Genomic DNA, 144179 nt, shown 5'->3' with positions numbered 1-144179 from the left:
GCCTGATTCATGCAGTCTCCTCTGAACAGTTGATGTTGAGATGTGTCTGTTACTTGAACTCTGTGAAGCATTTATTTGGGCTGCAATCTGAGGTGCAGTTAACTCTAATGAACTTAGCAGCAGAGGTAACTCTGGGTCTTCCTTTCCTGTGGTGGTCCTCATGAGAGCCAGTTTCATTTTTTTTGCGACTGCACTTGAAGAAACTTTAAATGTTCTTGACATTTTCTGTATTGTCTGACCTTCATCTCTTAATGTAATGATGGACTGTCGTTTCTCTTTGCTTATGTGAACTGTTCTTGCCATAGTATGGACTTGGTCTTTTACCAAATAGGGCTATCTTCTGTGTACCACCCTACCTTGTCACAACATAACTGATTGGCTCAAACACATTAAGAAGGAAAGAAATTCCACAAATTAACTTTTAACAAGGCACACCTGTTAATTGAAATGCATTCCAGGTGACTACCTCATGAAGCTGGTTGAGAGAATGCCAAGAATGTACAAAGCTGTCATCAAGGCAAAGTGTGGCTACTTTGAAGAATATCAAATATTAAATATATTTTGGTTCTAAACAAATGTTGGTTACTACATGATTCCATATTTGTTATTTCATAGTTTTGATGTCTTCACTATTATTCTACAATGTAGAAAATAGTAAAAAATAAAGAAAAACCCTGAAATGAGTAGGTGTGTCTAAACTTTTGACTGGTACATATGTAATTTGTTGCTGTCAAAAATCAGTTTCCAAACAATGTATAAAATACCAACATGGTCTCTTTTTTGCTTTCTTGAGTAAGGCAGCCCAAAATGCAGGTGTTCCAGCCTAGCTTAGTGCTTTCTGTGGTGGTGGGGCAGCCAGCGAAAAATACGGAGAGTATGGGTTGGTAATATTCTTTAGTTGGGCAGTGTTTGGCTCAGTGTTCTGTCATTGATTGGGACATTACAGTACCACAAAATCTACGGGGAGAGCTCGGAAATTCAAGCCCCTTGGGTGCTGCCATAGTTATATTAGAAGTCCCCATCCAAGAAGGCTCAAGTTCATTGGCCATAGATAGAATTACGTAAAATCATGTTATATCTACATTAGCTTTGATTGGACTGACTTTCAAAATCTTAGCTAGCAAGCTTGTAATCATCATCATGAATCAAGTCAGCAATCTACTGACAAATCATTTTCAATCTTTGTCATATGAAGAAAATTACGAAGAGAAATTATAGATAAAACGTATCGATGCTCATTGGCCATTGGACATAAACATTACACAAGTTGGAAATGGCAAATTCCACAATGAGTGGTTTGGAAGGAATCAGTGGGTATCTGCAAGCATTGCAAAGCAATCACTAGCCTGCTATTCAGTGGAGTGGGTGTGTGGTCCAAGTTTGGGTTTAAGGGTCTCTTTACCAAGCTTAAAATAATAAACATTCAACATTGGCCATGCTGTCAATCCAGCATGATTTATATTGTGTTCAAAACAACTGGAAACTGTGAACTCTCAGACTTCAGTAAGTTTAAGACAACTAGGGACTCTGAAAAAAATGAGCTCTGACTGGGAAAATACGTTTTGAACGGTAATCCAACTTGGAATTCCAAGTCGGGAACTCGGGCCTCTTTTTAGAGCTCCGACCTGAAGATCACTGACCTCATAATTCGTCTTTTTTTTCAGAGTTTCCAGTTGTCTTGAACTCACTGAAGTCTGAGATTTCCCAGTTCTGAGTTTCCAATTGTCTTAAACTCACTGAAGTCTGAGATTTCCCGGTTCCGGGTTTCCAGTTGTTTTGATCGTGATAGAAGTCATGTTGGATTGACAGCATGGCCAATGTTGAATGTTTATCCTTTTAAACTATAAATCCAGAGAATGCCAGACTTTGATGACGAAATTTGCCCTGTTCAAGTGAGCACAGCACAACAAGGTGAGTCCAAAAATGTCTTGTATACTGCTGCATAAATTATGTAACATGCCAGGTAGATATGTATACTGTAGCTAAGAAAGTAATACTAAGTGTATGTTGTGTAGTAAGCTGTTAGCAACCCATGTGCCTCACCATAATAATTTGGTCCCTTTTTCCCTCATAACTTAGCCTACTGTTCTGACTAAGGTGGTGCACATGTAGCCTATAGCCTGTTTTAGAGAAATGTCATCGCTGAATATTGTAAGAGCTTTCATTGCCTGCTTATATGCCCTGTTTATTTATGCTACGGTTCGGACTTGGTGTACAGGGAGAATACTTTAAGAACTGCACATGTTCTGAATTCTGTTGCTGTACATTTCAAAAGTGCTGAAAAAACAGATATATTGACTACGTCTGTCCTAGCTCACTCATTAATGTCTTAATCAAAATTACTGATTGCCTCTTATCTGCTTGTCGTCCCCTTGTGCCATAGTTTGTACATCTCAATTGACAGTAGAAACCATATTTGTTTAAACAAGTCAGCTATATCAGCTATGTTTTTTTAAAGGCAGTAAATGAGGCTGAATGAACTGTTTCGCTGCCAGACAAAGCTCCGCTGATAGCCACGAGTATCAGTGGTAAGGTGTTGGGACTGCTGGTGGGACTCTGTTGTTGGGACAGCTTTATGTAGGCCCTAACATTTTGTGGTCACCGGTGCCCACAAAATTAATATATTGTTTAGTGTTTTGTTTTGTTGGCATGTATTTAACAAAAAAAAAGTGTTTTCCCCACCAATATTTACATGCTAAAATCGCTACTGGGTGGGTCAAATTGAGATTTACTATATAATTTAAATCTAGACTCGATGATGTTGCCATGAGCAGCACCACATACAGTGCATTTGGAAAGTACTTTTCCACATTTTGTTACGTTAGAGCCTTATTCTAAAATGGACTATTAGTTTTTTCTCAATCAATCTACACACAATACCCCATAATAACAAAGTGAAAACAGGTGTAGACATTTTTGCAAATGTATCGAAAATAAACAACATAAATAACTTATTTACGTAAGTATTCGGACCCTTTGATATGAGACTCGAAATTGAGGTGCATCCTGTTTCCATTGATCATCCTTGAGATCTTGATTGGAGTCCACCTGTTGTAAATTAAATTGATTGGACATGATTTGGAATAGGAAAAAAAACAAAAAATCACAGTGCCTCTTTGCTTGACTACATGGGAAAATCAAAAGAAATCAGCCAAGACCTCAGAAAAAAATTACAGACCTCCACAAGTCTGGTTCATCCTTGGGAGCAATTTCCAAACACCTGAAGGGACCACGTTCATCTGTACAAACAATAGTACGCAAGTATAAACACCATTGGACCACGCAGCCGTCATACCGCTCAGGAAGGAGACACGTTCAGTCTCCAAGAGATGAACGTACTTTGTTGTGAAAAGTGCAAATCAATCCCAGAACAACAGCAAAGGACCTTGTGAAGATGCTGGAAGAAACAGGTACAAAAGTATCTATATCCACAGTAAAACGAGTCCTACATCAACATAACCTGAAAGGCCGTTCAGCAAGGAAGACGCCAGTGCTCCAAAACCGCCATAAAAAAGCCAGACTACGGTTTGCAACTGCACATGGGGACAAAGATCTTACTTTTTGGAGAAATGTCCTCTGGTCTGATGAAACAAAAATAGAACTGTTTGGCCATAATGACCATCGTTATGTTTGGAGGAAAAAGGGGGAGGCTTGCAAGCCGAGGAACACCGTCCCAACCGTGAAGCATGAGGGTGGCAGCATCATGCTGTGGGGGTGCTTTGCTGCAGGAGGGACTGGTGCACTTCACAAAATAGATGGCATCATGAGGGAGGAAAATGATGTGGATATATTGAAGCAACATCTCAAGACATCAGTCAGGAAGTTAAAGTTTGGTCGCAAATGGGTCTTCCAAATGAACAATGACCCTAAGCATACTTCCAAAGCTGTGCCAAAATGGCTTAAGGACAACAAAGTCAAGGTATTGGAGTGGCCATCACAAAGTCCTGACCTCAATCCTATAGAACATTTGTGGGCAGAACTGAAAAGCGTGTGCGAGCAAGGAAGCCTACAAACCTGACTCAGTTACACCAGCTCTGTCAGGAGGAATGGTCCAAAATTCACCCAACTTATTGTGGGAAGCTTGTGGAAGGCTACCCGAAACGTTTGACCTAAGTTAAACAATTTAAAGTCAATGCTACCGAATACTAATTGAGTGTATGTAAACTTCTGACCCACTGGGAATGTGATGAAAGAAATTAAAGCTGAAATAAATCATCCTCTCTACTATTATTCTGACATTTCACATTCTTAAAATAAAGCGGTGATCCTAACTGACCTAAAACAGGGAATTTGTACTAGGATTAAATTGTGAAATTGTGAAAAACTGAGTTTAAATGTATTTGGCTAAGGCTTATGTAAACTTCCGACTTCAACTGTATATATATATATACTGTGTACACTACTGGTCAAAAGTTTTAGAACACCTTTATTTTTACTATTTTCAACATTGTAGAATGATAGTGAAGACATCAAAACTATGAAATAACACATGGAATCACGTAGAAACCAAAAAAAGTGTTAAACAAATCAAAATATGAACGAGTAGGTGTTCTAAAACTTTTGACCGGTTGTGTGTGTGTGTGTGTGTGTGTGTGTGTGTGTGTGTGTGTGTGTGTGTGTGTGTGTGTGGTGTATGTATATATATATATATATATATATATATATATATATATAGTGAACAACAACCAACAATAACGCGTAAAAATAACATGGCTACATACAGTGAGTTGATGTGCAGGGGCACGAGGCAATTGAGCTAGCTATATACATATAGGATGTACAACAGGATAGATAATAGACTGAGCTGTAGCAGCAGCGTATGTGAAGCAGTAGCAGCAGCTTGTGTGTGTGTGTGTGTGTGTGTGTGTGTGTGTGTGTGTGTGTGTGTGTGTGTGTGTGTGTGATGTCAGTGTATGTAAGTACTGTGTGTGTAGAGTCCAGTGGGTGTGCATAGAGTCAGTGCAAGGGAGTTTGTTCACAAAAGGGGTTTGTCCAATGCAGGTAGTCCGGGTAGCTTGTTTAGCAGTCGTATGGCTTGAGGGTAGAGGCTTTTCAGGGTTGGTTCCAAACTTAGTGCACTGGTACAGCTTGCTGTGTGATAGCAGAGAGAACAGTCTATGGCTTGGGTGGCTGGAGTCTTTGAAAACGTTTTTTGGCCTTCCACTGACACCGCCTGGTATAGAGGTCCTGGGTGGCAGGGGGCTTGGCCCCAGTGATGTACTAGGCCATACTCACCACCCTCTGTAGTGCCTTGAAGTTGCCGTTCCAAGTAGTGATGCATCCAGTCAAGATGCTCTCAATGGTGCAGCTGTAGAACTTTTTGAGGATCTGAGGGCCCATGCGAAATCTTTTCAGCCTCCTGAGGGGGAAGAGGTGCTGTTGTGCCCTCTTCACAACTGTTTGGGCATGTGTGGACCATGTTAATTTCTTGGTGATGTGGACAGAGAAGAACTTGAAGCTTTCAACCCGCTCCACTACAGCTCCATCGATGTTTCCTGTAGCCACGATCAGCTCCTTTGTCTTGCTGACGTTGGGCGAGAGGTTGATGTCCTGGCACCACACTGCCAGATTTCTGACCTGTAGTCAACGAACAGCATTCTTACATAGGCATTCCTTTTGTCCAGCTGGGTCAATGGGAAAGGGGATATCTACTCAGAGACAACTGAATGCATTCAATCGAAATGTGTCTTCCGCATTTAACCTAACCCCTCTGAATCAGAGAGGTGCGGGAAGCTGCCTTAATTGACATCCACATCATTGGTGCCTAGGGAACAGTTGTTGTTGGGGGTTAAACTACCTTGCTCAAGTGCAGAACAGCTGATTTTCCCACCTTGCCGGCTCTGGGATTCAAACCAGGGTGTCTTCACAGGCCCAACTTTCTTAACCGCTAGCCTACGTGCCACCCCGCTATGGGAGGGCAGTGTGGAGTGCAATAGAGATTGTGTCATCTGTGGATCTGTTGGGGCGGTATGCGAATTGGAGTGGATCCAAGGTGTCTGGGATGATGGCGTTGATGTGAGCCATGACCAACCTTTCAAAGCATTTCATGGCTATAGATGTGAGTGCTATGGGGTGATAGTCATTTAGGTAGGTTACCTTAGTGTTCTTGGGCACAGGGACTATGGTGGTCTGCTTGAAATGTCAGTGAAGATACTTGCCAGCTGGTCAGCGCATGCTCTGTGTATGTGTCCTGGTATTCCGTCTGGCCCCGTGGCCTTGCAAATGTTAACCTGTTTAAAGGTCTTGCTTACAACGGCTACGGAGAGCGCAATCACAGAAGTCGTCTGGAACAGCTCATGCTCTCATGCATGGTTCAGTGTTGCTTGCCTCGAAGCGAGCATAGAAGGCATTTAGCTCATCTGGTAATCTCGCCTTGCTGGGCAGCTCGCAGCTGGGTTTCCCTTTGCAATCTGTGAAAGTTTGCAAGTCCTGCCACATCCGTTGAGTGTCAGAGCCGGCGTAGTAGGATTCGATCTTAGTCCTGTATTGAAACTTTGCCTGTTTGATGGCTCGCCGGCGCGATTTCCTACAAGCATCTCGATTAGTGATCCGCTCCTTGAAAGCGGCAGCTCTAACCTTTAGCTCAGTGCGGATGTTGCCTGTAATCCATGGCTTCTGGTTGGGGTATCTACGTACGGTCACTGTGCAGACAACATCGTTGATGCACTTATTAATGAAGCCGGTGACTGATGTGGTAAACTCCTCAACGTTATTGGACGAATCCCGGAACATATTCCAATCTGTGCTAGTGAAACAGTCCTGTAGCTTAGCATCCACTTCAACGGACAACTTCCATATTGAGCGCATCACTGGTACTTCCTGTTTGAGTTTTTGCTTGTAAGCAGGAAGCAGGAGGATAGACGTATGGATAGACGTCTGATTTGCCAAAGGGAGGGCGAGGGAGGGCCTTGTATGCGTTTCTGTATGTGGAATAAAGATGATCTAGAGTTTTAGCACCTCTAGTTGCACAGTTGACATGCTGATAAAAATGTGGTTTAAAACCTCTTAAGGATCCGGACCCTTTTTTTATTTTTTTTGCCTAAAATGACATAACAATATCTAACTGCCTGTAGCTCAGGACTGAAGCAAGGACATGCATATTCTTGATACCATTTGAAAGGAAACACTTTGAAGTTTGTGAAAATTTGAAATGAATGTAGTAGAATATAACACATTAGATCTGGTAAAAGACAATACAAAGAAAAAAACATGCATTTTTTGTATTTATTTTTACCATCATCTTTGAAATGCAAGACAAAGGCCATAATGTATTATTCCAGCCCAAGCGCAATTTATATTTTGGCCACTAGATGGCAGCAGTGTATGTGCAACGTGTTAAACTGATCCAATGAACCATTGCGTTTCTGTTAAAAATGTTGTATCAAGACTGCCTAAATGTGCCCAATTGGTTTATTAATAACTTTTCAAGTTCATAACTGTGTACTCTCCTCAAACAATAGCATGGTATTATTTCACTGTAATAGCTACTGTAAATTCGACAGTGCAGTTAGATTAACAATAATTTAAGCTTTCTGCCAATATCAGATATTTCTGTGTGCTGAGAAATGTTCTTGTTACTTCAAATCAAATCAAATGTATTTATATACATCAGCTGAAATCTCAAAGTGCTGTACAGAAACCCAGTCTAAAACCCCAAACAGCAAGCAATACATGTGAAAGAAGCACGGTGGCTAGGAAAAACTCCCTAGGAAAAACTCCCTAGAAAGGCCAAAAACCTAGGAAGAAACCTAGAGAGGAACCAGGCTATGAGGGGTGGCCAGTCCTCTTCTGGCTGTGCCGGGTGGATATTATAACAGAACATGGTCAAGATGTTAAAATGTTCATAAATGACCAGCATGGTCAAATAATAATAATCATAGTAGTTGTCGAGGGTGCAACAAGCACGTCCGGTGAACAGGTCAGGGTTCCATAGCCGCAGCCAGAAAAGTTGAAACTGGAGCAGCAGCATGGCCAGGTGGACTGGGGACAGCAAGGAGTCATCATGCCAGGTAGTCCTGAGGCATGGTCCTAGGGCTCAGGTCCTCCGAGAGAAAGAAAGAAAGAGAGAAAGAGAGAATTAGAGAGAGCATATTTAAATTCACACAGGACACCGGATAAGACAAGAGAAATACTCCAGATGGAACAGACTTACAACCTCATGGTAATCGCATTAGCCTACGTTAGCTCAACCATCCCACGTGGGACCCACCAATCCTGTAGAGGATAACGGATTTCAGTTTCCTTGCATTAAAATCACCAGCCACGACAAACGCTGCCTCTGAATGTGCCAGGGGCCAACTTTGGAGGGGACAATTACATGAAATTTTCTCAAGAGCAATTCCTGAGGGGGACACCAAAAGCTGTGCTGTAACACATAGCCTACATTGTAATATGGTAAATGTATATTGAGGAACCAAAGAAATAAGGTGTTTGCCGTACTCCTAACTACCGGTACCCAAAACTACACAACTAATCACAACAGCAATAACATTGCCTTTAACAAATCTTAGTTCAGTCACCAGTTTACGTTGAGAGTGGGGGTATCCATGGCATTTTCCAATTATGTTCCTATTTTACAAGTCCAAAAAATTGAGAACCTTTCATAATGTTGCCAAACAAAGACTCAACAAACTTACCTGAGACTCCCAGTCTCTGCCAGTCTGTCCCTGAATATCTGTCCCCAACTCTGCTGTCTGTGTGCCATCTGTTGCCTGCTCTGCCTAATGACATCATTGTGAAACATTTCCATTAGAATTTCATTTCTTTCTTATGAACATTTTATCAACTAGTCTTTGAGATATTAGGCTACTAGGGTTCTTACTTTGCGTTTTGGTGTACTGAAAAATACTCTGATGTCCGTCTTTTTTATTTTTTCTGCCATTTTTCTACCTGGCTGGCTACACACACACACACAGTGTGTAGGTTATTTACAGTAGGAGATGGGCTTCTATCATCTTATCTTCTATCATTCTATTTGGGCTTCAATCTAAAAGGTAGCTAGCAAATGTGAAACGGATTGCAGTGACAAGAATTGACAGCTGTATGAGTTCACCATTAACACGACATATGCTGCAACCTTTTGTAATTTCAATAGTTTGTTTCATATTGGCTGGCTTCCAACAATAGCTGAATTTGCAAAGCTATCGAGCACCAATTCCGTTTCAGTGGTGTTTGCTATAATCTTTGCTACCCGGGTTAAATAAAGGTGAAATAAAATAAATAAATAAAAGTTCCCTTGTGACAATTTAGATTTTGCAACGAGACCATTAAATATGTTTAAGACAATGGTAGAAGAGAGTGTAGTTCTGTTCAGTTTGGACTTCAGTTTATTGCTAACCTTATCACAGAGACTTTGAAGCACTAACTTACATCATCTGCATGCTGATCTTGGAATAAATTGACGATAGCAAAGATTCCATCTTTGACGACGCCACATAAATGGAATAGGTACCAGCTAGCTTAATAGTTAATAGTTGCGCGCTAGCTCTGCAAATTCAGCTAGTGTGTGTGTGAACCCTGCCAACATTAAACAAAACATTGCTATGGCGCGATTGACTGGATTAACCTCACGTCAGTTAGGTGCATTGAGTGCCTTTCAGACAGTGGATACGAACCCTCTGTTACCTTGCCAACTAAGGAACTGGCAGTGGATCAAACCATTGTGAGGCAAAGGGTGGGGGGGTCGCAATCTTTTGAAACTAAAAAATGCGCTATTAAGTGTCTATAATCACCACAATTGCTTTCATTGTGTATTATTAATATTATTTAAATTACCTAGTTATGTTTACAGTGATATATTAGGGGGGACAAATCATATTTTTCCCAGGATGGGGGGGGTCGTGTGTCCCCCGTCCCCCCCAGGATTTCCGCCCCTGGAATGTGCATTTTCTTGTTTGACTCTTTTCAAAGTCCACAAAGCAGTTGGTTTGGCTGACCCATGCTGAGTTGCTCCATTCCACAGCTAAAATAATCACTCATTCAGTGAAGTGGCAGGTGCTCCGGGCCATTATGGCGATGTGATGTTAATATCCCGAGGACTTCTCAACAATACCTTCTTTCTATTCTGTAATCTCTTCAGGACAGTAATCCCTTCTCCCTTGCAGAGAGGGGGAGGCTGGTGGGGTGGTGTAGGCACAATACCTATGAGCCAAGTGTCAGTGAAGAGAGGTTTGTTCGTCCTGCAGTTTTTATCTCTGGTCAGGTTTCTCTCATAACTGCAGTCTTGTCTCAGCTCCCAACTCTCCCCACTCCATGCCCAATACACACACACGGTGAGCACAATTCCCCCTCCCTTTCTTTTGTGACCTGCAAGCTGTCACTTCTATTAGCAAGTTCCGGTCTGCGGACTGAAGAGATGTACCCTTACTCACTCTGCTGCAAACCACCTGCACACACACTTTCTCACTGCCATTCAGAGAAGCAGTGAACTCTTCACTGGCCCATGGCCAGCATTTAGATTGCATTCAGTGTTCACCTCAATTACTGCTATGGAATACAACTTGTGTGTGTGTGTGTGTGTGTGTGTGTGTGTGTGTGTGTGTGTGTGTGTGTAGGAATGTGATAATATGATCCAGAACATCAAGTCTTTCATATCTTGTAGGACTACTTTATTAACAATGCTGCAATGCTGGATACTGTTCCATTCCACTTCACATTCTATCCAGATCCAAATGACACTATATTTTAAATGGAGATACACTGAGTGATAAAATATTCTAACGATTGTGTCCACAGTCAGTTTAAAAAAAACATGTTTGCAGGTGGGGAAAACCCTCAAACCTATATCATGTTATCCAAGTACTGTAACATCAAACTGAGAGATACAGGGTCATCACTAAGCTGGGATAATGCTGCCATCTATTGGTCAGCAGTAAAAAACACAATTTTACCCCCCAAACAAATAAAAACATGGATGTTTCCCTCTGAAGAAATACTCTGGTTCACTTACTCCTTTTGTGACGACCCTCCCACTCTGTCTGCTGTATTTTCTCTTTGCTCTTGTTCCTTATTAGGATGCCAGTGGGCGGAGTTGGAAGGGTCGTCAGCTAGATGGGGAAACACCTGGGCTCGTGTGTGTCCCAGGATAAAGACAACTCTTCCACAGTCATTGGGGAGACTCTCTCCATGCAGACACCTTGTTTTTGGTTGTGATAGTGATGGTATCTAATAAATATATATTTTTGATACTCCTTGTCTCCACGTTGTCTCCCTTTTGTTGCGAACTCTGAGCCGGTTCGTAACAAGTGGGAGCTCGTCCAGGATCTTGAACTTGTGTTTGGGAGAAAACGTGGAGGTATGTTAAATTGAGGTGCTTTGTTTGTTAGTTTGAGTTTGGTGCTCAGTACTGGTTGCCTTTGTTTGTTTGGTTTGTGTGCTGGGTTGGAGAGAGTACATTGGTTAGTTTCCAGGTCCTGCCTAGCCTGGAAACGCTTGTTCTACTCGCTGTTGGAACATTGGTCTGAGGTGAGTACAATCAGCTGTGTACCTCGGTGGGAGATTTGGATAGGGTAGTGAAACTTACTACCTGGAGCTATAGCCTTTTTCCCCTGATAGGATTAGCGACGTGTTTCATTTTGGAATGTGTTGGGCATTGTTAATGTTTTATTTTTGTGTGGTGTCTGTGGACTGAGCAGTTGTCTCGGGAGCACATCCGTGGCTTGGTGGAATCTACCAGCGTGCTGGGGGGTTACTTCCTTGCCAGCGGGCTACAGTGCATAATTACCCGCCGCAAATCTGCATGAAGACTAGGGTTGAGTTATTGTAGGTTTTGGGGAAGCTCCATTTCTCATCTCTTTTCTGTGGTGCCCGGTGTGATTGTATTCTCTTGTTGTGGTCTGGTGTGCTCAACTGAATCATTGGAGTGACTATGAATCGTTGGAGTGACTATGAATCGTTGGAGTGACTATGAATCGTTGGAGTGACTATGAATCGTTGGAGTGACTATGAATTGTTGGGAAATGACTGAACCGTTGAGAAGTGACTATGAACCGTTGGGAGATGTTTGTAGCTGATACGGTCTCTTGTGTGCCCTGTTCCTGAGTGTTATGTGACTGACCATTGTTTCGTTTTGTCATGTTCTAACTTTCCTGTCTGTTCCCTCCTGGTCTTGTGTTCTCCTTTCCTCTTAAATGTTGCTTCCTGTGCGCAAAGGTTGCTGAGGTCTGGGGAGAAGGAGGTTGGCTGGGGCAAGTGGAAGGTGAACATGTAACCTCTCGTCAATTTGGGACGCAGAGGCCTGTGTCAATTTGGGACGCAGAGGCCTGTGTCAATTTGGGACGCAGAGGCCTGTGTCAATTTGGGACGCAGAGGCCTGTGTCAATTTGGGACGCAGAGACTGGTACGTTGTTCCGGGGCCCTTGTTGGTCCCCGGTTTTATGGGGGGGTGTGTGACGACCCTCCCACTCTGTCTGCTGTATTTTCTCTTTGCTCTTGTTCCTTATTAGGATGCCAGTGGGCGGAGTTGGAAGGGTCGTCAGCTAGATGGGGAAACACCTGGGCTCGGGTGTGTCCCAGGATAAAGACAACTCTTCCACAGTCATTGGGGAGACTCTCTCCATGCAGACACCTTGTTTTTGGTTGTGATAGTGATGGTATCTAATAAATATATATTTTTGATACGCCTTGTCTCCACGTTGTCTCCCTTTTGTTGCGAACTCTGAGCCGGTTCGTAACACTGACCCACTAAAAGGCTCATTGTTGTTTAAAGGGGAATGGAAACACTTTAGGAAGTAAAGCTAAGCAAAGATATGCATTCAATCCACCAATATTAAACATGAGCTATAGTCAATGAACAGCATTCTTACATAGGTATCCCTCTTGTCCAGATGGGATAGGGCAGTGTGCAGTGTGCATCTATGCAAATCTCTGACACCCAGCACATCCACAAGGGATACCAACCTTTGTCACAGCTGTTAATGAATCGATTGCAGCTGAGAAGAAGCGAAACAATAAATTGGTGAATTTAGTGGAAACATGCCCATTTGTAACAAGCATGGTAACAAGCATTCATTGTTACACATCTGTAATTACAGAGCACAATTACTACCAGGTACATGTTGTCATTACACTGTAACTACTTGTTACACAACGTCAATACTTGTTACAGAGTAACTACACTGTAACAAGGACAGCTTAATTAAAAGTTAGTGTTACCAAATGGATGGTTTTGACAACTTAACTTTTGGAAATGACGCTTCTCCTCCCGCCCGTGTCATTTTCTTACTAAAATGATTACTAACTTTATCCTCATTATTTAAACAATGAAATGATGATTGGGTAAACTATATCTACTTCAAAATGAAGTGGAATCCGCACCCTCCTAAAATGAATTTTTTGAAAGATATGACGATTATTGTTTTAGTTTATGGTTATTGTCCATAATTGTATGTTAAACGATTATATGATTATTGTGCCAGCCCTTGCACAAATTCACGCTCAATGTTCGAGTAAGGCTGTGCCTCCAAGAACACATTTGTGTAATGAAAAGACTTGACATCAATCTGCTCTTTTTCATCTTATGTGCCTTTGGAAAGATATGATGATCATCATGTGATTCTTCTCTATGACAAGCTGAGACCCACATGACCTTTACATCTAGAGTTTAGTGTGCTGCATCTGCTATTTCTTTGGCACTGTGATATGGTCTGAGCTGTTTAAATGTAGCCTATTTACATGATTACCACTGTATATGACACAGAATATTTAATTGTATTGTGACCTTAATTGTGACCTTGTTTGAGGTCACTAGGTCACATGACCAAGGAGGTATTGAAATTAGAAACATTGAAAACATTGAAAATTCCTGGAAAATTGCGTGAGATGAAAATGGACATAAGAAAGGGTGTGCAATGTGTAGGGCCACTGAGTGTATATTCTGAACCTTGTTTGAAGTCAGTAGGTCACATGACCAAGGAGCTGTTGAAATTCTAAAATGTAAATAAAGAATTTAAAATAGTGTGAGATGTAAATCAACAAATAAAAAAATGTGTGCAATGTGTGTCTAAGCCATCGGGTTAGCTAGAACGGTTGTTTTTTTATTTGTATTATCTTTTACCAGGGATATATTCTCCTACATTCCTTTCACTTTCCACAAACTTCTAAGTTTTTCCTTTCAAATGGTACCAAGAAAATGCATATCCTTGCTTCAGGGCCTGAGCTACAGGCAGTCCGATTTTGGTATGTCATTTTAGGCGAAAATTGAAAAAAAGGGTCCGATCCTTCAGAGGTTTTAAAGAGCTATTGAAATTTGACAAATTTGATTTGTCACTATGTTGACGGTCCCTAATTGCTGTTGGTGGACGTAAGGAAAACTACAGGCGAATATCCGTCGAATATCTAATCTGAATCTGTCTTTACCTCGTTGCCCAAAACCCTTTGGCTTTTGATGACAGCTCAGATCATTTTCCAGTTTAAACTTGATAGAGATTTGCCCCAATGAAATTCATGTATTATATTCTATGCACCTGGATCGGAAGTGAGTAAGAGACTACTGTTTAGTCTGCCGCTAGACCAGCCTTTCTTAAAGTATGGGTCGCGACGACCTGTTAATGGTGGGTCGCGACGTGTCAGTGTAAATGTATAATTATTTCATTAATTACTGGAATTAATTTGGTGCATCTGCGCTCTCTGTTCTGTGAGCTCTCTGCTTAGCAGCGGTCTGTAATAAATATATTCTTTATGTCTCTTGATACTAATGCGATATTGCCTAAACACTGCCAGTAACCTTACACAATCATTATACCAAGATAACATCTTGCAGAACAGTCAATCCTAACCACCCACACACACACACAATGCCTGGTTGTGGGGCCGCTCAAGGACAGGTGTACGGGAGGGGCTGGTAGCAGAAACTGTCTTAACTGTAGCATAAAAACAGGCACTGTCCTTGGGTGTCTGACTCTCGGGTACACACATGAAGATAAGCTAGAAGTAGTGTAGGCTGAGTAGACTCCTGACACACACACACACACATCCCTGAGGGCTGGGTTTCAAGAACAAAGAACACTGTCAAGAGCCAATGAGAAGTCGACATTAGTCGGGGACGGGACCGCCCTCAACACTCATCGACCAGTCAGGAGAGCGAATCTACCAGACTCAACCTACGTCATTTCATTATTGTTACACTGTATAAAATGTAAACACAACATGTTTTCGGGGCTCTCTTCTGCTGACTCCTTAAGAGGTGACAGAACGAGTCCGTGCACGCTACGCCAAATATCTTTGTATCTTAATAAAGCTGCCTTACGATAATTGAATCAACCCTGTCCGGCGTCTTGACTTGGTCTCCTTCTCAAGTAACTGATCATCAACAAAACTTGGTAGCAGAGGATGGTTTCATACTTCTGAATTCGGTCCATAGATGGTTGATGTGAGAGGGGACAAGTCCAGGACAATCTCGTGAGGACGGGTGACCTGTCCGCAGGAGCCATCGGCGATTCTGCTTGCCCCGGGAAACTGATCAACGAGCTCGACTAAAAAAGGTAAGCAGAGCCTGTTAAAACAAAATCTGCAGATTGTATTATAGTCTTATCCAAATTTTGATCAGTAGTACTGGGTGTGAGTATGAATTGTTAAATTTAATGTAAATTGTATTACTCTGTTAAGGCTGATTACAAAGATATTTGACGGGATAGAGTGATCCTGTGTGGATCTGTGAGCCTGTCTGGCATAATAGTGAAGATACCGTGAGCCTGTGATCATGGCAATACCGAGAGAATATTGAGATACCGTGAGCCTGTGATCATGGCAATACCGAGAGAATATTGAGATACCGTGAGCCTGTGATCATGGCAATACCGAGAGAATATTGAGAGCCTGTGTGGCAATCCTGTGTGGGTCAAGGAGTCTGTGATCATGACTTTTCCCGGATAACTGATAGCCTGTGAACATGGCACAACATTGATAGTGACGACTGCTAACTAGAGAAGGCCTCCTGAACTGGCTGACCAGGAGGGAACACTCAGCATAAGTGGGTCGGTTAAAGTAGATATAACTCAAACAATAATAATCCTGTTAAAATTATTTAGTTTCGTCCCGGAGATCTGGAATTTATTCTGGTTCCGGTTTAAGACTTCATTTAGGGAATGATTGGAGTAGCAAGTAGCTAGATAAGCCGATTTTGGTCGGAAGTCCCGAAATTGTATTGTGATAACGTGTTTAGTTTCGTCCCGGAGATCTAGAAATAGTTCCGGTTTAAGACTTTGTTTAGGGAGGGATTCGTGCGCCTCCAGGGCGCCTGGAATCTGTTTCCGGCCCTGTTTTGAGAGCGTTTTGTTTGTACGTACCCCGAAGGCGCGAAGCGATACCAATAGTTTGGGTTTCAGCCCGGGTGTGCGATCTGTCTGTCTATAGAACTGAGTAAGGGTTTGATGTGTAAGTACCGAGGAGGACCTAAATAACATTGAACACCAAATTGAGGTAATCACCGGGGAGTTGGTATTGACCGGGTTAATGTTTTAGCCTATTCAGAATATTAGTCCTAATATTTCAAAATAACTTTGTTTACGAGGGTGGGGCACCAGAGGTAAGACAAGACTGTGCCGGCACCGTGAATACATCGTTGGTCTTGACCAACGACGGGCTAAGTATACAAAGGATAGTGGGTAATTCATAAATAAATATGGCGTCTATTCCGCCGACCAAACTTAAATTCAGTGAATATTTGGAACAAAAAATACAGGATAGAGTGGGAGGAGAAGAACAGTATAAAGCAATTAGAAAAGTATGGGAGGAAGTGAAACTGACATGGACACAGGCGGGCTATTTTAGCGGGGGAGCCCCCGCTAAAAGCCAGCTGATAGTGATGGAAGAAGGGTTGAAGGAGGCAGTGCAGAAAGGAATAGCAGGGGAAGTGGAAGACAACAGGAGGCATATGTTTAAGAAACAAGGAACTAAAAACAGAGAAAAGGCTGAAGCAGAATTGAGAATCGGAGTTAGGGCTATAGAGGAGACTAGAAGGGCGCTTCCATATAAAAAAAAACAGATATGCTTACCCAGTACCCAATGCCTGTTTCCAAGACATTAGTATAGATTACACAGACATGGGAGCAGATAACGTGGTGGGAGGAAAAAGGTACCTGTTAGTAATGGTAGACAGGTTCTCTAGGTGGGTAGAGGCAATACCAACGGCACGGGAAGATGCCAAATCAGTTCAATAAACACCTGAGACAGGTGGAGGAAAGGTTTGGAATTGTACACAAATTCGGGTCAGTGTACAGGCCACAATCTCAGGGCCTAGCGGAACGTGCAAATCAAAATCTTAAGGCATGTGCAGGTTCGAAGCTAACCTGGGTGGAAGCCCTACCACTGGCACTGATGGCCATGAGGGCCTCGCCAGGGGCGGGGACCCATCTCTCTCCCCATGAGATAATGACGGGGAGAGTCGTGCCTGGCCCACCAAGGGAGGGAGGTCATATGCCCCCTCTTGATGTGCTGAGAATAGGAATGTCTGACTATGTGAGAACTGACGGAACTTTCTGTAGCTCTCTCTGCGCAGGTCCGGAAGGTCCAAGAGGGGGAGCTGTCGGGAGACTCGCCACCACTGAAGGTAAAAGTTGGGGACTGGGTGAGGGTCAAAGTCCACAAGAGAAAGTGGCTAGAACCCACGTGGACTGGACCGTACGAAGTGAAGGAAGTTACTTCACACTCTGTCCAGGTCAAAGGTAAATCAGGCGCGCCTTGGCACCACCTTACACACTGCACTCCGGCCCCAACCCCTTCCAGAACTTTGACTGAAACCAGGGCCGATTTGCGCGCCCTAAAATTCGATTCCAACCACTGAAACCTTAGTTGGGGAAAATGGGACCACAGCTCCCGTTTCCACGACCTAAGGCGCCACGCCCAGGGTCGGGTTATCTCCCTCCCTGGGAGAGGCTGGGGATATCAGCTCCCCTGTTTGTTATTTTCATAATCATTGCCGGAGTATCCTTAGGAACTCTCACTGGTGGGGATTTGAACATTGCATGGAAAAATATTAAGTTAGTAAAGTGAATTGCAGGTGGAGTTAATTTTATTTTTACAGGGACGGTGCACATTAAACACAGTTGTGTATAATGGCAGGGTATTCCTAGCAAACAAAATGGGCCGGTTTGCAGACAAACTGAAGGGGTTTAAGGTTTTAAGCAATCTTGGGTTAAATTAGTCAAGTAGTATGTTAAAGTAGGGGAGTTTAATAGGTTTGAAGTACAGTATTGTATCCAAGGGTAGCGCATGTTCAATTAAGTTTAAAACTAATGACCGGGGGGAGTATAATGGAATTATAAAGTATTTTTAGGTTTTGTTTGTAGTTAACGTTTGGGTTTTTGAATCGGTGTAGTATGAGGAAATGCTGACCAAGTGGTTATTTTATGGAAAATGGAGCGCTTAACTGTCTTTGGAAAAATCCTAGGGACAGGATATCTTTTAAAGGGGTATACACACATGGCATTTTGGAAGTTTTGTTTTCTGAGTTTTAATAAACACACGAAAATTTTTGATAAGGGATGTTCTGGGAACCTGGGATACAAATGTAGATAAAGTTCTTAGCTTTAATTTGTTTAATGTAGTAAGAAACACGGTTCTGAAAGGGTGGAATGACTTTTTAACCCCTCTGGTGACTTTTCCTGTGTGGTCTGATCAGCCACATTGAAAAAAAGCCATTTGGATGGTGAATTTAAGGGCATTGGTGATATTGATTTTAAGGGAATTTGTAGAACTGATAATTATGATGAGTTAAAGTTCTTAGACACAATTGACAATTTGAACCAATGAGAAGACTAAAAGGGCAAAGCCTTAGACTAAGAGTAGGCTTCTTTAATTCTATTTTCCTAGAACAATAAGGGAAAAATATTTTTTCTGGGTGGAGTAAATCAGATGAGTTATTTTGATCTGATTATGTGATTTGAAAATATTTTGACCAGTAGCAGGGGTATTTTTTTACATGATGTAGATACATTTATTTTCCCTTAGGAAGTCAGCTGTTGTTGAATTCAGTATAAGAGATTTAACACAACAAGGCTGTGGAATTGATATATTAGTATTACTATATTTTGTTGTGAATAAGTTTAATAATGGTAGACTTAAGTCAACAGGACAGGGATACATGACATCTGTAGGTGATCCAGGATTATTGAGGGTATCGAGATAAATTTTAGTAGATATGCAATATCTAGACAGGTTGATTTTTCTAAAGTTCAGGAGTGCAACCAAGGAGACATTTAGTCAATATTTGGAAACAACCCAGATTTGATACTTTCTGTTATGAGAAAAAGCTGGAGACAGATAGAAGGGCAGACAGAGAGATCCTCCCCTGCACTGCTGTAACCTTGAGGGTTGGGGGCCAGCAGGAGTAGATAGGAAGAGAATTTGGTTCACTTAGCTTTAGGATATTAATTCATGGAGAGACTATCGGCTCCATTGGCAGGCATTACATTTACATTACATTTACATCATTTAGCAGACGCTCTTATCCAGAGCGACTTACAGTAGTGAATGCATACATTTCATACAATTTCATACATTTTTTCATTTTTTTTTTTTTCTGTGCTGGCCCCCCGTGGGAATCGAACCCACAACCCTGGTGTTACAAACACCATGCTCTACCAACTGAGCTACAGGGAAGGCATGTATTTTAGGTTTGATTTTAAGTTTATGTTTGGTAAATTCGCTAGGAGGAGATATGATCATTTTGTTGAAAGTAATTGTTACCCTAACTAAAAGAGCAATGAAAGCTTAGTTGGTTTCAGGTGTTAGACACTGAACCATTGCCCAGACACTTTTCTGCACTGTAGGCCGAAATAGTAGCATTGACTAGAACTGGTGAGATAAGAAAGGAGAGAAAAGTTACTATTAATATAGACAAGCACATAGACATTTAAAACCATACAAAACAGCACAGATACATCTTAAAGAAGATAAAACACTTGACAGAGAATTGTTACAGAATAGCTGAGGATGAAGGCCCCAGGGAGAATTGGACATGTGGAAAATAAAAGGGGGCAATCCTACAAGAGAAGGGCTGACATAAGGATAATTTGTTTAGATATGCAGCAATATTGATACATGGCTTGAGCCATGTATAAATAGGGGGAGTATGGTAGAGCAGACGATAGAACAGGTAGGATAATTACTTAAACAAAAACATTTTTTGTAGAATACCCATTCCAACATTTGGAAATTGACTTATTGAACTATTCCAAATTGAGGGGAAGAAGGGGTGTTTAACAATAACAGATAAGTATAGCAAATGGGTAGAAGCGTTCCCAACTTACTTGGTGGACATGATTATGGTAGCTAGAATATTAGGTCAAGATATTATCCCTAGAGTTGGTTTACTGGGATCTATCTCTTTAAAGGAGGGATGACAGTTTAGCTAATCAGGTAGAGCCTATAGAATGCCAGAGTTAGAGATACCAGAACAGGTAGACATAGAAGTTGAAGAAATACTAGCAGAACACATGAGAAGGCTGTTTGTTAACCAAACCCGTATGTCCAAGATTTTGTGTCCAACAGGTTAATTACAGGAGAAGGTGATACACTCAATCCAACCAGGAGACTGGGTGTGGATCCAGTCCCTGAGGAGAAAAAAACTGGAAGCAGTCCCGTTGGGAAGGCCCATACCAGGTTCTGTTAAACCACTGCCTTTGCCATTAGAAAAGCTGAGAGAGTCACTTGGGTCCACGTTACCCACTGCAAGAAGGTATGTACACATATCCACTGCTGATCACACACAGAGTTAGGAGAAGAACCGATACCAATAGGGTCCGGGGGTTACCTCCTTAACGAAGATTTCCTATCCCGACCGTTCATCACTGTGTGTGCTCATAGAGGTGTGAGTATGGGGTGGTACCTAGCAGAGAGACTAAGGGCAGGAGAGGGTTGGCGGTTTTTGGGAAGAGTAGAGACTCTGAGCTGCATCATAGTCTAATCTGACTGATACATTCAGATCCACCACCTTCTGGTACTAATCATACGATACCGTTGTCATTGAGAAGAAGTAGAAGATAAACTATATAATACACTGATGAGTGACATACAGAATAAGGCATTAAAGAAAATCAAGATGTAGAATTTAAGGTAAACATTAAACAATTTCCTGGGGAAGCAGACAACTGTACAGGAATTGGGGTTGGCCAGATTGAAGTACTCAGCCAACCCACCTCGGTTCACCTAAATTCCGGATGAATACCAGTGTTATAGATACAAGAATGGCACCGAGGACTTAGATGATTATAATGGCTGAAAGTAATCGTGAATGTAACTGACTTAGGTTTGAAAGATGAATAGGAAATGTTTAACCTCACAGCACCTATAACTGATGAAGGGTGGGCTAGTACCAGCAAAGGCCGCATACGACGGAAATTACCACAAAGGGTGGTTAGGACCTTGCGCCCTGGGGTTATTGGTCCAACCAGTTCGAGTTAGTCATCAGAGGCCAGTTATAGGAGGCTAAAGTAGGGACAGGAGGAGTTTTGACCAGGATGGGAGTAGCTTTGTCTAGATGGATGCTATTGGCATCCTCAGGAAAGTTCCAGATGAATACAAAGCTATGAATCAAATATGTGAAGTTTTTAACCCTACATTATTTTGGTGGTTGACAACAAATAAAAATGTGGATGGGATTAATGACATATTTTATAATCAACAGAGATTCATGAATGAAAACGGGGATGCAGTAAAGAGGTTCTCTGACCAATTATCCGCCACCCCCCCTCATGACCTGGTAAAATAGACTGACTCTCGATATGTTATTGGCAAAGGAGGATGGTGTAGGTAGAATGATTAGGTTCATTGCTGTACGTACATTCCTGATAACACAGCCCATGTTTGGTAAATGGAAAAGTGTTGTAAGAACTGTATTATGGGCTGCTTTCACCGGTATGAGTGTTTGTGTTGTGTGGTTGTTGTTTGGTCCCGTGTGCGAGAGGTCTCATTTCCAGGATTCTGGAGAGATTGATAACGGAGCAGATGGGCAACCGGAATGATGCCTTTGATGGAAGTGACCCCAGAGGACACTGAATCCAGCTCTGGGCAATGATCATTGGTTTACTGTTGAGGAAGCAGAACCTACTTACATATTTCAAGACTAGATGTGTCACGTCTCTTGTGAGACGTGAAGAGGGGGACTCACAAAATTTGTCTTTGACAAATTTGTGTTTTACTCCAACCTTGTGTAATCAGTTCGTGTAATGTTATTCTTCCGGGTGTGAAGGTTTTAAGTTCCTGGGTGACTGGTACCCAGCACATGTTAGGTGTAGCCGGAAGTTGTCACGTCTTTTAGACGTGAAGAGGGGGACTAAAAATTTGCTTCTGCAAATTTACTTTTAAACTTGTTTGGTGGTCACGTCTCTTTGGAGACGTGAAGAGGGGGATTTGTAATAAATATATTCTTTATGTCTCTTGATACTAATGTGATATTGCCTAAACACTGCCAGTAACCTTACACAATCATTATACCAAGATAACATCTTGCAGAACAGTCAATCCTAACCACCCACACACACACACAATGCCTGGTTGTGGGGCCGCTCAAGGACAGGTGTACGGGAGGGGCTGGTAGCAGAAACTGTCTTAACTGTAGCATAAAAACAGGCACTGTCCTTGGGTGTCTGACTCTCGGGTACACACATGAAGATAAGCTAGAAGTAGTGTAGGCTGAGTAGACTCCTGACACACACACACACACACACACATCCCTGAGGGCTGGGTTTCAAGAACAAAGAACACTGTCAAGAGCCAATGAGAAGTCGACATTAGTCGGGGACGGGACCGCCCTCAACACTCATCGACCAGTCAGGAGAGCGAATCTACCAGACTCAACCTACGTCATTTCATTATTGTTACACTGTATAAAATGTAAACACAACATGTTTTTGGGGCTCTCTTCTGCTGACTCCTTAAGAGGTGACAGAACGAGTCCGTGCACGCTACGCCAAATATCTTTGTATCTTAATAAAGCTGCCTTACGATAATTTAATCCACCCTGTCCGGCGTCTTGACTTGGTCTCCTTCTCAAGTAACTGATCATCAACAGGTCTCTGCACAGTTTGGCAGCTGCTCGAGTGGGAGATTCCCGTGTGCTTCGCGGTTTAGCGGTTATTTTTTCTGCAGTTTTCTTGAAGATCACTCAGCGACACCTGCGATGCAGCGCTGTCGTTCAGCAGCAGATGATGCGCTATCTGCCACTGACTTGTCATTTCCACTCGCATTCACTCATCGCTGTAATCAAATGGACTCATGCTAGCCGCAAATTCTGACTGAGCTCAACTGTTATGAAGTTTCTCTCTCTTTCATACAGACTTATAACGAGGAGCGCCTACAATGTGTTTTGTGCTTAGTAATGAGTCTCTCATAACGAACAAATTAATAAAACGACACGCCCTGACCAAACATCCACAGCATGATGGTAAACGGGGCATAATGTTCAGGAACAGTGCAACGACAGTGGGGAAGTAAGTCCTGCTAGCAAGGCATTGTTGTCATATAATCGGTTTTTATAACAGGTCAATCAGAAAGCAGAAATAAGGGAGTACTAACTAACTCTCATAGTAGTAGATGTGAGTTCCTCTTTCAAACAATCCCCTGGCCTTGAACCCAGCCAATCGCTAACATTCTCCAAAACTAGCTAGATACTGACCCTAGTAACAGTACAGATGAAGATGAAAAATTATCAGGCCAACTGCACATTTTACTGTAGAAATGATTGTTGAAAACTAGTCTAGGTTGGAACTGTGGCTGTTAAAATACAATAATAATTGTTATTCTTAACTAGAATAAACTTGATTGAAGCAAGATGCTTTTTGAGGCAAACACACTCACACAGTTCTGGGTTGTTCATTTTATTCCTGTTCAGAATAAAAAATATGTATTGTATTTTACCAGCAACAGTTCCAACCTAGTCTTTCTTTTAACAATAATTTCTACAGTAAGATGTACAGTAGGCCTGATCATTTTTCATTATCAAAAAGCCTGTGTGTGTGTTCTGTTACTCATCTGTGTGATGTGATCAGTCTGTTTATTCCAATTCAGAATGAAAATGATTTATTGTATTTTAACAGCAACAGTTCCAACCTAGACAGATATGTAAGAGTGTTTTTAATGGGGGAAAATAAACATGAATAGATATTTAATTTCATTGTTATTTATTTTTGTCTACATTGCATTTGTTTAAAACATAAGGGCAATGAAATGTACTGATATGTATGTATAGCTGCATATATTCCTAAGCTTGGGTCCCAGGAAAACACAGAATTTCTCATTTGGGTCCCAAGCTGAAAAAGTTTAAGAACCCCTGGTCTAGACTAGTCTAGCCTTCTCTGAAAATAGGCTAATATGCGTAGTCTATCAAAAATATGACCGAGTGGAGTCTGTTTCACTACAGAACAATTCAGCTACTTTGAGGCTACTGTACTTGATTGAAAATTGAAGACAAGACTAGATGGAAGACCAGACTGTAGACCCCACCCCTGTGTAGTATGCTAAATCTACGTGCCTACCGTTTCAAGTAATTCATTGCCGAGAGCCTAGACTCTGAAAAGTATGTGTCCGTTCGCGCTCTTTGCCGTCTTTTTAGGACAATTCATTTTTTCGGTGAAAGCTTCGACCCTTACCCACAAACCGAGAGTGACATTGACAGACAAAGGTAAAGTAAGCTTTTTCTTTTAAATCAATAGTACAAGTATTGAATGACGACAGCAGGGGTTGAATGATTATGCCTATTAGGAGTCGATTTATATTCAATAGCTACTAAAAGTGTATTGAGTCCACAATAGCCAAAGGGGTCGATATATATTCAATACTAAACCATTTGGAGGAAAAGTGTATTGAGTCCACAATAGCCAAAAGGACTCGACTCTCTTTGAGTTCTCTTTCTCTCTCTTGATTTGGAACTGCGTATTCCTCTGATCTGGCGGACTCACTAAACATAAATAAAAATACATATAAAAATTGTGCCGTCTGGTTTGATTAATATAAGGAATTTTTTATTATTCAAACTTTTCCCTTTCCTTTTGATAGTTAAGTATATTTTAGCAACTACATTTACTTTTGATTCTTAAGTACAGTACCAGTTAAAAGTTTGGATACACCTACTCATTCCAGAGTTTTTCTTTATTTTTACTATTTTCTACATTATAGAATAATAGTGAAGACATCAAAACTATGAAATAACACATATGGAATCATGTAGTAACCAAAAAAGTGTTAAACAAATCAAAATATATTTTATATTTGAGATTCTTCCAAGTAGCCACCCTTTGCCTTGATGACAGCTTTGCACACTCTTGACATTCTCTCAACCAGCTTCATGAGGAATGCTTTTCCAATAGTCTTGAAGGAGTTCCCACATATGCTGAGCACTTGTTGGCTGCTTTTAAAGTGATCACAAACGGCCGTGTTTGGGAGTTCCATAGGGCGGCGCACAATTGGCCCAGTGTCGTCCGTAGGCATCTTTGTAAATAAGAATGTGTTCTTAACTGGCTTGCCTAGTTAAATAAAGGTTACATTTGAGAAAAAAATACAAAACTTAGTCCACTCTGTTCGTAACATATTGTAGTTTTGGGAACAGAAAATTGTATTGAGATCAAATGTTTCATCAATGAGAAAATTAACAGAATGTCGGCCAAAATCCATCTCGTTCCATCTTCTCACACTGCAGGCAATTGGGCTTCCTCTGACTACCAGTTGAAACGCCAAGCGGATGCTTCACATTTATACATCCAGTGAAATATCTGTCTCATTGTTCTATCTGTGATAGTACTGTCTGAAGATAGGCAGGAACTGCTTCTCCAATAGAAATCCCATATCAAACTTGTAGGCGATGTCATGGCGACGTTGGCTAACTAAGCTCATGCAGGGCATCAAATCAAAGGCACTCCTTCGATTATAAAGTTGTTTTTGACTGAAATTAAAATGTGTCATTTTGTCACTTTCACAAGGTTGAAATAATAACATATTCAAATACTTAAAGACATTTCACTTCTCTCATTGACTTCTCAAACACCAAACCCCGGCCTGGTCTGCTTGGTCTGTTTCGCAAACGTTCCCGGAAGTCTCGCAATGTTCGGTCTCTGGGTTTAGAAACTCTGTGGTGCTATGCCAGAATGTGAAAACATACCTCAATCCAGGGATGGAATATGTCGTTTTACTCATAATTATCCCGGCTAGCTAATGCAATAGCAGTCCATTGGATTCCATGAAAGTGCAACGCCTAGAGTTGGGGTGAGTAGCTACCGGAAGTGTTGTTGAATCCAATGGGTTGCTTTAGCATTAGCTTGCCTAGCATGCTGGCGAAAATGGCAGTTTAATAAAAAAATGAACAGTATTTCAGTCTTCTCCATTCACCTTTCATCATTTCGTGATAATTAGAAGTACAACGATATATTCCATCCCTGGATTGAGGTATACTGTGACGGGCTCTGGCTGTCCACAGGCTGTCCACATTCTGACTCAAGGGAGAGAAATGAAAGAGAGTAGGATCCTTTTTGCGCTTCTCCAAATGTACTAGAACATGAACCATATTTCATACCTTTGTCATTAGCCAACTCTGATAAGGAACACAAACTATTCATGCTCATACAAGCCTACATTAATACCGAGCTTGAACATATTTAATGAGGAATGTCCATGAGATATCATACAGCCCTTCACAGTGGTGAGATAAAAGGACAGTAGGCCTATCCTTAATATATTATGGAAATATGCTATGCTACTGTAAAGTTAGAAGGATAAACTCATCTGGAACAATGTGAATCATTAACCCTATTCAAATTAGGTCACTGGGTACCTTCTTTTATTTCACTCTGGCAATATCAGTATACACTGTGTGTACAAAACATTGGGAACGCCTGCTCTTTCCATGACGTAGCTTTCACCTGGTCAGTCAATGATCCCTTATTGATGGGATCAATCATGGTTTCCAAGAAGTTATCCTAGTTCCAGAGTGTAATCTCAATGAGCACAGTTTTTGCATAAACACATATCCAGTCCAGTCATATGTTTGCTTAATGATTTATATCTCTGTGTTCTCAGATGTGAGCTTCCGAAGAATCCACCTGTCTGGGAATAACAGCCATATAGAGCTCCTGCAGGGCCCTCAGGACAACATAGTATATGCTACAGGCCACATAAACCTGTTCCAGACAAACTTCCACAGTTCTAAGACCTCTAGAATGGTAGTATGACTGAGTTACATACCCTTACTGCAAACCTTACTTGTGTATTGTGTTGCTTTATATTGATTTAGCTCTATTCAAGTTGCTCTCTAAGTAGGATTGTCCAATACAGTTGCTGTAATGTAAATGATGGTAATAACAGAGGGAGCGTTATTGATATTTTTACATTAAATATTTAGCTAAACAGTTCTTCCCCTCTTACATGCTGTGGACTAGATTATGTTGAAATGGATGTATTGAACATTGTACTCTACATGTACAGATGTAGGATCTTACTTTGTGTTATGAGAATTTTGTTCCCAAGGTTCATAAACTGAACTTCAATTAAACTACTCAGTCTGCACCCCAGAGTTTGTAAGGTTCTGGTTAAATGACACAGACGGAGGCCCAGCCTACAATAGTCAACCAAGTTTATTCACGAGAGCTCTGAATATCATACAATGTACACAGCATTTTATACCTAACATTTGGTCATATCATCAAATCAAATTTATTTATATAGCCCTTCTTACATCAGCTGATATCTCAAAGTGCTGTACAGAAACCCAGCCTAAAACCCCAAACAGCAAGCAATGCAGGTGTAGAAGCATGGTGGCTAGGAAAAACTCCCTAGAAAGGCCAAAACCTAGGAAGAAACCTAGAGAGGAACCAGGCTATGAGGGGTGGCCAGTCCTCTTCTGGCTGTGCCGGGTGGAGATTATAACAGCACATGGCCTAGATGTTCAAATGTTCATAAATGACCAGCATTGTCAAATAATAATAATCATAGTAGTTGTCGAGGGTGCAACAAGTCAGTAACACAAGAGTAAGTGTCAGTTGGCTTTTTCATAGCCTATCTTTGAGAGTATCTCTACCGCTCCTACTGTCTCTAGAGAGTTGAAAACAGCAGGTCTGGGACAGGTAGCACATCCGGTGAATAGGTCAGGGTTCCAGCAGGTCTGGGACAACAGGTCTGGGACAGGTAGCATGTCCGGTGAACAGGTCAGGGTTCCATAGCTGCAGGCAGAACAGTTGGAACTGGAGCAGCAGCACGGCCAGGTGAACTGGGGACAGCAAGGAGTCATCAAGCCAGGTAGTCCTGAGGCATGGTCCTAGGGCTCAGGTCCTCCGAGAGAGAGAAAGAAAGAAAGAGAAAGAGAGAATTAGAGAGAGCATATTTAAATTCACACAGGACACCGGAAAAGACAAGAGAAATACTCCAGATGTGACAGACTGACCCTAGCCCCCCGACACATAAACTACTGCAGCATAAATACTGGAGGCTGAGACAGGAGGGGTCAGGAGACACTGTGGCCCCATCCGATGAAACCCCCGGACAGGGCCAAACAGGTAGGATATAACTCCACCCACTTTGCCAAAGCACGGCCTCCACACCACTGGAGGGATATCTCCAACCACCAACATACCATCCCGGGACAAGGCCGAGTATAGCCCACAAAGATCTCCGCCACGGCACAGCCCAAGGGGGGACGCCAACCCAGACAGGAAGACCACGTCAGTGACTCAACCCACTCAAGTGACGCACCCCTCCCAGGGACAGCATGGAAGAACACCAGTAAGCCAGTGAGCCCCCGTAATAAGGGTAGAGGCAGAGAATCCAAGTGGAAAGAGGGGAAACCGGCCAGGCAGAGACAGCAAGGGCGGTTCGTTGCTCCAGCCTTTCCGTTCACCTTCACACCCCTGGGCCAGACTACACTTAATCATAGGACCTACTGAAGAGATGTGTCTTCAGTAAAGACTTAAAGGTTGAGACTGAGTCTGCGTCTCTCACATGGGTAGGCAGACTATTCCATAAAAATGGAGCTCTATAGGAGAAAGCCCTGCCTCCAGCTGTTTGCTTAGAAATTCTAGGAACAATTAGGAGGCCCGCATCTTGTGACCGTAGCGTACGTGTAGGTATGTACGGCAGGACCAAATCGGAACGATAGGTAGGAGCAAGCCCATGTAATGCTTTGTAGGTTAGCAGTAAAACCTTGAAATCAGCCCTTGCCTTAACAGGAAGACAGTGTAGGGAGGCTAGCACTGGAGTAATATGATCACATTTTTTGGTTCTAGTCAGGATTCTAGCAGCCGTATTTAGCACTAACTGAAGTTTATTTAGTGCTTTATCCGGGTAGCCGGAAAGTAGAGCATTACAGTAGTCCAACCTAGAAGTAACAAAGGCATGGATTAATTTTTCTGCGTCATTTTTGGACAGAAAGTTTCTGATTTTTGCAATGTTACGTAGATGGAAAAAGCTGTCCTTGAAACAGTCTTGATATGTTCTTCAAAAGAGAGATCAGGGTCCAGAGTAACGCCGAGGTCCTTCACAGTTTTATTTGAGACGACTGTACAACCATCCAGATTAATTGTCAGATTCAACAGAAGATCTCTTTGTTTCTTGGGACCTAGAACAAGCATCTCTGTTTTGTCCGAGTTTAAGAGTAGAAAGTTTGCAGCCATCCACTTCCTTATGTCTGAGACACAGGCTTCTAGCGAGGGCAATTTTGGGGCTTCACCATGTTTCATTGAAATGTACAGCTGTGTGTCATCCGCATAGCAGGGAAATTTAACATTATGTTTTCGAATGACATCCCCAAGAGGTAAAATATATAGTGAAAACAATAGTGGTCCTAAAACAGAACCTTGAGGAACACCGAAATTTACAGTTGATTTGTCAGAGGACAAACCATTCACAGAGACGAACTGATATCTTTCCAATAGATAAGACCTAAACCAGTCCATGTAGACCAATTTGAGTTTCCAATCTCTCCAAAAGAATGTGGTGATCGATGGTATCAAAAGCAGCACTAAGATCTAGGAGCACGAGGACAGATGCAGAACCTCACTCTGACGTCATTAAAAGGTCATTTACCACCTTCACAAGTGCAGTCTCAGTGCTATGATGGGGTCTAAAACCAGACTGAAGCGTTTCGTGTACATTGTTTGTCTTCAGGAAGGCAGTGAGTTGCTGCGCAACAGCTTTTTCAAACATTTTTGAGAGGAATGGAAGATTCGATATAGGCCGATAGTTTTTTATAATTTCTGGATCAAGATTTGGCTTTTTCAAGAGAGGCTTTATTACTGCCACTTTTAGTGAGTTTGGTACACATTCGGTGGATAGAGAGCCGTTTATTATGTTCAACATAGGAGGGCCAAGCACAGAAAGCAGCTCTTTCAGTAGTTTAGTTGGAATAGGGTCCATTATGCAGCTTGAAGGTTTAGAGGCCATGATTATTTTCATCATTGTGTCAAGAGATATAGTACTAAAGCACTTTAGTGTCTCCCTTGATCCTAGGTCCTGGCAGGGTTGTGCAGACTCAGGACAACGGAGCTTTGGAGGAATACGCAGATTTAAAGAGGAGTCCGTAATTTGCTTTCTAATGATCATGATCTTTTCCTCAAAGAAGTTCATGAATTCATCACTGCTGAAGTGAGAGCCATCCTCTCTTGGGGAATGCTGCTTTTTAGTTAACTTTGCGACAGTATCAAAAAGGAATTTCGGATTGTTCTTATTTTCCTCAATTAAATTGGAAAAATAGGATGATCGAGCAGCAGTGAGGGCTCTTCGATACTGCACGGTACTGTCTTTCCAAGCTAGTCGGAAGACCTCCAGTTTGGTGTGGCGCCATTTCCGTTCCAATTTTCTGGAAGCTTGCTTCAGAGCTCGTGTATTTTCTGTATACCAGGGAGCTAGTTTCTTATGACAAATGTTTTTAGTTTTTAGGGGTGCAACTGCATCTAGGGTATTGCGCAAGATTAAATTGAGTTCCTCGGTTAGGTGGTTAACTGATTTTTGTCCTCTGACGTCCCTGGGTAGGCAGAGGGAGTCTGGAAGGGCATCAAGGAATCTTTGGGTTGTCTGAGAATTTATAGCATGACTTTTGATGCTCCTTGGTTGGGGTCTGAGCAGATTATTTGTTGCGATTGCAAACGTAATAAAATGGTGGTCCGATAGTCCAGGATTATGAGGAAAAACATTAAGATCCACAACATTTATTCCACGGGACAAAACTAGGTCCAGAGTATGACTGTGGCAGTGAGTAGGTCCAGAGACATGTTGGACAAAACCCACTGAGTCGATGATGGCTCCGAAAGCCTTTTGGAGTGGGTCTGTGTGACTTTTCCATGTGAATATTAAAGTCACCAAAAATTTCAATATTATCTGCGATGACTACAAGGTCCGATAGGAATTCAGGGAACTCAGTGAGGAACGCTGCATATGGCCCAGGAGGCCTGTAAACAGTAGCTATAAAAAGTGATTGAGTAGGCTGCATAGATTTCATGACTAGAAGCTCAAAAGACGAAAACGTCGTTGTTTTTTGGGGGGTAAATTTTAATTTGCTATCATAAATGTTAGCAACACCTCCGCCTTTGCGGGATGCGCGGGGGATATGGTCACTAGTGTAACCAGGGGGTGAGGCCTCATTTAACACAGTAAATTCATCAGGCTTAAGCCATGTTTCAGTCAGGCCAATCACATCAAGATTATGATCAGTGATTAGTTCATTGACTATAACTGCCTTTGAAGTGAGGGATCTAACATTAAGTAGTCCTATTTTGAGATGTGAGGTATCACAATCTCTTTCAATAATGGCAGGGATGGAGGAGGTCTTTATACTAGTGAGATTGCTAAAGCGAACACCGCCATCTTTAATTTTGCCCAACCTAGATCGAGGCACAGACACGGTCTCAGACACATATGTCATACCCCTTACAAATGCCCCCTCCTCTTCTTTAACACTGTCAATGCTTATTTCTAAGTCTTCTCCATCACATACATTGCTTATCATATCCTGCCCCATGTTACATAATCTACTGTAAGCCTAAAGGTTGACCTTCTTCCTGTTATCAGTTTTACAGTGGTCACAAGTTGTCTGCTGTCTGTTAACAGTTCCCCTTTTTCCTTGAATGTCTCGCTTACATTGCTAAATCCTTAAGTTTAAACTTTTCCTACACACACACACACACACACACACACACACACATTAGTACCTTCATTTTATAATCCCTCGGTTATACATTTTCAGGGTGAAATCATTTAGTTAAAGCTTTAATCATAACATTTTCATTACACTTTGATCACTATTTTGTTGCTGCACAGCAAGAAACGCAAACTTGTAGTATATTCAATGTTTAAAAAGGCTTTTAAAGTTTGTAATATCCACTTTAAAATGTCACTTGATTTACCCTAATGAAAAATGTATCAACGCCGACAAAAAATGTCCATTAATTATAATCCACATGTCCTGTTGTATTAAACTCGCTCAAATGAAGATCCTACATCTGTACCTGTACAATCTTTTTAATGATTGCCTTTGCAGAGTCCTGTGTTTGGAGAGAGATGTAGAAGTAATGATCCCACATCACCAGTGAGTATCTGAAGAGATGAGAGGATGTTGGTTTTATAGTACAGTTCATTACTAAAGCTGCGCATATTTTGCATACAACCATGTAACACAGTTCTGTTTTGTCCTTCAGGACTGTCACTATAACATCACTGTTTTACACAAGACTAAAGATCCAAACCAACTGTTCCTGTGTGGAACCAAGGGACAACACACATTGTGCTGTTACATGGTATGGGAAATACTTTTCATTATATAAGTATACATGACTTTTCATGGTACCATTTTGCCATTGGCGTGTTAACACAAAACGATTCCACTGTAGAACTCATCAGACGACCCGTTTAACTGCACTCCATCCAAGGCCATCCAAGACATTAAACAATACATAAATGAAAGAGACCCGTCGCTCCTCATTGGTGAGGAAAATGTCTAATTGGAAAACATTACTCTATAATATGACCTAAAGTTCATGAGTGGTTATTGAGCTAATGTGTTGTGTCTCCAGGTTCTTCTGAAGTAGAGGAGTTCTACACCACTCACTCAGGCACAGAGGGTTCCGTGGGGATCAACAGGTTTGGGAAGAACAGACTATGGACACGAAACAGTGGAACAGGTATTGAACAGGGCGAGAGAACAAGACATGGCCTGACATTGTTTTGCGTAGTACTGTGTATCTGATCAGACTGTCCATGGACTGTCATTATTTCTCCTGTTCTTTTCCTTAGAACAGAGATATGTGAGTTTGGTGGCTAGTGGGCAGAGAGAGGATCGTCTGCAGGACAGATTATATGCTTTCTACATAGAGAAGAACCGAGACCTGCATTTGGACTCTGATCTCTGGGTTCCCCGGGTTGCTCAAATCTGCATGGTAAGCACCACAGGAGGTTGGTGGCACCTTAATTGGGGAGGACAGGCTTGTGGTAATGACTGCAGCAGAATCAGTGGAATGGTATTAAATGCATCAAACACATGGTTTCCAGGTGTTTTAATGCCATTCCATTTGCTCCGTTCCGGCCGTTATTATGAGCCGTTCTCCCCAGCAGCCTCCACTGGTAAGCACTACATACTGTAGAACATGAATCATGTCTGCACTGTATGTAATCACCAGTGTTGCAGTTTAGTTCAGAACATTTTTATAGATCTTTCATATGCGGTACCACTCCATTTCTGCCCATTTAAGCCCTTAATTAAGACTAATTCCATTGGGGGCTCCTTGAGTGGTGTGTGCACTGCCCACTGTGATTATCTTAGCATGTCTGTGGTTGCATGTGTGTTCCAGGCCGATCATGGAGGACCTAAGAGCTATCTGCAGTTCAGGTGGACCTCCAAGCTGAGTGCCAGGCTCTTCTGTGGAGACTATGACAGCAGGCTGTACTTCACCCAGCTAGTGGATGTGAACACTGTTCTGGCAGAGAGGTGGCAGGATACCAGGGTCTATGCACTCTTCAGGAATGGCTGGTAGGACGACATACTGTAGATAGATCATAATGGACCTTAGTAACATACACAAATCATCAATAACAACACAACAGGCGCTGGTAGCAGGGACTCATAGTACAGTTTATGACATGAAGTTGCAGTGCCGTTAAGAAAATAAATCAAATTTGAAAGAGAAAAAACATAAAACTGAAAGTGACACAACGATAAAGAAATTAATTAAGAAACCAAAATGTCGTAGTCTTTGTTTTGGTCTTATCACCGTGGAAGTTTGGGTTGGGCTTCCCCTCTCCCCTTTTCTGATCTCGAGAGTCAGCTGTTCCTCTGACCACTGAAAGCAGATGTCGTAAAACATTGTGAAAGAGATCTTTAGTAAGGGGGTCGTTGAAACTTGCTGAGCTCTGTATTTACCCCTAGGGGTATGAGTGCTGTATGTGTCTACCCCTAGGGGTATGAGTGCTGTATGTGTCTACCCCTAGTGGTATGAGTGCTGTATGTGTCTACCCCTAGCGGTATGAGTGCTGTATGTGTCTACCCGTAGCGGTATGAGTGCTGTATGTGTCTACCCGTAGCGGTATGAGTGCTGTATGTGTCTACCCCTAGCGGTATGAGTGCTGTATGTGTCTACCCCTAGGGGTATGAGTGCTGTATGTGTCTACCCCTAGGGGTATGAGTGCTGTATGTGTCTACCCCTAGGGGTATGAGTGCTGTATGTGTCTACCCCTAGGGGTATGAGTGCTGTATGTGTCTACCCCTAGGGGTATGAGTGCTGTATGTGTCTACCCCTAGGGGTATGAGTGCTGTATGTGTCTACCCCTAGGGGTATGAGTGCTGTATGTGTCTACCCCTAGGGGTATGAGTGCTGTATGTGTCTACCCCTAGGGGTATGAGTGCTATATGTGTCTACCCCTAGAGGTATGAGTGGTATATGTGTCTACCCCTAGGGGTATGAGTGGTATATGTGTCTACCCCTAGGGGTATGAGTGGTATATGTGTCTACCCCTAGGGGTATGAGTGCTATATGTGTCTACCTCTAGGGGTATGAGTGCTATATGTGTCTATCCCTAGGGGTATGAGTGCTATATGTGTCTATCCCTAGGGGTATGAGTGCTATATGTGTCTATCCCTAGGGGTATGAGTGCTATATGTGTCTTTCTCTAGGGGTATGAGTGCTATATGTGTCTATCCCTAGGGGTATGAGTGCTATATGTGTCTATCCCTAGGGGTATGAGTGCTATATGTGTCTATCCCTAGGGGTATGAGTGCTGTATGTGTCTACACCATAGAAGATATTGACCACATCTTTAAAACCTCCAACTTCACGGGACACATGGAGTCTGTTCCAAGCCCACGACCTGGGGAGGTATGCTCAACAATATGACTTTCTAGTCAGCTCTACTCCTTTACTCTGTATGTCTCCTATATTGGACTGTATTCTGTGTATGTCTTCATATGTTGAAGTATACATAAAAGTGTCCATCCTCTTGTAGTGTGTTAAAGACAGTACTAAACTCCCCATGGAAGTCCTGAAGATGGTGGACAAGACTTCAGAGATGGAGGAGTGGGTCACCAGTAGGCCTCTCCTGGTCACTCATCGCTATTACCACCACATCCGCGTGGACAGAGTCCAAGGCAAAAGGAATGTGCTGTTTCTGTCTCTAGGTGAGAAGTTTTGATCTCTAGACGATGAATCAGAAATGATCAGTCTGAAAGGAATGACGGGAAACTTACGTTTGGAGACCTTTAACATAGACCTCGTATGACCCTGGAGCAAGTGATTATAGGGAGCCGTATTGTGTATACGTACAGTATATTTATAGGAATGTAGATGAGATGAGAACGTTTCCATCTTATACTCACACCAGTTTTAAGAGACAGAGGCTTTCAGAAGGTTGAAATACTATTGACTGTACATGGGTGTAAAGTGATACTTTTTTTCATGCTGACTCTCTGATCTAAGGTGTATAAAAGGCCTGTATGAACGGTTTATTTTGAAGTCTAAAAAGAGAACTAAGCGGAAGTATACTCTTATCACACTGTGCTGGGAAACCAGAGATACAGTTCATTTCCTGTCATTGGCACACATACTTATTCAAACAACCCTAACTTGAGATTCATGTTTGCACAACAGTTTGTAGGGTGTGCTTAGTGTCAGAGAAGTACAATCCAAACATGAGACTGATGAATGTAATTGAAGTACAGTATCAGAAGCATTACTGTAGCAATAGTCATAGATACTCATAGATATGTGTCCTTAGGGTGAGTCTATGCCCCACCATGCATCAGTACTGTGAGTGTTGTAATGACTGGAGAATGTCTCAACATTATGCTGAAACATGAACTATTGTGTGTGTGTTCTGCTTAAATTACTGTGTTGACATTTCTTACACATACCTTTTTTTTGTAATGTTTGACTCTCACTCATATCCTCAATGATCGATAACTGGTGTGTGTGTGTGTGTGTGTGTGTGTGTGTGTCTACACTAGGGAATGGAGGGATTCATAAGGTTCTGGAGAGGGATGGTCATGCCTTCATCATCGCTGAGTTACAACCTTTTAACTACAGAGCACACATCCTCAGTATGATGTTGCACTCCTCCACGGTAAGTCAAGGAACACAGCCCACACGGAAATCTCCCCACAGATCCAACAGTGGTATTAATGAAACATGGAGTGGAATAGACAATAGCCAAAGAGATCCCTTTCAAACCATGTTTTAACACGTTGATCAGTTATTTGATCATGGCTGAACGTTTGATGATTCAACCACAGATGTTCTTGTCCTTGAAAGGCATTCTATATGCATATCATTTGATGGCATTGTGGATTTAGTTGAATAATAAGTATTGGCCACAGGTTTGAAATCGCATGCCTTATTCAAATACACAGAATGTTGTAGGCTGTTGCTAACGTTATATCCATCTCCAATGCGCCCACATTGGAAGGTGGTTTACAAAATCCGACGACAATATGTCCCAGAGGTCTGAACGGGATGAGAGGGACAATAGACAGGAAGAAATTCAACCATAACAACTATATTTATATCTCTATAATAATATTGTAAAAGGAGTGGTGTTCTTATTGTAAATCAGTAACTTTCTTCTGCAGTCAACAGTCATTGTTTGAAGTATTTCCTACAATATTAGAAAAAAGGGTTCCAAAATGGTTATTTGGCTGTCCCCATAGGAGAACCCTTTTTGGTTCCATGTAGAACTCTTTTGGGTTCCATCTAGAACTCTCTGTGTAAAGGAACTCAAAAAGGTTCTACTTGGAACCGAAAGGGTTTGAGTTTGAGTTTATTTTATTTTTACAGGGACAGTGCACATTAATCAACGTTTCAGTAAAAGTGCCGGTTTTAGCCAGCCGGCTAATTTTCAACCGCAGTCCCTGGGCAGGTTATTAAAAACAATTACAATATAAACAATCATAGAACAGTGAGCACACGCAGAGTAACATAGGACAAGCAAGATGTAGCATACAGACAGAGCAACATAGGACAAGCAAGATGTAGCATACAGACAGAGCAACATAGAACAAAAAGCAACAAGACAAAATCCATAAAAACAAAGTGTTTCCACACCTCACAAGCTACAGACAACAGACAACATGGAAAGCGGCAATACACAGCTAGGGATTATGTTCACAAATCTGATTGACCTTTAGCCATGTCTTCATGCATTTTGTGAAAGTGTGATATGTGGTGCAGTTATGTGTGTCTGATGGCAGTGTATTCCAGACATGGGACGCTCTCACAGAGAAAGCGGATTTACTAAAGGTGCTTTTCCTTAAGGGAACTATACAGTCACCTCTCATGGCAGACCTTGTGGATCTGCTGCCATATGTTTGGATTTTCTGTTTAACAAAAGTACTGAGTGGAGGGGGAGCTAGGCCATTTAGGATCTTGAATACAAGACATGCGTCGGTGTATTGCACCAGATTTTCCCAACTCAGGAGCTCATGCTTTCTGAGGATGTAACAGTGATGGTGGCTATTGGGCTTCCTATCGAGCACTTTGAAAGCCTGTTTGTAGACAGACTGAATAGGTTTTAATGTTGTATAGCAAGCTTGGGTCCAACTAGTCAAGCAGTATGTTAAGTGGGGGAGTATCATCGATTTGAAGTACAGTCTTGCTACCTCTGTGGTCAAACAATTTCGTATAAATCGGAAATTAGCTAGGTTGAATTTGGTTATTTGAATTACCTTTTTCACATGCTTTTTAAAAGAGAGGTTGGAATCAAGTATGATTCCAAGGTACTTAAAATCAGATACCACCTGGAGCTTCTCCCCTGACACATAGACATCTGGCTCAGTAGCATCTGTTGCCCTCTTTGTGAAGAACATGCAAACAGTTTTTTTCACATTGAGATGCAAACACGAGTCACTGAGCCACTTTGTAACCTGGACCATTACAGTAGTGAGTTCTTGTGCAGCTTGTTGTTTGCTCTTTGCATGCACATATATCACTGTATCATCTGCATACATTTGAACTTCAGACCCAGTGCAGACGGAAGGCAGATCATTAATGTACAGGCTGAACAAGAGGGGCCCCAGTATTGACCCTTGGGGCACGCCCACATCATAGCTAAGAGTGTGCGACAGCTCATTGCTCACTCTGACGCACTGAGTTCTGCCTTCAAGGTATGATTTCATCCATCTCAAGGCATCGGGGGAAAAGTTGAACTTGGACAATTTTGTGATGAGAATCTCATGGTTAACAGTATCGAAAGCCTTCCTTAGGTCCAGAAACACAGCCCCAACAACGCCCCCTTTGTCCATCTTGGACTTCACATTTTCCAGAAGAAAGCAGTTGGCCGTTTCTGTGGAGTGTTTCGCTCTGAAGTACCTTGACAGAGGGTTCAGAGGGTTCTACCTGGAACCAAAAATAACCTTTTAGGTTCTAGATAGCACCTTTTTTTCAAAGAGTGAACTAATGTTCTTGTGGTGTTGTGTTCCAGGGGAAGCTGTATGTGAGCTCCAGCAGAGAGCTGGTTCAGATTGACCTGGGCAGCTGTGAGCAGTATGGAGCCCAGTGTGAAGACTGTGTCCTGGCCAGAGACCCTTACTGTGGCTGGGACGGCCATCACTGCACCACAGCTACAAAGTAAGACCAAACACAGTCTGCTTTCAGCTTATAGCATCCGCTGTATAGATATTTAATAGTAGTGATTCAAAAATAGATTTTTCATTGATGGTTTCCTCTCTGTGGTTTCCTGTCAGCCTTACAAGGAACCCAAACCGGCTGCGAGCGTGCGCCATCGTGCGCTATCGTGCATACATTTATTTTGTCCCCCCACACCAAATGTGATCACGACACGCAGGTTAAAATATCAAAACAAACTCTGAACCAATGACATTAATTTGGGGACAGGTCAAAAAGCATTAAACATGTATGGCAATTTAGCTAGTTAGTTCGCACTTGCTAGCTAATTTGTCCTATTTAGCTAGCTTGCTGTTGCTAGCTAATTTGTCCTGGGATATAAACATTGAGTTGTTATTTTACCTGAAATGCACAAGGTCCTCTACTCCGACAATTAATCCACACATAAAACGGTCAACCGAATCGTTTCTAGTCATCTCTCCTCCTTCCAGGCTTTATCATCTTTGAACGTATATGGTGATTGGCATCTACACGTTCATATTACCACCACAACCGGCAAAACAGTTTGTCTTTCAATCACCCACGTGGGTATAACCAATGAGGAGATGGCACGTGGGTACCTGCTCCTATAAACCAATGAGATGGGAGAGGCAGGACTTGCAGCGTGATCTGCGTCAGAAATAGAAAGGAGTTCTATTTTAGCCCTTGGCATCGCAGACGCTCGTTAACGCGTGTGAGCAGTGTGGGTGCAATAATTGAATAACATGGATTTCTACATTTATTTTGCAACACTTGCGCACACGACATTTCCAGTCTGGTCAGCATGTTATACAGTTAATTTGGAACACTTCATGGTGTTTGTCAAAAATGCTAATATAGAGTGGTGCATTCTTTTGGCCAGACCTTATTTTCCATCAGTACAGCTCAACATGGCCAGAGACAGTTTTTCCAGAATTATTTAAACACACATTGCCCTTGTTCAAACAAATGTGGTGTCAGATGAGACCATGGAATAAACAAAATATACTTAAAACAAATGTGGTGTCAGATAGAGGCCATAAAAGCAAACAAAATATACTTCATTTGATTAAACGTAACATACAAGTCTGTCTGCAGTGTGTGTCAGTGGAAAATGTTAGTTCTCACTTCCTCACTCTGATCCCTACCTGCTGCTAAAAGTATACTACACTTCCTCACTCTGATCCCTACCTGCTGTTAAAAGTATACTACACTTCCTCACTTGGATCCCTACCTGCTGTTAAAAGTATACTACACTTCCTTACTCTGATCCCTACCTGCTGTTAAAAGTATACTACACTTCCTCACTCTGATCCCTACCTGCTGTTAAAAGTATACTACACTTCCTCACTCTGATCCCTACCTGCTGTTAAAAGTATACTACACTTCCTCACTCTGATCCCTACCTGCTGTTAAAAGTATACTACACTTCCTCACTCTGATCCCTACCGGCTGTTAAAAGTATACTACACTTCCTCACTCTGATCCCTACCTGCTGTTAAAAGTATACTACACTTCCTCCTCTACACTCCCCCAGCACATGCACACATGCTACACACACACGGTGCTACACACTACCTGTTGTGTAGTCAAATGCTCTATGCTCTGTTGGTGTGATACCATGTGTTTTCAGTTCATCTTTGCAGTTTCAAATAACTATCACTGCCAACCACAAGGTAGACAACCTACTGTCCCATAGACAGGAATGAGCAACCTCTGAGAGAAAAGAGACATTCACTATTTGCTGGTTGAGTTGCTGGTTGAGACTCCTTAACTCATATGTGCTTGTCTTTATACAGTAATACAATTCAGGATGTGGAGAACGGGAACCATCAGGTATGCAGCAACATATCCAGAGGAGTTACTGCAAGTAAAGGTGTGTAGTGTTACAGCCATCCTTGTATAAATAAAAAAAAAATATATTATGACCATGTACTATAGTAAAGGATGGAAACCATCCACAATGGTTAGCTATGGAAGTCTAAAAAGCTATGTTTTGCTCTTAGTTTACTTTCTAAGGTCATCAGGTGGCGCTGCAGATGGAATCAGAGTTTCTCAATCTTCAAAATACTTCCTCAATTGCCCAACCTTGTCCAGCCATGCTGAGTACAGCTGGAGGCACCATGGCAACACCACAGCAATACCGTGCATCTCCACAGAGTCAGAGAACCAGTGTTTCCTGCTAATAGAGAGCATGGGCCCTGAGCAGCAGGGAACATACAGCTGTGTGTCTGAGGAGAGGGGCTACCACAGGACTCTGGTGCAGTACCAGTTACAGCTGGACAGTGGGGCCACAGGCCTGGCCTCTCACCGCCTGCCCTGTCCTGTTCTGGGTCTGGTACTAACACTGGTCCTGACTTTGCTCTGCTAGCATCAGCTCTATGGACTCTCACCCTAGCCCTACGACCAAGCTGACTTGACTTGGACATCCCTGCACTTGTACCTTGGTCTTCCTTACACCCACGGTACCTCAAGAATAGTTCATGACAGTCAAGTGACCGAGCCATTTCACTGAGCCGTTTCCTTTGTTACTTTCACAATCAATTGGTAAAAAACTGAACGCTGTAGAAGTTAAAGCTACTGCACTTGTGCTGAGTTAAGGATGTATTGGCCTTATGTGTTTTATAATCATGCTACGTTATCCAATATGGAACTTTTCAGGGGTTTAAAATATTTTATGTGAAAATCTGAATGTACAGTGTATATATAGCAAAAACAGACTAAGTTTGTTACATTTTAGAAATCTATTTTTCTTGCTAACTTTCTTGCTAACAGCATGATAGTTGTAAATATATACAGTACCAGTCAAAAGTTAGGACACACCTATTCATTCAAGGGTTTTTCTTTATTTTTACTATTTTCTACATTGTAGAATAATAGTGGAGACATCAAAACTATGAAATAACACATATGGAATCATGTAGTAACCAAAAAAGCGTTAAACAAATAAATTCAACAAAAAAAGAAACGTCCATTCACTGTCAACTGTATTTATTTTCAGCAAACTTAACATGTGTAAATATTTGTATGAACATAACAAGATTCAACAACGAAGACATAAACTGAACAAGTTCCACAGACATGTGACTAACAGAAATGTAATAATATGTCCCTGAACAAAGGGGGGGTTAGAATCAAAAGTAACAGTCAGTATCTGGTGTGGCCACCAGCTGCATTAAGTATTGCAGTGCATTTCCTCCTCATGGACTGCACCAGATTTGCCAGTTCTTGCTGTGAGATGTTACCCCACTCTTCCACCAAGGCACCTGCAAGTTCCCGGACATTTCTGGGGGGAATGGCCCTAGCCCTCACCCTCCGATCCAACAGGTCTCAGACGTGCTCAATGGGATTGAGATCTGGGCTCTTCGCTGGCCATGGCAGAACACTGACATTCCTGTCTTGCAGGAAATCACGCACAGAACGAGCAGTATGGCTGGTGGCATTGTCATGCTGGAGGGTCATGGTCAGGATGAGCCTGCAGGAAGGGTACCACATGAGGGAGGAGGATGTCTTCCCTGAAACGCACAGCGTTGAGATTGCTTGCAATGATAACAAGCTCAGTCCGATGGTGCTGTGACACACCGCCCCAGACCATGACGGACCCTCCACCTCCAAATCGATCCCGCTCCAGAGTACAGGCCTCGGTGTAACGCTCATTCCTTTTGCCTTGATGACAGCTTTGCAAACTCTTGGCATTCTCTCAACCAGCTTCATGAGGTAGTCACCTGGAATGCATTTCAATTAACAGGTGTGTCTTGTTAAAAGTTCATTTGTGGAATTTCTTTCCTTCATAATCAGTTGTGTTGTGACAAGGTATACAGAAGATAGTATGGACTTGGTCTTTTCCCAAATAGTGCTATGGCAAGAACAGCTCAAATAAGCAAAGAGAAATGACAGTCTATCATTACTTTAAGACATGAAGGTCAGTCAATCTGGAAAATTTCAATCTTGAAAGTTTCTTCAAGTGAAGTTGCAAAAACCATCAAGTGCTATGATGAAACTGGCTCTCATGAGGACCGCCACAGGAAAGGAAGACCCAGAATTACCTCTGCTGCAGAGGATACGTTCATTAGAGTTACCAGCCTCAGAAATTGCAGCCCAATTAAATGCTTCACAGAGTTCAAGTAACAGACACAACTCAACATAAACTGTTCAGAGGAGACTGCATGAATCAGGCCTTCATTGTCAAATTGCTGCAAAGAAACCACTACTAAAGGACACCAATAAGAAGAAGTGACTTGCTTGGGCCAACAAACACGAACAATGGACATTAGACCGGTGGAAATCTGTCCTTTGGTCTGATGAGTCCAAATTTGAGATTTTGGTTCGAACCTCTGTCTTTCTGAGACAGAGTAGGTGAACAGATGATCTCTGCATGTGTGGTTCCCACCGTGAAGCATGGAGGAGGAGGTGGGATGGTGTGGGGGTGCTTTGCTGGTGACACTGTCTGTGATTTATTTAGAATTCAAGGTGCACTTTACCAGCATGGCTATCACAGCATTCTGCAGCGATACTCCATCCCATCTGATTTGTGCTTACTGGGACTATCATTTTGTTTTTCAATAGGACAATTACCCAACATATCTCCAGGCTGTGTAAGGGCTATATGATCGAGAAGGAGAGTGATGGAGTGCTGCATCAGATGACCTGCTCTCCACAATCACCCGACCTCAACCCAATTGAGATGGTTTGGGACGAGTTGGACCGCAGAGTTAAGGAAAAGCAGCCAACAAGTGCTCAGCATATGTGGGAACTCCTTCAAGAATGTTGGAAAATCATTCCAGGAGAAGCTGGTTGAGAGAATGCCATGGGTGTGCAAAGCTGTCATCAAGGCTACTTTGAAGAATCTCAAATATAAAATATTTTGATTTTTTTAACACTTTTTTGGTTACTACATAATTCCATATGTGTTATTTCATAGTTTTGATGTCTTCACTATTATTCTACATTGTAGAACGTAGTACAAATAAAGAAAAACCCTTGAATGAGTAGGTGTGTCCAAACTTTTGACTGGTACTGTATATTTCTTTATCGATTACTTATTTATATGTACAGTATTATTAAACTCTTGCACTCCTTTCTTATGTCATGATAATTATACATTATTTTCCTTGACCTCAAGTAAGTCTTTATTTCAAATGTTTCAAGTTAAGCCATATTGAAAATGTAGCAAGTTCTAGGATAATTATGTGAAAGCGAAGGGACTTTGTGGAATGTTCTTACTGTTGAAACCCCAGGCTTGCATTACAGTAATGTCAGTGTTGAAAGAGAAAAGTCAAGCTGTAATGATAGTGTTTTAAAAAAAATGTGTGCTATCCCTGCTGCTGACTTAGGACCCGATTCTGACTTAGGAAATTGAGCTCCAGAGTGCTGCAGCGGTCTAAGGCACTGCATCTCAGTGTAAGAGGTGTCACTACAGTCCCTGGTTCGATTCCAGGCTGTATCACATCCGGCTGTGATTGGGAGTCCCATAAGGCGGCACACAATTGGCTCAGCATTGGTCGGGGTAGGCTGTCATTGTAAATAAGAATTTGTTCTTAACTTACTTTTTTCTTTTTATACATTTTTTTATTAGGGGTGGATCAGCTTTAATATTGCAGATAGATTTTTGCTTCCATCAATGTAATCGTCTGCATCATTTCCAACCTCCCATATATTTTTTAAATAAATAAATAAATATATATAATATATGTAATCGTCTGCATCATTTCCAACCTCCAATATATTTTTTAAATAAATAAATATATATATATATACACACACACACACACACACACACAGTTGTGGCCAAAAGTTTTGAGAATGACACAAATATTACTTTTCACAAAGTCTGCTGCCTCAGTTTGTATGATGGCAATTTGCATATACTCCAGAATGTTATGAAGAGTGATCAGATGAATTGCAATTAATTGCCATGCAAATGAACTGAATCCCCAAAAAACATTTCCACTGCATTTCAGCCCTGCCACAAAAGGACCAGCTGACATCATGTCAGTGATTCTCTCGTTAACACAGGTGTGAGTGTTGACGAGGACAAGGCTGGAGATCACTCTGTCATGCTGATTGAGTTTGAATAACAGACTGGAAGCTTCAAAAGGAGGGTGGTGCTTGGAATCATTGTTCTTCCTCTGTCAACCATGGTTACCTGGAAGGAAACACGTGCCGTCATCATTGCTTTACACAAAAAGGGCTTCACAGGCAAGGATATTGCTGCCAGTAAGATTGCACCTAAATCAACCATTTATCGGATCATCAAGAACTTCAAGGAGAGCGGTTCAATTGTTGTGAAGAAGGCTTCAGGGCGCCCAAGAAAGTCCATCAAGCGCCAGGACCGTCTTCTAAAGTTGATTCAGCTGTGGGATCGGGCCACCACCAGTACAGAGCTTGCTCAGGAATGGCAGCAGGCAGGTGTGAGTGCATCTGCACGCACAGTGAGGCGAAGACTTTTGGAGGATGGCCTGGTGTCAAGAAGGGCAGCAAAGAAGCCACTTCTCTCCAGGAAAAACATCAGGGACAGACTGATATTCTGCTAAAGGTACAATGATTGGACTGCTGAGGACTGGGGTAAAGTCATTTTCTCGGATGAATCTCCTTTCCTATTGTTTGGTGCATTCGGAAAAAAGCTTGTCCAGAGAAGACAAGGTGAGCGCTACCATCAGGCCTGTGTCATGCCAACAGTAAAGCATTCTGAGACCATTCATGTGTGGGGTTGCTTCTCAGCCAAGGGAGTGGGCTCACTCACAATTTTGCCTAAGAACACAGCAATGAATAAAGAATGGTACAAATACATCCTCCGAGAGCAACTTCTCCCAACCATCCAGGAACAGTTTGGTGACAAACAATGCCTTTTCCAGCATGATGACCTAGCCATGATGACCATGATGACCATGATGACCTTGCCATAAGGCAAAAGTGATAACTAAGTGGATCGGGGAACAAAACATCGATATTTTAGGTCCATGGCCAGGAAACTCCCCAGACCTTAATCTCATTGAGAACTTGTGGTAAATCCTCAAGAGGCGGGTGGACAAATAAAAACCCACAAATTCTGACAAACTCCAAGCATTGATTATGCAAGAATGGGCTGCCATCAGTCAGGATGTCGCCCAGAAGTTAATTGACAGCATGCCAGGGCGGATTGCAGAGGTCTTGAAAAAGAAGGGTCAACACTGCAAATATTGACACTTTGCATCAACTTCATGTAATTGTCAATAAAAGCCTTTGACACTTATGAAATGCTTGAATTATACTTCAGCATTCCATTGTAACATCTGACAAAAATATCTATTGACACTGAAGCAGCATACTTTGTGAAAATTAATATTTGTGTCATTCTCAAAACCTTTGGCCACGACTGTATATAAACATTCATACATATAAACATGAATTACTTGTTACTTGTATTTCTTATTCTTTTCTGTATTTAAAAAAAAATGCATTGTTGCTTAGGGGCTCGTAAGTAAGCATTTCACTGTAAGGTCTACAACTGTTGTATTCGGAGCATGTGACTAATACAATTTGATTTGATATACATACGTACATATACACATAGGCACTTTTTTTTAATATACCTTCCTCTATTATTCCAAGCAAACCCTACCACCCCTCCCCCAATTGGAGTAAACTAATAAACAATAACACTTAGGCTTCTACTTCCAGCTTATACATACGATACACATTTTACAGACACAATCTATTTTACAATAGTTATATTTTATTTGTTTTTAGTCCTGGCCTTCCTCTATTTCCGATGTCCATCCAGTTTGATTTCTATTTGCCATATATTTGTAACTGTGCTATTTCACAAAAGTTATGAACCTATATACATTTTATAGACCCTGTATGTTTTACATTTGTTATCTTGTTGTTATTAGTCCCACCCTTCGGCTCCATTCAACCCCTCCCATCTATCTCTTAACACCATCCATATTGGATTTCTATTTGCCATATATATTTCAACTGTGCTGTGATGCTTCACAAATGCACTGAACTTTTCTATTCTCATAGTTTCTACAGATTGTAAATTAAAGATGAACATTTTTGCAAAAATAATTATTATATTATTGATCAATTGACTATGACTTTTCAAATCACCCAGTATTGCTATCTGCAGCGTTAGTTCTAGGTAAACGTTGCAATTCTTCAGCCATTCCTGGACCTGTGACCAAAAACAAGCTACATATGGACAGTACCAAATAAATGATCTAATGACTCTGCCTCCTCGCAGCAAAATCTGCAGAGCTGGAAAGATTGTATCCCCCATATATATAACATTCTATTGGTTTAAATAATTTTGTATTATAATTTAAATAAAGAAATTCAAAGTTTTGAATCCAGCGTTGTTTTGTGTGTCAATTCATAAACCATATACCATGGAATCGGAACATTGAAAATCTCTTCCCAACTATTTTACAATTTATATGGCACAGCTGTCAATTTTTTGGTCCCAAATTAAACTGGGATATATTTTTATTTATCACTATTTTCTTTAACCAATTTTGATCTTTAATGCAGGGCTGACAGACAAGTTCCTTACTTTTTCCCCCTTCCACTTGCCTCTTCCATTTTTTGTGGTAATGCTGCAATTAGTTGATTGTAATTTTGGGTAGAACAAACATTTCCATATGTCTGTGTTAGCTGCATGTGTGACATAACTCCACCAGTCCTATTTATGATATAATTTACAAAGATTATACCTTTTTTTCTATCAAGGTTTTTTAATCAATTAGTATATTTGAGTTTAACCACAATATTTGTTCTGTCTTTTCAGGTGGATTAAACTGAAATTGCAACCAACTTTCTATGGCTTGTTAAAAGAATTATGATATTTTTCAAACAACCAAAGTGAGTGGTTGTAATCTGAATAAAGGGGTGAGACATTCTTACTAATTTGCTAGAGAACCATTTCAGATTTAAGTATAACTTTTGTATGACTGATGCCTTTAGTGAGAGGTCTAATGCTTTAATATTTAATCATTTCTGCCCTCTGAATTCATATTCATTATATAAATAGGCCCTTTTAATTTTGTCTGGCTTTCCATTCCAAATAAAATTGAATCTTTTTTGGTTATATAATTTAAAAAGCAGGTTGCTAGGTGTAGGCAAAATCATAAGCAAATAGGTAAACTGAGATATGACTAAAGAGTTCATCAGGGTGATTTTTTTCCACAAATAGACAGGTATTTTCATTTCCATGGTAGCAAGATCTTATCTATTTTTGCTAACTTTCCATTAAAATGTATTTCTTTCTTTTGCGATATGTATACCGAGTATGGCCACATCCCCGTCAGACCATTTTATTGGTAAACTACACGGTAATGTAAAAGTTGAATTTTTTTGTGATCCAATACGTAATATTGGATCACTTATCATAATTGGGTTTCCAGAGAGGTTATAAAAATTATCTAGATCCTCTATGAGGCTGTGGAGGGATTCTAATTGTGGATTTAAAAGAAAACATGACTCATCATCAGTGTACAATGACACCTTTGTTTTTAAGCCCTGGATTTCTAATCCATTAATATTATTGTTGGATCTAATTTTAACAACTAACATTTCGATGGTAATAATAAATAGATATGCTGATAGTGGACAACCTTGTTTTACTCCTCTTGACAGTTTAAAACTTTCTGAGATGTAGCCATTATTTACTATTTTACACCTAGGGTTACTATACATAACTTTAATCCATTTTATAAGAGATTCTCCAAAATGTAAATATTCCAGGCATTTATATATAAACTCCAGTCGTACTTTATCAAAAGTCTTTTCAAAATCAGCTATGAAAACCAGGCCTGGTTTCCCCGATATTTCATAGTCTTCTATTGTTTCCAGTACTTGTCTTATATTATCTCCAATGTATCATCCATGTAAAAAAAAACCTGTCTGATTAGGATGAGTAATATCTGACAAGACCTGACTGTCTAGTTAAATAAAGGTTAAATAAAAAAAATATATAAAATGTATATTCGTCTCCGTTTCAGCACCAATTGGTAGATTTAAACATACTCTGATCTTGTAGATTATTAAGGGTTAGGAAAGTATTATGGATAATAAAAAACTGGTTTGGAGAGCCTTTATGCATAAAATAAATAAAACAGTGATTTTATTCTTTCAGAAAATGGTCACATTCAGTCCTTTAACCCATGGTAATGTTGGAAGATTAGTGTACATAGAATTATAATAAGGAGAATAGTGTACATTAGTAGGCTATACCCTCCTCTATTGCCTGTAGTGCTGAGGATTAACCAAAAATGTTTAAACAACTAATTGACCAATGTCAGTTCAATTATTTTAATTCAATTTCGTAGTTTTTTTTCTGTGAGCTCGATGTGCAGTTTCTGTAAATCAGATCAAGCTTGAACTGTGCAATGTAGTAGGGAGTTGTGGTTTCCAACAGGCCAATTTTCTGCATAGTTTAGCGCAGAAAATATGATAATTAACTACAATGACCATAATCAATTGCGCCCGCCTGCCTACTTGTTGGATCTCTGTGCGGCCCAAGAAAAGACACACCTTCGTCCACTTATCCTCGCCTTACGCCCTTGAGGAAATCCCCGTGGCCATATTTGTCATCGGTCCAAATGATTAGCTAAACAAGGAAAGTTTGCAACATAAGCCCCTCAGCCCTCGTTTTTAATGGAGTTTGCGAGTGTACAATTATGTTCACTTCGGGGTCTGAAACGCCCCATGATTCAATTCGCGATGATTGTACATCCGCTAAGAAAAGTCTGCCAAAACGTAAAACCTCAATGTCAGTATGGAGTCAACATACAAGTGTAAGTAAAAACGAGTGTAAATAAGTTAGAAATTGTGCTACTAATGCACAAACACGACTCATAAAAGTCATTATGTTTTTGTTTGGTTAGCTTTTAGAAATTGTAGAAATGAAACATTTGCCTCTTCTGAAGTAGCTAGGCAGGCTAACTATCATACAGTATGCGGATATTAATAATTATATAGTTACTATAAGTAGACATGCAATCATAATTGACTGTAGCGCATATAAAGCACCCACAAGCTTCTGGTGGCTGAAAACACAATCATCGCGGGATGAACGAGTGACGAATTTCCGGACAAGGGCGGTCCATTTAAAAATCATTCCTTCCTCCCTTGCCCTGCAAGTGTATACCTGTCAGACGTCATGAAACGTCATCAGAAGTGTCTTTTAAGTTTTTGGAGTGCAGCCTTTGTTTGTTCTGACACCTATTTGCCCAGATCCGGTACCTCTCGCGGCATGATTTATTAATTATTTCACTGTTCGCACTGTAGACATTCTAATAAAAGCGCTCAGCATTAAATCAGGTTGCCCCCTCGTTATTTCTCCCACCCCCAGAAAGACCATCATGTAAAAGCGCCGCGATCCTTCTATGTAATCATCCTATCTTGCCACACTGATTCCAGACCTGCTCTCTTATTTGTACATAGAGATTATGGGGAGGACAATGCTTGGAGCAGGTGCAATTTGCAGTTCAAGAACAAGTAAACGTATAACCTCTGGCATTCCAAGCAGAATTCAAAGTTGGGCTGAACAACATGCAAAAAGGTAGGGAGCTTCGGTCTAGAAATGACTGGAGGGATTAAACTAGCAAAAGAGTGGGTGGAATGTACAGTACATGAACATCCTATGCATCAGATGTAAAAAAACAACAACAACAAAGAGCTCTCAGAAAAAAGGTTTGTGAACATGGGGTGGCAGATAGTCTAGTGGTTAGAGCGTTGGACTAGTTAACGGAAGGTTGCAAGATCGAATCCCTGAGCTGACAAGGTAAAAATCTGTTGTTCTGAACAAAGCAGTTCCTAGGCTGTCATTGAAAATAAGAATTTGTTCTTAACTGACTTGCCTAGTTAAAAAAAAAAAATGCCTGAACCAAGGTGCATTTGGTGGCAGCAAGACTTGTGGAGGACACCCAGGTTAACACTCAAAAATCTAATAAAAAATAGACACTACTGCAAGAGGAGGCTAAACATCACAGCCACATGCCTGCTCATGGGTTTGAGGAAGAAGTTAACTGAGTTAAATGGACTTGACGTGGGGAGCGTCATTGTGGGATGTTTTGAAAATAAAGGTAGGAAAAGAAATTCCCTTTACCTTCACAGAACAAGTTTGTAATCTGAATATGAGCTTCATATTATCACATATATATTCTGAAATGTGTGTTCTGCTGTTGCCTACATTTATTTAAAGTTATATTATGATATTTTGATATTTGTTTTACTTCTACAATGTCTTGAATTTTTTTTATGAAATTCGGGTCTTGAAAGGCCCACAGCTGAGTATGTGTGCATATGGCTGGTGTTCTACAGTGTCGTCTAAAAATGTTACTCTACATTGATTAGGCTATAAGAAATTCAGACTTGTGTAAGCCCCACATCTACACTTAAGTATGTGTGCATACTTCAGTGAATTCTAAAATGCTTTGAATTAATTTGCACCTTGGAGAGTGCTGTCCGTTTCACCTCCATAGATAGTAGGCTACTTGGCTGCTATGTTGTGTTTGACACTTTTTTCTCAATGTGTTCCAGTACCTCAGAGCCCCCCGTGATAATGTAGGCTATACCATAGAAATACTATTTTTTATTTAACAGGAAGCAGAGAAAGTCAAGGTTGCCTAGAATTAAGACATTCAAGAGCGCCCATCCCTGCAAGTTAAAAGACTACAATTTAAATTCTGCATAACGGCACAGCATTTCGTCAACTTCACTGTGGGAAACCTTATACTGTGTGGATCAGTTTGCTGCCATATGACTGGTTTCATTTTTGTCTCTAAGGTAAAATATATATTTTTAAATGTCATTTATATTTACAATTCCCTTATCCAAATGGATTTCTTATTTACCTATCTCTTATTAATAGCTCTTATCATGTTGTAAATTACAGTGCATGGTGAACGGTGTTAATTCTATCGGGGAAATAATGTAATGCTTTATACTCCTGGAACCGGTAGGTTCACTAGACTTTATTTATGGTTTCCTCACAAGTAAAGGTGGTAAAATGAGGAAATTAAGTTGAGATCACACCTTCATTTATTCGGTCTCCACTCCAAACAAATAGTGGATGAATAGCATGCTATTATCATGCTTAACAGAATACTCAGAGAAAAGTGTTTTAACTCGGGTCAGAATTGGGCCCTAATGCTTAGACCTGTAGTGTATCAGATGGAAAGGTTTGTGTGGAGTTTGAGTAAGTTTGAACATGAGTCAATGAGTGAAAAGTGAGTGGTCGGGAGGTGTGGGTAGCTAACAGGAAGCCCACACAATGGAATGTCAGCTCTTCTGGAGGTGGGCGGCTTTTGCATGCTGAATCATTTCCAAAACCTACATTGTGAAAAAATACCACACCTCTCATTGTGAGAGCCCCTTATTAGCATGCCTAATCCATGCTTGAGTAACAGGAGGCTTAGGCCACTGTAGCAAAATAGGCCTCAACTTCCCATAAAGACCGTGTGAAAGCTGTCATATGAAGAGGAAGCGGGGGAAGCGGTTTGTAATCATGAACTTTTTAAAAACTGTGACGAAATGTTATCAACTATTTTCATGCCTCATTCCTGCACCTGAGCCACGTTCCCACTCTAATCTCTATGGTGCAGCTGCTGAGACATGGCTCCAAGTCCTGTAATATTCATGTGCCAATGAAAATCGTGTTAAATGGCTTTCTCGGGAACAGGCCAAGATCCCCATGATTTGCGTGAAGAGGAGGCGGGGAAAAAGGGGCCTGAGGGCGGGCTGCCTTCTGAGAATTTGTAGGCGATCGAATAAACCCCCAAGTCCTTCCATTCTGCTAGCAAACTTGCAATCTTTGGAGAATAAAATAGATGACCTACACGGAAGATTAAACTACCAAAGGGACATTCAAAACTGTAATATCTTATGCTTCACGGAGTCGTGGCTGAACAACGACACTATCAACATAAGCCGGCTGGTTATACGCAGCACAGGCAGGATAGAACAGCAGCATCTGGTAAAACAAGGGGCGGCGGACTATGTATTTTTGTAAATAACAGCTGGTGCAAGATATCTAAGGAAGTCTCGAGCTATTGCTCGCCTAAGGTAGAGTATCTCATGATAAGCTGTAGACCACACTATCTATATAGAGAGTTATCTGGATTTTTCATAGCTGTTTACATACCACCACAGTCAGAGGCTGGCAATAAGACAGCATTGAATGAGCTGTATTCCATCATAAGCAAACAAGAAAACGCTCACCCAGTGGCGGCGCTCCTAGTAGCCGGGGACATTAATGTAGGGAAACTTAAATCTGTTCTACTAAATTTCTATCAGAATGTTAAATGTGCAACCAGAGGGAAAAAAAAGCTCTAAACCCCCTTTACTCCACACACAGACTCGCATACAAAGCTTTCCCTCGCCCTCCATTTGGCAAATCTGACAATAATTATATCCTCCTGAAAAATGTAAGCAGGAAGCACCAGTGACTAGATCAATAAAAAGGTAGTCAGATGAAGCAGATGCTAAGCTACAGGACTGTTTTGCTAGGACAGACTGGAATATGTTCCGGGATTCCTCCAATGTCATTGAGAAGTACACCACATCAGTCATTGGCTTCATCAATAAGTGCATCGATGATGTCGTCCACACAGTGACTGTACATTTAAAAAAAAAAATGTTAAACCTTTATTTATATTGGTTTTTCTCATTGAGATAATATCTATTTTCCAAGAGAGCCCTGGTCCAATAGCAGCAGGGGGAACAACGTTTCAGACAAAACAACTTACATACACTAACACAATATTAAACACAACCATAAACACACATACAGTACAACAAAAACATTTAACGTAAAAAATACGAAAGAATTTACTAAAAACAGCTGTCCTAAAGACAATTACACTCTTCTATGATATATACATCCATCAAGTGTTTAAACTCCACCAAAGAAACTAGATCATCAAATTTTTAAATGTTCAGGAGAGAATTCCAGGACCACGGTGCTAAGTAACTAAAACTATTTCTACCATGACCTGTTCTACTTTTTGGTACTGTTAGAGGCAAATGATAATAGGACCGTAATTTATATTTATTTACCAACCTGACTAAAAAATAACAGAGATAAAATGGCATTTTACGCAATATGGCCTTATAAATCAGTGTATACCAGTGTTTAAGCCCACGCAAGGTCAATGACGACCAGCCAACAGCGCTGTAGAGATCACAATGATGTGCTAGATGTTATTGATCTGTAATGAACCTGAGGGCTGCATGATACACTGAATCAAGTGCTCTCAGGGTAGTGGTTGAGGCCTGCATATATATACTGCTCAAAAAAATAAAGGGAACACTTAAACAACACATCCTAGATCTGAATGAAAGAAATAATCTTATTAAATACTTTTTTCTTTACATAGTTGAATGTGCTGACAACAAAATCACACAAAAATAATCAATGGAAATCCAATTTATCAACCCATGGAGGTCTGGATTTGGAGTCACACTCAAAATTAAAGTGGAAAACCACACTACAGGCTGATCCAACTTTGATGTAATGTCCTTAAAACAAGTCAAAATGAGGCTCAGTAGTGTGTGTGGCCTCCACGTGCCTGTATGACCTCCCTACAACGCCTGGGCATGCTCCTGATGAGGTGGCGGATGGTCTCCTGAGGGATCTCCTCCCAGACCTGGACTAAAGTATCCGCCAACTCCAGGACAGTCTGTGGTGCAACGTGGCGTTGGTGGATGGAGCGAGACAGGATGTCCCAGATGTGCTCAATTGGATTCAGGTCTGGGGAACGGGTGGGCCAGTCCATAGCATCAATGCCTTCCTCTTGCAGGAACTGCTGACACACTCCAGCCATATGAGGTCTAGCATTGTCTTGCATTAGGAGGAACCCAGGGCCAACCGCACCAGCATATGGTCTCACAAGGGGTCTGAGGATCTCATCTCGGTACCTAATGGCAGTCAGGCTACCTCTGGCGAGCACATGGAGGGCTGTGCGGCCCCCCAAAGAAATGCCACCCCACACCATGACTGACCCACCGCCAAACCGGTCATGCTGGAGGATGTTGCAGGCAGCAGAACGTTCTCCACGGCGTCTCCAGACTCTGTCACGTCTGTCACATGTGCTCAGTGTGAACCTGCTTTCATCTGTGAAGAGCACAGGGCGCCAGTGGCGAATTTGCCAATCTTGGTGTTCTCTGGCAAATGCCAAACGTCCTGCACGGTGTTGGGCTGTAAGCACAACCCCCACCTGTGGACGTCGGGCCCTCATACCACCCTCATGGAGTCTGTTTCTGACCATTTGAGCAGACACATGCACATTTGTGGCCTGCTGGAGGTCATTTTGCAGGGCTCTGGCAGTGCTTCTCCTGCTCCTCCTTGCACAAAGGCGGAGGTAGCGGTCCTGCTGCTGGGTTGTTGCCCTCCTACGGCCTCCTCCACGTCTCCTGATGTACTGGCCTGTCTCCTGGTAGCGCCTCCATGCTCTGGACACTACGCTGACAGACACAGCAAACCTTCTTGCCACAGCTCGCATTGATGTGCCATCCTGGATGAGCTGCAATACCTGAGCCACTTGTGTGGGTTGTAGACTCCGTCTCATGCTACCACTAGAGTGAAAGCACCGCCAGCATTCAAAAGGGACCAAAACATCAGCCAGGAAGCATAGGAACTGAGAAGTGGTCTGTGGTCCCCACCTGCAGAACCACTCCTTTATTGGGGGTGTCTTGCTAATTGCCTATAATTTCCACCTGTTGTCTATTCCATTTGCACAACAGCATGTGAAATTTGTTGTCAATCAGTGTTGCTTCCTAAGTGGACAGTTTGATTTCACAGAAGTGTGATTGACTTGGAGTTACATTGTGTTGTTTAATGTTCCCTTAATTTTTTTGAGCAGTGTATATAACATCACTAAAATCTAAAACCGTCAGTAATGTACATCGTACCAGCTCCTTCCTGGCCTCAAAAGAAGAACAAGCCTTATGCCGGTAATAAAAACCTATTCTCAACTTGAGCTTCCTTATCAAGTTCTCTACATGCATAGGGAAGCTCAGTATATCATCAAACCATACACCCAAATATTTGTACACTTTAACTTACTCTAGTATGTCCAGCCAATGTAGCAATGACATGATTAGTAACATGCCTGACATTTGAAAATACCATGCATTTTGTTTTACACTAATTTAGAACCAGCTTTAAATCATACAGATTATGTGGTATGATGTTAAATGCTCTTTGGGCATTTTCAAAAGCTAAAGATAAACATTTACATTTACATTTAAGTCATTTAGCAGACACTCTTACCACTTGAATAAAGAAGAGTATCATTTGCATAAAAATGAACATCTGCTGTTTCAATAAGATCCCCAATGTTGTTGATATACAAAATGAACAACAGTGGGCCCAAAATAGAACCTTGCGGAACACCTGAGCACACGTCTATGGACTCAGATTTACAACCATCCGCCATTACACATTGTGTATGATTTGATAGGTAATTTATAAACCAATCTAGAGCATGACCAGTAACTCCACAACATTTTAACCTTTGCACTAACACAGCATGATCCACGGTATCAAAAGCCTTCGACAAATCAATGAAGACAGACACACAATGTAACTTCTTATCAAGAGCACAGTGGATGTCATTTAAAACCTTCAATGTTGCTGAAACAGTGCTGTGTCCAGACCTAAAACCTGATTGCATTCCATTTAAGATGTTGTTTTCTTGGAAGTAGGCCTTTAGCTGCCTACTAACTAAGGACTCCAGTACCTTAGACAGTACAGACAATTTTGATATGAGTCGATAGTTGTCCAGTAGCGAAGGGTCTCCACCTTTCAGGAGGCAGTACAAAAGCACATTTCCATAACTTGGGGATTTCCTTAACATCAAGCGTGAGGTTAAAAATACATGTTAAGGGGGGAGCAATGATGTCTGCAGCTAGGTGCAGGAAGCGGGGGTCTAGTTCATCAGGGCCAAGGGATTTTTTTCCATCAATTTCTTTCAAGGCTGGTGAAGGAGTGCACAGGGGTGTCAGGTAAATTCATAGGGGGCTCAATTATACCTTTGACCTTTTCAAATAAACTGCCTGCATCTAAAAACTGCTGATTCAAGGCTTTCAGAATGGAGGTTCTCTCAGTTATAATCTGTGTGTCTACCAAGAATTGTTTGGAAAGCTGTGTATCTTTTTTGCACTCCAAACCTTTCACTACTTGCCAGAATTTGGATGGATTATTTAAATTATGTGAAGTAGATTTCAGGTAGTGGTCTGCTTTCAATTTACGGATCATAGCCACACCCATATTTCAAAGACGTTTAAAAGCCATCCAATCATCTGCCAAACCAGTCCCTCTTGCTTTAGCCCACATAGCATTTCATTCCCTTATGATTTTTGCAAATTCCTTAGTAAACCAAGGGTTCTCTCTGCCCTTAATCCTGAATTTTTTTAAAGGGGCATGCCTATTGCATACATCCTGGAATGCGTTGTGGAAGTAAGAAAAGGCTAGTTCAACATCAGGGATTAATTCCATTCAATGCTAGATACATCATGTAAAAAACCTTGAATATCAAACCGCTTCCAGTTTCTTTTCGTAATGACACGTGGAGATTTCTTAGGAATTTTACCATCTCTCACACAGCCAATAGCACAGTACATACATACCCCAACCAGAAGCCATGGATTACAGGCAACATCCGCATTGAGCTAAAGGCTAGAGCTGCCTCTTTCAAGGAGCGGGACTCTAACCCGGAAGCTTATAAGAAATCCCGCTATGCCCTCCGACGAACCATCAAACAGGCAAAGCGTCAATACAGGACTAAGATTGAATCTAAGACCTACTCTGACGCTCGTGGAATGTGGCAGGACTTAGAAACCATTACAACCTACAAAGGGAAGCACAGCCGAGAGCTGCTGAGTGACACGAGCCTACCAGACGAGCTAAACTACTTCTATGCTCGCTTCGAGGAAAATAACACAAACATGCATGAGTACCAGCTGTTCCAGAAGACTGTGTGATCACACTCTCCGCAGCCGATGTGAGTAAGGCCTTTAAACAGATCAACATTCACAAGGCCACAGGGCCAGACGGATTACCAGGACGTGTACTGCGAGCATGCGCTGACCAACTGGAAAGTGGAAGGAAATTCAAGCCACTCTTCACAAAAACCACACACAGATAAGATATAAAGTAAAACTTTATCATGACATACACGTTTAAAGCCCTGAGAACCATATCTTTATATTACTAATGTGAACAAAACTGAATGACAAAATGACTTTGGAAAAGTGCTCCTCTTTTAAATACAATCAGCACAAACCAGTTTTACAAGCATTTACGTTGTCCCAATTTTGTTTTAATCAAAAGAGAAAACTATAATATCATTATCATGTCCATAATAATAATAATAATAATAACAGTACAAAAATATGCACAAACCTCACAGATTTATATACGGAGCATTGTACAAGCCAAAAACAACAGAATTGATTAATGAGGTATTCAATAACCACTTGCATATGCACTTGTATTACACAGATCAGGTTAGATTTAAATAATTAAAAATCTAATAAAATCCAAACCATCCAGGGACAAGGTTCTGCAGACTTTCAACTTCACAGTTTCTTGAGTGATGTGACCTTGCCTGTAACTGATGACAAAAATCAAAAAGCGACAAAAACCGAACCAGTCTAAAATAACATTTAGCAAGTCAGTAGATAGCTTTTGGGTCATCCAAGATTTGCATTTGGATGTGTCCCTCAGTATACATGCCAATTGCATAACTTCAATATCAAATGCAACAATGACTGCAGCCCAATGCCCTGAGGTAAGAGGTAGGGGGTCTTCAAGAGCTCTCTCTCACACACACACACACACACACACACACACACACACACACACACACACACACACACACACACACACACACACACACACACACACACACACACACACACACACACACACACACACACACACACACACCAACAATTGTAACCCACATAAGCCTGAGCTGTAAACTGAATTCCCAGTAAATGTGGTTCTAACTTGTTGCCCACCCTTGTCATGGTGAGGTCTTAGAGGACAGCACCACCTGCAGTCTCCTACATGGCATTACATGGTTGTTACACACCCTCCTCTAGCATATTCTGAACATGCTCTCACACTCATACACACGCTCCCTCTCTCATGCAAAGGCTGTAAGGATACACTGGCAGACAGTCATTGACTAGACTGATTTGAAAAAACAGAAATGTCCGTTCCTAAAACAACGAGAGAAACGAAAAAGGGTTTTAGTGACACCACCTAAGTGATCCAGCTAACTCGGTCCATCAGAAGAAAATAAATCGACACAAATAAATAGCATACCTTGGTTTTGAAACCAATAACATGATTGATGAATACCTTAATGTCTGATTGAATTCATAAAGATAATGGAAATAGTTTACTCTTCAAAGGATTAAGCTTGAAGATAAAACAGTCATTCCTAGCAGAGAGCTCCTGAAAGGTTCACTGTTCTCTCACAGCTGATTTTAAGGCAGCAACTACATCTTTCACCTTTATTAAATGTGGACATAATATTTCATCACGAGGGATTGCAGGTGTCTCTTTAGTCATTGTATATATGTTGTGGTGGTCCTGTAATCCTGGCCTGTGGTCTGCACCGCAAAAAGTCCACAAAAGACAACAAATAACAGCTAAAACACAGCTTACTAAAAGCAACAAGGCTGCACACCTCAGAGATTACAGGAGATCAGGGGTGAAAGGTTTAGAAACAGTTAAATGCCTCACAGATAATGCTAGAAATTCATTTCATTCAAATCATGTTCTATTAAAAATGCAGAGTAATTACTTGAACAGTTTGAGAATGGAAATACTGTAACTGTGGATGTGTCGGAGAAATTTGGGAGGCCTGGACTTTGAATTTAGACAGAGAAACCAGCTGTCAAAACAGCTACCCTTTCTGTCTTATTCAATGTAGAGGTCATGCCAAAGGGCCTTGTGTGTCATGCACTGTTCACTGCAGCATAACTCACTGAGGTATATCCCTGGTATGTCAGGCGATGGGTGCCATGCCAGGCAGAACCATACCGGGCCCAAGACTCAATCACAGGTAGGCAAAGGTCTGATTAAGAAGCTAAGGAAAGCAACATGACCAGAGCTGACAACTTTAACAGCAGGGACTATAGAAGAGGGGCTAGCATGGAACCCATTCTTTACTCCACTGTATCCTACCTAGTGGTTCAGCTAGCCTATTCAGCTAGCCTATTCAGCTAACCCACAGCAGCTAGCCCATAACAGCCTGGGCAGGGGACAGGGCTAGTCTTTGGTATTCAGCTGTGCAACAGCCAGAGGCTAAAAACATAGCAGAGGATTGCGGTGTAAAATACTGGCCACCTGATTGTACACATGCAGAGCAATACTCTTAAATAGATTTCATCTCATAAAACGCAGTATGAAGTAAACCAAACAAATACAGAGAAAACCGGGGGAGAGCAAGCCCATCCCTGTTCAGCTTGGTATAATAATGTGTCCCCAAGAAAACCCAGTAGTCAAGTCTACGTATGTAGTCCAGCATTCCGGAGGGGTCCACTCCTGTGGACCGTTGCTCGTCGCAGGGACTCAAACCACAAGGTCAAGTCACGCTGGCTTTGCAGCAATGAGGTATGTAGTGTACGTCTCCTTCTAGAGAGTCTGAGGTATTCTTTGAAGACAGTCTGTTAGACTTGCGCATTCTTTCGGTGGAATCCTTTTTTAAATGACAAAGCGAGTCCATAATAAGAGACTTCACTATGCTTCCTGAGAAAGGGCCCTCTCCCACATGGAGAGGTGAATATGAGGTTTGAAGAGGTGTGTGGTTAAAACACTTCAGGTCTGGTCTGCCAGTGTTGGAGGAAAACCATTGATGGATGATTTGTCTCTCCTCTCTGTTGAATTGAACTAGGGACACACACTGATCCCAGAGCAGGGACTAGAACACCTTCACTACCTTTCTGATTATTAGATAGATGAGGGTGGTGAGCTTGGGGCTTGCTAGTCCTAAACAAATTGGAGGATCAGTCAGTTCTTACAACCTCATACCATGTGTGAAAAAAATATCTAAAGCTAATTCTGATCCTCAAAGCCCTTTAGACACATTGCCCATCAGTTTCTTGAGTTAGATTGAAGATTAAGTACATCATTCCAAATAGGCTGAATGAGTGGGCGACTCCCTGGTATTGATTGTGGGAGTGACTACTGTATATGAGGTATTACATGGCGATCTGTAGGAGCAATAAAGTAGTGCACTCAGAAGTAAAAAGGCTACGGCCCGTCGTCATGGCAACTCGAGCGTTGTGATAGGATTACTGTATGAATGCGTAGGAGGTGTGCTGAGGTGAGTGAGGTTCCGTTGTGAAATTCCCAGAAATTCCCCTGATTTCAACAAGATCAAAAAGGATACAAAAATAAAGTTAATTCAGGTGAAGTATACTACAGCTCCTGAGGTAAAGATACCACTGCAGGTTACTTGATTTGAGGTATGTAAAAAGATAACTAAAAAAATAGTATTAATAATAATAATAATAATATTAATTCGAAAAAACTAAAATCAAAAAAACAAAAAGCCAACAAACAAACAAAATAAAACTCTTCAAGTTCAGTTGTGAACACCTGTCAGTGGGTTTTGGCTGAGCTCTTTGATTGTGTTTAGCATGTGTTTGGGATAAGAGTGTCTGTGTGCTGGGTGTCTGAAATGCATGTGTGTATGTGTACATGTGTGTAAAATGCATAGGTATGTGTGTGTGTGTTCATGTTCTCTTGAGATGTAATTGGGTGTGTGAATTGTGTATTCATAAATGGGTAGCCAAGGTTGACAGGAGCGATGAGGTATTTGTTGTGCACCAGTTTCTTTTTTTCTTATCGATTTATCAATGTACTGTATTCATGCTAGGCCTCGGTGTTGAGGAAAAGCCTGGAGAGTGGGTGGTAGGGCGGCCTGAGCTAAGGAGAGCCACTGGTGGAGGGCTCGGCTGAGCAAGGCCCCTTGGAAGAAGAGGAGGAGCTGGGACTGTGGCTGTGGGCAGAGGTGGCGAACCCAAACCCAGCGCTGGTTCCAGCAGGGGGCACTGTTGCCGCAGTGGACACGCTAGTCCCTGGTGCGCCTGACTTCTGCGCAAACAGGGTTCCTACAGGACAGAAGGACAAACAGAATATTACTGCAAGATAAACAACACAACCAAATCAGTTTATTTCTTACACGCACGCGCACACACACCTGAATAGAGTGTGCCGTTGACCTCCACAGACACACTGATGCTAGCAGATCCATTGGTGGAGATGCTCAGAGCCATGTCCTGCTGCTTCTCATCTGGAAAGAAAGAGGAAGTGTAAACCACTGTGGGCAGAAAGCAGAATCCGGTACTGTACAATAGCATGCAGTGTGTGAGAATTGGGTGTCACGAACATTTCCTTGTGGGTGTCTTGCAGCATACATCTGCATAACCCACTGAGGAGAGAGAAACACAATCATGTCACAGTGACCCCAGGAAAACCCAGGAAAATATTCTGCACTTCGCCTCTCAAAGCTTTTCTTGTGTAGCAGTCATAATACGTTGATTGTTGTACTCTCACACACACATTCAACACCCATACAGGCTGAACCTCTACTGTGTGAGAGAGAGAGAGAGAGAGAGAGAGAGAGAGAGAGAGAGAGAGAGAGAGAGACATGGGGAATAACCAGCATGTGATAACATTAAGGCACCAAACAAAGCATGTGTTATGACGTATATACAAACAGCCAGAGGCTGAGCTGAAGAGACACAGGTCAGTGAGTCAGCTAGCAGAGTGGGCTGAAAGCCTTTATCTCTGTTGTGCAGTGACCGCTGCGTTGCCTTTAGAATGGCTTCTAAATGTCATCCTCCTCTATCTCACGGGAGAGCGGAGGGAATCTGGTGTAGGCTGTGCGTTGTTTCATGGTGCTCAGAGAGTCAGGCATCGAGGGAGCTTCAGTGTACATCACTAGTGAGCTTAAATGTATGCGTTTCATTGAGAAAATGATTACTAATGTACTGCATGTGTCGGATACAAACTGACTATAATATGTAACTGTATAGAGTGCCCAGGGGGAGTCAGCCTGGGCACGTACCTCTAGCGGTGGTGCTGTTGCCCAGGCGCAGGTTCATGGGGACCTGGGAGGCCATGGCAAGCAGGTTGTGTTGGAAGGCCTGCTGCATCAGACGCTGCTGCTGCTCCTCTGCCAGGCGTGCCATCTTCCTCTCAGGGCCCTCGCCAGTCTCCAGCTTCTCCCTCAGCTGCTCCAGAGTGGCAGCCCGTGCCAGCCCTGCCACCTGCTGCTGCCCCAGCGCCAGGGACATGGAGGAACCACGAGCCGCTGCCATCAAGGAGGGGGTGATCTCTTCTAAAGAGAGGCAGGGTAGGAGAGGTAGAATATGTCACTTTCATGGAAACAAAAATGAGATAAATTTCAGTATTGTAAAATATGAAGAAAAAATTTGATGAAATGACAATTTAACGTAGTAAAATGAGGCCAAAGAAAGGGAGGGAGATCTGTTGAAACAATAACTACCTCTTTTAGAGAAAGAAAAAAAACAGCAATTATGTGGGCCATTATACAGTATTTTCTGTAACTGAGTAGCATTCCAATAACATCAAAGGCAACATCAGATAAGAAAAACAGGTAATGGTAGTGATCAAGCCAGATCCTATTGATGAGGACAGACAGCTGTAATCCAGGCTGGCCGTAAAGTGTCCTGCTGTCTGTGGGAAACATGTTATTAATCAGTAGTAAATGGTTAAGAGACAGTGAACAGCCCAGGGTCAAACCCTCAGTCACACTCAGAAGCTTTGATCACAAAGGGAGTGCATAGCACATTGACCATCACACAATCTATAGTACAATACACACTGGAGAACAGTGGAGGCTGTTGAGGGGAGGACGGCTCATAATAATGGCTAGAATTAATGGAATGGCATCAAACACATGGAAACCACATGTTTTGTACTTCTAGCCCTTTTTCTCCCCAATATCGTTCTATCCAATTGTAGCTACAGTCTGGTCCCATCGCTGCAACTCCCGTACGGACTCGGGAGAGGCGAAGGTCGAGAGCCGTGCGTCCTCCGAAACACAACCCTGCCAAGCTGCACTGCTTCTTGACACCTTGCTCGCTTGACCTGGAAGCCAGGCGCACCAATATGTCGGAGGAAACACTGTACAACTGGCGACCGTAGTTAGTGTTCAAGCAACCGGCCCGCCACAAGGAGTCGCTAGAGCGCGATGGGACGAGGACATCCCGGCCGGCCAAACCCTCCCCTAACCCGGACGACTCGAGGCCAATAGCGTGCCGGCTCACGGGTCTCCCAGTCACTGCCGGCTGTAACACAGCCTGGGATCGAACCCAGGTCTGTAGTGACGCACTGCAATGCAGTGCCTTAGACCGCTGCGCCACTCGGGTGGTGGAAACCATGTGTTTGATGTATTTGATACCATTCCACTTATTGCGCTCCAGCCATTTCCACGAGCCCGTCCTCCCCAATTAAGGGGTCATCAACCTCCTGTGCTGCAGAGATTACATAACACAAGGCCTGCCAATGAATGTAAAGTACAAAATACTTCTGTAAAGGGCCATTAAGAAATCAGAGCATTTCTTCTTGTAATACTTGTACTGTACATAATGTCTGACTCTCTACAGTCTGTAGGCTGTGGTGTCTAATCCTATCCAGACAATTTAAGAAAATTCTCCTGTAGTTCCTAACCATTGCGACAGAGAGCGCTACGGCACTATGGATATTTGTTGAGGGTTGCGCTCCGATCAGTCCGATGCGCAAACCCGGAGCACAACTCTCACTTCTATCTTATTTGAACCCAATAGAGAGCATGGTCTTTTTTGTCCTTTTGCCTACTGTGTGTTTAGGCTATATCTTAATTCCAGTATTTATTTGAATTAATACATTTATAATGATTTATTTTCCGATCTTAATCTTTTATTTCCAGTTTTTTATTGAGAAGTTGATGATCCTTTAATACTCACCTTTTTTGAGAGAGTGGACGGGTGAGGCCAGCAGGCCGTTGAGGCTCCCAGCGGACCCGGCCCCCAGTGCAGACAGGTGCATCTTGGGAGGGGAGAGGATGTGAGGGGCTGTGCTTGGGGAGAAGCGGAAGAGGCTGCTGCTGTAGCTGGGGCGACGGCCCTCCCGGCGGTTACTGTCGATGGCCGCCTGAAGCTCGCCTGGCGAACTTAGACCTTTCCTCTCACACTCAAAGGGATACAGGTACTTCATGTACCTGAATGAGACAAACATTAAGATATAAGATAAGATATGCAATTTAGCAGACCAAAGCGACTTACAGTCATGCGTGCATCCATGGGTCTTCAGATCAGAGTACACACACACTTTATATATGCAAACGTATGTGGACACCCCTTCAAGTTAGTGGATTTGGCTATTTCAGCGACACCCGTTGCTGACAGGTCTATAAAATCTAGAACACAGCCATGCAATCTCCATAAACAAACATTGGCAGTAGAATGGCCTTACTGATGAGCTCAGTGACTTTCAACGTGGCACCGTCATAGGATGCCACCTTTCCAACAAGTCAGTTCGTCAAATTTTTGCCCTGCTAGAGCTTCCCCGGTCAACTGAAAGTGCTGTTATTGTGAAGTGGAAACGTGTAGGAGCAACAACGGCTCAGCCGCGAAGTGGTAGGCCGCACAAGCTCACGGAAAGAGTTCGCTGAGTGCTGAAGCGCGTAGTGGGGTTGCAACACTCACTGCCAAGTTCCAAAATGCCTTTGGAAGCAACTTCAGCACAAGAACGTTGGGAGCTTCATTAAACCGATTTCCATAGCCAAGTAGCCGCACACAAGCCTAAGATCACCATGAGCAAAGCAAAGCATCGGCTGGAGGGGTGTAAAGCTCGCCGCCAATGGACTCTTGAGCACTAGAAACGTGTTCTCTGAAGTGATGAATCACGCTTCACCATCTGGCAGTCTGAAATCTTAATGCTACAGCATACAATAACATTCTAGATGATTCTGTGCTTTCAACTTTGTGGCAACAGATGGGGAAGGCCCTTTCCTGTTCCAGCATGACAATGCCCCTGTGCACAAAACATAAATGGTTTGTCGAGATCAGTGTGGAAGATCTTGACTGGCCTGCACAGAGCCCTGACCTCAACTCCATCGAACACCTCTGGGATGAATTCGAACGCCGACTGCAAGCCAGGCCTAATCCGCCAACTTCAGTGCCCGAACTCACTAATGCTTGTGGCTGAATGGAAGCAAGTCCCCGCAGCAATGTTCCAACATCTACTGGAAAGCCTTCCCAGAAGAGTGGTGGGGGGGACCAACTCCATATTAATGCTCATGACTTTGGAATGAGATGTTCGACGAGCAAGTGTCCACATACTTTTGTTCATGTAGTGTAGAAGCAGTGGCAGAGAGGTCAAAGTGTTACCTAACAGAGACCATGGTATGTAACAGCCTATGAGCGTGCAATAGCATCAGCAGCGTTGGTATTTTTCCACCCCATAAAAATGTATAAAAGCGAAGTGCATAATAGAGAGGGAGAGAACAGTGAGGATCAATACGGAGTGAAGAGCACTATCCATTAGATAAGACCAGTGGACCGTTGCTGCTGGAGAGAACAGGCAGGCTGAGTAGGCTAGCATTAAAAATACATAAAAGGTTCATTAAGGCTCGCTGGTATACAGGCAGCAGTGTAGACAGCTAAAGCCCTACACAAGGGCTTACAGAACGCAGAGCGCTCGCCCCTCAGTGAAAGCCCACCTCAATTGTTGTGAACTCTGATCCAAATCACATCACAAAATCTACTGGATCAATGGGCTCCTCACACGTGATGTAATGGCTGGAGGATGAAATGTGGCAAGGGAGAAGGTGAGTAGTTAAAAGAGAGGGATGTACACACACACACACACACACACACACACACACACACACCTAGGGTCAGGATGAATGGACACATGCAGACAGAAACAGACGTCACAGAAAGAGACACACATCATAGGGACACACGATTAAGCAGAATGGGGTAGAGAGAGAGAGAGAGTGAGAGAGAGACTTACTGTGTGCGGAGGGTGAAGGCAGCAGAGGTGATGGAGGTGGGCAGGCTGAGGCCCTTGGTGATCTCTCTCCAGATCTTCTTGTTGATGACCTCCACCAGGCCACCCTTCTCTGTCACCAGCTTGTAAAGCATGTACAGGTCCAGAACCTGCTTGGCCATGATGGGGATGCGGTTCACTGGAGTCCCTGAAGGCAGAACCACACGCATCAATATGGACCCAAATATCCTGTTGAAGTTACATTGCTGAAGGAGCTGGAATGGTGTGAGTGAGGAGGCTTGTTGCACGTTTTAACAACCTAAAAAAACTTTTTTTTTTACTCAATATGTTCATAGCACTGGAACATGCTTTGAACAGTTAATGGTAACAGAAATGGTCTCTGATCTCTAGAGACAATGAACAGACTCCGAAACAAAAGGTACTTTTGCCAAAATAGCCACTTTCTCATCTACAGTACAGTAGTAGTAGTAGTAGTCGCCGTATTAGTAGTCATCGTCGTAGTAGTAATAATAAATAAAACAAATCTGAAAGGAGAAAGACATTTCACAAAACTAGGGTACAATATACACATAACATAAAATGAACTATCGATTGTACATGGCCACTATGACATAACATCAGTTTCCTGTAAGATTAAGGAAGTGCCAACAGCCCAGTAATGTGTCCGGAGTCCTGTCTCTCTGTGTGGTGGATGAGATGACATCAGTCAGGATGTTTGATTAGCACAGAGAGCATAGTGTCACTAACACCAGCCACCACACAGCCCAGCACAAAGAGAGAACAGAGAGAGAGAGAGACAGAGAGAGGGCGAGAGAGAGGCCGGGTAGAGGGGAGATAGATCAGGAGCCAGTAGCCCTGCGCTTCCAGAACATACAGCCTATCAAAAGCAGCAGGAATGTGGTGTAAAAAGGCCTGCCTGAGCCCTGGTCAGGCCACAGTTATTTAATGCAGCGCTGCAAGGACATCAATACTGCATCAAACAATTAGTACAACTGCAGGGGTCAAAGGTTGGCCAGGGGTTATTGATGTCTGAATTAAAGTGCAGGTCAGCAGGAAGCCGTTTTCATACACAGCCAGCCGTATGTCCCCCTGGACAATGAGGCCAGAACAGATAAGCACAATAGACCTGACCTGCACTGACAACCCAGCATTTAGGCTTTAATTCACACCAATGCCTCTATTCCATTCCAGGAGACTAATATCAATGTCAGGAATAGGACCATCAGGAAGCCATGTATAGAAGCGACTCAGTATTTTAAATTTAGACAATAGATTTTTACTCTGAAGTAGATATTCTGCCTGAGTAAACAAAATACAAACACTACAATAAACCTAACGCTACAGAATCAAATGAACACATTTCAACAGGAACTCCTGAAATGTGAGCAAACTGCAACAACCCATTTATGAAAATGATTAAATGACATAATTAACCAAAGCCCCTTTAGCTGGACTGGAGGAGATAGAGAAACATTAGTGAGATGTCTTTGGTGAGAAACATCTGTCCTAGCTCTTTTAGGCCTGTGGGCACAATCACTTTAAACACCTCATGTTTTAATCTGGGAAACCCAACCCCCGAGTCAGTCGATGTAGAAATGAGTAGCAGAGCAGCGTAGCCATGATAGCCGGCCACATATTGAACAGCTGAAGCATTAATGTAGGCCACTATTGGCTGCTTTCCCTCAAAGGGCAGCAGGGATTTGTCCACAGCAGCACCGAAACAATTTGTAATTGGCTACAGGCTTCACCTCCCATCGTCCTTTGCCCTGGACTGATTTTCCCCCTGGGACAGGGCCATCAGGAGGCAAGTGATTAATGGCTGTGGAGGTCAGGGGTCACGGTGGTGGGAAGTGCTGTGGTGGTGAAGGCCCCCTGAGCCACTCCCTAACTCCTTCCTCCATTCGCGGTACTTCCAGTGTTCAGACAGGGCCAGAGCCCAACAGAGAAAGGCCCCCAGGAGGCACCCCACTGGGAGGGATTTACAGTACAGTAATTTAGGTATTATTTTCAGTAGTGAGCACAGTCCAGCTTAGAAGACACTGTGCTGGATAGAGAACAAGACCGAAAGAGAGTGAGACCAGCCTACTGCAGTCTGAACCAGTCAAATCACTGAGTCACAGTTCCAGGATTGAAAAAACACACCAATGAGACTGGTGTTGAAGCATCCCCTTGTCACATGATAGGGTTTAACCCCCTGCACCATCCACACTGCTCCCTACAGTTCCAAGGATGTGGTCCATCTCCATGTGACAAAAAACAAGGTCATTACATGATGATCCCTGACCAATTTCTTTGTAAAACAGCTGTCTGCATTAAAGAGTTCTATAATAAATAAATGATATATAGATGATTACACATTACTGGCACTCCAGCTGACAGGGGCTGGGGAGAAGAGACAGGAAATGCATTTTCCACACAATGTGTTGCCACGAGGTGTGGGGTTTCACTACCATCCTGCTCCACCTCTTCGGAAGTGAGGGAGGAGGAAAAGAGGAAGGAAAAAGAGGATGGAGAGAGATGAGAGAGAGAGACAAGGACAAGCAGGAGCACATTTATAAGCCCATTATCTAAAGGATATATCGCTTTCTGTGGACCCCCCTCCCCCCCCCCCATGCTCTGAGAGAGGGAAGGAGCGGATGAGGTGGATGGGACAGCCAGCTGGATAAAGCCTGGATTACTGCTATAAAAAAGGTGTCAGCCAAAACACAAATGGCCTCTGCCTCATGCCAGTGTCTGAGTCCTTTCAGAAGATCCCCCCTCCCCCCAAACCCCTTTGGATCCCCCCCTTCCCAACCCACCACCAGCAATACCCAAGATTAGACCAAACAAGGGCCTGCAGCTTCCCACCACTGTTTTGTTCTGCCTCTCTGTCTCAAACCCACTAGAGTCCACTAGCAGCACTGACTGCTCCTGCTGGATGTTTAGTTTACCCAGGGACCCAGGCCATTTGGTTTACATGTTCATATGTTGAGCCTGGTATTGTCAGGGCCTGCTATGCTGCTGCTGGAGCAGCGTTTGTTTTATTTGTAATGCCGGGCCGAGGGACATAGAAGGTAAAGTCCAACGACGGTATGGAATTCTTCAGCTATCTTTAGTCTGGGGAGAGCCATTCATATGCATCACATGACTGACCAATTCAGATCAAGTGGTACGGAATACGTATGTGGACACACAGCAGCCAAACAGCCCTCCTATCTAGTGAGAGTTAAGATCACCCCCTATATATGTAGGAGGCCAATAACACCAGGCAGGCGGGGATATAAAAGCACAGCTGGTGCCGGCCAGGCCGGGAGGTGGGGGGGGGGGTTAGTGTCATGACAAACCATGAAAAATAAACCCCACAACAAACATTTGAAGAGTAAATTACAAAGAGACCTTCCATTATATGTTAAACTCAATACACAACATGTAAATCACTAGATTGAGGCCTGGGAACGAGAGCCTTTTTTATTTATAGGACAAATCCTTTGATACATCAAGTCTCGTCAATGATAAAGGAACAACAGTAACAACTCACGGAGTAGACCGTGATCTGGCTGCAGTCCAAAATGGGGACGGTAATCTCTATCTCCTTGGGAACAATTAGCTCAGTAAGAAGATCAGCGCTAAAGGGGTGAGAGAAGGAGCAAGAGAGAGGGAGCGAGAAAGATTAAAAAGAGAGGGAGAGAGAAACATGACTCCCTCCTCTCGGGTCATAAAGATGGGTCACAAAGATGGGTCACCTGGTGAATTGGGGGAGGGGGATTGAAAGGGCGGAATGTGGATAGCGTGAAAAGTGAGACTGTAACCCAGTCCCTCGAGGCCAAGCGGGGTCTGGCTTGGACTACTGGCTGACTGGACTCTAATCAACAGTGCATCAGATAAAGAGGTGATGGGGGGGGGGGGGAGATTCACCCCCCCCATCTCCCCTGAAGGTAAACATGACCCGGAAGACGGAAGAGATCTAGCCCTGATCTCAAATCCCTCAATCTCAACCAGAGATCAAACCATAGCCTACACTTTTACATTTGTATTCAGTTACAGTTTCAGTAGTCCAATGTAACCAAATTGCACTGGCGGCTAAGTCGCCGTCAAAATTTTTATTTGACATGATGAGCACATTACTAGATGGCTTTTTGATCTCCACTGTGCTTCTAAGTTTACTCTCCCCGACAAAATATGAAACGACATCATTCTCGTCTGAGGTAATAGAGAGAGACAGGTCTGAAATCAGCTGCTCCTCAAATAACAAAAGAGCAGTGACCACAGAGGTGGTCAACTAGAACAGGGCTGGTTTAGAGGGCAGGTAGGGGACAGAAACCTCTCCACCGGCAGGTGGACCACTGACAGGGTCTCAGTGGACCGCTGTCCCCCCCCTCCCCTCTTTATTTCATAGATAACTGCTCCAATCAATGGACACCCAGATTGACAGATAAAGCCATCAGCTGGCGAGCCTCATTTGGAGCCCAGCAAGAGGTGATCAATACAGGAGCATCAGGTGCTGAGGACTGGGGATAGCATGGGGTCTGGAGGAGAGGAAACCAGGTACCCCTCACAACTCAATACAAAACCTTCCATGGTAACTGCTGATTGGAACCTTGCCCTGGAATGGAACAGCCTATATACGTGGACCATAGTAGCGTGGGCTGACATTGTAACCTAGAGAAAGCAATACATAGTAGAAGGTGTAGGATCGATACTGTACCACTGACTGGGTGCGTAAATGAGTACAAAACGCACTAAGGCTCTTTTGAGACATCCTTTATCCCCCGACAGTACAGACATCTGTCATTCCTTGTTTCTCTTGAAAATCCAACGTGTACCAGTACATACTGAGTTGTATGTAACGGTACTATATACACCATACTGTATGTCAGTGCAGGACTATTGTGCTGGTGAAGATCTCCTTCAGGGGCCGTTAACTATTTCAGTCCATCCATCACTGGATTGCGATGGAGAGGAATCCCAACTCCAGTGCACACAGAACAGGACACATATGGAGAAATGGACAAAGAGAGAACTATATAGAGAGAGAAATACACAGAGAGAAATATAGATGTTACATTAACTTTACAACGGTCAGGTTGAAACCTTGTCAAATAGAGTAGGGAATCGTCACAGCTCTATTCATTCTGTTTCTGTCTGCAACGTTTACATCACTGAATACACCCCACAACCAAGTAGATTGATTCAGGAAAGGACAGGAAGAGGTGGGGGGTGGGGAGAGGAAGAAAGAAAGACACTAAAACATAAAAGAAGGGCGGGCCCCTGATGGTACCGAAACTAAAAACAAATAAGATGGAGTAGATTCCCATCGAGCTGACATCAGGAAAACCCCAATTTCCTTTGGTTTTGAAGTGGGGAAAAACAGAGGACAGATGGGTCTGCCTGTGGATGAGCCTGCATCTAAATACAGCTTTGTAATTTGGGCGGGCGGGGTTTTAAAATTACCCAAGACAATCTCAGACCTCTAACATATAAGCACGCTGACCACATCTTTGATCAAAGAGAGAGAAATGTCTGCAGCTAAGAATACTTGTCCTTTTTGGCATCTGTCTAGATTCTATAAGGCATTTATTATAAAGCAGTGGCTCTGACAGTGCTGGGCTGGGGTTGGCCCTGCGGTTCCCACCCTTTCCTCCCTCAGGGGCCCACTCTACTCTGCCAGCCCATCCCAGCCTGTCTGGACCAGCCCCAGACTCAAATTGCGTCTCAAATAGCACCATATTCCCCATATATTGCACAACTTTTAACCAGGGCACAGGTCAAAAGTAGTGCTCATAGGGCTCGGGTCAAAAGTAGTAAACTATAAGGGAATAGGGTGCTGTTTGGGACGCACACCCAGTGTCTGCCCCAGTGATGGATCGCCCATTTCCAGGGGAAATGAAAGACTATGGCCTTGTTTCCACACACGTAGGCCTGATGCCTCCCTTCACTCCACTTCCCCTCTGATGCCTCTGTAGTTGTGGCACCCTCTACCCTCTCTCCTTTCCCTGTTCCTCCTCTGTCTGTCGGTTACCTTTATCCCTCATGCCCTCCTCCCTTGCAGTCCAGACACGTGGCGGTCTTTCCCTAGTCTGCTGTCCGTCAGTGTTCCCCCTATCAAAAAGGCGGGGCATCCCAGTTTTAGGGGCTCATTAATCATTCTCTTCAGGACAGGAGGCCCCTTAATCCAGCCCCTCCCTCCACCGCCTGCCCTGCGCACTACCCTCGGCCCCTATCCCCCACGGTCTTATCAAGTTTCAGTGGCTGTAACTGTAGCACAATAAACAGAGGGAAAAGGGGGTGAGGGGAGAAGAGAGGAGCGGGGGAGGGAGGAGGACAGAGGAGAGATTTTCCAGTACCATCACATTTCTATTCTGGCCCCAGTCACTGTTCTTTACAGCCATGTTTCACACACTTCTCATAAGGAACTGAATCTGTGAGCTAGTCATCTATATAACGTGTTGCTACACTCATGGTTTTGAGTTAGTAGTGTAGTGAAACCAGAATGAAATTCAAATAAATGGTTTCTAAATCAATGCACCATATGAGTAGCCTGACGTTTTACCACCTTTCAGACCAGCGGGGGAGGTTAGATTCAACAGGTTTGGATTCAGTTGGAAACCATTTTGCTCGCACAACACTTACTATAATAGTATGGACAGATGTGCTCATATGAAAGAGCTGGTAAAACTCTCAGGCAAGTCATTTCCAGAAACTGTTAAATGAAAATAAAGCCCTATTAAACAGGCCTCAGAATGTTCCCATTGTAGCTCTGCTAAAGTGTGTGTGAGTGTGTACAGCACAGCGAGCCTCCCTGTCCTGTATGGGGGGGGGGGGGGGGGGGCAGCTCTGTAGCGTGAGTGTTAGCCCTGCGCAGAGTGGTAATGTAATGCATACATGGATCCCCTGGAGCCCATTCGTGGTGTAATTGGTGTGGACAGAGCACTCCGTCTCTGGGTTACTGTTAGGGACTTCCTCACGTCCACTGTTCCCACGCCGCTACACTACGCAGCGCTGGCCGCCGACACGTCGCCAAGCCAACGTGGCCGGCCCTCAGTAAACACAGCTGACTGACCGACAGCCTGGTAACATTAAGACGATTAGGGCACAACTACTGTCAGCCTCGAGATTCAGTCACTAGCTAATAGGCCTGGCTGTGCTGAGTCGGCTGGTGGAGCTACTGTAGTTCAAAGAGAAGCCTGCCTTCAACAAATCCAAATCAATTCAGAGTTTATTAGTCACATGCACAGGGTCGCAGATGTAATTTTTGATTTTATTTTATTTCACATTTATTTAACCAGGTAGGCCAGTTGAGAACAAGTTCTCATTTACAACTGCGACCTGGCCAAGATAAAGCAAGCAGTTTGACACATACAACAACACAGAGTTACACATGGAATAAACAAATATACAGTCAATAATACAGTAGAAAAATAAGTCTATATACAAAGTGAGCAAATGAGGTGAGATAAGGGAGGTAAAGGCAAAAAAGGCCATGGTGGCTTAGTAAATACAATATAGCAAGTAAAACACTGGAATGGTAGATTTGCAGTGGAAGACAGTGCAAAGTAGAAATAGAAATAATGGGGTGCAAAGGAGCAAAATAAATAAATAAATACAGTAGGGGAAGGGGTAGTTGTTTGGGATAAATTATAGATGGGCTATGTACAGGTGCAGTGATCTGGGAGCTGCTCTGACAGCTGGTGCTTAAAGCTAGTGAGGGAGATAAGTGTTTCCAGTTTCAGAGATTTTTGTAGTTCGTTCCAGTCATTGGCAGCAGAAAACTGGAAGGAGAGGCGGCCGAAGGAGGAATTGGCTTTGGGGGTGACCAGAGAGATACTTAAGCTCAGAGTTCCAACAATACAGGTTAAAAAGAAGTGAATGAAACAATAAAATAATACTAAGTAAAATAATAGAATAGAAAAAGATCACAAGACGGCATATATACACTGAACGTACAAAACATTTCCATGACAGACTGACCAGCTGAATCCAGGTGAAAGCTATGATCCCTTATTGATGTCACTTGTTAAATCCACTTCAATCAGTGTAGAGGAAAGGGAGGAAACAGGTTAAAGAAGGATTTTTAAGTCTTGAGACAATTAAGACATGGATTGTGTATGTGTGTCATACAGAGCTCTTACTCCAATAGCCAAACAAACCCCCAGCATCAGGTTTTTTGACGCATCAACTTACTACAGTACACTCGACACTAAACCATGTTTGGGTGATATACAGTCGTGGCCAAAAATATTAGCACCCTCGCCTTTTTTCAAGTAACTCACAATTTTCACTAAAAATAAGTTGAAATTGAACAAAGTATTTGGTTTCCACATTTCTTTATTTCACTGTTAATATTACAGAACCTTTGTTTTTGATTCAGAACCTAATATATCCATCAACAGAAATGACATGGACAAAATTATTGACACTAGACTTAATATTTGGTAGCACAGCCTTTGGTCAAAATAACTGCAATCATGCGCTTCCTATAACCATCGATGAGCTTCCTGCACCTCTGTACTGGCACTCCTCTTGTGCAAACTGCTCCAGTTCTCCCAGATTAGAAGGGTGCCTTCATGATCTCTCCACAAGTTTTCAATGGGATTTAGATCTAGACTCATTGCTGGACACTTCAGAACAGTCCAGCGTTTTGTCTTGAACCGTTCCTGGGTGCTTTTTGAAGTGTGTTTGGGGTCATTGTCCTGCTGGAAGACACATGACCTTTGACGGAGACCCAGCTTTCTGACACTGGGTCCGTCATTGCGCTCCAAAATACCTTGGTATTCACCTGACTTCATGATGCCATGCACACGTTCAAGGCACCCAGTGGCAGCAAAGCAACCCCAAAACATCACTGAACCTCCTCCATGTTTGACTGTAGGGAAGGAGTTATTTTCTTTGAAAGCGTAATTTGGTTTTCTGCAAACATAGAGATGGTGTGCTTTACCAAATAGCTTTACATTTTGTCTCATCTGTCCACAGGACATTCTCCCAGAAGGATTTTGGCATGTTTAGTTGCGTTTTGGCAAATTGCAGTCAGGCTAGGCTTTCTTATGTCTTTCTCTCAGCAGTGGGGTCCCCCTGGCTCTACCTATCATATATCCCCCTTTCATTGAGTTGGCGATGGATGGTGCGAGTTGAAACTGTCGTACCTTGTGTCTGAAGGTCAGCTTGAATCTGTGTGGCAGTTGACCGAGGTGCTTTTTCCACCATGCGAATAATCCTTCGCTGCAATCTTCCATCAAGTTCTCTCTTGCGGCCACGTCCAGTGAGGTTGGCTACAGTGGCATGGGCCTTAAACGTCTTGATAACATTACGCACGGTGGAAACAGGAACATCAAGGTCTCTGGAGATGGACATGTAGCCTTGAGATTGCCCATGCTTGGCTACAATTGTGCGTCTGATCTCCTCAGATAATTATCTGGTTTTCTTTCTTTTGTCCATGCTCATTGCGGTACATACAATGACACAAAACAGGAGAATGGTTGAACTGGTTGATCACGGGATATTTATACTGCAGCCACCTTCAACTCACCACAGGTGAGTTCAATTCTAAAGTAAATGAGAATCACCTGCTTGACATCTAGTTATTTCTAACTAATTCTAGAAGGTGCCAATAATATTGTGCGGGCCATTTTAGGATTTATTTGTGGAATTAGTTAAGATTTAGTAACTTAATCAGATTGTTTTGTTTTGTTCAACTGCACACCGAAGACATACATATGTGGATACCAAAATATGTTTTAATTTCAACAGGTTTCTGGAAGAAATTGTGCATTATTTCGAAAAAGTGCAATGGTGCCAATATTTTTGGCCAAGACTACCATTTACACTGTATCAAATCAAATCACACGCACCGAATACAACCATGAAATGCTTACTTACAAGCCCTTGACCATCAATGCAGTTAAGAAAATTGAGTTAAGAAAATATTTACTAAATAAACTAAAGTGAAAAACAAAAACAAAATTGTAACAAAAAAAATAACAATGAGCTATATATAGGGGCTACCGAGTCAATGTGCAGGGGTACAGGTTAGTTGAGGTAATTTATACATGTAGGTAGGGGTAAAGTGACTATGCATAGAAAATAAACAGTGAGTAGCAGCAGTGTAAAAACAAGAGGGGGGCAGGGGTGGGTCTATGCAAATAGTCTGGGTGGCGGCCATTTGATTAATTGTTCAGTAGTCTTATGGCTTGGAAGTAGAAGCTGTTAAGGAGCCTTTTAGGCCATAGATGTGGCGCTCCAGTACCGCTTGCCATAAGGTAGCAGAGAGAACAGTTTATGACTTGAGTGACAGGTGTCGTTGACAATTTTTGGGGACTTCCTCTGACACCGCCACCGTATACTAAGGTATTTCATAATACCAACAGTATGATTTCAATACAATTTTAGGGAGTTAGGGGCCCAGCTGCAAGGGTGCACACGCTACACCACTGATTATAAATATAAGAAATCTAAGATGTGTCAAATGAATGATATCCTGCTCTGGGCTCCAGCTATTCATTTGGTTTGCTAGCTAAGTGGCTAGATGTCAAGATCAAGCTTCTTGGTTACAGCAAAGACATTAAATCACCTCACGGATCAAGATTCTTGTTGTCAAAACTGTTTTCTGTGTATTTAAAAATATATTTTGAAATGATATTCATATATATTAAATTTTTTTGTTTTTTTCATCACATTTCGGTAATAGCGTATGCCCACCCCGGTGTGGTACAGAAACAGTATGAAAGTCTGGATACCGCCCAACCCTACACTACACTAGAAGCTCTACTATACAAGCTTCCCAATTACTAAACTTTGTTGTTAAAGTATAAAAACATGAGATCCCAAACCCGTTAACACGGTTGCTTAACTCTTGACGTTCCTTGGGTCTCCTCCGAACAAGGTAAATCCGCTTTTAGTTTTAACGCTCCACATTTTTTGGAATCACTTACAAAATGCATTACATTTGGATTCCCTGGTGCCCCTAGCACAGTTTAAACCCCTGATGATAAATGAGTTGACCAAGGTATGCAACTGTTTTGATATATTGACTTTAATAACTTATTTATAATGGCTGTGATGTTTGTAATGTTCTAATGTAATGCACTTGTTATTCTATCTTGTAGTTTATCTTTTATGTCACCAGGGCACCATTGAAAATGAGATGCTGGTCTCAATTGGTCTCCCCTGAATAAATAAAAGTAAATTATATATTTTTTTTAAATAACTACACGACAAGACAGGACACTGCTTCACAGACAGCAGAGACAACTGGGATGGATCAAACCACTCACTAGTTCGGAGGGGTCTATCTTTTTTGTTGGAGAAGTGGGGGGGTGTTAAACACTTGTCTTAACCCCACTCTCTCTCCGTCCCGTGATTCCCTAAACAGAAGTCTCTCACACTCGCTCTGTCCATCAGACCTAGGCACCATTAATCATTTCAAGTGGACAGCGGTGACAGGCATGTGGCTGCTTTGCACTGGGGTTTTTTTTCTTCATAAAGTGCCGTTTCTCCTACAGTCTCCCTCCCTGCCCCCTCCACCTCCCTTACCCCCTCCCTCCCTCCCAGCCCCCATCCCATCTCAGAGCAAGAGGTGAGGGGGGAGTGTCAAACCAAAACAAACAATCACCCATCTGCTTAAATCGAAGCCTTTAAGACAGTTAATAGCAACACGACAGTGTCAAAGTTTTTCTCCACGTTCCCAACGAGAGAGAACGCAGGAAGTGAAACGGATATGATAAACAATAAGGCTACAGGAAAACATGGCAGCTAAACACTCCTGAGTCCTCAGCCACCAATTGAAGAGGAAATGCTGCTGCTGTTGCTGCTACTCTGATGTGGGGCGCGTCAATGGGCCCCTTCACAGGCTCATTGGGTGTATGACAGCTGGTGAAATTCCTCAACAATGAACACACAAACACGCCTGTTTTTAGGCACACAAGGCCAAATGGGATTCTCTCGTAAGCTTCCTTTCAGTTATTCCCCACTTCCCAAGGACTTGGTGGGGGCATGAAGTGGGTAATTGCTCCTCCATTTGGGCCTCTCAACCTTCCCATTTCCTCCTTTCACTCCTCAGAAACTCACACTCTCTTCTCCAACTAACATCTTTGATCAGCTGTCAGCTGTCCAAATATATTCAATATCATTAGCTTAGAGTGTTTTCTCCTACTTCAAAACCTGGTAATATAATGAGAAAAATGTTTGACACTCAAAGAACAAAGAACAACTGAAAATGAAATGCAGTATCCAAGTATAAATCTGTATTTTCATTTGATGGTGCAGCAGAAGCCACAAAAAGAAACCAAAAATGGAGTACAGTGCCTCATAACAGGGCCAGACATAATTTTGTCAGAGAGATCACCGGCCTGGTCTGCGAGGCAAGCGGCTGAGGGCTGCATCTCACGGTAGTCCTGGGGAATGTGTGCTGTGGCCCTGTTCTCACAGCCGAGTGGGAAGACAGCCAAGCAATTTGTTCTCCATGATTAAGGCCCCGATTTAGGAGACAGCGGAGGTCAGCCAAGTGCCGCTTATTGAAGTAGAAAAGAGGAGAGGGGGGTTCTTTCTTTCTCAGGCCAGAAAGAGGTATTGACAGGGTAGCCACGTAGGTGAAATTCTTTGCTGCACCATGGTAATGACGGGATAGAGAACATCTCAGCTAAAAGCATTGACCTTCTGGTTCTAGAATGATCCTGTGATATCATCAATAAAGAAGCCTGGGGGTTATCACTCTCTCAGTGAATCTTATTGGAAACACAACACAGCTATAAATCAGGACTCACCCATCACCACTCACAATTATCTTGAATTACTTTTGAATAACTTCTTTGACTCATCACTGCTGCTACTGTTTACCATCTGTCACTTTATTCCTAGTTATATGTACAGTACCAGTCAAAAGTTTGGACACACCTACTCATTCAAGGGTTTTTCTTTAATCTTACTATTTTCTACATTGTAGAATAATAGTGAAGAAATCAAAAACTATGGAATCATGTAGTAACCCCATTAAAAGAGTTAAATCAAAATAGCTTTTGTATTTGAGACTCTTCAACGTAGCCACCCTTTGCCTTGATGACAGCTTTGCACACTCTTGGCATTCTCTCAACCAGCTTCATGAGGAATGCTTTTCCAATAGTCTTGAAGGAGTTCCCACATATGCTGAGCACTTGTTGGCTGCTTTTCCTTCACTCTGCGGTCCAACTTATCCCAAACCATCTCAAAATGGGTTGAGGTCGGTGATTGTGGAGGCCATGTAATCCAATGCAGCACTCCACCACTCTCCTTGGTTAAATAGCTAATACACAGCCTGGAGGTGTGTTTAAGGTCATTGTCCTGTTGAAAAATAAATGAAAGTGGGACTATGCTGTGGTAGCCATGCCGGTTAAGTTTGTCTTGAATTCTAAATTAATCACTGACAGTGTCCCCAGCAAAGCACCCCCACACCATCACACCTCCTCCTCCATGCTTCACGGTGGGAACCACATGCTGAGATCATCCGTTCACTTACGCTGCATCTCACAAAGACACAGCGGTTGGAACCAAAAATCTCAAATTTGGACTCATCAGACCAAAGGACAGATTTCCACCAGTCCAATGTCCATTGCTCGTGTTTCTTGGACAAAGCAAGTCTCTTATTATTGGTGTCCTTTAGTAGTGGTTTCTTTGCAGCAATTCGACCATAAAGGCCTGATTCATGCAGTCTCCTCTGAAAAGTTGATGTTGAGATGTGTTACTTGAACTCTGTGAAGCATTTATTTGGGCTGCAATCTGAGGTTCAGTTAACTCTAATGAACGTATCCTCTGCAGCAGAGGTAACTCTGGGTCTTCCTTTACTGCGGCGGTCCTCATGAGAGCCAGTTTCGTCATAGCGCTTGATGGTTTTTGCAACTGCACTTGAAGAAACTTTCACATTTCTTGAAATTTTCCAGATTGACTGACCTTCATCTCTTAAAGTAATGATATACTGTCGTTTCTCTTTGCTTATTTGAGTTGTTCTTGCCATAGTATGGACTTGGTCTTTTACCAAAATAGGGCTATCTTCTGTATACCACCCCTACCTTGTCACAACACAACTGATTGGCTAAAACGCATTAAGAAAAGAAATTCCACAAATGAACTTTTAACAAGGCACCTATTAATCGAAATGCATTCCAGGTGACTACCTCATGAAGCTGGTTGAGAAAATACCAAGAATGTGCAAAGCTGTCATCAAGGCAAAGGGGGGCTACTTTGAAGAATCTTATCTTATTTAACACTTTTTTGGTTACTACATGATTCCATATGTGTTATTTCATAGTATTGATGTCTTCACTATTATTTTACAATGTAGAAAATAGTAAAAAAATAAAAAACCCTTGAATGAGTAGGTGTGTCCAAAATATTGACTGGTACTGTACACCTTTAGCTACCTCAATTACCTTGTACCACTGCATATCGAATTGGTACTGGTACCACTTGTATATAGCCAAGTTATTTACTCATTGTGTATATATTATTACATGTTTAACTTTTGTATTATTTCTCCATGTCTTTCTCGCTGCAGGGCTGTAAGTAAGTATTTCACCTCTGGTCCACACCTGTAGTTTACGAAGCATGTGACACAACAAATTTGATTTTGAAACTCATCCTGGCACCATGTTCTGAACAAAATTAGGCATCATGAATGAAACCAGATTGAACTTGACTGGTTGTGAAAACAACACAGTTGCAGTATGAGTGGATAAAAAAGGAAACCACAAAAAACAACTGATTAAATCATCATCTATCCAGTTTTAGTCGGCTTGATGAAGATTCCCATCTGACCAACATAATACAAGGGTCAGCCTTCCACTCCCCACTGTCAGAGCAGTGACATGCTAACTGACCAATGACAGATCCTCTCCCTCTCTAACTAATACATTATCCCCCAACAAGACATCTAAAACACACGTGCCAGGCCAGCCAGGCCAGCCAGGCCCAGGGTGGGGAGTCACTAGCTACCGCTGGTTTCACTGGCCGTGTGAGGACACACATAAGGCTCTCTCTACAGGGACTCAGTCATTTGCCTGTCTTAGGATCGGAGTCGATGGCATCCGCCGTGACAATGTTTTGACAGTATCTTAGTTCACACACACAGTGAAGCTAACATTTTACATTTGGCTCTATACTCCAGCATTTTGGATTTGAGAGCAAATGTTTCATATGAGGTGACAGTACAGAATGTCAACTTTTATTTTAGGGTATTTTCATACATATCTGTTTTACTGTTTAGAAATGCAAGTACTTTATGTATCTAGTTAGCCCATTTGAGGAAGTGAAGTATTTGGACAAAATTCACTTAGTGTATTGAAGTTGTCAAAAAAATTTCCTAGTACACAATGACTACATCAAGCATTTGACTCTACAAACTCGGATTTATTTGCAGTTTGTTTTGGTTGTGTTAGGTTTTGCTAAGTGCATAACTTTGTGTTGCATATTATGGGTGGTCAGGGTCAATGGGTTCCAGGTTCAACACCCTTCTTGGGGCAGGATAATAAAACAAGAAGAAATAGCCTTGAAATGTTTCTGGTGTATTTTTAAGGGAAAATACATCCAAAAATGGCCTGATAATTTGGTCAATATATCCCAACCATTTCTGTATTACTTTAAACTGTTGGTCTAACTGTAACAATTAAGAAAGAAACCATGCTTGACAATTTCCTGGTAGAACGACTGAGAAAGTCAGTTCTGGGGTTTGATTGAATGTTTGCTACGTTGCGTAATGGCTTGTGTTGAATGACGCTTTCCCAAAACGTTCTTCAACTTTCTTGAACAGACTTTAAGGTAGCCTACATTTGCTCCGTTTGGTAGGTGTGCTGAGGTGTGACTTGAAGCAATGAGTGACATATTTGAAGGGAAGCGGTGCATTTTGAACCCACAACAGAATCCCTCACCGTTTCCAACCGGTCATTCTGAACACCCACGTTTCCATTTAATTTAATGTTGTATTACGGTTTTTTTTGTAATGAATGCAGCCCTGGTGACTTTTCTACTACAAAATGAATGAAAGTAAAATGGTGACACCTTTAAAATATATATATAAAATGTGCCTAACAAAATATTGGTCCGTACTCAGATTATTATCAGGCTGGTGTGTTATTTAGCAATACGCATGATCACCTGTAGCCCAAATGATGCAGCATAGTGGCTATAAATAAATAGACTGAAACATGGGGTTGCCCATATGTATTTGTACTAATCATTAGCTAGATCAGGGCTTCACAAACCTTTTCAGTCATGGCTCCCTTTCATCTTGGGTGAACATCATTTTGGCCTTCAAAATTGTTTTCTAAACATAAATAAGGAGAATAGGTTGCTGCTGCTGGTCAGAGTCTATGAGACAAGCAGGCTGCCTTTGACTGGGGAGAGAAACAGGCTTGTTTGAGTCTACTGCCTGAGGTTCAGAGAAACAACGTTTCTCTAATTCTGTAGCCTCCTACAAACCAGTTGTTTCAAAGTTATAATACTACCAAAGTTGTCTTTGAACTCTCAAAAATGAGCTCAATATAACCATTACCAATTATCACTGGCTTTGAAAAATATCACTCACATGCGAGATGCTCATCATGGTACAGTGCCTTGAGAAAGTATTCACCCAGTCACTACAAAGATACAGGCTCCCTTCCTAACTCAGTTGCCAGAGAAGAAGGAAAGCACTCAGGGATTTCACCATGAGGCCAATGGTGATTTTAAAACCGTTACAGAGTTTAATGGCTGTGATAGGAGATAACTGTGGATGGATCAACAACATTGTAATTACTCCACAATACTAAAAATATCATAAGGTGAATGCACCAATCTGTAAGTCGCTCTGGATAAGAGCGTCTGCTAAATAATGTAAATGTAAACATAAATTAAAGAGTGAAAAGAAGGAAGTAACGTTCTTTGTGCCTCTAAATTTCTCACTGAACCCTTTTGACAATTAATTCACGATTATCCATAATCATGGTAGTATCCACATGAATGTAGAAGTGTTCAGAAACATATTCTATTCTTACGCACAATAAAAGTGACTCCAAAATGACAATACATTGGTCACAATTCAGTTCCTATTGCGCAAAATATAACCAGAAACAACCAAAACAAATTGCAAATGCATCCGAGTTTGGAGAGTCACAAGCTTGATGTAGTCATTGAGTGCAAGGAATATGGGACCAAATACTAAACTTTTGACTACTTTAAAACACTTTTAGTGAATCTGTCTAAATGCGTGACTTCCTAAAATAGGGGGACTAGATACATGAAGTGCTTTCATTTCTAAATACCCTCCAATAAAAGGTGACATTCTGTACTGTTGCCTTATATGAAACACTTGATCTCAAATCCAAAATGGTGGAGTATAGAGACAATTTAAAAAATGTAGCTTCACCGTCCAAATACATATAGAGAGGAGTGTGCCTGGCAATTGAACATGACCTAAAAGCATTCTGAAAATGTGATATGACCACAGGGAAAAAGCTATATTTATAAGATACTGGGAAAATACTGCAAATTACAGGTTGGATTGAACTGAGCCTTTTATCCCTTAGCAGTTCTGTAGTCTGAGGTGGTCTCTCTCATTTGAGGGGCGATGTTTAGAAAGCAGACTGATTGTGGAGCCTTCCAGGCTGTTTGCTTAGTGAATTAGTCACAGCCTAAACAGGTCCTCTCAGGTCTGAGACTTGTGTGTGTGTGTCTGTGTGTGTCTGTGTGTGTGTGTGTGTCAGAGGGGACAGCAGGAGACTGATCTCACCTGACAAGCCCTCGAACACCTTTAACACAGCGAAACAGGATTTACAGTGTTCTATAGTTTAAGTCTATTTTCTAGTTGACTACTCTTTTCTCTGAGGAGAGGAAAAGCTGGTTTCGTGTGTGTGTGTATGTGTGTGCACGTGCGTGCGTGTCAGAGGGGACACCAAGAGACTGATCTCACCTTTAACACAGCAAAACAGGATTTACAGTGTTCTATAGTTTGTCTATTTTCTAGTTGACTACTCTTTTCTCTGAGAAAGGGCTTGTTTTGTGTGTGTGTGTGTGTGTGTGTATGTGTGTGCTTGCATGCGACTGAAAGTGGAAGAGAAACTATGGTGTTGTGAATCATACAGGCAAGACACAATCTTTGTGAGAATTTCAGTATCTCTACAAGTGAACTATAGCACATAGAAGAGGATATGAATAAAGTCTAAATGGAAGTAGTAGGGGAAAGTTGCTTTCTAAATGTCAGCCTTCTTACCTCTTTTCTGCATGTAGGTGAACAGGTCATCCAGGAATTCCTTTCTGTTGGGGTCACTGTCAAGCTCATACAGCTGAAGGTAAAAACCATTGAGTTCCAGTCAGTCTTATCTTTTGATACTTTTAAATAAAGGATTCAAGTCCAACATGCATTTGTATTTATTGAATTGCTTCTAATCAATTGGCTAACTAAAGGAAAGCAGGAAGTATCATCAAGCAAACAATACTAATAAATAGTAAGGGTTCATTATTTAAAATCTGACCTGTGACCTTATCTATGAGATTAATAACATTCTTTCTTTACTGCTAGATAGGTATTTGATGACCTGTTGGAGCTGTGTTCTGAGTGCTAACCAAAGCCTGGTTCAGCCATAATGTGCTCCAGACCAGATACGTACCTTAGCAAAGTCTCTGGAGGCCTCTCCTCTTCCTCCTCTTCCACTGTCATTCTCATCTGCCCAAGCACCACTCCCATTCTGCGGAGAGATGACGCAGAGAATTAACATCCAGTACATCCAAACATACACATGCTTAGGGCTGTGGCGGTCATGAAATTTTGTCCACCGGCTATTGTCATGCAAATGACTGCCAGTGTCACAGTAATTGACTGACAATAAAAAAAGAAAAAACAGGTTTAGCATTTCAAAGACGCATACAAGCCACTGATGCGCGCCTTTGGAAAATCTACATTGAAAAAAAAGGATAATAAATCCATTTAACCCTTTAGAACCCATATCGGCTGTCAACGGCCTTTCTTTAAATAACTATAGCGCCCGCAAACTGCCTTTTTTTTCTGCACGAATATCTGTGTCTCGCTAGCTAGCCTGTAAGAAAAGTTGCGTGTCGGTAAATTTGGGCTGTGTACGCGAAGTGTCAACCTTGTGCTTTGCTTGCGACGCCGTCACTTGGTCGTCTCACTCCCTCCCTACAAAGACAACCAGCTAACTACGACCATAGAAATATATTAAGAATTGCTTTAAACCGGTTAGCCTAAATTGCAGAGGGTCACCTTTGCAATATTTTACTTTCAACATTCTAAAAAAATAAACAATAGTTGAAGTGTTGAATCTGTAAACCGTTGTGCTACATACAATTGAGGTCGGAATTTTACATACACTTTGGTTGGAGTCATTAAAACTCATTTTTCAACCACTCCACAAATTTCTTGTTAACAAACTATAGTCTTGGCAAGTTGGTTTGGACATCTACTTTGTGCATGACACAAGTAATTTTTCTAACAATTGTTTACAGACAGATTATTTCGCTTATAATTCACTGTATCACAATTCCAGTGGGTCAGAAGTTTACATACACTAAGTTGACTGTGCCTTTAGACAGCTTGGAAAATTCAAAAAAAGTATGTTATGGCTTTAGAAGCTTCTGATAGGCTAATTGACATCGTTTCAGTCAAACTCAGTGCCTCCTTGCTTGACATCATGGGAAAATCAAAAGAAATCAGCCAAGACCACAGAAAATAAATTGTAGACCTCCACAAGTCTGGTTCATCCTTGGGAGCAATTTCCAAATGCCTGAAGATATCACGTTCACCTGTAAAAACAATAGTACGCAAGAATAAACACCATGGGACCACGCAGCCGTCATACCGCTCAGGAAGGAGACGCATTCTGTCTCCTAGAGATGAACGTACTTTGGTGCGAAAAGTGCAAATCAATCCCAGAACAGCAGCAAAGGATTTGTGAAGACGCTGGAGGAAACAGGTACAAAAGTATCTATATCCACAGTAAAACGAGTCCTATATCGACATAACCTGAAAGGCCGCTCAGCAAGGAAAAAGCCACATTTCCAAAACCACCATCAAAAAAGCCAAACTACGGTTTGCAACTGCACATGGGGACAAAGATCGTACTTTTTGGAGAAATGTCCTTTGGTCTGATGAAACAAAAATAGAACTGTTTGGCCATAATGACCATCAATATGTTTGGAGGAAAAAGGGGGAGGCTTGCAAGCCGAAGAACACCATCCCAACCGTGAGGCACGGAGGTGGCAGCATCACAAATGGATCTTCCAAATGGACAATGACCACTTAAAGACAACAAAGTCAAGGTATTGGAGTGGCCATCACAAAGCTCTGACCTCAATCCTATAGAAAATTTGTGGGAAGAACTAAAAAAGCATGTGCGAGCAAGGAGGCCTACAAACCTGACTCAGTTACACCAGCTCTGTCAGGAGGAATGGGCCAAAATTCACCCAACTTATTATGGGAAGCTTGTGGAAGGCTACCCGAAACGTTTGACACTGGTTAAACAATTTAAAGGCAATGCTACCAAATACTAATTGAGTGTATGTAAACTTCTGACCCACTGGGAATGTGATGAAAGAAATAAAAGCTGAAATAAATCATCCTCTCTACTATTATTCTGACATTTCACATTCTTAAAATAAAGTGGTGATCCTAACTGCCCTAAAACAGGGAATTTTTACGTCAGGAATTGTGAAAAACTGAGTTTAACTTCTCTAGGGTCTGTGGGACGCTACCATCCCACCTGGCCAACATCCAGTGAAATTGCAGAGCGCCAAATTCAAAAACAGAAATACTCATAAAAATTCATGAAACATACAAGTGTTATACATGGGTTTAAAGATAAACTTCTTGTTAATCCAACCACGGTGTCAGATTTCAAAAAGACTTTACGGCGAAAACAAACCATGCAATTATCTGAGAACAGCGCCCAGCAGACAAATCATTACAAACAGTAACCAGCCAAGTAGACGAGTCACAAAAGTCAGAAATAGCGATAAAATTAATCACTTTCCTTTGATGATCTTCATATGGTTACACTCACAAAACTCCCAGTTACCCAATAAATGTTCATTTTGTTTGATCAAGTTCTTCTTTATATCAAAAGACCTCCATTTTGTTAGCGCGTTTTTTTCAGTAAAACACTGTCTCAAACAACAGCCGGTAAAATTGCAGAGCGTGAAACTCAACAAAACAGAAATTCTCATAATAAACATACAAATGTTATACACCAGCTTAAAGATACATTTATTGTTAATCCAACCGCTGTGTCAGATTTCAAAAAGGCTTTACGGCGAAAGAAAACCATGCAATTATCTGAGAACAGCGCCCAGCAGGAAAATCATTACAAACAGTTAGCAGCCAAGTAGATGAGTAACAAAAGTCAGAAATAGAGTTAAAATGTATCACTTACCTTTGATGATCTTCATATGGTTGCACTCCGAAGACTCCATGTTACCCAATAAATGTTTGTTTTGTTCGATAATGTCCCTCTTTTTGTCCAAAAATCTCAGTTTTGTTGGTGCGTTTTGTTCAGTATTCCATTGGAACAAAGCGCGGTCACAAAAGACAGACGAAAAATCAAAAAAGTACCATAAAGGTTCGTAGAAACATGCCAAACGATGTTTATAATCAATCCTCAAGTTGTTTTTGTCATAAATAATTTATAATATTTCAACTGGACAAAAGCTTCATCAATAGAAAAGGAAAAACAAGAAAGGCGCGCTCCCGGTCGTGCGCTGGCTTCATGTCTGGAAATTTCCACCGTCCACTCATTGAATGTGCTGTTTCTCCCTCATTTTTCAGAGTAAAAGCCTGAAACAATGCCAAAAGACTGGCCACATGTTGTAGAAGGCATAGAGATCGATAAGTCTTTGTATGGTGGATAGGCTTTCAATGGAAAAACAGGCATTTCAAAATAAAGGCACTTCTTGGATGGATTTTCCTCAGGTTTTCGCCTGCCATATCAGTTCTGTTATACTCACAGACATTATTTTAACAGTTTTGGAAACTTTAGAGTGCTTTCTATCCAAATCTACCAATTATATGCATATCCTAGCTTCTGAACCTGAGTAGCAGGCAGTTTGCTTTGGACACGCTTTTCATCCAAAATTCCGAATGCTGCCCCCTACCCTAGTGAGGTTAAATGTATTTGGCGAAGGTGTATGTGTAACAGATGTGAAATGTCTAGTTAGTTAGCGGTGGTGCTAGCGAATAAATCGGGTGACGTCACTCGCTCTGAGACCTGAAGTAGTTGTTCCCCTTGCTCTGCAAGGGCCGCGGCTTTTGTGGCGCGATGGGTAACGATGCTTCGAGGGTGACTGTTGTCTGTGTGCAGAGGGTCCCCGGTTCAAGTCCAGGTTGGAGCGAGGAGATGGACGGAAGCTATACTGTTACATATGTAAACTTCCGACTTCAACTGTACTTTGACTTCTTACCATCTATGAAAAGTAATCTGACCATGGGTCTTGAATTGCCGTATATAGTCTTTATTGTTATAATCTGACCTATCTATAAACATATTCATCAACGTCTCTGTACTCCTGTCTGGTTATCTATCAGCCTGACATACAGTTCCAGTCTAAAGTTTGGACACACCCACTCATTCAAACGTACTCATTTAAAATGTTTTAAAAAAAAACTATTTATACATTGTAGATTAAGAGTGAAGCCATTAAAACTATGAAATAACACATATGGAATCATGTAGTAACCAAAAAAGGTGTTAAACAAATCCATATATATTTAATAATGATTTAATATTTCAGATTCTTCAAATAGCCACCATTTGCCTTGATGGCAGCTTATAAATAAAAAAATATATATTTTGTTTAAAAAAAAAATTTTTTGGTTACAACATGATTCCATATGTGTTATTTCATAGTTTTGATGTCTTCACTATTATTCTACAATGTAGAAAATAGTAAAAAATAAAGAAAAACCCTGCAATTTGACTGGTACCATACATATGCACACCATGAACTGAGAAACAATCTGGCCACTAAGGGCTTCATAAAATAATTTTGATTGATTGATTTAAAGTGCTGTACAGCATCATGATGATACTGTTCACGGTGTGTGTGTGTGTGTGTGTGTGTAAGTAAAATGGGAGGCATGTAACTACCACACAATTTATTATGGAAACCCCTAAGAGGTGATTATTAGGAAGAGAGTATGTGTATGGTTGAGAAAAAGTGAGGAAGGAAGAGAGAGACAGTGTGAGAGGGAGAGAGATTATGTTCCTGACCACAATTGTTTCCTATTTGTTGCTTCCCTCCCTCCCTCCCTCCAGGTCAGTGAAAGTGAGGGAAGTGATGCGGAGAGTCAGGGCTTTGCAGCAGAAGGCAGGGAGGAAGAGGAGTTAGAGATGATTGGAGAGATAGAGATGTGGAGTGAGGAGGAAGAGGGAGGTCTGGAGGGAGAGGAGAGTGATAAGGGAGGGAGAGGAGCGTGATGAGGGAGGGAGAGAGAGGAGCGTGATGAGGGAGGGAGGGAGAGAGAGGAGCGTGATGAGGGAGGGAGGGAGAGAGAGGAGCGTGATGAGGGAGGGAGGGAGAGGAGCGTGATGAGGGAGGGAGGGGAGCGTGATGAGGGAGGGAGGGAGAGGAGCGTGATGAGGGAGGGAGGGAGAGAGAGGAGCGTGATGAGGGAGGGAGGGGAGCGTGATGAGGGAGGGAGGGAGGGAGAGGAGCGTGATGAGGGAGGGAGGGAGAGGAGCGTGATGAGGGAGGGAGGGAGAGGAGCGTGATGAAGGAGGGAGGGAGAGGAGCGTGATGAGGGAGGGAGGGAGAGGAGTGTGATGAGGGAGGGAGGGAGAGGAGCGTGATGAGGGAGGGAGGGAGAGGAGCGTGATGAGGGAGGGAGGGAGGGAGAGGAGCGTGATGAGGGAGGGAGGGAGAGGAGTGTGATGAGGGAGGGAGGGAGAGGAGTGTGATGAGGGAGGGAGAGAGAGGAGCGTGATGAGGGAGGGAGAGAGAGGAGCGTGATGAGGGAGGAAGGGAGAGGAGCGTGATGAGGGAGGGAGGGAGGGAGAGGAGAGTGATGAGGGAGGGAGAGAGGAGAGTGATGAGGGAGGGAGAGAGGAGAGTGATGAGGGAGGGAGAGAGGAGAGTGATGAGGGAAGGCAGAGGAGAGAGAAGGTAGAGGAATATGGAGAAAAGGAAGCAGAGGGAGAGCACACCCGAGAGGGGAGCCTACATTTCCATGGAGTGTTTCTGCCCCAAGTCCCACCACTCACCATTGTACCACACCACCTTTTATTTAATGTTATTTTTATTTCACCTTTATTTAACCAGGTAGGCTAGTTGAGAACAAGTTCTAATTTGCAACTGTAACCTGGCCAAGATAAAGCAAAGCAGTTTGACACATACAACATAGAGTTACACATGGAATAAACAAACATACAATCAATAATAAGTAAAGTAATTACAATATAGCAATTAAACACTGGAATGGTAGGATGTGCAGAGGATGAATGTGCAAGTTGAGATACTGGGGTGCAAAGGAGCAAGATAAATAAATAAATACAGTATGGGGATGAGGTAGATTGGATGGGCTATTTACAGATGAGCTATGTACAGGTGCAGTGATCTGTGAGCTGCTCTGACAGCTGGTGCTTAAAGCTAGTGAGGGAGGTAAGAGTCTTCAGCTTCAGAGATTTTTGTAGTTCGTTCCAGTCATTGGCAGCAGAGAACTGGAAGGAGAGGCGGCCAAAGGAAGAATTGGCTTTGGGGGTGACCAGTGAGATATACCTGTTGGAGCGTAAGCTACGGGTGGGTGCTGCTATGGTGACCAGTGAGCTGAGATAAGGCTGGGCTTTACCAAGCAGAGACTTGTAGTTGACCTGGAGCCAGTGGGTTTGGCGACGAGTATGAAGCGATGGCCAGCCAACGAGAGCATACAGGTCGCAGTGGTGGGTAATATATGGGGCTTTGGTGACAAAACGGATGGCACTGTGATAGACTGCATCCAATTTGTTGAGTAGTGTTGGAGGCTATTTTGTAAATGACATCGCCGAAGTCGAGGATCGGTAGGATGGTCAGTTTTACGAGGATATGTTTGGCAGCATGAGTGAAGGATGCTTTGTTGTGAAATAGGAAGCCGATTCTAGATTTAATTTTGGAGATGTTTAATGTGAGTCTGGAAGGAGAGTTTACAGTCTAACCAGACACCTAGGTATTTGTAGTTGTCCACATATTCTAAGTCAGAACCGTCCAGAGTAGTGATGCTGGACGGGCAGGCAGGTGCGGGCAGCGATCGGTTGAAGAGCATGCATTTAGTTTTACTTGCATTTAAGAGCAGTTGGAGGCCACGGAAGGAGAGTTGTATGGCATTGAAGCTCATCTGGAGGTTAGTTAACACAGTGTCCAACGAAGGGCCAGAGGTATACAGAATGGTGTCGTCTGCGTAGAGGTGGATCAAAGAATCACCAGCAGCGAGAGCGACATCATTGATGTATACAGAGAAGAGTCGGCCCGAGAATTGAACCCTGTGGCAACCTGGGCCTAAAGTGACAGTGGAGGGGGTATTTGAGTTGTAGGAGACTGTTTATTTTCTTCACATCTGCTGTTTAACACCAGCCTGTCTGCCACCCCATCCAATTCACTGAATTGTTGTCAAAGTAGGCTACTATTTCTACATTTTGTGTCAGGCCTAGTCTGTACTAAATCTTATTGAGAGAGGTTACCAACATTTTGAAATAGTCTCCGAATAGTTGTTTGCATTTTGACATTTTTACAGAAGAAAAAATCGTAGCCAATCAAATAGCTTACTTTGTGTGAATTTTGAAATACTTTCTGAATATTGTTCTCTGGTCACATTTCTGATTATTTTTTAAATATTCAAATGTAAATAATATTTATAAGTATAATATATTATACTTGGTACATTTAGTGAGTAACGTACTACAATTTAAATACTCTAGGGTTTGTTGAGTGTTTTTTTGATAGTGATTGTAGACAAAATGAGTGTTATTCCTACTGACATGAATGTGATCTTTAAAACTATGTTAACTTCTAATTGTCATTTGTTCTTTGTTTAAGAGCTATTTCTGTTTGAAATGTTTGAGAAAATTTGCTTCATCTTGAAAATTCTCAGTAATCTCAGCAGCATTCTAGAATTCTATTGGGGTCTAAAGGGTTATTATAAACTAGGTGGTTTATATTGTATAGCTCGGGTATGGCAAAATATTTGTTTTTACTGCTTTAAATTACATTGGTAACCAGTTTATAATAGCAATAAGGCAGCTCGGGAGTTTGTGGCATATGGCCAATATACCATGGCTAAGGGCAGCGACAGTGGGTTTGTGCCCATAGGCGACGTTGTTGCCGGTGATGTCTGGTGAGGACCTGCCTTACAACAGGCCTACAAGCCCTCAGTCGAGCCTCTCTCAGCCTATTGCGGACAGTCTGAGCACTGATGGAGGGATTGTGCGTTCCTGGTGTAACTCGGGCAGTTGTTGTTGCCATCCTGTACCTGTCCCGCAGGTGTGATGTTCGGATGTACCAATCCTGTGCAGGTGTTGTTACATGTGGTCTGCCACTGCGAAGATGATCAGCTGTCCGTCCTGTCTCCCTGTAGCGCTGTCTTAGGCGTCTCACAGTACGGCCATTGCAATTTATTGCCCTGGCCACATCTGCAGTCCTTATGCCTCCTTGCAGCATGCTTAAGGCACGTTCACACAGATGAGCAGGGACCCTGGGCATCTTTCTTTTAATGTTTTTCAGAGTCAGTAGAAAAGCCTCTTTAGTGTCCTAAGTTTTCATAACTGTGACCTTAATTGCCTACTGTCTGTAAGCTGTTAGTGTCTTAACGACCGTTCCACAGGTGCATGTTCATTAAATGTTTATGGTTCATTGAACAAGCATGGGAAACAGTGTTTAAACCCTTTACAATGAAGATCTGTGAAGCTATTTGGATTTTTACGAATTATCGTTGAAAGACAGGGTCCTGAAAAAGAGACGTTTCTTTTTTTGCTGAGTTTATATAATGTAGGTACAGGACTTAATGACACCAAACAAAATGTTGCACTATGAGTGCAACACAGCATTCCTAACCTAGCCCACAATGTCTGCTGTGTGGATTGAGCAGTCAACAAGTCAAGCAGTCATTGAAAGAGTAAGAAAATTTCAGCGAGACAATTCAAAGGCAAAATCGATAGAAGCCAAGATAACGGAATTCATTACCCTTGACAATCAACCGTTCACTGTCATGCGTGATGTTGGCTTTCGCCGACTGGTCAAGCACCGGGACACACTACCAAGTGCGCTATTTTTCAGATGTTGCTCTACCGGAGTTACACAGTAATACCGTCACTGCTATTAGCTTCACGACATACATACAATTGAATGCCGTTTGGGTCTTTGCGTGTCAAAAAAGATATAGTAGCACTGTCAAAGGTGTACAAAAAAAATCTGCAAACAAGCAAAGACCTGCCATGAACGATGTGTCTACAATACCGCGTTGATAATAAAGCATCATTTGTTTGACCGCAACTTCTGGGGTAGCTAGCTTTAGCTTGGTACCTAGATAGCACCAATACAACCAGCCTGGAAACAATGACCAGTAGAAACTGCAGTCATTTTCATTATTCTTAGCAATGATTTAGGAATCCTTGTGAGTAAGTATTAGCTAGGGTGCCACTTGTTGTTCGCCTATTGAAATTAAACTTCAGTTCATGAAAATAAATAGCTAGCCAGCTACTCAACCCTGTTGCCCAAAGCTAATGTTATAAGCAGCCAGCTAGTTTCATCTGGCTAGTGAGGCTTGACCGGACCGGGTTGTGAAGCTAGCCACAATAAGGATTAGGCACAATAGTGGAATTTGCGGTTTGCCTTCAAAATAAAAGCATGCCATTGACAGTGACGCAAATTAATACAAATAGTAGAATTATGCCATCATTTTATTTTGAAGGCTAACTGCAAAGTCCACTAGTGTGGTTAATCCTTATTGTGGCTAGCTTCACATAGATGGTCCGACCACCATTAATCAAATAAGAACTATTTTATAAATTAGGGTTATTTTAGATGATGACACCTAGCACCTAGCTACTGAAACAGATTGTCGTTTTGCTATGTTTTGGGGGAAGAACATTGTTTGCATCCATCGGCTAGCTAGCTTTTTGTATGACCAGCACTGTAGGTGCGCGAGACAACTTCACCAGCATCAGAGCATACGTATCGATGAATCATTGTGACATATGAAATACGAGTGATAGTGTAATAACTACGTAAAAAATGTATGAACGCGTTAAATTATTATGGGACGTGCAGTCATATTCAGGTCCTGATTGATCAACAAGCTTATTTGACGTGTTAAATAGTGTTATTTGACATGTATCTTTTTTGACACATGCAAACACCCAAACGGTGTTCCATAGAAATCCTGGTTGAGAATGAAACGACTGAACAAATGAACAACGAAACAGCACAGCATGTAAGTTAAAAAACTAGGTTTTGATTATGTTTTACTGGTAATGGGGACATACGTGAATGCCAACAAAATATATTTTTGGTCAGTTTGGTGTGTATATGTGTAACCCTTATTTAACTAGGCAAGTCAGTTAAAGACAAATTCTGATTTACAATGACGGCCCGGACGACACTGGGCCAATTGTGCGCCGCCCTATGGGACTCCCAATCACGGCCGGATGCGATACAGCCTGGATTCGAACCAGGGACTGTTGTGACGCCTCTTGCACTGAGATGCAGTGCCTTAGACTGCTGCATCCATGTGTGTGTGTTAACTATTTAACTGTACTAGAATGCTTAAAAGGCCGCAAAAATGTAAAATATTGGTTATCGGTATCGTTTTTTTTGGCAAGAAAAATATTGTATATCGGTATTGGCCAAAAATGTAATATCGGTGCATCACTACCTATTACTAGGCTATTTAAAATAAAATACAAATTCACTATAATTGTAGGCAAACTCTGTAAGCCGCCCTGCACAACTCAGTGAACCAACAGCATTGACTAGGCCTATACGTTCTCTCCCAGACTCAAAGACAAAGTTTGGAGCGTTTCATAAGGTAACTAGTCCATCCAGTAGGATATGCATAATAATACAGTCCACACTCAAAGGCGATTTTTTTACATTTTGGAGCATAGGATAGACCAATTATGTACCAAAGACATCTTAAATCTTTTTCTTTTTAATGTTTTTCTTCCGTGGGTAATATGCAGTGATGTGATTTTGGATTGCATTTGCATTTATGTCAGAGTGATTAGAGGGACAATAGAGCCCTGAGTACCAGCCATTAGGACCTGATGGTCGTTAGCAAGTTAGATACTACCAATACATGTCCAGAGTGCATAAGAGGAGATTACCGTGACTCAACGGTCACATGGAATTTGACTGCGGTCATGACTCATGACTGCCAGTGTGGCGGTAATACGGTCACCGCGACAGCCCTACAAACACTCACAAAGCAAAGCATTTCTTTGGAATCTGTGAGTGAAGCCTAAGGAGTTGTGTTCCTCAGAAGCTCCTGTGCCCTTCCCTTCCCCCATTAGCTAACATCTCAATTTCACCTAAACCATCTACATCTGGGCCCGGACCCAGACCTGCCCCCACCAGGCCTTCCAACCCAGCTGGATACCTTGGGCCACCCCCACCCCTCAACCCAAAAGCAGCTGCAGCAGGCGGCCAGGTTAATGGGGTGTAGCAGGGCTGACAGACAGGCTGGTCAGTAGCCCTCACCAGAGGCGGATTGGTCAGAAGGGGGGGGGGGGGGTCACTCAGTGGCCCCACAGGACTGAAGATAAAGGAACATAGGGGTAGAAGGTAAAACAGGATGTGCAGAACAGGAATTTCTCCTTTAAGACAAACCCAATAAAAGTATCAGGAATCAAAACAAGATCCGGACAGGAGAGAGAAGAGAAGAGAGGGGCTGTTAATAGCCCCAAGCCCATTGGTCAGTATGGAAGAAAACTCCTGAAAACGAGAGGCAGGAGGCCAAAGGTTGTCAAGGCCCCAGAGAGTAAGTTATTTTCACCCGCTCACTCACTGGGCATGTGAACATCTATATCTTAATGGTTGCCAATGGTCATGCAGTTTAAATAAATATTGATATCAGTTTACGACACATATAGATTTCAATCCAGTTATGATCCAAATATCACTCTTCGTGTTTCTAAGTAACTGGTCAAACAAATATCTTTTTACAATAAAAATCGTGCATAGTTGTCCTTATCAAACACTTTAGGTGTAAATTTCCACTAAGGGCTCAGACACACCAATAGCATTGGCTGGTTGAGAGTACTTTGCACCTCTGGACAGAGCGACGGCTGTGATATGCACACCAATTTAACATGTAGAATCTGTGAAAATGTCAGCAGTCAGACACCCACCAACGGGTGGTCCATAAAACACAGCGCGCTTAACAATCGGCAGATGGACGCTAGACCCACATTCGGTGCAATGTGTGCAATCCTTAAGTAAGAAAGATTACAACAGGACCATCAAGAAAGTACACATGCAAAATAGTACATTTATAAATCTTTGACCCCCCCCGTGCACACTATTTGGTTGCTTTTGTTCAAGTTGGACCGTTAGAAATGATAACATAAGATCATTCATATTATGGCCATGCAGAATCCCACATAGTGTATTTACTTTTTCATTCAAAATGTTGCGATCTGTATCTCATAAACAACATTGTTGTTATCTTTTCCATTGTGATGTAAAAAGCCATAAACCTATATCTGTCACACTCAATCATTTCACTAGTCTGGCTAACACCGAACTCTCAAAGTCCTTCTGACTTCAGAGTCTGGAATGGCTCTTTGATGTTATCGGCACAATGCTTTGATAAAGAAGGGGGCTGTGCTTTTACTGGTTGTCTCTCCTCTGTCTTTCTCACTCAAACACCCAGACGCACAGCCCCCCCCCCCCCCCGAGAGCCGCCCCCTTCCATTACAACGGCTGGATTTTCAAATCCAAACAGAGAGAGTTCTCAAACCGAGGGGGAAAAAAATAACATTTGAGAGAACCAAATCTGAATGTGTGAGTGACTCATCACTGAAGATCTAACTACCAATAGCCCCCTCCCTCCCTCCATAGGGTGAATATATAATAACTATTGACAGTGAGCAGTGACAGTTGGGATATCGGCCGCCATTTGTTAGAGTACACACGTGCACACATCTCCCCGAGGGACACTCCGTGCTGCACTGCGCTGTGAGAGCGAGGGTCAAGGTGTGTGTGGCATCACAGGGAACAAAGGTCTGTGTGATAGAATGTCACGACTAAATGACAGACTTCCAGCATCTGGGCCAGCCCACCTGTCCACTGACCCACACCCCTGTCTAGGGTACTGCCTACCTGTCTGACCAACTGTCTGCTCCAGGGGCCAGAGGATTCCCCTTCCCTGGACTTCCCCTCCTAATAGACAGCTAATGTGTATACAGGCTTGTAAATTCCTTGGTCTATATTCTGTCTGTATATTGTCTATTGCTAGCAGTACCACTTCACCAAGTCAAATTCTGGATGAAGGTGATTGTGATAATGCTCCGGGCCTACAAACACACCTGACTCAGTTAACTATTCAAAACGATTAGTATAAATCAGATTGAGGCTGGAACAAAACCCTGCACAAGGGCAGCTTTCCAGAAGGAGGGTTGGTCACCCCAGTTGTAGGGCTTTATCCCAAATAGACATCTAATATGGGCCAATACAAAAGGAACCTCCTACTCTTGGGCAGACATGTTGGCTCTTGCAGGGAAATGGTCAGCGCAGGAATGTTAAAACTATGTTGTTAGTGTTTAGTGTGGAGCACAGCCTTTTGGACCACTTTGTATAAATTGCCCATCTCTGCCCCTTCATCAACAAGTACACACTCCACCCCAAGTTCCACATTTATCATGAGGCTCCCACATCCTAAAAACATATAACTACTACCTCTGATGGGGTCTGGTGTATGTGTGTGTGCACGCGCATGTATGAGACATGAGTGTGTGTTGCCGAGGCCCTCTCCCTCTCTAGTCTTCCAGCGTAATGCTGTTAGCAGGTTTACTGGCCAGGCGGTGGGAGGGATAATCACATTATGGCCATACGTGTCTGACTGGCCCAGCACCAAATAAGGGATGAGAATCATCCAGATGAACATCCATGTGTTAGTGAGTCACCAGGAGGGAACAAACAAGCAGTCTGTCCGCCACAGCTAGAACTACACCTCAGAGAGGAGAGAACTGGACTGATGACAAAAGAGCATTAAGCCCAGGGACGATTACACACACACACACACACACACACATATATAAGGACACTTGATGAGCAGCTTAAAGAGCCACACTTATGTTGAGATGGAGGAACCATGCCAGAAATGCAAATCATTTGAAAAAAAGCATATTTCTGGCAAAACAAATGCAGTGTGTTTTATTTTGAGTGGTAAACATAATACTTGAAATGGACTTGCCTGTAAATGGATAATACATCTCCGGGAAATAAGCAGTGTGTATTGCAGTGTGTAATGTGTTTATATTCTTTACATAGGCTTCAATCAACATCTCACACACACAAACAGGTTTACAATCCCTCCTCCTAGTTGAATGTCGACACATACCTGAGGGGGGAACACAAAACAGCCATTAAAAACAAATGTTTGGAGTCACGCCTCCATTTTGGTGGAGGAAGCCAGGCGAGTTGGAACAGGAGGGGTTAATGGCAGGCGCTGGGCAGCTTTAAAGGGGGGAGGGGACAGAATTGATTGCTCAGGATGTTGACAGCAGTTCTCCAATTTGATAAGCAGCTGTTATTAGATGAAGAGGCTAGTTTGCAATAAAAGCACTTTGTGATTTTCCTTCATTTCTCCAGAGGGGCTTCGAGGGACAGCGCTAGTTCACAATGTGACGTGGTGTGGCTCTGAGGTGTGGTGCTTACAAGGGGAAATACATGAAAAAGAGAAACCTTGGCTCTGGGCAAATCCTCTCTACAGCAAAACTGCACAAGCACACTAAAGCTAGTCAACCTGCAGCACATACTGCAAGAGAACATCCTATTAAACTAGGTCATTGTCATGTTGTAGATATCCTCTAAGTTAACACTGAACATGCTTGTGGGACGGGGTGGAGTGCAGGGAAGATCATTTTCTCATTGGTTGGTTTAAACATGTGTCTGGCTGGGTGGCTTGCAGTTCTGGTTTCCAGAGTTGCATTATGCTCATATGGAGCTAGGCTAGGGTTAATCAACGAAGGCACGTGTGTCAATGACATATCATAGTCGTATTTAACCGGAGGCAGGCCGGAGCTGCTGCAGCCCCCTAACCCCTCTGCTGGACCTAGCTGCCACAGTCCCTCCAACAGCTTCATGCTACAGGCCCTGGCTCCGTCCCCGGGGGCCTGGCCAGCGATCGAACAGAGGCCCGATCAATAGCTCTGGATGTGCAAACATGGTGAAGTTCCCAACCCCCTCCGGACACAATCTCACAGCACGGGTCAATACTCATCATCCTCATACTACTGCTATGACCAGGGAAATTGAGATTGGGGAAAACATCATTGCGACGACTCTGGTGTGACTTCAACCAATCACCTTGAGCAACAGCCTCAAGTTTGGGACTGGGGGATTTCCATTGGAAAAACTCCTGTCCCCTATCTGGCTGAATTAATAATAAAACCCATAATCATCTACAAGCTGGAGCAAAGAGCCACAACCATCCTTTGCAAAAAGACACACACACACACACACATCAAAATCAAATCAAATTTTATTAGTCACATGCGCCAAATACAACAGGTGTAGGTAGACCTTAGTGAAATCCTTACTTACGAGCCCCTAACCAACAATGCAGTAAAAAAATACAAATAAGAATAAGAAATAAAAGTAACAAGTAATTAAAGAGCAGCAGTAAAACAACAATAGCGAGACTATATACAGGTGGGAACCGATACAGAGTCAATGTGCGGGGACACCAGTTAGTTGAGGTAGTATGTAGAGTTAAGGTGACTATGCATAGACGATAACAGAGAGTAGCAATGGTGTAAAAGAGGGGGAGGAGAGGGGCAAAGCAAATAGTCTGGGTAGCCATTTGATTAGGTGTTCAAACAATATCGCTATGGTAACCGCAGGTTGTAAATCATGGCTAGAGAAATGCCATTGTACTCCCAGCTTGACCTAGTCAACAATGGCAGGCAGACTTCACTAAAATACAGCAACAGGTTCACATCCCACTGTAAATCTACACACAGTCATGGGACCTCACAATATTGGGGGAGCAGAGCAGTCACCATCTCACAGCCGTCTCTAGACCACACGCCCCTTACTAATATTTTCCCCTAAAATTACTAGCTGTCAAACTGGAAGATTGAGGGAAATCTCTAAAACAGACACGGGAAGGCGAGGTAATTGAATCATATTCAAGGTTGTGTCTGGGCTAAGCATACCACAAGACTTCTGAGACAGTTCTGGAACCCAGCCAAACGCTGGAGATAAATGACAAGAAACATGCAAATGTGCATCTCCATACAGTGAACTCTATACACCATATTTATAGAATTATGCTAAGTCTGGTTCTTTCTATGAGGTCCAAAAGACCCTGTGCTAAAATAAACATGCAGTGGTTAAATTTTCCTTATGTTGTGTCTCACATTAACAGTAAATGCCTATAAAATTAAGTTATCAAAATGAAATTCCAGCTAGTCAAACAGAATGTTTCCCAGTCTTTCTATAATATAACTTGGTTCCACCATTGTGATTTTTTGTTGTTGTTGAAACTCCAATTACTTGCTTTGTACATTACATAATTACTGGTTGGGAAGTGAAGCCTTGGATTAAAGCAGATTATGTGTACAGCAAGCACCTTCTGTGTTACTGAACTCATACTGTGTTGTCACTCTCCTTGGTATTCCCTACAGCTGCAAATCCCCTTCCCCATGTTGGACAGTGATACCGCTCTCTCAGCACACTTAAAAAAATAAATAAAAATTAAACTGGCATTGCAGTGGGCTGCCATCTTTAATCCAAATCAAATAATTGGGCTTTATCCCTATGCGGGACTCATATAATCATTTATAGAGCCTCTTGCTGTGGTGGGGGAGGGGGGGTGCTGAGTGGATAGGGCTGTAAAGGATCTCATGGTGAGCTGGCCATACGCTATGCTAGCACAAAGGTTCTCACTAATCACAATTCCATGTGCACAGGGAGTAAATCTCACTGCCAACGCTGGAACATATGGTGGAATTCCTCCACACACACACACACACACACGACCGGATTCTCTCTGTTCCCATTTAGAACTACCACAACACATTCAAAAGCTCATACATCACCACATGAAACGCAGCAGGGTTCTGAATCAGATCGGAGCCTGCCTGCCTCTGGATGTCCAGTCATGTTGGAGGGAGATGTATTTCTTTGGGGAGCAGCAGACAGAATGGCGGGGCGCCGGGGACATGGGGCCAAACGTCCAGAGGGGAGAGCATGTCGCTACCTGCCCATCCTGCACTTTGTCTTGCACCTCTAAAGAGAAGAGGCATGTGAAAGGCAGGTAGGCCCCAGGACAGACCACCATCCTCCATTAAATCACTCCAATTACAGAGCAAAGAGAGAGAGAGAGGACAAACCAGACACTGACTGACCAACTTTTTCACCTTGTCCTACTTGGCTTCTTCAGACCCACATAGTCACTAGAAATACGGGTTTGAAACTCAGAGGACAAAGGCAGCGTCTTAGAGAAAGCCAGGGTGTATCAACATTCTGGGTAAACATTTCTACTGCTGGTGACCAGTAAGTCTGGTTCATCAAATAAACAGGCTGCATTTGTTCAGCTCCAGCCCTTTCACCAAGACACCACATTCCTCAGGCAGAGAGAGATCCCCTCCCCCACTCTCTCTCACCCGCTGCCCCCTTCCCCCGCATATGCAAAGTTTACAGGCTGGCGTGGCCAGAAGTTCACAATCATTGGTTCAAAGACCCTTTCAGAGCCAGAGTAAACTTATCAAATCCCATCTGTGGTTCAACATGCACCATACCACTGCCACTTTATGAGTGAATGTCTGAGAACCTTGAAACTGGAAATGGGTTGACTTTTCCAAATCTAACTACTGTACGCACAGATTTGCGTGAGACCCCCTTTAATATAATTGGATTTGGAGCTATTACCTTTGTTCTCTGAAGTGTAGTGATCATTTTATATGAAGTGCTCTCAGAGGTGGGGCAGCGCGATAAGAGACGATAGTGCTAAAGCAGATCCAGTGAACAAACAAGTGGGAGCTTTTAAGACTAAAATCATTATACGTACAATAAAACTACATTTATTTGATGCCATTAAAGCCAAGACTGCTCCGAGCAAACACTGCTCTATTCAGGTCAAAAGAGCCATTAGCCTTTTTTCTTGGGTTAAAAGCTTTGGCTAAAAATATGTTGCATAACTCACATCAATCATCCACCTCACCCCAGTGCTAATGGTAGCTGTAGACATCACACGTCACTGGTTGGCTTTTATAGCCATTCTCATTACACTGCAGAACCAAAGGAATTCAATACATTCAGAAATAAACAAAGGCCTTTCTGCTATTAAGCCACATCACATCTAATTACATATGAAATGGGGCCAGGGCCACAAACCCTGCTGTTAAATGAGAAAATTACTTCTTTGTCTGGTGGGGATATAAAAAAAAAAAACAGAGTGCCTCATTCAGAGCAGAGGCTTTCCTTCTTAACTCCTAACGTCACATAGCAGCTAGCAGGAAGAATTTTCCCCATTCTGAAGTATCAGATGGCGCAAGAAATTTTCCCAATTCAAACACAGCCCTTTTGCAGAGCAGAACATGGCAAGGTCTAATCGATAGGGACTGATTTCCCTTTTCAGTGGCTGTGGGTATCGGTTTTGTCTCAGCTAGTGTTAAGTGTGCGGGGGTGTTCCACCTCTGACAGTCTGGTCGGATCCCTAGAGGACCCAGGCTGGTGTTCCACTGTGGGCCCGTTGCCGGTGTTGAGTTGAGAGGAGCTGCGGCCCCGCAGCTCCTGCATCGTTCACCCAGGCCTCGGCCTCAGCCTGACCGCCACGCATCTGGAGCCCATCTCCAGGCCCCAGGGAGGCAGCAGAGGGGAGTCCAGCTACTGCAGCTCTATTGTACATTCTTACAAAGTCACTTCATGTGGCGGGATAATACAGTATGCAAAGGGAAGTGTGTTACATCAAGCTAAAGTCTCACATAATAATTCAGTTTGATAACAGCCATCCATATGTCAAGTGAAATGTCCTACTTTCCTATAGCCTGCGGTTTAATATTAGTTACAACACTGAGTAACAGAAGTCAATGCAACACGTGAAAACAACGTTCTAAAGATTTATTTAGGTCCAATGTGAAGCATTTAACTTGTACACGCCCTTTAGGTTTCATGTTGCAGGTTTTTATTGTCACAAGTACAGTTAAATGCCTTTCTTGCTCTTTCCCAACAATGCAGTAATCAATATCAGCAGTACTATACATTTTATGAAAAAGTCAAGTACAACAAAAGCACACAAGAAATATAAATAAGACCACGAGAAAATAAGTAAGCTATATACAGGGTCAGTTCCAGTACCATATTTACAATGTGAAGGGATACTGGAGTGATAGAGGTAGATATGATTAGGGGTAAGATGACTAGGCATCAGGATATATGATAAACAGAGTAGCAGCAGCATATTTGGTGATTGTATGCGTGTGTGTGTGATATAGATATAGATATCTATATATATATAGAGTCAGTATGAATGTGTGTGCGTGTTATGTACACCCTACCGCCCCAACAGATCCACATATAATGCAATCTCTATTGCACTCCACATTGGCCTCTCACACATGGACAAGAGGAACACCTATGTGAGAATGCTGTTTAAAGACTACAGCTCAGAATTCAACACCATAGTGCCCTCCAAGCTCATCCCTAAGCTGAGGACCCTGGTACTGAACACCTTCTGCAATTGGATCCTGGACTTCCTGACGGGCCACCTCCAGGTGGTAAGGGTAGGCAACAACACATCCGCCACACTGACCCTCAACACGGGGGCCCCTCAGGGGTGCATGCTCAGTCTCCTCCTGTACTCCCTGTTCAACCACAACTGTGGCATGGACATGTGCCCTCAGATTCTCAAATTTCTACAGCGGCACCATTGAGAGCATCTTGACTGGCTGCATCACCGCTTGGTATGGCAACTGCTTGGCATTTAACGGCAAGGCGATAAAGAGAGTAGTGCGTACGGCCAAGTAAATTACTTGGGCCAAGCTCCCCGTCATCCAGGACCTCTGTACCAGGCCGTGCCAGAGGAAAGCCCTACAAATTGTCAAAGACTCCAGCCACCCAAGTAAGGCTGGCAAAATGGCATAAAAATCATGTCTCTACTTTTTTCTAAAAGTTATGGGCAATTCACAAAATAGATCTTGATTTCGTAAAATGTTCTCGAAATAAGCTTTGATGTAAAATATACTGCATTTCAAAAACAGTCAGCAACAATTGAACGAATTCAGGGGTTGTGAAATTATACATAGCATAGGCTAAATACAAGACTTCCACAATAAGTAGTTTAACAAAATATGCAATGTAGTGGGGGGGGGGGGGGATTGAAGGTCCCTAAGAGCACAGTGGCCTCCATCATACTTAAAATGAAAGAAGTTTGGAAACCCCAAGACTCGTCCTAGAGCTGGTCGTCCGGCCAAACTGAGCAATCGGGGGAGAAGGGCCTTGGTCAGGAGGTGACCAAGAACCCGATGGTCACTCTGACAGAGCTCTAGAGTTCCTCTGTGGAGACCAGATAACCTTCCAGAAGGACAATCATCTCCGCAGCACTCCACCAATTAGGGCTTTATGGTAAAGTGGCCAGACGGAAGCCACTCCTTAGTAAAAGGCATGACAGCCCGCTATGAGTTTGCCAAACGGCACCTAAAGACAATCAGACCATGAGAAACAAGATTATCTGGTCTGATGAAACCAAGATTGAACTCTGCGGCATAAATGCCAAGCGTCACATCTGGAGGAAACCTGCCACCATCGAGACGGTGAAGCATGGTGGTGGAAGCATCATGCTGTGGGGACGTTTTTCAGGGACTGGGAGGCTTGTCAGGATCGAGGCAAAGATGAACGGAGCAAAGTACAGAGAGATCTTTGATGAAAACCTGCTCCAGAGTGCTCAGAACCTCAGACTGGGGCGAAGGTTCACCTTCCAACAGGACAACAACCCTAAGCACACAGCCAAGACAACGCAGGAGTGGCTTCGGGACAAGTCTCTGAATGCCCTTGAGTGGCCCAGCCAGAGCCAGATTGAACATCTCTGGAGAGACCTGAAAATAGCTGTGCAGCGACGCTCCCCATCCAACCTAACAGAGCTTGAGAGGATCGGCAGAGAAGAATGCGAGAAACTCCCCAACTACAGGTGTGCCAAGCTTGTGGCATCATACCCAAGAAGACTCGAGCTGTAATCCAGGGGTGGGCAATTCCAGTCCTCGAGAGCCTGATTGGTGTCACAGTTTTGCTCCAGCTAACACACCTGACTCCAATAATCACCTAATCATGATCTTCAGTTTAGAATGTAATTTGAATAAATCAGCTGTATTTGCTAGGGGTGAAGAAAAAGTTACACCAATCAGGCCCTCGAGGACTGGAGTTGACCACCCCTGCTGTAATCGCTACCAAAGGTTCTTCTACAAAGTACTAAGTAAAAGGTCTGAATACTTACGGAAATGTGACGTGTTCTTTTTATAAATGTGTTAATTTATAAAAAACATTTCGCTTTGTCATTATGCGGTATTATTTGTAGATTGATGAGGGGGGGGGGACAATAATCCATTTTAGAATAAGACAAACTACAAAATGTGGAAAAAGTCAAGGGGTCTGAACACTTTCCAAAGGCACTGTATACATCTACCAACCTCAATTACCTAGTACCCCTGAAAATCGACTCGGTACTGGTATCCCGTGTTCCACTGTGTATTTATTCCTTGTGTTATTATTTTTCTCTATATTTTTTTATTTATTTCTCTCTAGATTGTTGGGAAGGGCTTGTAAGTAAGCATTGGAGTGTGTTGGAGTGTCCGTGTGAATGAGTGTGTAGAGTGTGCATAGAGGGTCAAAGCAGATAGCCAGTGAAGCCACTTTGTTAGCTATTTAGCAGTCTTAAGGCTTGAGGATATAGATGCTGTTCAGGAGCCGTTGGTGTCAGACTTGTTGCTTCGGTACCGCTTGCCGTGAAGAAGCAGAGAACAGTCTATGGCTTGGGTGGCAGCAATCATTTTCCGGGCCTTCCTTTCACATGCTCTACTGGGTGGTTCAAAAATAGAGTTCCTGCTAAATAAGGAAATAACTATTTATTTAGCAGTTAAATCATAAGAGTAAACAACCCACTGACATTTACTATATTGATGCTATAAAGCGTACAGAATGATAAACTGACACTTTCAACATTTGAGTAATACAGTTAAACAAGTTTGACAAAAATGCTCCTGAAATGTTGTACTTTCTTCATATTAAGCAAATAAAAACCAATCGTCCAAACCTAATCTCTCTATCACAATTCGTTATTGGTTTTTACCCTTGTAGGATGGCCAAAATTAGGGTGACAAAATCAATGTAGGCCGGAGAAAATTCTGGAAAATAGCATTGTGTAAACTAGGCTAGATGCTGTGCGATAATTAAGGCTAACTGTTGTTGAACTCGTCATTTTTCTTCTCGAATCCAGAGGACATAAAAAGAATTGAGGTAAGATAGAGATACATTTTGGTAAACACATTTCATAATGTGAAATTCCTGTTCTTTTTCAGACTTCTCACAAAAACAAGCGCATCTCTAAAATGTCAACGGTGCACTGAGTGTACCGCAACCTTTTCATTTTCAAAGCCTTTTCCATTTCATTCCAATCGTGTCATGTTGTTTCTCCTCCTTTCCAGACCAGCGCGGTCACAGCTCTCCCCGCGCTGTGAGTCACGATAGTCGCGTCAACCATGCTAGGTTAATGGCTCGTGGAGGATTAAATCACATTTATTTGAGTCAGGCAGGTCTGATTGGATGTCTTTTGTTTGACCAGACGGTGGACCAATCTAGGTTTAATTCAGGTGGGAGAAGAAAACAGCCTCCACAGTCCTCAAATTTAGATCCATGCAAATGTCTGATTTCTGAAATCTGCATGGATCCAAAACTTGCTATGGCGCGTTTCTTCAGTTTATGTTCTTATCATCCTACTTCATCAGGTATACCACAGTATCCTCTATTTTATACTGAACATAATCTTTACCATTCAATGCAGTCCCAACTCTTTCTCTTCAAAGGCTTGAGGTTAATAATTAACATTTTTGTACAAACCTTTTGAAATCATTTACCAACACGGCTTTTGAAATTGACTCCAGTGGACATGGTTCATAGTTCTATTGAGAATGTGATCGTCTACTAACTAGATCAGCAAAAAATAAATCACAGGTTGTATTTCCTAATCTATCAAACCCCCATTTCTATATATCACATTTAATATAATCTGGATCTCTAGAGAAAAGGAACTGTTCACCATATTCTGACTGATATGGACATCAGACAAAAGTAGTTTGCTTGATTTCAAAACTGGGAGTAGGGTTGTTTTAGTTGAGAAACGTAAGCTCAGAAAGATAAGCCTCAAGAAAGACCTTTTCAAGTTGAGTTTCACTGCTTCACAACAGCACTGAGACCGCAATATTGAACTATCTTTTAGTTTAGAAACAGGGTGAAACACGACTCATGGTGAAAATTCTCAGATTTCCGAATGTGTGAAAACATCAGCTGGCACAGCAAAGCAGACATCGGTTTTGCTGCGAAATATTACGTTTACCACTATAAACGAGTGGCCAATTCTCTCTCTTTCCCTCCTCTGCAAGAGACTGGTGCTGACAAGCGGGGGCGATTACACGGAGGCCTGTATTGTGAAGACTTGGCAGATTAACAACCTGGCCACACGCTTCTGTGCTGTAATGTACTGTACGCTACACAGGAGGTTGGCAGGCAGGTCGTCTGCACATGCCGTTAGAGCAGGGGGTGGGCTGCGGTGAGGTAGGCGGAGAGAAAGGCAGCAGTGAAAGGAAAGCCTCCCTCCTACACACCTCCTGCTCCTCTGCCTGGCTGGGTGCCAGGCTCCAGTCAGCTGCGCTACTGCTGCAGTGTTGTTTACCCAGGGCCTCTGACACAGTGGGTCATTTAGCAACTCAGGGCCCGCCTGCCACTGGCCTGGACCTGAGCCAAACCACCGCCAGGGTTCGGAGACGGCCAAGACTGCCACTAACAATAGCGAAACGCCTTTCACTCCTCACCTCCACGCCAGCACTGTGCTTTCAATAGGGAGTGCAGCCCGGTGTCGACACGCCAGGATTAAACTGAAGACAGACCCGACCCAGACCACCCTCCACTCCGGTCTGTTCTAAAGACAGGCTACGGATACTAAATAATCAGTGGTGTTAGTGAGAATTCACTCACTTCTAGATGGAGATAGAAATGTTAACTTTAATGACGAGGCTCTGCTGTGACATAGGAGCTCAGCTTGGCTCTGCTCCCTGGCTGCAGCTGGTGGAGGGCTTTGTTTCATTCCGCCATTTCCTCTCATCTGTCTGTGCGTAGGGGGCTTCATTAAAGACCAGGTGTTGAGATATGTCAAAGTGGGAAGGATATGGTCGTTGAGGATGAAGAGAGAGAGAGGGAGAGAGAGAAAAAGAGGGGAGAGGGAGATGGGAAGCGGGGCTTGAGGTTGCTGCTGACTGATCAGATTACACCAGCCATCAGTAGCTCCCTTTCCATTAAGGGCCGGGGGGGGGGGGGGGATAGCCAAATAGACATGCGCCATTTGCATTTAAAATGTGAGAACCTTTGCCTCTGTAAACTTTGTGCTCAGCATTGCAACCGATAAGAAATTGAGATCAGATTTAAGCAAGCCATACTCTTATTGTCATTATCAAGAACATACATTTCAAACATCACTGAGGCTAGGGCGGCAGGTAGTCTAGTGGTTTGAGCGATGGGCCACTAACTGAAAGGTCGCTAGTTCGAATCCCTGACGAGGTGGAAAATCAGCCGATGTGCCCGTGAGGAAGGCACTTAACACTAATTGCTCTGGGGTCACCGTTGATCATGGCAGGTTGTGACCCAACTCTCAGAGGGTGACTCAGGGAGAGTTGGGATATGCAAAAAAAACACATTTCCAATTCACACATGCATATTAATACACACTAGGCTGGGCGATATATCCAATTAATTTGAATGTATGTTTTTACGCAATATTCCAAATACCTGTATCGCAAGAATCTAGGTATTTTTTTAATTTTTATTATGAGCGTTTATAGCCACTTGTTCTCATGTTGTCTTCCCATTTACAAACACACCAAGCTCCTCCCCCTGCCACACACCTTTAACAAAGATGAGATCACTTCTTCCTCTATGACAAGCGGTTTCAACTCGCTATTTGCATTTGAGGTTTGGTCCAACAGAATCACTCATACGGACACCGAAACACATTGAGACAATATTTTACCGTAATAAAGGGGAAGTTACCCTTTTTCATGTCGCAACTCCTCAAATTGTGGTTGTATCAATGAACATTGACTCTGGAAATGTAATGCTCAGTTTGTCACGTGTGGCATTGTGTTACCACATACCACTAGGAGCATTTTAGCCAAAGACTGTTATACTAGCTGTCTAGTTGCCGTTTTATAAAATGTGCAATATGGCAACATGTTCTCATTCTGAGAAAAGAAAAAAGGTAGGCCACTTGACTTCAACATCTGAACAAAATGCACAGGCTGTTGAAACAGAGACGGACAGAAGGGTGTGTTCATAACTTAAATGAACAATAATTAAATGATTAGTGGGTCTTATGGTTGTGGAAAGCCTAGGTAGAATTTCACAAGCGGTGAATTCAATAGATTATTGCTGACTGTTTGAAATGCAGCGTATTTTACCTTTAAATTGTACAATAAAGCTTATTTAGAGAAAAAAAATGTATTGTAATCGAGATATATAATTAAATCACCCATAAGTTACAAATAATTAAAATTGGGATACACTACATGTATGTGGACCCTTCCAACTAATGGATTCAGTTATTTCAGCAACACACACTGGTGACAGGTGTATAAAATCAGGCACACAGCCATGCAATCTCCAGAGATTGACATTGGCAGTAGAATGGCCCGTACTGAAGAGCTCAGTGACTTCAACATGGCACCGTCATAGGATGCCACCTTTCCAGTTGGTCAAAGTTCTGCCCTGCTTGACCTGCCCGGGTCAACTGTAAATGCTGTTATTGTGAAGTGGAAACGTCTAGGTGCAACATCGGCTCAGCCGTGATGTGATAGGCCACAGAAGGCCACAGAACGGGACCACCAAGGGCTGAAGCACGTTGCACTTAAAAATCATCTGTCCTTGGTTGCAGCACTTACTACCGAGTTCCAAACTGCCTCTGGAAGTAACGTCAACACAAGAACTGTTCGTTGGGAGCTTCATGAAATAGGTGTCCGTGTCCGAGCAGCCCCACACATGCCTTAAATCACCATGTGCAATACAAAGCATCGGCTGAAGTGGTGTAAAGCTCGCCGCCTTCAGACTCTGAAGCAGTTGAAACGCGTTCTCTAGAGTGATGAATCACACTTCCCCATCTGGCAGTCCGACGGTCTGGGTTTGGCAGATGCTAGAAGAATGCTACCTGCCCCAATGCATAGTGCCAACTGTAATGTTTGGTGGAGGAGGAATAATGTCTGGGGCTGTTTTTAATGGTTTGGGCTAGTTTGGGGAAGGCCCTTTCCTGTTTCAGCATGACAATGCCCCCATGCACAAAGCAAGGTTCACACAGAAATGGTTTGTGAGATCGGTGTGGAAGAACTTGACTGGCCTGTATAGAGCCCTGACCTCAACCCCATCAAACACCTTTGGGATGAATTGGAACACGGACTGCGAGCCAGGCCTAATTGCCCAACATCAGAGTCCAACCTCACTAATGCTCATGGCTGAATGGAAGTAAGTCCCCGCAGCAATGTTCAAAAACCTAGTGGAAAGCCTTCCCAAATTAATGCCCATGATTTTGGAATGAGACGTTCAACAAATCATTTTGGCCATGTGTATGATTTTAAGGCCATATCGCCCCGCCCTACTTGTACATGTATAAAATAGGACAAATATAGCAACACCCACCAAATTATTATTATTACATATGGTGGCAGAAAACACCATCTTTAATAATATTTTGCCTCTTTTTGGTTCATGTGGCCATACTGCTGGAGCTGCAATCAAGAGCACGGATCTTGAAATTGAACAACTCCTTTCTTCCCTGTAGCCTCAGACAAAAATCACTATGCCAATCCATGGTCGGTAGACTCATCACTGCCAATAAATTGGAGGTTGAGTGGGCCAAGTTCTAGTCAGGTCAGCTGGTGCACATCTTTAGCACAGCATTGTCTGTCTGTCTGTCTGAGAGAGAGAGAGAGAAGTGGAGAGGAGCCATCAGGGTTCCCCCAGACCAGACTGGCCTCCCCGGGAGGGCTCTCTCCCAACAGCAGGTGTGCCCTTTGAGACGGATAAATAAAATAAGTGTCTTTCCCTGCACCAGCCCAGCAGCCCTCCCCTCCCGCTCCTTTTTCTTTTACAGCCCCTGTGACAATGACTGAAATAAATTAAAAGATCACCAATCACGGCCCTGACAGAACAGCACAGATACGCTACCCCCCCAGCCTCTTGTAGGAGCCACGATGGGAATGCTCACTGTTTGAAGAGTTAACTCTTTAATTCCGCCTGGAATGTTTCCTTTGGGTGGGGCAGTGCAATGTTGAGACAGACCAATATCCCCTGACCCCACCCCTCCACCTTCTACAACATCTCCCCCTCCCCCTTCATCTCTCTACCTCTATTTCTAGGTTAGCGGAATATTCCACACTTGATTGTTAGGAGCAGGATACCGCAAGCAAACTCCCACAAAGGAGCCTTCCTATAGCGCCACGGTTAGATCATCTCACGAGATTAGTCAGGCTCAAGTCTCCTTTCTAAATCTCTGTATATCTGACACCTAAAACAGGTTCTGTATTGGTTTCTATACCAAGACAAACTAACACAGTTACATTGAGTACAGACTATTCTTTGATGGAAAGAATGCTATTAGAATGGTGGAGTCGGTGCTAATCGCGTGTTGCCTCCTACACCCAAACCACCCAGCCGGGGCCCTGTGTTAATGAGGCACAACGAAGGCCCACAAAGCACTGAGCCACAAACATAGACAGAAAATCCCACTACAGAAGCAAGGCACCATGTGAAGCAAACGTATAAACACAGCGCCCGAGTCTGTTTAAAGAGTTAGAAATGCTACATCACTGAAACCCAGGTTATGAAAATAAAGACTCTGGATTAAAATACGTAAGAAAAACATCAACAAACATAATTCATTAATGTGAACTGCCTGAAGCATGAAAATAGAAATGTATACAAAGCCAGTTAGTTCAAACGCACTGTTAAAGCCACATCTTAAATCAGCCTAACACAAGAGCAACCTAAACTATTGATATCCTAATTTAAATAATCATAAACTTATCAAACTGTATTATCAGAAATTCTGGCTCCAGCCACAATCTCACCGGGTAGTTGTCCACCACAAACTAAAAATAAAGCTGGAATCATGGAGGCCCTGAGCAGTCTAATCTGTTTTGAGACAAGCTCTGAAATTAACAGGCCAAATTAGGCAATGTTAACCCCTTCGCGCTCAGCCTATCAATCACATGAATCACATTAGGACACGTCAAGAAAGCCCAGATCATAGGATGTGTGTTCGTGATCAGTTTGTATTCTGTTAGTTCCTGTATTCTGAATTGAAAAGAAACTCCAGCACATTGGTGATCTTGATGGTCCACAAAAATGTAATGGATCTTATGTAACCAACAATTCAGTCTCAATAGAACACCAGAAAAAAAAGTAAAGTTAGTTCCTGTATTGCTAGCTCCACAAGAGACATCCATCTGAGTGGACAAAAGACTGTACACTAACATTCTACAACAGGACTAGGCTATACTTATTCAACCAGTCTTTAAACACAACCATTAGAAAACCTATGTAGAACTAATTAGACACCATTCAGCTGTACAACAAATAGGTGTTGCACAATGGTTCTATAAATAGACGTGAAGAATTATGTAGGCTGGGAAATTCTGTTGGTTGAAAAATGCTTGTGAGAAGAACTCTAGCCTGCGGCAGGTAAGAAAATAAACTAAAAGCCGAATGTGTTGAACTAAACACGGCAAGAATCTGGCTTGTAATAGCTACAGATCCCTAGCAGTAGCCATCTATAGGAGAAAACAAACAGGATGTTGCTCAACAAAGGAGATGGGAGGGTTCAAACTGAACAAGTATACAACATCATTGAAAAACAGGTAGTAAGTGGCATTGGATAGTGAATACAAACAAGGCAACATTGTGAAGCCTTTAACAAGGTCATACTGATGCCGTACACCTGTACTGTAGACTAGGCAAGGAGGGAGAGAGGCCCCATGATTCCAACCACAGCCTCTATCTCTGAGAACTGAAGCCATGTCACAGTGCAAAGGAACCATTTCTCACACATTTCCAGTTGCTTTCCCAGAACTCTGCTGGGCAGATGCATCAGGCTGCATTTGATTCACATTTCACTGTCAAAATGCATAGTGGAATACATCGGCTAAATATGTCATCCTCATTCATCATCCATGAGCCATAAATGAGACCTAACATTCACCCCCTCCTCCCTGCTCTACAAGCAGCTCCCATAACCTCCATCGATCGCATCGCAGGCAGCTGCAGCTGTGCAGCCAGCTCCCCATTTCCTGACTGATGCGTTGCTGGGGCGACAGCTGAATTATGCAACAGCATGCATTCAACAAACATGTTTTAATGCCTGGCCAGTAACTAGCAGCAGCCAGCTGTAGAAACCAGCAGCGCTTGGAGTTTAATGATGCGATGAGAGAGGGGCTTATACTTCCTCCTGGACCCAGCTTAGCACTCCCTGACTCGGGCATCACTACAATGCAAATGAAGCCCTGGTTACAGTCTCCATTTTGTTGATTAGGTCTCCCTTGACACCAGAAAACAAAGGAACATCTAAGATGTAAACATGAAGAATCGGCAGATAAACCAGCGAAACCAAAACTACCTCTAGTCTACCACAAATATGCTCAGCTCAACCCCTCCAGTATGGAGCTGCTAGGGAGGGAGTTCACTATCACTGCCCGACACCCAGGGCACGGTCCACAGGCGTGATTATTACTCTACTAATCACTGGGAGATTACCACGAGGAGAGGGATATGAGAGGTCAATTAGTGGGCCTACAGCAGAGCCCAGACTGGGGGGGGGGGGCAGTGAGAGCGAGCGATCTGCCCAGGCCCAATAACACTCCGGCCAACACTCCACACAATGCTTTTGTCCATCCTCTCGTTTGACAATTATTTACTCTGCTGTTCAGGGCAAGGTCACAACACATGCATCAATGACAGAAAAGACAGAAACTCTCCACCCCCGATCTTTACGCCATGCTCCTTTGACACTCCTTCTGCTGTCGTAGAGCAGTGTTTCCCAACTCCAGTTCCCCCAACGACACACATGTTTGTTGTGGCCCCAGACAAACTCACTGAGGGCCTGATGATTAGCTGACAAGTTGAACCAGGTGTGCTTGTCCAGGGAAACAACAAAAATGTGTGCTTTTGGAGGAACTGGAGGACTGGAGTTGGGAAACGCTGTTAGAGGACATTCAGTTGAATGCATTAGATTGTACAACTAACTAGGTATCCCCTTTCCCATTCTTGGCTAATATAACAATTGCATAATATCAAATCAGTGGTAGGTTGTTCTATTTGGTTTTTATAACCTTATTAATTGATATTATAATAGGCTACTTCTAACTTCTAACACTCAGGTTATGATGTGCCATTGCTTTGGAAAATATTATCAACACTATCAGAGAATGGTATTTATTGAGGCTTCTCCCCAGCCTCTTGAAGACAATACCATCAAAAAAGTCACCCTTCAGCAGTGTAACCTAAAACTGCCACAAGAGATGAGCCGTCATTAAATACTGCAGAGCTGACATAATGACAGGAAAGATAAAAGAGAGGAAACAAAAAAAGCGCAGACCAATTCTAGTTTGACAATGCCTCTCCAACCCCCCAGGCTCAACCCCCTCTCATAATAAAAGAACCACGCCACAGATAGCCAGGCCAGGGCTCTGCGACACCTCTCCTGCTCTGATCCCTGGTGGCTGTCTGACAGCTGGCCTAAACAGAGACATGTCGACGACCTCTAACCTATCGCCACCAATGACACATTTTTTTTTGTTCACAGTCACATAACAATGTGGTCAAACTTCTTTTCATTCAGGTCGTTTCCACTGTGATCTAGTAATGTGGTAGCTAGACGTCTACTCCCCCCTCTATCCTGTCTGTCTGTTCTCTGTGATAACTCTAACCATAGCACGCCTGCCCTGCCTGCCTGCCTGCCCTGCCTGCCTGCCCTGCCCTGCCCTGCCTGCCCTGCCCTGCCTGCCCTGCCCTGCCTGCCTCTAATCCAGGGCTCAGTCTGCTGTCATTTATTTACTTCCCATTCCACCATCCCTCCTGTGGAGCTAAATTTGGAAATAGACAGAGTGACAGTCCCAAAGCTATTTCCCCTTTAAATAGACAGTAATGACATCCTTGGAAAATGATAGTGCAGCACACGCAATGCAACAGTCAGTCACAGCAATAGATCTGTTCTGCCTCCTACATCTGTCAACTCCACTGCAACATGGCTTTTTATATCAACCACTGGTGGGCTGTTACACAACACATGCTACTTCCCTAGTGCTGACTCAACCATGAAGGATAGCTTGGCTTCCACTCTGCATTCTGTCACGCCGTGAGGAAATATTTACCTTCAATGGAAAAAGTACACTTGGCACAGTGCTGAAACCCTTCAGATGGGTAGCACCACTACTGTGCTTTAGGATACCTCTACCTTCTCACCCCGTGTGCTGCATGTCTGCCAGGAGAGAGCAAGAGAAATCACTGAGCGCGAGAGAGAGAGCGCAGAGTGAGTGAGAGCGACACACGTGCCTGGCCCTCTGCCAGTGCACACTTCTAGGATTTTTGGCCACAAAAGCCAAAGTGCGGCTCAGCCCTCCCCGGTGATTGTAAGTGTCTCACAAAGATACTGGCTGAGAGGTCTGTGTCGAAGCTAAGATTAACCCACCCGCTCACAGCAGGAGAGGGCAGAAACAAATCAGACAAAACACACAACAGGAGACTGGAAAATAGCGAAAGGCTTTCCCACTATATGACGCTTACTTACCAAGGGGGACATTTGTGTTTTCATTATACAGCTTTGTGTTGACTCACTGTTTTTGGGGAAGAGATAGTACAACTTTGATACCAGATTAGCTGCCGAGGAGAAATATTCAGAGAAATGTGGCAATCTTTCTTCATGAGGACAAGTCTATTCTTTAATGTCAAGGGCAGACATAAAATTAAATTGGGGATTGGATTTTGAGAATATAGCTAAGAAAGGAGAACTGACATACATTAATAAGGAGAGTAGATTGGCGGTAAGCCAAGGTGGCCTTACCTGTTTGAACTGATCCTCAAAGCTATTCCAGTCAGCCTGCCCGTTGGGGGAGGTGGCAGAATGGGGCCCTGCAGGAGAGCGGCTCTCGTCAGGCTCCTGCTTCACCCTGACAGGTGGCAATGGCACCTGCTGGGGGCCCGAGGTAGAGTAACTGCCAAATGGATGCGCTGGGAGGCGGGAGGCACCCTGTTGTAGAGCCAGTGTCTGCTTGCGGAGGTACTCAAGACCACTAGCCCCTCCCTCTTCCTCCTCGCTCCCCTCGTCTCCATCCATCATCTCCTCATCATCCCCTGAATCCCGGCCTCTGTCCTCCTCATCCTCCCTCTCTGAGTCCACACTGCTCTGGTTGGAGACCCGGGACAGTGGGCCTCCTCTGGGTATCCCTGAACCTCCACCTCCAACCAGGGCCTTGCCCATGAAGCCAGCTCCAGAGGCCCGGGCCGCAGCCAGGATGGCCTGCTGCGCTGCTACCTGCTGGGCGTACATGATGTGGGCCTCGCGGAGCCGCCTCTCTTTGCACTCCATCTCCAGCCTGGCCTGCTGCTGGCGCTGCAGCTGCTCCATGACAGCCTCCAGCTTCATTCCTCCTGCCGTGCCTCCCTGAGGATAGACACCCCCCAGACCACTCTCCTGTGACATGCTGGGCTGGGAGAGGAAGTGAGGAAGACATCAATAGCCAACCATAAACCAACAACTCAAATTACCACTGGATGTCTGGCTTTACAGGTTCTAATAAAAACATGCATAACACAAAGTGGACTATTTAGACATAAAAAACAGGGAAGTCCCATCTGTCAGGATTTGAGTGAAGTCACCACCAGACTTAGTACAGTAGGCTACAACAAACCATCCACTTCATGAGGATAACATGGGTAAGTTTCAACATGAGCACAATAGATGAGGGAAAGGCTAATTGACATTGGGGAAAGGGGAGAAGACAGGCAAAATACCGTTAATTAACAAACAGGGGAAAAAAGTACAAAACAAATGTACTGCATGGAAATGATTGTATGGTATGCAATATCTGGTGCTACACGTTTAAAAGTACAGTAGTAAAATGCAGGACATATTTATTCGTAGGTGTAGTATAGGCAAATTATACAATGTTCAGCACAGCTGCACATAATACAGAAGTTACAGGACCACGTTTTGTCCTGTAGATATATCTACAGCATATTGCATGTATGCGTCTTATTTGAAAAAATGAATTCGAGTTAACGCACAACACTCAATTGAAATAGATATGCACCACTTTAAGAATTAGCTAAAACAATGTAAACCATTCGATTTTGACAATAACATCTGTACCAATAACAACTTTGAAACAATGGTGAACCATGTAGCCTCGTACAGTTGTTTCTTATCGTCAAAAGGTGTCAATTTAGCTTAAATCCGAAACAATAAATCAACCCAGATGTATCCTACATTCAAAATTAGATGACTGATAAAGTTCGAATATAATTTTATCCAAAACACAGGCATACACAGCTCTTCTCTTCTATTCGTGCAGTCAGTCAAAATTAGCTTTCCGGATGTATATGGCGAGGTTCCAGAAAACGTACATGAGTAAACAGCGTATAGTATCGTAGCTGGCTAGTTTGTAGGCTACGTACATATACATACATATATATATATATATATACATACATACTTTCCCCCCTATCATATTAGGGGCGCAGATTACAGTGCATAAAAATATGCATGCATTTTATCTATTTTATTGAGTTACGCATTATACATTACTTGCAGTCGGATTTACCACTGTAATTAAAACATGAAATTGGCAATGACGTACGCTGAACTATCAAAACCAAATATTAATAAGGATTTCAATTTTTAAAAAGCGTTACTTTTGATAGTCTCGTGCTTTTAGCCTATATTGTTCTGCAAATAAATGTTCGCTACCTCGCTCCTATAGGCTATGACACAGCCGCGACCTAGCCAGGGCACAGCGCCAAACAGGGGGAAACTACTCACCATTTGTGCCTTGCTGCTACCGGAATTGTCCACCATCCCTCCTTCCTAGGTTATCCTTTTCCCTCTTCGCTGGCACGGTTTCTATCACTTGTAAACACAGAGTAATTGTGCATGCACGGGGGGGGGGGTTAAATTTGTCCACCAGCAGATAGGCAGAATGTTGGCTGTGTGACTCTCAATTGTATCTTTCTCCACTACTTTTTTTAATTTAGACAAAGACGAACATGAAATATGGCCCGATCTCATATCTCGAAAAACTAGCCGTTGAGGTAACTCCCTTGACTCGATTTTCCTTCACTTGAATTACATCCCCCGTCTAGGCGTACAACATCATTAGGGCCCGCCCAGTGACAGCAACAAGTTCCAGCGCTACATTGGCTGAATAGTTACTATGCGTATGCAAATCTCATGAGAATGGCAATTTTATGAGAATGGCAACATTGTCAGTCCATGCAAACGAGAGCCTATTAAATAGTACATAATAGATCGCGTGTGGCCGTTATGCTGACAGGCGGTTTCCCTCAATACCATTCCATTTAACATGTGGATAACTTGCCTGTTGAATAATTGGCCGGCCCTACATTTTTGGCAAACATTGATAATGCAAAGGTAAAATGACATAACTATTGAGGTACAGTACTAATGCAATTTATAATCCCAGATAAAAACTACTCTGCTGAGCGGTGAACTATAAAATAGCCTACAAAGACACATTTATACAGTGATGCATGTACGTAACGCAAGTAATGACAGCCTGTTAGCCACTTCCCTCGCCATGAAATAATATTGTGACAACTCAATTCTGCCCCCAAATGGATGTGAATGGAAATGCTCTGGTCTGGTATTATGGCCCCACTGTCTGTGTGGTCTCTACGTTCAGTTAACGATCTATTTATTCCACATGTGTCCAACTCATTCCACGGAGCGCGGAATGGCTGTGGGTTTTCGCTCCTCCCCTGTACTTGATTGTGGAATTAAGGTAACTGATTAGTAAGGAACTCCCCTCACCTGGTTGTCTAGGTCTTAATTGAAAGGTTAAAACAAAAACCGGCAGCCCAGTTTGACGCCCCTGATCTAACATAACCAACCTGCTTTATCAAGATGTCTTTCCAATATACTCATCATAAACATATTCTGCTTCCTCAATGCTGTACATCCAAGCTCTTCTACATAACAAATATTTGACAGAGATTAGATTGATAGTACTCTGAATTCTGTGAGAACAACTTTCAATGGTGTAACATCACCTCCAGCAAACCAGAAGAAAATTACAAAAGGACGTGTGTGTATTCAATATAATTAATATAGCAAAACGATCTTTATAATCAAATAAAAATAGTTTCCTATACATAATATTTCAAGTTTTTTTTACATTTAGCACTCAGTAACACTTGGTATATTGTTTTAACTAGGATACAGAAGCAGATTGGCCCATTAGTTGCATAGTACAGGCGATTGCAGGGTACTGGCTACTGACTGCACTGGTTGGTGTTGAGTGCAATATTTATCTATCTAGCACTCAATGGCTGCGTTTAAACAGGCAGCCCAATTCTGATATTCTTTCTACTAATTGGTATTTTGACCAATCATGCCAGAACTTTCTCTTTTTCAAAGCTGATGTGATTGGTCAAAAGACCAATTAGTGAAAAAAATATCAGAATTGGGTCGCTTGTGTAAACTGTGCCAAACTGACACACACTTCCACATTAAGTCTGCACTGATAAACAGCAACTAGCAAACACAAACACACTTCTCATCTTTAGCCACACATGTAAGGGCTCGAGTGATGAGAATCACTCATTCTAATGCCTGACAACACAGACAGAATTCGTCAAAGTGTTTAGTGTACTGACAATGCACTGTTTGCTTTAAAAATCACAAGATACCAAAACACTAACATAAGGGTGGGAAAATGTACAATTTGCTGAGAGACATGCGAGTGAGTGATCAAAATGTAACAACAGGTAGGAGGTGACTTGTCTGTTCAGATCGCCTTCTGATATCGTATGCATGTCCCTGTGAGTATCTAGTAACTACTATATGTAGTAGACAGAGAGGATCAAGTGGGTTATTGTGTTGTGTACAGCATTGCCAGGAGGCAGTGGTTAACCTCTGGCAGTGGTTAACCTCAGTGACACCATGGGCTGTAATGTTACCTCTAACACGCAAGACAAGATTGACCAGTTCTCATTGCTGTAACATTACAGTAAAAACAGTGCCATTTTGTAACCCTTTAACATATAACCCTTTTTTGGGAAAAAGCATTGAAAGGCAGCCTGACATGAGTAAGTGCTAGTGTCCCTATATAATTTAAAGCATTAATTCACATACAAGTAAACCATGTAGTGTCAAAGCCATATACAAGGGTTTGAGGTTAGACCCAATATTAATACCAAGGATTTGCAACAAAAATAGGGAATTTTAGGAAGATGTATTAAAAATGCCAATCTAAAGTTAGGGAATGTTCAGGTTTGTTTTCAAAAGGCTTACTTTGAAAAAAGGCAATTGGAGCAAGACAAGCTTGCAGAAAAAGCTTTAGCGTTCAAACCGCTCTAGGACATTTGCTGTATGCATATTACCTTGCATATCAATTTTCTGTGTTTAAATAGACCTGGGAGAGATATGCCAAAGAGGACAACAAGACAGTGACCTTCTCCATCAGGTGAATGAGTGTAGTGCATGTCCAGAGATTAATCACCCGGCACCTGTCTATTCAGAGGGGCTGCAGCATGGTTAGCATTTCATCTAGATCCAAAATAACACAGAGGTCAACATTTGGGGTGACAGAGAGCCCTGCTTCGACAGTGGCTAAGGCTTAGGATGACTTCAGTCCATGCTTAAGGTTAGTTAGGGTGTAGAGAGCACTGCATAAACAGTGGCTAGGCGTTTAAAGTGTTAGGGGAGTTCCATGCTTAGACAGTGGTAGGGTTTGGGTAACAGGAGGCCTTCCTTGACTTAAACAGTGGCTAAGGTCAGGGTAACAGAGGTCCAGTCTTTAAACACAGAGCTGCAGGGTCAGCCAGGTCACAGCACTAAGTGCCCTCCTCACTGCACAGAGCACGACCAGGCCTCAGCACAGCAGCAGGCTGAGGAACCCATGGCTTTAGGGGGAATGAGGTCCAGGTCCTCGTCGTCAGGGATCTCATCCAGCCGGTATCCATCCTGCAGCAGCTGCCTGCTCAGGTCTGGGTGTACCTGCACAGAGAGGTCAACAGGTCAGCTGTGGAATGACAATTCAAGAGGTATGCGGACAGAAGGTGCAAGATGAAGGTGTGAGGAGAATATAAATTGAAGGTGGATTTCAGATTTTTTTTACATTGTGTATACTTGCATTGAATCTTGTTTAAATATGAATAGATGTGCAGTTGACTATAAAGGGCAACTATTTTATATGGAAACTGAACCCTGTTTCTGATAGAGAGCACTGCTGCTCAACGAACGAGCCTTTCTATGTAGAAGCATGGTCTGAGTATAGTATACACTGTTTCACACTGGGCACACTCACCTCGGCTGAAGAATATCCTGAGGAATACTGCTCGACATCTAGCTCATCATTACTGCAAGGTCAAGACAAGATAATGTCATTAGGAAAACTCTTAGGCTGGGATTCAATCCAATCGCGGATTTGGACAATGTGCCACTTAAAGGTAATTTACGATTGAGTCAACATATGCAGCATTTACCGTAAATGTGATCTATGCAAACATGGGAACATTGCCTTTTAAAATGTGCATTGCTGACCAGGCGCACTTGGATTGAATTCCAGCCCTATACAGGCTCCCGAGTGGCGCAGCGGTCTAAGGCACTGCATCTGAGTGTAGAGGCATCACTACAGACCCTGGTTCGATTCCAGGCTGAATCACAACCAGCTGTGATTGGGAGTCCCATAGGGCGGCACACAACTGGCCCAGCGTTGTCCGGGTTTGGCCGAGGTAGGTCGTCATTGTTAATAAGAATTTGTTCTGACTTGCCTGGTTAAATAAAGGTTAAATTAAAAACTTCCTAAAAAAACAGAGTCTTTAGAGATTCTGTCTGCAGTCAGTAGTGCCTTGCCAATAGTTTTTGTCAGAGAGAGTACTTAGCACCTCTGAACAGAGTGCCAGCCATAATTTGCGCACTGTCAGACATCCACCAGCGTGTGGTCCCTAAATCACAGCGCGCCGAACGATTGGAAAATCAACATTCGGTGCTATGTGTGTAGTCCTTTACCTGTCTGATTCCAATGCTACCAGTGTCTCTTCAGCGTGCTGACTCAAAGCGGCATAGCCTTTGTTGAACTTCACACTTCTACAAGAGGAACAAGAGAAACTTGAATTGTAACAGCTCGAATACCTCAAATTCCATGTTTGTAGGCGTCCAATGATACACGCCTACAAACATACATCTCCCCCCTCTTACCGCTTTCCTCCTTGCCTGGGCTGTTGCATCACTGGACCCCCTGAGGTAAGTCCTTTTTTCTTCATTGCTTTGCGGGCCAACTCACGGTGTTTCTCTAAAGCCAGGATTCAGTCACATGCAGAAGAACAACACTTTAAATAAAAACATAGGCTATGACAACACTGAAACATCAGAAGGCTTTAAACAGGAATTGTGTCAATCTAGGGCCAGGAATGCGCTTACGTAGTTTCATGTGAATGGCTGGGGCTTTGGACATGATGTAGGGCCCCCTCTTCTCCAAAGGTCTGATGCCCCCATCTGTAGCCCTTGGTCTTGAGCTGCTGCCAGTGCCAGGACCCTTGACATGTAAAAATCAAGAATGTATGAAATGTCATGGCGGATTCTGTTACAAATAGAGAATCCCTGGAAGACCACTTCAGGAAAACAGCCTTGCCCTAATGCTGCTACACAACTACAAATTAGCCCTGCCATTAGCCTCTCATTTGACTCAAAAAGATAACTAGCCAAGTATATTGCCACCAATTTAGAAAATGATCCATTTTTTTTAAATAAATGAATTCTTTGCTCCATAAAGTAATCCAACAATGTTTATGCCGCCATTTTTTCTATTTAAAATCTTCTCACATTGATTGTCACAGCTGAGTGCCATCATGATCATGACACTTCCCAAAGTGCTGCATGTCATGTCATGTCATGACATGACGGGACTCACCAGTGTCGCTCAATGAAGATTTTAAATAGACAAGATGGCGGCATAAACATTGTTGGATTACTTCATGGAGAAAAACATTTATTTTAATAACTGAGCATTTTCTAAACTCAAACGAATCACCTGCAACTGGTCACGCCCGAATCGAGACCATAAAAAGTATTGTCAAATACAGGTTAGTTCAAATCTATGCTGGCGGTTTGTATAAGGGCTGTCCAGTAACAGACACCCAAAATCTTTGGTTATATCATAAAATTACCAGTGTAATGTTTGGATTCAGTCGTGTTCTTAACTTTGTGAAACTCTTCCGTTTCAATTCCTACCATAGCTATGCTTATGCAAATGATTTTCATATTTCTTCTGCAAGAAACATTTCATTTCAGCTGTTTCCATATAGCAGTGGAGGCTGTTGAGTGGAGGACGGCTCATAATAACGCTTGGAATCTGCCCGCTTTTATCCATCAGAGACTAAGTCCCCAATCTCCACAGCCTGAGTGATGCCCCCAGCCCAAGTCCGGCCGCCCCTGCTCGGACTCTGAGTGCCCCCCGCCTTGGGGGAGGCCTCCTCGTGCACCTGGTGACCTTTTGACTTCTACAGCGAGTCCCAACCTGACTCACAATCCCACCAGAAGACAGGCCTGGCGGATGGGCGACCACCACCTAGCCCCCACCTATCCAGAGCACAATGTCTTATGCCTTCTACCTACCTGCCTGGGCTCTCTCACACTCTGTCTGGCCTCTGGCCCTTCTCCGTGCACCTGGTAACCGGTAAGTAAAGGAGGATGGTCCCCGACAAAAGCTTGGATCGAGGGCTGACTATCAATAGATCGCAGCAAGTGAGCTGTTCTGCTACGTACAAAACCCTGACCCAGAATCAGGTCGTCTATGGAGTGATTTAGCACCAGGTTCCCCACAAACATGCGGTGCGCATCAGGAGAGGGGCAGCAACTTATCCAGCCGCACCCCAACCTCGTCACAAACGGCTCTATTCACCTGTCAAAAGAGGGAGACTATCCCAGGCCAACCGAAGATCCGCGGCGCTACGATATCGTTACGTTTAGGGGGGATTCTGACTTAGAGGCGTTCAGTCATAATCCCACAGATGGTAGCTTCGCACCACTAGCTCCTCAGCCAAGCACATACACCAAATGTCTGAACCTGCGGTTCCTCTCGTATTGAGCAGGATTACTATTGCAACAACATCATCAGTAGGGTAAAACTAAACTGTCTCACGATGGTCCAAACCCTGCTCATGTTCCCTATTAGTGGGTGAACAATCCAACGCTTGGTGAATTCTGCTTCACAATGATAGGAAGAGCCGACATCGAAAGATCAAAAAGCAACGTAGCTATAAACGCTTGGCCGCCACAAGCCAGTTATCGCTGTGGTAACTTCTGACACCTCCTGCTTAAAAGCCAAAAATTCAGAAGGATCGTGAGGTCCCACTTTTCATACTGAAAATCAAGATCAAGCGAGGTTTTGCCCTTCTGCTCGACGGGAAGTTTCTGTCCTCCATAAGCTCACCTGTGTTACCGTTTGACAGGTGTACCGCCCCAGTTAAACTCCCCACCTGCCACTGTCCCCGGAGCGGGTCGCACCCGGCGTGAGCACCCAGGGCTCACCTCCCCAAGTAAGTGAAAAAACGACAAGAGTAATGGTATTTCACCCGCAACAAAGGCCTCGCACTTATTCTACACCTCTCATGTCTCTTCACAGTGCTAGCCTAGAGTCAAGCTCAACAGGGTCTTCTTTCCCCGCTGATTCCATCAATCCGGTCCCTTGACTGTGGTTTCGCTAGACAGTAGGTAGGGACAGTGGGAATCTCGTTCCTACATTCATGCACTAATTAGATGACGAGGCATTTGACTACCTCAAGAGACTCTCAATTATGTCCCGCCGTTTATCCCTGCTTCATCGAATTTCCTCACTTTGACATGAGGGGGTCACAGCCACCCTGAAGGTAGTTTGAGAGCGACCGCGAAGGCTAGCATGCTACGGTCAGATATCATCAAATTGACATCCATTTGAGTAATGCCCGGTGGTATCATCAGAGGCTTTTCTGTCTTACAAACTGGACATCAGTTGCCGCTACTAACCTTCAGCGGACTTTAACTGGGTTTTTACACTCAATCGACTTCAAGTGCCAGCGAAATACTTATAGGCTTGAAAACCAAATAACCCTCGTAGTATCTAGCGGCACCATCGACCGGGTGTCGGAAGAAGCAACAGAAAATAATCATACCCTTTCAATTATTTGCTTTCCCAGTCAGCCCTCCGGGACAGAGACATAGGAACCACCTTAACCAGCGCTTCATTGATATTCCTCACTGACATTTTTATTTATTTTTTATTTTATTTTATTTTACCGTTATTTTACCAGGTAAGTTGACTGAGAACACATTCTCATTTACAGCAACGACCTGGGGAATAGTTTCAGGGGAGAGGAGGGGGATGAATGAGCCAATTGTAAGCTGGGGATGATTAGACAGCCGTGATGGTATGAGTGCCAGATTGGGAATTTAGCCAGGACACCGGGGTTAACACCTCTACTCTTACGATAAGTGCAATGGGATCTTTAATGACCTCAGAGAGTCAGGACACCCGTTTGACATGAGGGGGTCACAGTCACTCCACGGTTGATTTGAGTGTGACCGCGACATTTGGGTACGCTCCTTTGAATTTCATCAAGATGACATTCAGTGATCCGTGACCAGTGGGAACCTAAGCTTCTTCCGTCCGTTTTATTGTTCTGCAGCAAATCAATGGGTGTGGATGGTACGACACACATCAAATGTAGGCCTCCCTCCCCAGACAAGCTGGAGATACCTCTCCCCAGTTCATAGGGCATGAGCCAGATCCATGCAATGCCCTATCACTGCAGGGCCAATGGGTTTAGTCTCCACCTCAAGTCTAGTGAGCGTAGAGGAGACCTCCCCACCAACAATGTATGGGGCCGGCGAGCTCCGTAGCTGGCGAGATCTGCGAGAAGGGCCAGGAGAGCGTCCAGAGTTTCCGCCGCCAACCGCCTTCGCCCGGCCAACAGACACCACCCCGACGAACCCCCACACGCAGCCCCTTGCGAGACCATGCACGAGAGACCATGAGATGGGCCGCAAAACGAACTTCCAATGGTGGCGAGAGGAGGGCCTCCCTAATCTTCTACATTTGCAGACACTGTTACATAGTGTTTTCTATTGTGTTATTGACTGTATGTTTATATGTAACTCTGTGCTGTTGTTCTTGTCGCACTGCTTTGCTTTATCTTGGCCAGGTCGCAGTTGGAAATGAGAACTTGTTCTCAACTGGCCTACCTGGTTAAATAAAGGTGTAATAAAAAAAATATAAAATAAAAAAGGGTGACAGAGCGACTGCTCCCCCAGCCGCAGCTCGAGCCCAGCCCCGCTTCGCACCCCAGCCCGACCGACCCAGCCCTTAGAGCCAATCCTTACCTCGAAGTTGCAGATCTTTTTTTGCCAACTTTCCTTACCTACATTGTTATAACATGCCAGAGGCTGTTCACCTTGGAGACGTGCTGCGGATATGGGTACGGCCCGGCGTGAGATTTACACCCTCGCCCCCAGATTTTCAAGGGCCAGGGAGAGCTCACCGGACGCCGCCGAAACCGCAAAGCTTTCCAGGGCTTGGGCCCCTCTCCCGGGGCGAACCCATTCCAGGCCACTCTGCGCTTCAAAGAAAAGAGAACTCTCCCCGGGGCTCCCGCCAGCTTCTCCGGGGTCGGTCGCGTTACCGCACTGGATGCCTAGCGGCACCCGTCTCCGCCAGTCCATGGACAAGTAGTTTGCGGTCAGTGGGTCACATTACCAAGGTGCTATTGAAATTATAAAGTTTGAAAAACTAATGTAAAAACGTGACTTGAAAATGGACAAACTAAAGGGTGTGCTGAGTGTACATTTTGAACCTTGTTTGAAGTCAGGTCACATGACCAAGGAGCTATTGAAATAAAAAAAAATGTAAATATTAGGAAAATAGTGCGAGATGTAAATAGTGTGAGATGTAAAAGATGTTGTAATGGTTAAAGAGCTATAGAAATTTGAAAAATTAGATTTGTCACTATGTTGACTGCTAACTGCTGTTGGTGGGGGTAAGGAAAACTACAGGCGAATATCCAACCTGAATCTGGCTTTACCTCGGTTGCAATATAGGCATATTCCCACGAGTGTAAAGGGTTAACGGAATAGTTAAGATTATAGAAGACGTTTTGAAATATCAAAAGAACATATTGGTGTGTATTCTACGCAGTTGAACATACCCTCATTTTAATATTTGTCAGTGAACCTAAACAAGTTACTGGATAGGGCAAGTAGCTTAGCGGTTAAGAGCGTTGGGCCAGTAACAAAAAGGTCGCTGGTTCGAATGCCCGAGGCGACCAGGTCGAAAATATGTCGATGTGCCCTTGAGCAAGGCACTTATCCAGAGCAATTAGGGTTAAGAGCGTCTTCTAAATGACAAATGTAAATAACGTTCTCAGTATCTGGTGTACAATCTGTAGCTAACATGGTTTGCTTGCTAACGTTAGCAGTAAACAGTAAATAACAAGCCAAGTAACGTTATACGCTGAGAGAATGGTAGGTTGGCTGTCATTTGAAAACAGAGTTGCCAGAAATCAGATTGCGTGTGTTATTGGTTAGCTAGCTAGCCAAAACATAGTTACCGGCGTCAAAACCTGGGACTCGGGGACTGCAGCAAGGAGAGTATCCCTCTCCTCCTGTTCCTCCATAATGTTGTTCATGTTGGTGGGAATGTTCACGCTTTACACGCTAAAACAGGCATGTTGACTGTATTTCCAACCATCCATGAAAGGATATGTTGTTATCACTGCTGTTTTTTACTCCTGCTAGATAGTCTAAGTACCACTTCCGCTTCCTGTCAACAGAAGCCTTGGACTACTTTCACCGTCCTTCCTTCATCCCTACCCCAAGTCATCCGAAACCACATAAGGTCGGAGAACTTCAGTAGTAGCAAAGAGGTAAGAAACTTTCTGGTGACAGTATTACCAATAACAAATTCTGTCTGATCATTGCAATATTCAACAAAAGAAGGGGCCACCTAACAGGGCTAGTGCAAAATTACATTTTGGCTAGCACCTATTGATGAAGGAAACTTGTTCCCGGGGACACGGATCGCTTGCGGTAAGGTTTAGGAATTAAGGAACGTATGTTCATTCATAATCAGCGTGAAATTTTGAGAAAACCAAATGTTAAATTACTACACACCTTTAGGGTTACTGTTCCCTCACGGCCATATTACAGCACTTAATGAAGACGACCGCCAGTGCTAATTAGCAATCTAGCACGTGTAACGTTAACTGGGAGGAGGCACGCAACATATGGATATTTGCAAATCTGCTAGTTGATAGGGTTTTAAGAATATTTCTCGCTAAAATGAGAGAAGGGCCATATTTCGAAAACCGGTCCACAAGCAATCATTGACGTTTAACAGCCAGCCGTGGGCGAAGCTAACCGCTGAACACACTACGCTACGGGGAGAAGGGTTTGAGAGCTAGTGCAAAACCTGACAGAATTACAGGACCCCTCTGCATTGAATCAAAGTGAATGCTGACCAAACCCATTGTTGGAATTAATCCCTTTGTCCTCAACTTTCTTGAACTACCATCTTACATCAGTTTCGACCCAGCAGTGTTATGAGATGCATCAAAGTACATACTACTAGTTAGGTTAAATGTTTGGGTCTGCCATATGTTCATGTAAACATAAGATTATGTTGTGTATGTCAGTGGTCTGAAGCCCATAATTGATTTAATTGAGCAAAAGTTTGTTTGTAAATTGAACATTGACACCTTTGGAATTAATGGGTTACACGCCAGTAAATCAACCTTACCATTGAGACAGCTGCGTCAATAGATATTGCTTTATTAAATCCATAATTTTGTACACAACAGGAGAGAGTGGATTAAATCAACATCATACAGACACCAGGACAAGGCAGAGACTTGAAGAGAAGTGGTTCATCTCGTTGGCCACCAGATGACCTGAGGGGAAATGAAAAGGAAACATTTCATTAGTCGATTAAAAAGGAAGAGAACTGTAAAGGGCCCGACGATGCAACATGCGTTTCCCAAAAGACCATGCAGAGAGAACGTTCGCTTATCGTGTCGTTGAGGCATGTGTCAATACTGATAGGATCGAAAGAAAGGCAGCGCTGCTCTCCGGCCAGCTTTCTCCATTGAAATCTTACCTTAAAGCTGCAGTATGTAACTTTCTGGGCAATCAGACCAAGTTCACATAGAAATGGGTTATGGATCTGTCACTCATTGAAAGCAAGCCTAAGAAGCGGTAGATCTGTTATGTGCGCTATATCTATGCTCCAGTTCTCAAGTTTAGTTTTAGGGTCTTGGATTTGTACACCAGCTTCACATTGATATAGACAATATTTTTGGTTATGCAAAAGTTATTTCAGAACAGTACAATGATTCTCTACACAATGACTGCTTGTTTTATCAAATTGAAATTAGGCAAACTATTTGAATTTTAGCAACCAGGAAATGGTGGAGCGATTTTTCTGCACATTGCACCTTTAACATTAGAATTATTCCACAATACTGATGCTGTATCAGCTCCTAGAGTTATTATCACCTATGGCTGCTAATATTGAGGCAGCTTATTCTAATGCTTACCCTATAATGCACTAAATAAAACTCAATTGAATAAACATAACTGATTTCAATATCATTTAAATATAGGCCTATACTGTTGGTAGGCTATTTGTCTTTTAATGCAGTCATCTCAGGTTTCATGTGAAGATCTTTATCCTTTGCTTGTTTAATATTTGCAGAGATATTGGCAACTTTATTTGTATTCAACTTCGTTGTGAAGTTATGGGGTCACAGACTGAAACATCTTGATTCTATGTTTAGTGGAGATCTGTATAACATATTTAATGATGCACTTCGCTGTTCTACGAATAGTCTGAGGAAGTTGGTAAATAACATGCGTTTAAGTGCAACTTTATGAACGAAGGTTTTGGGACACAGCTCAGAGATTTAACAATGCTCCTACGAAGGTTGTAACAATGAACTTAGCCTTAAGATGCTTTTGAGAAACCGGCCCCAGAGCATTCACTTTTCAATGTGTAAGCACTCACCCAGAGGATGTCTATAATTTGTCCATGCCCAGATCCTCAGGTGTGGAGATACCCAGCTCAATCAGAGTGGGCTGCAGTTCTTGAATCAGGTATGGGTAGATATCTTTGTGGGGGCCAGATTTGTCCTGTTAGAGAGAGGATGATGAAGTTCACCATAGGGAATATTACAAAAAAGGCATACAGGTTGAATATTGTGTACCATTCTATACGTTTCCTAAAATACTAATATATTATGTGAATAAATTCAAAGGAGATTAAATCCAAATTATTTTACATGTTAAACCCTTTTTCACAAGAAAGTGACAAACGCAATATGTGAAGTGTTGGTCCCATGAGCTGAAATAAGATCCCAGAAATGTTCCATATGCACAAAAAGCATATTTTTCTAAAATGTTTACATTCTGTTAGTGAGCATTTCTCCTTTGCCAAGATAATCCATCCACCGGACAGTTGTGGCATATCAAGAAACTGATTAACAGCATGATTGTTACACAGGTGCACCTTGTGCTGGGGACAATAAAAGGCCATTCAAATGTGCAGTTTTGTCACACAACACAATGCCACCGATGTCTCAAGTTGAGGGAGCATGATATTGGCATGCTGAATGTAGGAATGTCAACCAGAGCTGTTGCCAGAGAATTTAATGTTAATTTCTCTACCATAAGCTCCAACATTTCAGAGAATTTGGCAGTACGTCCAACCGGCCTCACAACCACGTCAGCCCAGGACCTGCAAATCTAGTGTCTTCACCTGCGGGATTGATGAGTATTTCTGTCTGTAATAATGCCCTTTATGTATGAAAAAAAAAAAGTCTGATTGGATGGGCCCATGTCCAGTCATGTGAAATCCATAGATTAGGGTCTAATTTCATTTTAAATTGACTGATTTCCTTACATGAACTGTAACATGTTGCGTTTGTTCAGTATAGAATAAAAATAGATTATGCGGTGAACCTTCCAGCTAGTCTAGTTAAATAAAAGGTAACAAAAAATTGTTGGCTACGTTGAAAGGGTGAGGAATTGGTACGCCTACTAATTAAGGAGTTTGACTGTTCTTTTTGTACAGCTAGGTGGCTCATGTGAGGATTAAAGTCTGCTTCCACCAAATACAAGCAATAGCTCAAACCCTAAAAGTCAATAGTATGCATATTTCAGGGGAAACAGTTATTTTCAAAGCTACTGGAATGTTACAAAGTGTGCTTTTGGTGGATTTGTCTGAATGGAATTCATTTAAATTTATGCTCAGCCATCTACAATTTTCTAATTTAACTATCTGGAACAAAAACCTACTGAATACGATAAAGGTGCTACAACATGTAGAATGTCTCACCCATGTGGAAGCTAGGTGAATTGCAATAGGCCCACCTAATCAGAATGAGTTTTCCCCCACAAAAGGGAATGTTGCATTTAAATTTTGATCAGTATATTATGGACATTTTCAGAAATTACAATGCAAAAATTCTACATGTAGCTCCTTTAACCAAATGGCATAAATTGAAATGGAAAGAGATTTTCCGTTTTGACATGTATAAAAGCAGCGAGTATATCCACACTTATGTAGTTCTGTCCTTGAGCGGTTTTTGTCTATTAATGTTCTGTATTGTGTCATGTGTGTACCCCCCAGGTAGAGTAGCTGCTGCTTTCACAACAGCTAACGGCGATCCTAATACAGTGCAGTTGGAAGGTATGCAGAACCCTTGACTTTTTTGGTCTGACATGCACTGTCAACTGTGGGACCTTATATAGACCAGTGTGTGTGCTTTTCCAAATCATGTCCAATCAATTGAATTTACCACAGGTGGACTCCAATTTATAGAAACATCAAGGATGATCATTGGAAACATGAGCTCAATTTCAAGTCTCATAGCAAAGGGTCTGAATACTTATGTAAATAAGGTATGTTTTATTTTTAATACATTTGCAAAATGTTTAAACCTGTTTTCGCTTTGTCATTTATGTGTAGATTGAGGGGGGGAAATAATTTAATCAATTTTAGAATAAGGCTAACGTAACAATGTATGAAAAGTCAAGGGGTCTGAACACTTCCCGACTGCGCTGTAAAATACATACGTTTATTTTATTGAGATATGACTTCACTAGAAGTCGGTAGGGGAAGCTGTGTAGCTCACCTTGACTGCCTCGAGGATGCGGATGGCACTGGCTAAGTCATTCAACCTTCGGCAAGCACGAAGAGCTGAGTCGAGGATTTTGGGTTCAGGTACCAGGTCGTAGCCAATTAATGTGTTCATGCCTATGGGATTCAAACATACTCCATTATACATTTTTTTCTTCCAAATGTTAGTTTTTTTATCCGTTAGTCTCCAACTCAAGGACTGGGAAAAAATGACAGACCTTTGGCAAAGTGCAAACTTATTTTCAATAATCTTTAGAAGATCACCTTTCTTCAGCTCCCAGGCATCAATGTCTGGCTTGCTGAAATAAGTGACCCAACGGGCATCAAACTCCTCATCTGTCTCCACCTTGGCATGGGAGTAGCATCGGGAGGCCAAAGGAGCTGCAACATAGAAAACAAACTAATTCTAGATTATATAGGAGGTCAAGGACTATTCATAGATGCTTGACTGAAGAAAATATATACACCCTTCCATTCTCATGAAGAAGCAGCTGAGCCATAACCTACACCTTCTGTCACGTCATCTCACTACCAGCTGATTTCAAATGTGATTTTTGCATGTTTGCAGCCCAGTATGTTGAGTACTTTGCCTGTGTACTCCACTGAGATCTATTCTATGGGAAACTGACCTGTATATGTCAAATGCATAATTGCAATATCCCCTTAGCTTTGCAGGGAAGGAATGTCTATTTACAGCAATCTGGCTAACTGGGCCAGAGGTCAATGCCAAGACACTCAGTTTATTTTCACAGCACAAATCTAGCCATAACTGAGTGTACTGATCTCAAGAGCAGTCGATGGTGTAGGACATGACCATAAACTGGTTTGACCGCAAGGTCTAGAATTGCTGCGCATTGTTGTGCACTTGTGACTCCCTCGAAAAACTGAAGCGTGGGTCATCACAAGGACACATGCTAAAGTTCACTAGCTGTCTCGTGGATCTATACATTTACACTGGATATGACCAATTTATGAACGTGATGACACTACACTAAGGGCACCAATAAATGTTACTTTGAATCAAATGAAAATCAATGTCACCCTGACGCAAACATTAGTCCCATTGACTTAGCTTTAAGCTAGCTACATACATAGCGAATGCCATCTATGTGTAGGACCACAATACACAACTTACAGTATTTGTGACTTCATATACTCTCAGCAATGCATTGAATTAGCCTAATAGTGTAAACTATGTCGAGTTTGAGACTACCTTAACGTTACATACCATTTACGACTAACGTTAGCTAGCTTGATGGCTATTTGCGATGAACAACTGGCTAACACGAAAGGCAAACAGTTGTATGAATAAATATACCATTTAATAGGCTTTGCCGTCAGTCTTACCCGAGTAACATGGTCGTATCCGCGCTAAACTCCGTACCCCAGAGGTTGAAAGTCGAACAACGGCTCTGAACATCTTGCCGACCGGTAAGAATCAGTGGCTAATGGTGTCGTATGCTAAGGAACCGATTCAGAGGGACATCGAAAAGGGAAGCAATTGCGTCTGCGCAAAACCGCAGTGGCTACGTGCTAGGAGACAACCGCGCGACAGAGTGAGGTAGGTTGTTAGCCTCACCTTGGAGGTCTATCAACAACTGCCATTTGGAAATAAATGCATACAATGCACATATACCTTAAGGTAATGCATTCATATAATTACACACTACTATAATGGTGTTAACCTGCCTAACGCAGTAAATAAACGGGTACACTTCTCTCTTTTTAGCTAGGCTACATTACCCACTGATAATTGGGGCATTCGAACGCAGCTCTAGGCTGGGTTTGCCAAAAGCATCGTAACACATCTTAATTCCATAGAAACTAAATGGACGAAATATTATTTTAGGGCTAGGATGCTTTTGGGAAACACATCCCAGGTTCACACACTGCCTCCCTGAACAGAGACCATATAAAACTTGAACAGACAGAGTAACTATTTCACCCCTTAAACTACAGTACGTTTTAACCCATTACTTATCACATAAATATAGATCTTATTGTCAAAACATGTGCACTGTGTAACATTAATACACAAAACGCATGACTAAGAGTGAAACTAGCGGCAAGAAACAAATGGTTGGCATGCCAAAAATCGGTAGATTGTTCATGGGCCCTATTAGCCCTTGATCATGACTTGGTTACATTACATACATCATTGGATGAAGGGGGAGTTTTGTTAAGAGCTGTGAAGCTAGGTCTGAACATTAAAGGACAATTCCACAAAAAAAAACTATTGGTATTTGTGTAATTAGTCCATTGTTGAGAGTCCCAACGTGCTTTGCTTGTCAACAACGGACTAATCAAATCAAATGTATTTATATAGCCCTTCTTACATCAGCTGATATCTCAAAGTGCTGTACAGAAACCCAGCCTAAAACCCCAAACAGCAAGTAATGCAGGTGTAGAAGCACGGTGGCTAGGAAAAACTCCCTAGAAAGGCCAAAACCTAGGAAGAAACCAGGCTATGAGGGGTGGCCAGTCCTCTTCTGGCTGTGCTGGGTGGAGATTATAACAGAACATGGCCAAGATGTTCAAATGTTCATAAATGACCAGCATGGTCAAATAATAATAATCACAGTAGTTGTCGAGGGCGCAACGAGTCAGCACCTCAAGAGTAAATGTCAGTTGGCTTTTCATAGCCGATCATTGAGAGTATCTCTACCTAATGAAACAAATGCAAAATATAGTTTTTGAGTGGAGTTTTCTGTTTAACAAGGAAAACCCTATGGGGCTCCCGAGTTGCGCAACGATCTAAAGCTCTGCATCTCAGTGCTGGAGTCGTGCATCACTATAGACCCTGGTTCAATTCCAGGCTGTATCACAGCTGGCCGTGATTGGGAGTCCCATAGGGCGGCGCACAATTGTAAATAAGACTTGTTTAACTGACTTGCCTAGTTAAATAAAAACATTTAAACAATGCATTGCTTGCAGTATGGTTTTGGAAGCATACAAACTATCTTTCCGATCAGTGAGAAATCATTTTCGAAAAACAAAGGTTCAATTGATACACACCTTTTATAGGGTTAGTGTTCCCAGACGGCCATATGTCCATGTTACTGCGCTTGTGTACAGAAACAGAGAAGAAATATTGGACGACCTTTGCTAATTAGCCATCTGCCTCTCTGAACACCTGTGTGTAAACGGACAGCCTGGTCTCATTGCCTAGAGGTAAAATAGTGCATAAAATCCGGGACACTCGAATTAGTATATGTTACGTTTGGTATGTTTACATGAGACAGACGGTTACTTAAGGCAAACGAAAGGAGGATGGGTGGAGGAGGATGACGAACATCTAGCAACCTAAATGTTGTGTGTTTAATCTCAATATGGATAATTTTAGGATTTGAGCTAATTAGCAACTACTTAGCATGTTAGCTAACCTTAACTCTAACCCTAACTCCTAGCCTAGCTAACATTACTGTTAGCTACCAAGCTAAAGTTAGCCACAACAAATTGGAATTCGTGACATATCATACAAATTGCAATTTGTAACATATCATACGAAATGTAAGGAAGGTCCTTGGACTAAGGAGTAACGTTAGAGTCCAATATTGGGCTAGGGCCTGTCATGCCAAATAGTGTCCCCCCCCTCACAATAGGATTCGATGAGTTCTAGCTTCTGTTTCTAGAACTTGCAACATTCTGACCGGATTACGTAATGAACCAAAGCGTCCGTTGTTATGCTGGTTGCTTGGTTCTATTTGACCTCGTAGGAGGATGCGGGTAGTTCTAGTTCTATTCAGTGTTACCAACTTAGCGACTTTGTCGCTATATTTAGCGAGTATTCAGACCCCTTTAGCGACACATTTTTTAAAAATCGACTAGCGACAAATCTAGCGACTTTTTCTGGTGTTTTTGGAGACTGACGTGAAAGCACGTATCGTTCCTACTCTTCTCAACGAGCAGCGGGTGCTGCCGTGGACCCCACCCCTGTCCCAAAGCACTCACAGGCGGCCCAGTCCTCGCGCAGCAGTCCCTCCCAGCTGCAGTCAGAGCAGATGTTCACTCCTCCACGTCCGGACTGCAAATGAATTGCGCATGCGGGAAGCCACCGCTGGCTGATCCCGCCCTGGCTTACATTCAGGGCGGGATGTAAAATGTTCTTTGTCTAAAATAAATCACTGCACAAAAATAAGTCACTGCATTTGACTCACACAGCCTCAGTCACTTACTCATCTTGTCCACTGTGTGTGTGCCTCTCTGTGACATAAGCTAAACATCTAGCTGGCTAGCTCATCATGTCTCAGTCTAAACTGTACACTCAAAAATACAGACAGGAGTGGGAATCAAACCCTGAATTCAAAGGCTGGTTGAAGCCGTTTATTGGAGATGATACACGAGCATACTGCCTGTATTGTAAGGCTGATTTCTACGCCAGACTTGTATGTAAAAAAAACAAAAAAAAACACGACACCTCAAAAACATAATCAAAAGGCAAAGCCATAACAGTTCCACCCAAAACAAGCTGCCATTTATGGTTAAAAAAATTGACTCTGCAAAAAGGCTGAGGCTACCATGACATTAGCTATCGCTGAACACTGTTCCATGCTGGCATGTGATCACATTGAAGAAGCATGTAGAGCTGCTTTCTCAAGACTCCACTGCTGCTACCCACTTCAAAATGCACAGGACAAAGTGCACAGAAATGATTAATGGTGTTCTAGTGCCATACTTTCTGAAAAAGTTGGTCGCAGATGTGGGTGACCAGCGTTTCAGCCTCCTCCTCGATGAGTCCACGAATGTAAGTGTTTTCTAAGTACCTGGGGGTTGTGATAAGGTACTTTAGTGACACCAAGCAGACAATTGTATCAACATGATTGAGTTGGAGGGAGGAGATGCCTATAGCCCGTGCTGTTGTGGCTTTCCTCGAAGTGTTGTCTTAAAAAAGAGAAACTCCTGGGGATAGTGACTGACAATGATGGAGATTAACAATGGGTCCATAAAGTACTGAAGGAGGAGTATGGCCTCAAATCTGGTTCTTATTCGCTGTGTGTGCCACTCTCTGCAGCTTGCTGTAAGTCATGCTTCCAATGACACCATCCCCCGTAGTGTGGAGTACTTGGTATGAGAGACTTATAACTGGTTTTCGGTGTCTCCAAAGCGCAGGGAGGCCTAGAAGGCCATATATGAGACCATGAACTGTGGGGAGAAACCTTTCCAGATAACCAAGGTGTGTGCCACACGTTGGCTCTCCATTGAACCTGCGGCTTCACGCATTTTGGACCAGTGGGAGGTGCTTAGGCTGCATTTCACAGTCACCAAGTCCAGTGAACACTGCTACATGGCTGAGGTTTTAAACTCCATGTACAGTGATCCTCAAAACATATTGTATCTGACTTTTTTGAAGTCAGTGCTGGGTGAGGTACAGTTGGCCATCAAAGCTTTTGTGAGAGCAAGTAGATCCTCTTAAGCTACTTGACAGCTTGGTTAGCCTGATCAGGTCTGTGAGCAGCAGGGTGCTGAATCCACTGGCAAATGTTGATGTACTCAAAGGGCCAATAGATGGATACATCAGTCCCAAACCGTACCTTGGTTACCTTTTTGAGTCAAAGGCAGCTGAGCTTCACCTTGCACCTGAGGATGAAAACAATGTCCGAAAGTGGTGTGTAGCCTTCACCATCTCCCTCACTAATGAGTTGAGGGTGAGACTGCCGGACAACATCGAAGCATTGGAGTACATGTCAGTTTTCAATGTGGAGGAAACTCTAAAGCACAACAGGAGCCCTGGAGAAATAGAAAAAATAGCCAAGCTCCTTGGCTACTCCCCTGCAGAGATGGACAAGATTGTCCAGCAATGGCATGCCATCCATCTTAGTAAATGGAATGAGACAAAAAACACACTGGGCTTCTGGACTGAGATTTGGAAGTTCAGGGATGCAGCTGATATCAACCCGTTTCAAGAACTTGCCATGGCTGCTGTGTCTGTGTTGGCCTTGCCACACTCGAATGCTGAAGTCGAGAGAGTATTCAGCCAGATGAGTGTGGTAAAAAGCAAACTTAGAAATCAAATGTCCTTGCAGACCCGTAACTCCATCCTGTACATTGGATATGGACTGAAGCTGTCTGGTGAGGCTTGCTATGAGCACCAGCTGCCTGATAATGTTTTGCAGCTTTTTGGCACATCAGTTGCTTACTCATTTAAGTCAGCTCCCTCAGTTGCTGAACCTGCCATAGAGAGCCTTGACCAAAATGAAGATGACCCACTCTTTCTGTGAGCCAGCACAGCCTGTGTGTGTGTGGATGGGGGTCTGGGGAAAAAAAACAATTAACCTGAATTAGGGCCAGACTAGTTGCCATAATTTTCTCACATTGCCATTGACAGTTTTTTCTATTGTCTCTTTTTGGTCCATTTAGATTGTATACAAAAAATGTTATGGTTAAAAATGTTCATATTTTACTGTGACTTGTTGTAGGCTCCGAAGTGGACCATAAGGTTAAAAACCAAACCAAATTAAGAAAACTAAATAAAAAAATTCAATAAAAAACGAAGTAACACCGCCAGAGTGTTCTTTTGGGTCATTTTTGCTGGTCCCAAGCCCGGATAAAGGAGGAGGGTTGGAATTGTGACATTAAAAAAAACAAGAATCGACAGAAGAAATTTCATTTGTAGTTCTAAACATATTTAGGGTGTTTTTTTACTCACTTTTTGTCTCTCCCACGACGTTATTCCTCTCTCCTACAGCGTCCATCACAATTACATGCACACAGCCAATTATGCAAATTATTGGCTGTGTGCATGTGATGATGTCATTTAGCGACTTTTAGGACAGCCAATAGCTACTTTCCTTACTGAGGAGTTGGCAATACTGGTTCTATTTCACCGCATAAACACTCGCTCAGTCCGCGCAAAATTACTACTTCAGAATTGCTCTCCAAGGATGGTGTATTTGACAGTGACTACCTGCTGCTTCAGGACAGGACTGGAAAGAGAACACTTTCTTTAGCATGTATTTCTACATATTGTTAAATAGGAATAAATAATTGAATCTGTTTTTATAGATTGATGTTGCTAGCTACTGTATTTATATACCTCAGCCTGCCTAGCCAGCAAGCCAGACAGCTTGCTAGCTAACTAGCAAGAAAGCTACTGTAACTGTTATTGCAGCTTTCTGTTTGTATGTAGCTTGCACTTCAATAGCATCCCACAGGGATTTTCTTTTAACTTTCCAACCTGACGAAGTACTATGAAGACACCACTGATCTCGACAAGAGGCGCAACATTAAAATTCATAATTCAGCAGTTAACTTCAATTAGATAACTCATTTTTCAACAACCATTTTCCATTTAACGTTAGCTATAGTAGTTGTTAGCTATACATATAGTTCAGTGGAGGCTGCTGAGGGGAGGATGGCTCATAATAATGTCTGGAATGGAGTCAATGGAATGGTATCAAACACGTGGTTTCCATGTGGTTTATGTCTGTCATATTGAGGTGTCTAGCTATAAGTTAAACCTGATCAATCAAATGGATAGGTTTAAACTAGGTGTCTTCGCTAGATAGACACAGAGAGGGGGAGGAAGAAAGTGAGAAAGAAAGGCTGAAAGTGAGAGAGGTTGTGAGAAGTGGGAAGAGTGTGGAAGATGGAGAGAGAGAAAAAGACAGCAGTGCAAATATTTTTAGACTTGAGTATTTCAACAACTCTTCTCTTCCAACTTGTTAGGCAATCATTTCTACCTACAGGGGAAGCCAGCCTCACAGGAGGGTGATTTTTACTAAGGAGGAGAAGGAGGCTGTGCTGACAGAGATGCATGCTGGACATTTTGGAGTGAAGCGCATGAATTCCAAAATCAACCTACGCTTCTTCTGACAGGGAATTGTCAAGGAGGTGGACAGCTGGACAAGTGAAATAACCTTTTGTTTATCAATCACATTCTATTATATCTGAAATTATTATGATTTCAATTGTCATATCAGAGAGCACAACAAGGTCAGTACCCTGTCTAGCATGCCAGAAGTTTGAGAAGGCAAAGACTGGCACCGGAGTTGAAGCCCGTCAAAGTTGTTTCACCATGGCACATGATCGGTAAGTGTTCGAATTAAACATTTTCCCTGATAAGTTGTTTTGTAATGGTTTCTTTAGTTGACAGTTCAATATTATAGAATGTGTGTGTCAGTATCCTTACAATTACAAACATCTGCACACTGTATGACAGATACGGGTAAGAATAAGGTCATCTTCTCTCTAACATTTTAAATGTTAGGGGTGGACCTCATCAGATCCTTCACGAAATCCAGGAGTGGCAACAGCTGGTGTCTGACGGTAACCGATCACTTTACCAAGTCGGTGGAAGCAATACCCATTACGGTCAGTAAAGGAAGAGTACGTGCTTAACTCTAAATTCCCTTCTGTAACCCATTAAAAATGGTGTTTGGAACCAAAAATAAATGTTTGTTTTGTATGATACCCATCAAGGACGAGACTAGCGAGGCCACCTCCAAGGCGATGGTGGACTATCTTCAACACCCACGGTTCTTCTGAGGTCATGACCTTGTTCATGAACGGTAGAACAAGGTACGGATGTTATAGGTTATGTTCTGCCACCAATGGTTTGTTTTATTTATTTTTTACAATTTGTTTTTCCATGGTACATAATCAGACCTATTTCAATATCTTACCTTGTCAATAGATATCGCTTTCCTACCCCCTCCTCCAGGTTTGGTAAATGGACCAACCAGACCCTCAAGACTGCCATTGGCAAGTCCCTTGATACCAGGAAGGGTGGGAGAACAACCTGAAGGTAATTCTCTTTGCACACAACAGCAGACGGGAGCCGCAGCAGTTGTCTGAGGTAAACAATGCAATTGTATATACAATTATTGCATACACTGTAGTATTTCAAATTTGTGATTGACTTAGTGTTGTTGTTTGTCTATTGCTATTTTTGTATAATGTACTTTCAGATCACTGAACCCCACCTGATGTGGTGGAAGTTGTGGAACCAGATCAGAACGCCTTCGAGGGCCACCTCGAAGGTTTTTGACCAGGTAAATATGATTACCCGCTGTTAATTTATTTTTTAACACTGCACTAATCCATCAAAATTTCTCACAGTAAAGTGTAACCTGTGTGTTTGCTTGTTTACGTCTGTTTCCTACCTTTTTCCTTTTAACTCTGCTCCTGTTCTCCAGCAGCTAGAGGTTCTGCCCAACACCCAGATGTGGATCCACCTGATGTCCTACATTACCAACCATCCTCCAACTTTTCATTACATCATCTACACTGTTGTTGTCATTATCTGCTAAGAAAATTTCCTTGCTCTATCATACTGGACACATAATATGTGAGATACACAGATGAACTTAAAACACTAGCACTGTAAACACTCAACAAAGAGAGCAGCAGTGCCTGGACTTTGCATTCTCCCTCTTCAAGTCCCCCTTCTGAGACTGGCTGCCTGTTGAGAACAAGTGACAGGCAGAATTCCACACACCAGAATTCAGTATTTTAGTCTATGATTGCCATGTAAGTGTACAGAAAATCTGTGAAAATAAATTGACACAACTGTACCAAAAACTATCAAAGTTTGTATTCAAATCTTAAATATTGCCAGGTTGGTTTTCACAGCTGTTTCACAAGGTGTTCATTATTGTAAGTTGTAAGGTATCCTTTGATGGTATTTATTTGTTCTACATTATTCATTGTTGTATCCTAGGACAATACAATAGAAGGAGAAAAAAAGGATCGTAATAGAGGACTACGGAAATGATATTATTTCAGCGTAGATAGGGGTAGTGCAGGTTAAAATAAAAGCATGCCAGCCAGACAAGCCAGTGTATGAATCAAAAAGATTTGCATATGAATGGAATGGAAATGAGCTGATTTCGTGATCTGTTAGGTAAGTAACTATCATGTGTCAAGCAGATTACACGTTTTCTTTGCCATTTTCGAAACGTAGCAACGTTTAAGACATGGATTTCATGTTGTAATGTTAACAAGGTACCCAAAAGTAGTTCAAATGAATGTTTTCATTTTATTAGCTAAACAAAACTTGTTTAAACGGCGAAATTTTGTTTAATGTTGCGGAAATCAGCCTTGTTTGCATAGCGATGATGAAAATAAAGTAATTTAGTCTGTAACGATCTCCACAATTCTAATCATTAGGTCAACACACCGTTGATATAGCAACGGACGCTAATAGTTTGTCGAATTCCATTGTGGTTTAGAGGGGGACACTATTTGGCATGACAAGCCCTATAAATTAGACTAAGTGCGATAACTTGAGGATCATCAATCAATAAATGTACTGAACAATAACAAAAAAAATGTTGTGCCAAAACAAACATGTCCCTTTAACGGCCTGAACAT

The 144179-nt window shown here is 42.7% G+C and overlaps 4 protein-coding genes, 1 long non-coding RNA gene and 1 other non-coding gene across 11 annotated transcripts; 2 read left to right on the top strand and 4 right to left on the bottom strand.

Annotated features, from left to right (window-relative positions):
- Positions 1–19523: 19523 nt before the first annotated feature.
- Positions 19524–19599, bottom strand: trnat-ugu (transfer RNA threonine (anticodon UGU)). Its single transcript has one exon. It is a non-coding gene; the product is annotated as a tRNA-Thr (tRNA).
- Positions 19600–24299: 4700 nt separating this feature from the next.
- LOC115203042 (semaphorin-7A) lies at positions 24300–41840 on the top strand. The gene is made up of 14 exons (XM_029767342.1): positions 24300–24616; positions 27004–27146; positions 32450–32497; positions 32607–32705; positions 32799–32892; positions 32982–33089; positions 33202–33344; positions 33756–33934; positions 35168–35276; positions 35404–35575; positions 36401–36516; positions 38869–39014; positions 40829–40905; positions 41036–41840. The coding sequence occupies exons 1-14, from the start codon at positions 24514–24516 to the stop codon at positions 41398–41400; spliced, it is 1902 nt and encodes a 633-aa protein (XP_029623202.1). The 5' UTR covers positions 24300–24513; the 3' UTR covers positions 41401–41840.
- Positions 41841–58159: 16319 nt separating this feature from the next.
- Positions 58160–120523, bottom strand: LOC115203040 (AT-rich interactive domain-containing protein 3B). Of its 3 annotated transcripts, none has more exons than XM_029767337.1 (10): positions 119507–120523; positions 117530–118174; positions 85641–85718; positions 85244–85316; positions 67063–67246; positions 65010–65263; positions 63107–63379; positions 62426–62467; positions 62237–62329; positions 58160–62147 (listed from the first exon to the last, which is right to left on the bottom strand). In XM_029767337.1, exons 1-10 carry the CDS (start codon positions 119540–119542, stop codon positions 61963–61965), a joined length of 1863 nt encoding a protein of 620 aa, XP_029623197.1. In that variant the 5' UTR covers positions 119543–120523; the 3' UTR covers positions 58160–61962. The 3 variants fall into 3 exon arrangements, with proteins under 3 accessions (XP_029623197.1, XP_029623198.1, XP_029623199.1); XM_029767338.1 differs by having other exon boundaries at positions 63107–63376; XM_029767339.1 differs by lacking the exon at positions 62426–62467.
- A 263-nt stretch (positions 120524–120786) lies between these two features.
- Positions 120787–129594, bottom strand: LOC115203041 (protein FAM219B). The gene is made up of 6 exons (XM_029767341.1): positions 129286–129594; positions 124127–124241; positions 123905–123998; positions 123716–123793; positions 123012–123063; positions 120787–122701 (listed from the first exon to the last, which is right to left on the bottom strand). The coding sequence occupies exons 1-6, from the start codon at positions 129361–129363 to the stop codon at positions 122552–122554; spliced, it is 567 nt and encodes a 188-aa protein (XP_029623201.1). The 5' UTR covers positions 129364–129594; the 3' UTR covers positions 120787–122551.
- An 890-nt stretch (positions 129595–130484) lies between these two features.
- On the bottom strand, positions 130485–135375 carry LOC115203038 (cytochrome c oxidase subunit 5A, mitochondrial). Its single transcript, XM_029767336.1, has 5 exons — positions 135216–135375; positions 134133–134249; positions 133864–133985; positions 131736–131860; positions 130485–130623 (listed from the first exon to the last, which is right to left on the bottom strand). Exons 1-4 carry the CDS (start codon positions 135286–135288, stop codon positions 131747–131749), a joined length of 426 nt encoding a protein of 141 aa, XP_029623196.1. The 5' UTR covers positions 135289–135375; the 3' UTR covers positions 130485–130623; positions 131736–131746.
- A 5160-nt stretch (positions 135376–140535) lies between these two features.
- LOC115203039 (uncharacterized) lies at positions 140536–143390 on the top strand. Of its 4 annotated transcripts, XR_003880108.1 has the most exons (6): positions 140536–141896; positions 142075–142178; positions 142287–142385; positions 142528–142662; positions 142775–142858; positions 143003–143390. It is a non-coding gene; the product is annotated as an uncharacterized LOC115203039 (long non-coding RNA). The 4 variants fall into 4 exon arrangements; XR_003880109.1 differs by having other exon boundaries at positions 140536–142178; positions 142528–142611; XR_003880106.1 differs by having other exon boundaries at positions 140536–142178.
- The last annotated feature ends 789 nt before the right edge of the window (positions 143391–144179 follow it).

Source organism: Salmo trutta, chromosome 12 (assembly GCF_901001165.1).
Source record: "Salmo trutta chromosome 12, fSalTru1.1, whole genome shotgun sequence".
Taxonomy (NCBI): Eukaryota; Metazoa; Chordata; class Actinopteri; order Salmoniformes; family Salmonidae; genus Salmo; species Salmo trutta.
Note: the sequence above shows the minus strand (reverse complement) of the source record. Positions and strands in the feature narration are given on the sequence as shown.

Excerpts from the sequence above, each read along its gene's own strand:
- LOC115203042 (XM_029767342.1), top strand. The coding sequence starts at position 24,514 with ATGTGTCCGTTCGCGCTCTTTGCCGTCTTTTTAGGACAATTCATTTTT. Across the intron at positions 33,935-35,167 it reads GCACTCTTCAGGAATGGCTG|GGGTATGAGTGCTGTATGTG; the intron begins GTAGGACGACAT and ends GTCTATCCCTAG. Across the intron at positions 35,576-36,400 it reads TGTGCTGTTTCTGTCTCTAG|GGAATGGAGGGATTCATAAG; the intron begins GTGAGAAGTTTT and ends TGTCTACACTAG.
- LOC115203040 (XM_029767337.1), bottom strand. The coding sequence starts at position 119,542 with ATGGTGGACAATTCCGGTAGCAGCAAGGCACAAATG. Across the intron at positions 67,247-85,243 it reads CACCTACATGCAGAAAAGAG|GGACTCCAGTGAACCGCATC; the intron begins GTAAGAAGGCTG and ends TTCTGCCTTCAG. Across the intron at positions 62,468-63,106 it reads CAACAGCACCACCGCTAGAG|TGGGTTATGCAGATGTATGC; the intron begins GTACGTGCCCAG and ends CTCTCTCCTCAG.
- LOC115203041 (XM_029767341.1), bottom strand. The coding sequence starts at position 129,363 with ATGAACAACATTATGGAGGAACAGGAGGAGAGGGATACTCTCCTTGCT. Across the intron at positions 123,999-124,126 it reads AGCCATTCACATGAAACTAC|AGAAACACCGTGAGTTGGCC; the intron begins GTAAGCGCATTC and ends TCCTGGCTTTAG. Across the intron at positions 123,064-123,715 it reads GTAGCATTGGAATCAGACAG|TAATGATGAGCTAGATGTCG; the intron begins GTAAAGGACTAC and ends TTGACCTTGCAG.
- LOC115203038 (XM_029767336.1), bottom strand. The coding sequence starts at position 135,288 with ATGTTCAGAGCCGTTGTTCGACTTTCAACCTCTGGGGTACGGAGTTTA. Across the intron at positions 134,250-135,215 it reads GATACGACCATGTTACTCGG|CTCCTTTGGCCTCCCGATGC; the intron begins GTAAGACTGACG and ends TCTATGTTGCAG. Across the intron at positions 131,861-133,863 it reads GCATCCTCGAGGCAGTCAAG|GACAAATCTGGCCCCCACAA; the intron begins GTGAGCTACACA and ends TCTCTCTAACAG.